This window comes from Palaemon carinicauda, chromosome 27 (assembly GCF_036898095.1).
Source record: "Palaemon carinicauda isolate YSFRI2023 chromosome 27, ASM3689809v2, whole genome shotgun sequence".
In the NCBI taxonomy this organism is placed as follows: Eukaryota; Metazoa; Arthropoda; class Malacostraca; order Decapoda; family Palaemonidae; genus Palaemon; species Palaemon carinicauda.
This window is the reverse complement of record NC_090751.1, coordinates 41133608-41258036: the sequence shown is the minus strand read 5'-3', so window position 1 is coordinate 41258036 and position 124429 is coordinate 41133608. Positions and strand designations below refer to the sequence as shown.

The following is a 124429-nucleotide window of genomic DNA, read 5'->3' as shown; positions in this document are numbered from 1 at the left end:
AAATACAGCCTCGAACGCTGCAAAGACCCTTAAACTGTGCTCACAGTGCACTACGTTACGTTCACTGACGACATTAGACCCTTATGTCGGAGGGTAAAAGTTGGATTAGGGAATAAAAATTGCAAAAACGAATAGTCAATCAACATATATTTTCTTGGATAATTTAAAACTTATGGAAAAAAAAAATACAGATCTGATGATCCGACATGCTTCTTATTAGTACTAAAAGCAAACCTGTCTTTCTGCTAAAGTTTCCACTGAGATCACAAAACCAGCCTTGGTCTGAGAGAATTGCGACATGGGCAACCAACCTATCTGGGAACAAGGAAATAGTCACCGATTATATTGTTGCAAACTATTTCGAAAACATCATTCCCGCTATATCTGTGTCAAGTTCCATGAGATTCTATTTGATTTATGAATTTGGGCCAGATTGCCTGGCACTTGACCCTAGTATGCCATTAAATGTCCATGTGCAAAAATAAAAGTGAAACTGCCAATTCTCTATGAAGGAACATTTAAGAGGTTGGACGACTAGATGGAAGAAATGATGCGGAAGTGGAGGTACATCAGAAGGCTAAAAAGTGAGTGTAATTAGAGGCAGAAAGAATCCTGCAAAGATCAAGAAGCACTAATCTCCTACGAGCAAGTCTCATAGTGTAAAGCAATCAAGAGCAGCTTTGAAATGGACAGAAGATTTTTGCCTCTATAGTAAATAAACTAGCCCAGAGCATATGCATTACCTCTGTATAAGATGAAGGCAGGCTTGTCCAGGTTCCACGGAGAAAGGTCGGCCAACCCACCGAGTCGGGAACACTCATATTTCCTGCCAGTTGTGTGCCACAGTCTGGCCCAGGTTATCGTTGTATCTATTTGTCTTTACGTGACCTGTTTCCAATTCAGTCTCTCTTTCTTATATGATATATGTAACTTAGGTTAATAGACATTATAGTTATCACATTATTTTGTAGCATATTTTTGAAAGGAAATAAGTATATAACTTCTGCATTCCTATAAAATTTGTTCCACGTCAGCAGGTTTGGTACACTCTGTACATAGGCTAAAATGACTGTTTGTTACCTCCGCCAGGAGGGTATGTTTTCGGTTCGGTTTGTTTGTTTCTCTGTTTGTCTGTCTGTCTGTGGACAACGTAGAGGCCACATTTCTACACGGAATCACTTCAAACTTGGCCAAGTAGTTCCCCAATGTGTATGGAAGAACTGATTAAATTTTGGTCAAGGTCACCCCAAGGTCAAGGTCACAGGGGTCACTGGTGTCACTATGACATAAGTGGCCATATCAAGAGACAGAAAACATTTCTACACGGAATCACTTCAAACTTGGCCAAGTAGTTCCCCAATGTGTATGGAAGAACTGATTAAATTTTGGTCAAGGTCACCCCAAGGTCAAGGTCACAGGGGTCACTGGTGTCACTATGACATAAGTGGCCATATCAAGAGACAGAAATAAAGCACTGACTTTTGCATAAGCCAACAGGGAAGTCCTAGTCCAGGCGCAACCCATGGGTGATGTTCAAATTTATAAAGGTCAAAGGTCAAGGTCATATTGGTGCATTATATCAATGTCATATTAAGTATCAGTGGCAAATGAACAAAGATCACTTGAAGGTCAAAAGTCAAGCAGGTCACTTGAAGGTCAAGGTCACGTGAAGGTCAAGGTCACGTGAAGGTCAAGGTCACCTGAAGGTCAAGGTCACGTGAAGGTCAAGTACATTTGAAGATCAAGGTCACTTGAAGCCAAGGTCATGTGAAGGTCAAGGTCACGTGAAGGTCAAGGTCACTTGAAGGTCACGTGAAGGTCAAGGTCATGTGAAGGTCGAAGTCACATCAATTCATGATTCTAGGACATATGGCGCTCTAGGTCACCTTGGCGGAGGTATGTCCTCTACGAGGACCATGTCCGCGTTCAGGACTTGCTCACTTGTTTTGATCTGCAATCTATTACTTTATAATTTTCAAATATTTTCTGTTTTCACTTCTGCAAGAGACAGTTGCCTTAAACTGTGTTCAGAATGTAAAAAAAAAAAAAAAAAAAAAAAAAAAAAAAAAAAAAAAAAAAACTGCAGAATATAAAGAATATAACAAAACTAATACTCTACTCCCCAGATACCATAGAAAATGGTGTTATTGTATAAGGGATACTCAAATAAATATCTTTCCATATCCTTTTTGAAGAAAAAGTAAAGGAATAGGTACCTTGGTCAGAAAAGGGCTGTGTATTAGACTGAATACGCTTGCATAAATATATGTATATTTAAAGGATTTTTTAACAATAAAACAAATTGCTTTCTTTAGAAGTATTATATGTAACATGGAATATAAATGTTCTCCTAAGCAAATAATACAATAATTTCTATGTCCAAAAGTCCAAGTAGAGTTGGTGAGTCGCGCCCACAAATACAGTATATTTCCAAATTGGATATGCGTTTTAATTCATGTTTCTCATATTACTTAATTTATGAACTATTCAAGATTTGAGGGAACAATCGAATTGTAGCCCATATGGTGCTAACATGAAGTGGATGATAAAAGAGATCAAGTTCACTTCATAAACATAAAAACATTTTTGTATTAGTAGGTCTCAGGTATTTTTTCACTTTACAATATAATGATCATTAGGTGATAACGACTGAATTTTGGTGGACTAAAATCTTACGACGCCTATTTTTACTATTGGGTTATGAAGGGTTGAGGTTGTGGGGGGGGGGGGTTGTGATGGGGAGTCTGAAGATCCAATTACGACTTTGACGAATGATGCAGAAATGGAGCATATGTTGTTCGCGGTCATGAGGTCCTCATCAGACTTGACATATATTCCCGCATCTTATAACACTTAAAGCAAGTACCCATAATGTTAAGGCATTTTTTATTTAACAAGAATACCAACCATCATCATCTCTCTCTCTCTCTCTCTCTCTCTCTCTCTCTCTCTCTCTCTCGTTGACAGGGTACTGACAGGAGATCCACGCTATTTTTGATAAGCTATTTTAGCATCCTAAAGAACGTTGAGTCCAGATATGTAAGTTACTGATATAAAGTCATATTATTCCGAAAAAATAATTACCCCAAAATCTCTCTCTCTCTCTCTCTCTCTCTCTCTCTCTCTCTCTCTCTCTCTCTCTCTCTCTCTCTGTATGTGTGTGTGTACTTGATCTCAACTAGCAGTAGTCATGTTGATAGTAGTAGAATAATTATTATTGAAAGATTTTTAGAAAGAGTTCGAAGGGAGAGGAAATTCTTATAAACATGGAAAACACAGTAACGGCAGTTATATCATTTCATATTTAGTCAGCCTATAGAAAATGGGGTAATTTAAATTGTATTAGTAATGAAAATGCTAATAAAGTCAGTATCAGGTTATATATATTATTAGAAAAATATTAATTTTAGTTACTTCGTGCTGGTTTAGTTGCGGTATACTTCTTTCGAAGTCTTTCTATACATTTTTCAATAATAATAATTAATTCTTCTGCTATCAACCTCACTACTGTTAATTCTAGTTCCAGTTTATACCAGCAATCCAATGCAAATTTTAATGAAACAGGATGGCCAAGATGATCAAGAGAGGGGAATATGTAAGAGAAAGATCGTTAATTTTGACTGAACATTTTTGGAACCTTTTGAGTTAAGCGCCAAGCGGTTACCAAAAGTGGGTGACAATCCTGTCCCTACTGCTCCCTGACAACAATGAACGGCGATAGATATTTAACTATATTTAAATGTGCTGTGAAATTCTTCTGTTTCCTTGACTGTGAAGGTAATGCGTAATAACTTTATTGGTTTTCAAACGATCTTATAGTTAAACTCGTCTTTCTTGGTGTGAAATTAGCCTTATAGAAGTGTATCTTACAGCCTAGGCTTATATGTTTTTCAAGATCAGCAACTTCATGTTAGATTAGGGCTTATCTTGGATTCTTTTACAGGTATGATTAAAAAGGCTATAAAGCAGAAACTTGATGAAATGACTTAATAATTTTACAAAATAAACTCGATTGTTGATATTGTAGTTACCTAACCTCATTTATTTACCCTTATCTTACCTATCCTACCTTTAACTTACTCTTACCTTACCTACACTTATTTTACCTACTGTTATCTATTATTGCCCTACCTTACCCTATCTACTCTTATTCTGGTCTACCATACCTTGCCTACCATCACTTTACTTAACCTTACCGTACCCAAGCTTACCTTACCCTAACCCCACTCTACTTAATCTTACTTTACCCAGCCTTGCCTTACCTTACCTAACCTCACTTTACTTACCTTGCCTTAGCTAACTGCACTTGCCCTGGCTAACCTACCCATACCATAGGTAGCCTACCCTTACTTTAGCTAACCTTTCCTTACCTTAGCTAACCTACCCTTACCTTACTTTACCTTCCCTTATCTTATTTTATCTTACTTACCCTACTCTACAATGTTACAGTATATTTGACTTTTAACTTCGTGCAGTAAATATAACGGATTTTGAGCGAAGCGAAAAATCTATTTTTGGGTGAGATAGCCATGGCGTCCTGATGGAAGGTTCCTGTTTGGTAGCTTCCTTGGGTATAAGACTACTAAGATATTCCCAGAGAATTTAACCACAGGTTATCACAGAATTCTAACTTCTGGAGCGAGTATCTCAAAGGTTTCCCTTTAAGACATCGTAATACAACAGGGGACACGCATGTCTGGTCGTGCCACATAGCTATCTCCACCCCGAACAGAGTTAACGCTTCGGTGTGTAAGGGCTGAGAATAGCTGGGAGCCGTTCCACAGCTAATCTCACTCGTGGCTACTACTGATACTCGAGACGTAAACAAACGGACGCCATTGCTCTAATGACGTCACGAGCGTCTTTATCCTGGCGCCAGTTGCTGCCCATCACCATGATACAATTGTGTAGGGTGGGAACAAACTGACGAAGTAGTAGGGAGGGTCCATCAGGACGCCATGGCTATCTCACCCAAAAATAGATTTTTCGCTTCGCTCAAAATCCGTTTTTTGGGCTCAAGCCATGGCGTCCTGATGGAAGAGTACCAGAGAATCAATGTATCGTGGTAGATTTTCCCCCCAGAGTTAAGTGCCTAGGCATTGACAAAATAGCAAAGTAATCTTAGATAAGAACCATAGGAACGAAGTATCCTGCCCCCCATTGGTAGGAAGTTCCCATGGGCTATGCCGATGTCAAAGTGGTATTGAAGGACTATTCATCTTGACAGAAGAGCTCTTTAAGAGCTTAGAGATGAAGCAGAATGTTTGATATTTGTATAGGAACATTCTGAGTAGGTCAGTGGTGGTTGGGCACTGTGTGTAGGATTCATCTCCTGATTATCAGAAGTAAGTATTCGAGTAGGAACCTTACTGAGACAAGGTGAATATAATTTAAGGATAGACATCTTAAATTCTTCATGACCATAAGAAAGGAGGAATAAATAAAACTATGACAGTATGTATTTCATAGTAAGTAGGAGCTGAAAGAGACGCATAAGTAATAAAATAGAAATTTTATTTCACAATGCAGAAATTAAATAATTTACAGCAAAAGTAAAGTTCATTTACAGTAATAATAATGTACATAGAAATAAAGGCTTGCTCTTGAATCTGAAAGGGAATTTCAGGATTAGTAGGTACTCGTTCTCGAGGAACGCAAGTCTTTAAATAACACATCATGCTCAAGGCATGAGGCACTTGTGTAACACTATGACATTTCACCTGGGATAAGAACAGTTATAAAAGCACTAAGTGTTTTTAGACATCACTATGAATCACTCGAGGGTCAACATAGGCACCCGAAGAGTTAGAGTCCCAAATAACTCACTGTTCTACGCAGAGTTAGGTGCAGGTTTCATAACACTACCTGCGGCTACCACAAAATGTTTGATTTCGTGCACTTGTTTCGCATAATGTTTAAAGAAAACTCGCGAGGACTTCCAGCCCGTAAAGTTTTTAAGGCTCTCAAAGTCCATGCTCTGAAAGAAGTTCAGAGAAGATGCCACTTTTCTAGGATCATGACCAGCGGGTGTACTGTTCGGATCCGCTCTGCGAATGAAGTAGGTGATTTTCGCTCTTAATTGTTTCAGTGACAGGTCGCTGCCCGATGTTTCTCCTTTGAAGAGTTGGCCTCCACCAAAGTTTGAAGTTCTGCGAAGATAGACCTTGAGGCTCTCTACTGGACATAGAGAGACATCCTCCTTCAGGGGGCATATTCTCCAAGGGCCCCATCTTTTGGTGGGTAATTCATTTTTGGCGAGAAACGTCGGATCAGGGGAGAGGGTCACTTCTCCTGAATCAGCAAACAGGATGTGTCCCTCTTCTCTTGATAATGCCACTATTTCGCTGACTCGAGCTCCCGAAGCGAGAGCAAATAAAAATATAACTTTCTGAGTCAGATCCTTGAGGGGGCATGAATCGTTGTCCAAGATTGAGGCGAAATGGAGCACCTTGTCTAGTGACCAGGAGATCGGTTTCGGAGGGGGTGCTGGGCGTAGGCGAGCACATGCTTTCGGCAGTTTGTTAAAGATGTCGTTGGACAGATCAATTTGGAAAGCATATAGAATTGGTCTAGTCAAAGCCGATTTGCAGGTTGAAATCGTATTGGCTGCTAATCCTTGTCCATGAAGGTGAATGAAGAAGGACATACAGAAATCAATGGTGATTTCTTTAGGATTTTTTGCTTTAACAAAGGAGACCCATTTCCTCCAGGATGATTCATATTGCCGTCTCGTGGATTCGGTCTTGTATTCCTCTAGGAAGTCTAGACTTTTCTTCGAGATCCCAAACCTCTTCTTTGCGGCAAGGGAGAGAAAATCATGAGATGAAGGTCCTTGATTTTCGATGATGAAGCGAAGACAGTCGACTTCTGTACTTGTTGAGAGAGAACTGGGCCCGGGAGAGGGATCAGCTTGGGCTGCAGCTCCAGGACCAGGGGGTACCAGTTGCTCCGGGGCCACTTGGGAGCCACTAGGGCCGCTGTCCCTTTGAAGGTTCTCAGTTTGGAGAGGACTTTCAACAGAAGGTTGGTGGGAGGGAACAGGTATATCTTCGACCATCTGTTCCAGTCCAGTGACATGGCGTCCACCGCTTCTGCTTTGGGGTCCTCGTACGGGGCTACGTACAGAGGAAGTTGATTGTTGTCGCTCGTTGCAAAGAGATCTATCTGAAGTTCTGGGACTTGATGAGAGATGAAGGAGAATGATCTTGCGTCTAGAGACCATTCCGACTCTATCGGGTTTGTCCGAGATAGAGCATCCGCTGTCACGTTGCGGAATCCTTGTAGGTGAACTGCAGACAGGTGCCACTTCTTCTTCTCCGCCAGACGGAAGATTGGGAGAAGCACCTGATTTATCTGGGGCGATCTTGAGCCCTGGCGATTGAGACAACGAACTACCACCGAGTTGTCTAGGGTTAGACGGATGTGGATCGAGGGCGGCGGGGATAGCTTCTTCAGAGTAAGAAGGACCGCCATGGCCTCCAAGATGTTTATGTGGAACGTCTTGAATAGTGGAGACCAGGTCCCTTGAGCTTGTTTCAGGTGGGAGTGACCTCCCCAGCCCTCCAGTGAGGCATCCGTGTGGATGTTGAGTGATGGAGGAGGGTGTTGGAGAGGAATGGACCTTTTCAGGGCCATTGCTTCCGACCACGGCTTTAGGAGGCGTCGAAGTCTGTTTGGAAGCCGTCTCTTGAGGTCTCTTCGAGCGATGGATGCCGATCGTCTCCAGACTCCCGCGGCATCCTTTAGCTGTGCACGAAGCACTGGGTTTGTCACTGAGGCGAATTGTAGAGAGCCTAGAACTCGTTCCTGCTGTCGTCTTGAAATGCGTTTGGATTTCAGTAGTCGCTTGACAGACCCTGCTATTTCCTTCCTTTTCTTCTGGGGGATGGAAAGGCGGTGTGACTGAAGATTCCAGTGGATTCCCAGCCACTGAAACTTCTGAGCTGGAGAGAGGCGAGATTTCTTCTCGTTGATCTTGAATCCCAGGTGTTCTAGGTACTGGGTAACTTCGTCGCAAGACTTTGTACACTCTTCGGGCGATGGAGCCCAGACTAGCCAGTCGTCGAGGTAGGCCATCACCTGGACGTTTCTTAGGCGGAGCTGTTGTACTATGGCATCCGCCAGCTTTGTGAAGATCCGAGGGGCCACATTGAGGCCGAATGGCATGGCCCGGAAGGCGTAGCTTTTCCTTTGGAGTCGAAATCCTAGGTAGGAGGAAGCGTGATGGTTCATTGGAATGTGCCAATAGGCATCCGCCAGGTCTATAGAGACCGTGTAGGAACCTTGAGGCAGAAGGGTCCTTATTTGTTGAAGCGTCAGCATCTTGAATTTGTTGTTCTCTATGAACTTGTTGAGGGGGGATAAGTCCAGAATGACTCTGAGCTTGTCTGAGTCCTTCTTGGGAACGCAAAACAGTCTCCCTTGGAACCTGGTGGACTTTACCTTCCTTATCACCTTCTTGTTCAAGAGGTCTAGAACATATTCTTCCAGAATGGGGGTCGATTGTTGGAAGAACCGCTGGAAGATTGGGGGTGGTTGCACCCAACTCCAGCCTAGACCGTTCTTGATGATGCTGTGTGCCCAAGGATCGAAGGTCCAACGATCCTGGAATTGGCGGAGTCTTCCTCCCACCGGAAGCACTTCATTGCTTCTGGTGTCCCGAGGACTTGTTGCCTCGGCCGCTAGCTCCCTTTCCTCCTCTACCTCTGGAGGGACGACGAGAGGCGTCTCTGCTTGCACCCCTGGACGAGCCTCTACCTCTGGCATGAAAGGTAGTGGATGGCTGTTCAAAGGCAGGGGTGAAGACCGGTGACTGTGACAACACCGGTTGGGGGACCAATTGAAAGGTCTGTTGTGGTTGGGCAACCACTTGGGAGGTAGCGGGTCCCGGAAACTGACGTCTTTGTTGACGTTGCTGGGGTTTCGGTTTCTGAGGTTTCCTCTTAGGCTGAGGTCCATCGTCCTGAGAGGTTTTCCTTTTTCTGGACATGCCCCACTTGTGGAGAAGGTTCCTATTCTCCGTGGCGGCTCTGTCCGTTATTTCCTTGACAAGGTCCGAAGGAAACAGGTGCTTTCCCCAGATGTTGGAGGAAATCAGCCTCCGGGGTTCGTGTTTCACGGTGGCACCGACAAACACGAATTCACGACAGGCTCTACGAGCCTTTATGAAATGGTACAAGTCCTTCATTACCGTCAGTAAGTGGGATTTGGCCAGTACCATGTAGTGATCGGGTACTGCTGTGTCACAGGCCATAACTTCAAGTTGGACTTGATGAGAAAGAGACGCTGCAAGCCTCTCCTTCGTGTCTTGTTCCCGGCGAAGGAGGTGATCATTGAGCTTAGGGAGGTCTTCATTAAACTGACGTCCGGCAACGTCAGGATCAAGCCTACCCACAACGAAAGTATGTTGGACATCTTTCCATTGTCTAGTGTCAGGGGGCGTTACGATGGAGAAGGGTCTGCACTCCTCCAGTGCAGGGCAGGGTTTCCCTTCTTCCGCCGCCTTAAGGCATGCAGCCAAGGCCTTTTCCAAAAATGGAAGAATCGCAGTGTCGGGAGCGACATAAGTAGGATGCTTCTTGCTCAAGGCAGGAAGCTTAGAGCAGGTAAAGCCCCTGCTCTTAAATGCGGAGGCTAGCATAGCCTGGGCCTTTGCGAGATCGAACACTATCTCTTCCTTAGGTTCGGTCTCCTCCTTCGAGGCAGGTTCAGAACGAAGCCGGACGTAACAGTCCGGGTAGGCCTCGAAGCTTGGGAAGAATTCCACATCTTCCAACGGGACCGTGCCGATTTTGTCACTAACAAATATCCTGCCGGTCGCAATAACCATATGCTCTGCATACCTCCACGGGTTGGCATGAGAGCAAGCTGGGAGATCCTTAACCGAGATCTTCTTCGGTTCTCTGGATCCAATCATAGACCTGATGGACTCCTGGTTCTCCTTCAGTCTGTCGTCCATGACAGCTCTAATCAGTCGGATCAGTTCTTGTGTAGAGGAAGAAGGATCCGGGGTCGAGGAGGTAGACGGAATGGACACATCCGTCGGTGTAGGAGTAGGCGGAGGGATGGACGAGGGAGTAGCTCCAATCTCCGACTCGGTGTATTCCACCTTGTCTTCGTCCTCTTCGGCTCCTTGAGCCATAAGCGTCTTCTCCGTGTCTTCCGAGACGTCAGAGATCTGTTCATCCTCTTCGGAATCTAGGCGACACTCGTGCATGGACTGAGCCATGACCACATCAGGTTCCACCGTAATTTGGACAGTGGGGATTGCTTCCTTTGGAACCACTGAATCAGGGGAGGCCTTAGGGAACAGCAGGGACCTCAGTTCTTCGGTGGCCAGGTACGGTCCAGTGGCATTCCTCTGAAAACCACGCACCCACTTGCGCAGTTTCTCACGAGCAATGTCTCTAACCTCCGCTGAGGGAGGGTTATGGAAGGCCTCAACTAGGTAGGCCTGGCAGACCGTACAATCCAGTGGATTCCAGAACTTCCAATCCCCTCTCTTGTCTGAGCAAGGGGCGTGAGTCCTGCACGCCGTATGTCCGTAAAACTGGGAGCGTTTCACGGCACAGTATGCGAAATCGCACTTCATCTGCTCCTCCTGTGGAAGAAAGAGAAAATGAGTATGGGGGAGTCATAGGAATGGCTCTTAAATTAAGTTAATATTAATCATTAATTTTAACTTATATAAGGTGTGATGCATAGAGAGTGAAACAGTAAAGGAGAACACGCTCCATGCATCTCGCCCGGCTGGTTACCATAGGCTTGGTCCTGGGATAATCCAAATGACCGAGATCATTGGATATAGTTTCCTAGGATTCCCATTATATTGGAACTCCATGGAAAGCCAAGGACAAGGTTGGGATCGAATTCATTCGGTTCCCAGATAAGAGCCAGAAGGTCTCATTAAGGGTAACTGCTTCTGGCAACCAGCCGTGCTAAGATGCACATAGCATGCTGGAAATAGAAGAATGCAAAGAGACAGCATGATCACTAATAGAGCAGTACTAGGTACTGATCTTAGAAGCAAAGCAGCTTATCTATTTGCCAGGTAGGGCTATCTTAGTCTTATGATAGCTACAGAGAGGGGGTGCAAGTATTCTTGACGCCTCCGGGGTATCCGGCAAGCCGCCGGCACGCCGGAGCTCGCTCCAGCATAGATTCTGGCATTAGAACAGACAATTTTCAAAAGTCAGTTAGATACCAGGATGGCGGCCGCCGGCACAACGGCGGCACGCCGGCAGGGAGCGGCGGCTCCGGCAGCCGGAGGATGTCGGATTGGTGACTGGGGTAAGGATGGTACAGGTAGTATCGGGTTGCCGGCAGTATATGCCGGCACTCCGGAGATCGACCGGCAAGCGGACGATTAGATAGGAGTAGGAGAGCCGCCGGTATTAGCCGGCGGCAGCCGGCAGTCCCTCGGAACACGGGGGGCTGGCGGCAAGGGTAGGGAAGTCACCAAGAGGCAGGTATTGCCGGCATAAGAGGCGGCAAGAGACCGGCACCCAGATAGATAGAGAGACAGGGGGAGGGGGGGAAGGATGCAGGAAGTACCTTCAGGGTTCCAGACATCCCTCCCCCTCCCTGAGGGGGTGTACCCATGATAGAGACAGGCTCTATCATCCATATGCAGGGGTCACTAGGGACCGGGAGCAGGTAGCCCAAGGGAGGACTAGGGAACACCCAAGATGGGGGGGGGGAGACTCCCTTATGCAGAGCTACACTAGGAACTAACCTTATAGGACACTATGAAGGTATATGTACCAGAGCGGACTGCACAAGGAAGCTCGGGTAGCCCTACTCATCCACCCTAAGGAGGAGTTGTAGGACAGGGGACAGATGAGTATAAACTAACCTAAGCATAGGCTAGGCTATACAAGAGATAGGTGGGGAGGGAGAAGAGAGGGGTCTTCCCAGGAAGGGTTTCTGTACCAGAGCGGCCACAAAGGGAAGGGAGGACACTCCCTAACCTAAGATTAGGCTGATCGGCTAAAACGGTGCAAGAGTACAGTTTCAGCATGGAACAGAGAAACCTTCCTAACCCGACCTAGATCAGGGCTAAAAGTCCTGAACTAGGCAAGGAAGAAGACGTATCGCTATCGCAGGAAAGTCGCAGACTATCCTAGCCATAGAGGTAGGCTAGCCTAACCTCACTCTCAGACGCAATCCTAAAGGGGGTTCATTCCTTTAGGGAGGACTGAGAGGCGATATAATACTCTATTAGACAATGAATCCCTTTACTCAGAAAAGGGATCAAGGCTAATTAGAGGGAATGCCAAGGCAGGGGATGAAGGAAGCATATAGGGGTCCTAAGGTTAGGTTAGGCTAGTAAGAATCACTGACTAGCCTATCCCCTATATGGTCCCTGAAGGCGAAAACATTTGCATCACTAGTCAAAAGTATTGTAAAATAATAATGCCACTATCTTCATAACTTAGTCTAGGATCACTGATAAATCATGCATGAACACTTGTATATAGGCTCCTGGCCTGGGGGCTATAGAAGCCGACTGGTATGAGGTCAATCGATGACCGATAAAAGCGTCTAAACACGAAATAAAAGTTCCTAGCTATGAAGACTAAATAAACTAATGTATTCGATTAGTATATAAGGCCGGAAGCGTTGTTGTGGCTAACTAAATAAGACATGCAAAACAACAACGACGCCATAAAATGGCGGGTCCGGTAGAGGCACAGCTCTGCCACAAAGCATCAATTATTTCGCAAAATAATATTTACTTTACGGCCAGAGCTTAATTAAACAATACTGGAACCTTGTACTCAACTTTCCAGAAGAAGGCGAGGCTGAAGGTAACGACATAGCGAAGATGCAAAACGATAAAGTTCACACAAGGGAAAATCCGTCTCAGTAGGGCAGCTACTAAACAAAGGATAAAGACGCTCGTGACGTCATTAGAGCAATGGCGTCCGTTTGTTTACGTCTCGAGTATCAGTAGTAGCCACGAGTGAGATTAGCTGTGGAACGGCTCCCAGCTATTCTCAGCCCTTACACACCGAAGCGTTAACTCTGTTCGGGGTGGAGATAGCTATGTGGCACGACCAGACATGCGTGTCCCCTGTTGTATTACGATGTCTTAAAGGGAAACCTTTGAGATACTCGCTCCAGAAGTTAGAATTCTGTGATAACCTGTGGTTAAATTCTCTGGGAATATCTTAGTAGTCTTATACCCAAGGAAGCTACCAAACAGGAACCTTCCATCAGGACGCCATGGCTTGAGCCCAAAAAGACAAATTATACGATGCACCATTGTCCTTTATTCTTTAAACTAGCCTAGAAGTTTCTCTTATTCCCACCAGGGCATGTGTGATCCCTAACCTAAGCTGAACTACAGCTTTGGAAAAAAAACATTCAACTAATTCAAATAGGCTTGGGTTAATTGGTGTAGAGTACAAACATTTCCAACTTAAATTTACATTACTCAATTTTGTAAATAAGGTTTTATATGGTTTGAAAGTGTAAACTAGTATTATAATAGTGAAAGTTAGTGATAAATCAGTTTAAAAAACTTGCCTAGCATGAATACAGTACATTGCATCTATAGAAATTATTCATAGGGCAAAAAATAAAAATAAATTGTGTAACTTTTGCTTACTGAGTCTTGTATTGACTTTTGTGTTGAGTGAAATAGATACGAAAGATTAATATTGAAGCTGAAAAGTTTGCTTAAATATCTACAGTATGTAGTAAGAATGGTAATGGTATGATACTTTAATATCATGGTAAATAATTTACCGTTAGATATGGTTGTATACAGTGATTTTAAATATTAAACTTAGCCGGTGAATATATAATAGCTGACGTCTCGGACGGCTCGACAGATACCAAAAAACTCGCGAGCGATCGCCGTGAAGGTTGCGGGTGTGACCACCAGCGCCGACTATCGGCCAGATACCGCATATACTTGTCAAGTTCTCCAGTTCTTCTCTGTCGGTCTTGTCGACAAGTTGGTTTCGCTCGCTGATGACCTTGAGTTTTAAATATTTAACTTAGCCGGTGAATATATAATAGCTGCTGCTCCAGCGGCTCGACAGAAAACACACACAAAAACTCGCGAGCGATCGCTATGAAGGTTGCGGGTGTGCCCACCAGCGCCAACTATCGGCCAGATACCGCATATACATGTAAACAGACCCAATTTTTTCTCTGTCGGCCTTAACGACAAGACGTATCAATACTCGCTGTATAACCTGGAGTTTTCTCAACATATTTGGTGAAGTACTTCCTTTTGGTTTGAGCTTTCGCAGTGCAGGTGTTTTATCTTCAACTTAAATCTTGAACTCGTTTTTGGATAGATTTAATTTTTGATGACTTTGGATTGTTTTTTGGACTTTCTTTGACTTTTAAATGGCCGACCCTTCCCTTAGTACGGAAGTGTGTTTTAGGCTTTTAGCAATTATCTTATCACGTTATAAATTAATTATAGATTTTCCTCTATATATTTTATATCTCAACCGCCTTTATTAGGCCTCTTCGATTAGCTTTCCATTTATAATAAACATCAAGATAAATTTTAATGATTTGTTTATATGCGACCTTTCCTGAGAGTAGGCGGTCCTAACTTGGAAACCGAAGTTAAACAACGTTGAGCCCTTTCAATCGTAAATAACTTTTACAGAGCAAATGATTTAAAACTTATTAAATGAATATTTTTTAGTAGATATTTTATGAAAGATTTTCTTTGAATAGTCTTCGTACTGTTTCAAAGATGAACTAACGTTTAGTTTATTTATGCTACGCAGTTTGCGCTCTATCGTTACGATAGAGAGAGAGAGTATCACGGTTTCACTTTGCAGAAAGAGTAAATCGATCCTGACGTTTTGTTCATTCTTCTTTCAAAGCTTAAATGTTTTAAATACTATTTTAAAGGAACTTTTTAATTGAAAAACCTTTCAGTTTTTTTCCTTTGGTCAAATAACCTGTTTATTGACGAAAGGTAAGTGGGCTCTTCTCTTCGGTGCGAAATCAAGAGAGAGAGAGAGAGAGAGAGAGATATAGAGACGGGGAGAGAGAGAGGAGAGAGAACGTTCCGATCTTTATTCTCGTCCCAAGCGAGTAACGTTGTTATCGAGTTTACTCTCGTCCCTAGTCTCTGTACGGGGAGAAAGGATAAAACGTTTTTAGTTTTTATTCTCGTCCCAAGGCACTGTACGGTGAGAGATTGAAAACGTAGTTTTGAATGAACTAGTGTTTAGTCTCCTTCCCAGCCACTGATCTTTTTATCTTAAAATATGTTTACTGTTTTTTTGCTTGTATTAATGTGCTTACATTATACGACTGATTTCGCAATTATAACCTTTTGATGAGGGTAGAATTGCGTGGTTCAGGTAGAAATCAGTTTTATTCATACCTAATGTGAATTGTTAAAAAATTCGATTTCAGTGAATTAAGTGCAAAACAGAAAATCGTAGTGATAAAGTGATAATTGCGCAAAGTGTTATCAGTGTTGCGACCGAGGGTTCGTCTGTTCGTGCCTGTCGTTCACCTAGTCCGAGACCTCTTGCAAGCTCCCAAGCCCAGGGGAGAAGTAATGTCGTACGACTTATGGGTTCGAGAGGACTTGATCAGCGAACAGACGTTCCCTCTATGGTTTCAGGCGTGTCTCATCAACACCGCCCCTACCAATAGACGAGCGAGACGATTTTCTCCTCGTCATCCGAAGGCTTTTCGCATAAGAAACCGTGGAACAAGGTTTCGAGGCCCTTTAAGCGAAAGTCAGTCCTTTCAGGACAGGTCCAGCGTCCTGGTTTTAACTATTAGGACAGCTCTGACCCTATGCAGTCATCGGAAGACTGCTCGCCGCCTAAACAAAAGCGTAACACAGGCTCCGAGAGAGTTTTTATAGGCAAGGTTTTGCAGTCACAGACGTTAACCTCGTCTCTTACCGCAACCATTCCCGTTGATCCTAAATGGGTTGTACGGCAAGACATGCAGAATAAGCTTGCCTCTCTTATGGAGGACTATTCTGCTGAGCAGGTTCACGATGATCCTCGCCGCTTAGCTGATCGAGATCCGGGCCGTCAGCCGCCCAAACGAACCTTTGCTCGTCCTGTTGACGTTGACGTTACAAAGTCACGTCAGTCACGTTTTGTAGAGCCTCACTCGATGCAGTCCAGTGTTGACTTTCAGCCGCTTGTGGACGTTCAGCCGCTGCCGCATGCTCTTGTTGACGTTCAGGACGTTCGCCAACCAGTGAAGTTAACTTGTTTTGACGTTGAGCGTCAAGCACCGCAGTCAAAAGTTGTTTTGACTGCTCAGTCTAGGCAGTCAAGGCAGTCTCGAGTTGACGTCGAGCGTCCTCCCGCACCTGTTGGTTGTTGCTGGTCAGTCCTTTAAGCAGTTACATGACATAGCGTCCTTGACTGCTACTGTTGCTCCTTTGCGTGTGGACTCTGCTTGTCAAGCATTGCCACCACGGCAGGTCTCTCCCTTGCTTGAGACTCGGCTATTGTCGGACAAGGTTCCTTCAGATGAGGAAGTTGCTGTTCCCCCTCCTACTGATATTCCCTTGAGGACTCTGTCAGACGGAGAGGAGCCTAAAGCTGCTCAGCCCTCTATGGACTTTAAATAAATCATGCTTATTTTTAAGGATCTTTGTCCGGATCTTTTTGTAACTGCTGCTCCTCGTTCGCCTAAACGTCAGAGTTTACACTAGGCCTAGCTACTTCGAAGCCGTTGTTTTATAAGCTAGTGCTCTCTCGCTCTTCTAAGAGAGCTTTACGTTTGCTAGGCGACTGGTTTATCACCAGGAGGAGTTTGGGGGAGACAGCCTTTGCTTTCCCTACTTTTAAGCTGGCTTATAGAGCGAGAGTCTGATATGACACGGGAGAAGTTCTCGGCTTGGGAGTTCCTGCCTCTGCCCAGATAGACTTCTCAAACCTCATACTCTCCCTGGCGCCTGGCCATGAGACGCTCCAAGATTTTATGGTCGACTTCAGAGCTAGACCATCTCCTGTTAGGAGTTTTTTTCGAGCGTTTGAAGTTTTGCTGTACAATTATGTCATGCACAAACAAGGCTTTCAGGGATGGCTCCAATGATCTGACAGCCACATTCTCTGCAGGAACAAGTCCCTCAGGGATGGCTCCAATGATCTGGCAGCCATGTTCACTGCAGGAGTACGTAAGAGGCAAGTGCGCTCAATGTGTTCATTGTCAGACAAACTTCACGATGAAGTCTACCAGGCTGTCTTGACAGCATTAATGGAAGGCGACTGGATGGTCTCTCTCGACCTTCAGGAGGCATACTTCCACATTCCTATACACCCGGATTCCCAACCGTTTCTGAGGTTTGTTTACAGGAATGTGGGGTACCAGTTTCGAGCCCTGTGCTTTGGCCTCAGTCCTGCTCCTCTCGTGTTTACGAGGCTCATGAGGAATGTGGCAAAATCCCTCCATCTATCGGGGATCCGAGCCTCCCTGTACTTGGACGACTGGCTTCCCAGAGCATCGTCCAGTCTTCGCTGTCTGCAGGATCTACATTGGACGTTGAGTCTGGCCAGGGAGTTAGGACTTTTGGTCAACCTAAAAGTCCCAACTGATCCCATCCCAGATTATTCTATATTTGGGGATGGAGATTCGCAGTCCAGTTTTTTCGGGCTTTTCCGTCTGCCACCGAATAGAACAAGCCCTGCTCGAAGTCCAACTAATGCTGAAAAGAAAACGTTTGTTCAGTCAGGAGTTGGAACAGTCTCGTAGGGACACTCTCATCCCTGGAGCAGTTTGTCTCACTAGGGAGACTTCACCTTCTGCCTCTCCGGTTCCATCTAGCCTCTCACTGGAACTAGGACAAGACATTAGAGACGGTATCATTCCCAGTCTCCGAACCAGTAAAGGCATGCCTGAAATGGTGGGACAGCAATATCAGTCTGAGAGAGGGACTATCCCTAGCAGTCAAGAACCCAAACCACGTGTTGTTCTCAGACGCGTCGGATTTGGGTTGGGGTGCGACCCTGGACGGTCGGGAATGCTCGGGTCTGTGGACCTCAAGTCAGAAGAGCATGCACATCAACGGCAAGGAGCTATTAGCAGTCCACTTGGCCTTGATGATATTCGAAAGCTTCTTCGAAACTAAGTGGTAGAGGTCAACTCAGACAACACCACAGCTTTGGCGTACATCTCCAAGCAAGGAGGCACACACTCCTTCACGCTGCTCGAGATCGCAAGGGACCTTCTCTTATGGTCAAGAAATTGAGGCATCTCCCTGTTGACGAGATTCATCCAGGGGGACTTGAACGTCTTGGCAGACTGTCTCAGTCGGAGGGGTCAGGTGATACCCACGGAATGGACCCTCCACAAGGACGTGGGCAAGAGTCTTTGGGCTACTTGGGGTCAACCCACCATAGACCTCTTTGCCTCCTCGTTGACCAAAAGGTTACCAATCTATTGCTCTCCAGTCCTAGATACAGAAGCAATCCACATAGACGCGTTTCTACTGGATTGGTCTCTTCTGGACTTATATGCATTCCCACCATTCAAGATAGTCAACAAGGTACTGCAGAAGTTCGCCTCTCACGAAGGGACAAGGTTGACGTTGGTTACTACCCTCTGGCCCGCGAGAGAGTGGTTCACCGAGGTACTTCAATGGCTGGTACACTTTCCAAGAAGTCTTCCTCTAAGGGTAGATCTGTTACGTCAGCCCCACATAAAGAATGTCCATCAAAGCCTCCCCGCTCTTCGTCTGACTTCCTTCAGACTATCGAAAGACTCTCAAGAGCTCGAGGCTTTTCGAAGGGGGCAGCCAGTGCGATTGCAAGAGCGAGGAGAGCTTCTACCATAAGAGTATACCAGTCGAAGTGGGAAGTCTTTCGAGACTGGTGCAAGTCAGCATCTGTGTCCTCGTCCAGTACCTCTGTAGTCCAAATCGCAGATTTTCTTTTACATCTGAGAAAGGTTCGCTCCCTTTCAGCTCCCACGATTAAGGGCTACAGGAGCATGTTGGCTTCGGTCTTTCGACATAGAGGCTTAGATCTTTCCAACAATAAAGATCTCCAAGATCTCCTTAAGTCTTTCGAGACCTCTAAGGAACGTCGTTTGGCAACTCCTGGATGGAACTTAGACGTGGTCCTAAGGTTCCTCATGTCAGACAGGTTTGAGCCATTACATTCAGCCTCCCTGAAGGATCTCACCCTCAAGACACTTTTCCTAGTGTGCTTGGCTTCGGCTAAAAGGGTCAGTGAACTTCATGCCTTCAGTAAGAACATCGGCTTTTCTACAGAAAAAGCCACTTGTTCACTTCAACTTGGTTTCCTGGCCAAAAATGAACTGCCTTCTCGTCCTTGGCCTAAATCTTTTGATATTCCTTGCTTATCAGAGATCGTAGGCAACGAACTGGAAAGAGTATTATGTCCTGTTAGAGCTCTTAAGTTCTATTTAGCTCGTACTAAGTCATTACGAGGTAAATCTGAGGCATTATGGTGCTCAGTTAAGAAACCATCATTGCCTATGTCAAAGAATGCTTTGTCATATTTTATCAGATTTTTAATACGAGAAGCTCATTCTCACTTGAATGAGAAAGACCGATGTTTGCTTAAGGTTAAGACGCACGAAGTTAGAGCTATAGCAACCTCCGTGGCCTTCAAGCAAATTAAATCTCTGCAAAGTATTATGGACGCGACTTTTTGGAGAAGCAAGTCAGTGTTCGCGTCATTTTACTTAAAAGATGTCCAGACTCTTTACGAGGACTGCTACACACTGGGTCCATTCGTTGCAGCGAGTGCAGTAGTGGGTGAGGGTTCTACCACTACATTACCCTAATTCCAATATCCTTTTTAATCTGTCTCTTGAAATGTTTTTAACATTGTTTTTTGGGTTGTACGGAAGGCTAAGAAGCCTTTCGCATCCTGGTGATTTGGCGGGTGGTCAAAGTCATTTCTTGAGAGCGCCCAGATTAGGGGTTTGATGAGGTCCGGTTGTATGGGTTGCAGCCCTTAATACTTCAGCTCCTGGGAGTCTTTCAGCATCCTAAGAGGATGGCTGGGCTTCGTGAGGAAGACAGACTAATAAGGCAGAGTAATCGTCTAAGTCAACTTCCTTACCAGGTACCTTTATATATTTGGGTTTTGTTATGATATAACTGTCAAAAACTCTAAGCATATACGCTGTAAACTTAATTAACTCTGGTCTCTACCCACCACCATGGGTGTGAATCAGCTATTATATATTCACCGGCTAAGTTAAATATTTAAAAATGATATTTTAATTATAAAATAAATTTTTGAATATACTTACCCGGTGAATATATAAATTAAAGGCCCCCCCTTCCTCCCCGATAGAGACCCAGTGGGATGAGAAAAATTGGGTCTGTTTACATGTATATGCGGTATCTGGCCGATAGTTGGCGCTGGTGGGCACACCCGCAACCTTCATAGCGATCGCTTGCGAGTTTTTGTATGTGTTTTCTGTCGAGCCGCTGGAGCAGCAGCTATTATATATTCACCGGGTAAGTATATTCAAAAATTTATTTTATAATTAAAATATAATTTTTCGACCTATTTGGTGAAGTACTTTATTTTGGTTGTTTATTGGCTTTCGCTGTGACGGGTGTTTTTTCTTCAATTAAACTCTTGAAACCCTTTTTTTGGCTGGTGTTTATTGTTGATGACTGGTTTTGACTTGGATTTTCTCTGATTGTTCAATATGGCTGACCCTTCTCCTATCCCTGAACCTAAATATCGCAAGTGTGCGAGGGATTGCAACAAACGTCTTCCCAAGGCCTCTATCGACCCACATACCGTTTGTTCTAATTGCCGGGATAAATCCTGCCAATTAGGAGATCGGTGTGATGAGTGCGTGGTCTTGTCTGAATTCGACTGGCTTGAATATGACAAATATACTCGTAAGCTGGAGAGAGATAGGGTGAGGAAAAGCTCCTCTAGGTCTTTGGAATTTTCCTCCTCCCATGCCCCTGAACCTAATCCTTCCCCTGTAGTAGTTGTTCCTGAACCCCCTACTAGCACTCATGAACCGTCCTTGCGGGATATGTTTCTTGCGATTCAAGCTTTAGGCGAAAAAGTTGAGTCCTTAGCATCGGACCGTAACCAACTCATGTCAGATGTTAAGTTGTTGAAGTGTCAGAGTGGTAAAACAGAAAATCGTAGTGATAAAGTGATAAGTGCGCAAAGTGTATTTAGTGTTGCGACCGAGGGTTCGTCTGTTCGTGCTTGTCGCTCCCCTAGTCCGAGACCTCTTTCAGGCTCCCCTGCACCAGGGAGAAGTAATGTCGTAGGACTTAAGGGGACGAGAGGCGTTAACCAACGTACAGACGTTCCCTCTTTGGTATCGGACGTTTCTCGTCAAGATCGCCCTTGCCATAAGACGGGTGAGACTGTGTTCTCCTCGTCCTCCGAAGACTTATCGCACAAGAAACCTTGGCGCAAGGTTTCTAGACCCTTGAAGCGAAAGTCAGTCCCTTAAGGACAGGTCCAGCGTCCTGGCTGTAGCCATTGGGACAGCTCTGACCTTTTGCAGTCGTCGGAAGACTGTTCGCCTATTAAGCGCAAGCGTAACACGGGGTCCGAGGGTCACGGTAGAGGCAATGTTTTGCCAACGCAGACGTTACCGACGTCACGGCCCGTTCCGACTCCTGTTGATCCGAAGTGGGTTGTCCTGCGGGACATGCAGTCTAAGCTTGCCTCCCTTATGGAAGAGTATGACGTTGAGCAGGTTCGCGATGATCCTTTGCTTTTGAGTCGCCTTTACGCTGAACGAGACTCTGGCCGTCAGCCGCCCAAACGAGTATTCACTTGTCCGTTTGATGTTAGTGCTAACGTTTCTAGTACTTTGAAACGTGATGTCAGTAGTCTTTCACGCCAGTCACGTGACGTGGATCCTCCCTTGCTGCAGTCTCGTACTGACGTTCAGCTGCTGCCGCCGCAGCCCCACACTGACGTTCGCTGACCGGCTCCGTTGCCTCGACGTGACGTTGAGCGTCAGTCACCGCAGTCGGAGGTTGTTTTGCCTGCTCAGTCTATGCAGTCAATGCAGTTCCGACGTGACGTCGAGCGTCAATCAACTTCAGCTGTTGTTGTTGGTCAGTCACAAGGATTTCAGTCCTTTCAGCAGCGGCGTGACGTCGCTTCCTCTTCTGCTACTGCTGCTCCTTTGCTTGTTGACATTGCCTGTCAAGCGTTGTCGCCTCGGCAGGTCTCTCCTTTTCATGAGACTCGGCAGTTGTCGGACGAAGTTCCGTCGGATGAGGAAGTCGCTGATCCCCTTCCAACTGATATTCCTTTGGGGACTTTGTCAGACGGGGAGGAGCCTAAAGCTGCTCAGCCCTCTCTGGACTTTAAAAAGATCATGTTGATTTTTAAGGATCTGTTTCCTGACCATTTTGTAACTGCTGCTCCTCGTTTGCCTCTGTCAGAGTTTACACTAGGCCTAGCTACTTCGACGCCGTCGTTTACTAAGCTAGTGCTCTCTCGCTCTTCTAAGAGAGCTTTGCGTTTGCTAGGTGATTGGTTGGTCACCAGGAGGAGTTTGGGGAAGACAGCCTTTGCTTTCCCCCCTTTTAAACTGGCTTCTAGAGCGAGCGTCTGGTATGACACGGGAGAAGTTCTCGGCTTGGGAGTTCCTGCCTCTGCCCAGGGAGACTTCTCAAGCCTCGTAGACTCTCCCCGTCGCCTGGCCATGAGATGCTCTAAAGTTTACTGGTCCTCTTCGGACCTTGATCATCTCCTCAAAGGGGTTTACAGGGCCTTCGAAGTTTTCAACTTCTTGGATTGGTCGCTGGGAGCCTTGAGCAGGAAGATCTCTTCGGCCGACCGTGATGTTTCCGTGCTTATTATGTCCTGCATGGACAAAGCTATCCGTGATGGCTCTAATGAGCTCGCCGCTACCTTTATGGCAGGAGTCCTTAAGAAGAGGGAGACTCTTTGCTCGTTCCTTTCGGCAGGAGTAACTCCCTGCCAAAGGTCGGAGCTTCTCTTTGCCCCGTTGTCATCTGCCTTGTTTCCTCAGCAGTTGATTAAGGATATTGCGGCTTCTCTGGTGCAGAAGGATACCCACGACCTGATGGCTACGTCGGCACGCAAGGCTGCTCCTTCATCATCTTATGTCGTAAGACCCAAGCTCGATACCCCAGCTACTAGGTTTATCCCGCCCTTTCGTGGCAGAGCCCCCAGTAAGGGAGACGCTCGTGCCGACAGTAAAAGAGGCAAGAGGAGAGGATCCAAGTCCTCCCGTGGCAGAGTCTGACTGCCCACGTCCTCAGACAGCGGTAGGGGCCAGACTGAACAACTTCTGGCAGGCCTGGGAGAAGAGGGGTGCAGACCGAGAGTCTGTGTTGTTGCTCAAGGAGGGGTACAAAATACCTTTTGTACGGAGACCTCCTCTGGTAACAGTTCCTATAGACCTCTCTCCCAGGTATCGAGAGGAGTCAAGGAGACAGGCACTACAACTGCAGGTGTCTCAGTTGCTAGAGAAGGGAGCGGTGGTGAAAGTCTCGGACCTTCAATCACCGGGATTTTACAACCGTCTCTTCCTAGTCCCAAAGCATACAGGAGGTTGGAGGCCAGTGCTGGATGTCAGTGCGCTCAACGTTTTTGTTGTCAAAACAAAATTTACGATGGAGACCACGAAGTCCGTCCTAGCAGCAGTAAGAGAGGGAGACTGGATGGTCTCTCTCGACCTGCAGGATGCGTACTTCCACATTCCTATACACCCGGATTCTCAACCGTATCTGAGGTTTGTATACAGGAATGTGGTGTACCAATTCCGAGCACTGTGCTTCGGCCTCAGCCCTGCTCCTCTTGTTTTTACGAGGCTCATGAGAAATGTGGCAAATTTTATTCATTTATCGGGGATTCGAGCCTCCCTGTACCTGGACGACTGGCTGCTCAGAGCGTCGTCCCGTCATCGCTGTCTGCAGGACCTTCAATGGACGTTGGATCTTGCAAAGGAGTTGGGACTGTTAGTGAACTTAGAGAAGTCTCAGCTGAATCCCTCCCAAACGATTCTCTATTTGGGGATGGAGATTCGCAGTCTAGCTTTTCGGGCTTTTCCGTCTGCCACCAGGATAGATCAAGCCTTGCTCAAAGTCCGCCTCATGCTGAGAAAAGACCGTTGCTCAGTGAGAAGTTGGATGAGCCTCCTAGGGACTCTGTCATCCCTGGAACAATTTATCTCTCTAGGGAGACTTCACCTTCGCCCTCTCCAGTTCCATCTAGACTCCCATTGGGACAAGAGCAAGACTTTGGAAGCTTTTTCAATCCCGATCTCCGAACCAGTAAAGACGTGCCTGAACTGGTGGGACAGCAACATAAGTCTTCGAGAGGGTCTGTCCCTGGCGGTCAAGAACCCAAACCACGTGTTATTCTCAGACGCGTCGGATTTGGGTTGGGGAGCGACTCTGGACGGTCTGGAATGTTTGGGTCTTTGGACGTCGGATCAGAGGAGCCTTCACATCAACTGCAAGGAGCTGTTGGCTGTTCACTTGGCCTTGACGAGTTTCGAGAGTCTTCTCCGAAACAAAGTGGTAGAAGTGAATGCGGACAACACCACAGCCTTGGCGTACATCTCCAAGCAAGGAGGCACTCACTCCCACACACTGTTCGTCATCGCAAGGGACCTCCTCATCTGGTCAAAAGATCGAGGCATCTCACTGTTGACAAGGTTCGTCCAGGGGAAATTGAACGTCTTGGCGGACTGTCTCAGTCGGAGAGGTCAGGTGATCCCCACAGAATGGACCCTCCACAAGGACGTGTGCAAGAGTCTTTGGATGACTTGGGGTCAGCCCACCATAGACCTCTTTGCGCCCTCTTTGACCAAAAGGCTCCCGACCTATTGCTCTCCAGTCCCAGATCCAGAGGCGGCCCACATAGATGCCTTTCTGCTGGACTGGTCTCACCTGGACGCTTACGCATTCCCGCCGTTCAAGATCATCAACAGGGTTCTGCAGAAGTTCGTCTCTCACGAAGGGACAAGGTTGACGTTGGTTGCTCCCCTCTGGCCCGCGAGAGAGTGGTTCACAGAGGTACTTCAATGGCTGGTAGACGCTCCAAGGAGTCTACCTTTAAGGATGGATCTCTTACGGCAGCCCCACGTAAGGAGTCTTCATCAAAGCCTCCCCGCGCTTCGTCTGACTGCCTTCAGACTATCGAAAGACTCTCAAGAGCTCGAGGATTTTCGAAGGAGGCAGCCAGAGCGATCGCGAGGGCTAGGAGATCATCTACTATCAAGGTCTACCAGTCGAAGTGGGAGGTCTTTAGAGAGTGGTGCAAGTCATCCTCTATTTCCTCTTCCAGTACCTCTGTAGCCCAAATTGCAGACTTTCTCCTGCATCTGAGAAATGTTCGCTCCCTCTCTGCTCCCACTATTAAGGGCTACAGGAGCATGTTGGCTTCTGTGTTCAGACATAGAGGCTTGGATCTGTCAATTAATAAAGATCTCCAAGATCTCCTTAAGTCCTTCGAGACCTCTAAGAAGCGTCGTATGTCAACTCCTGGATGGAACTTAGACGGGGTCCTAAGGTTCCTAATGTCCGACAGGTTTGAGCTATTGCATTCAGCCTCCCTGAAGGATCTCACCCTAAAGACGCTTTTTTTGGTGTGCTTGGCTTTGGCTAAAAGGGTCAGTGAGATCCATGCCTTTAGTAAAAACATCGGCTTCTCTACAGATAAAGCCACATGTTCACTTCAACTTGGTTTTTTGGCCAAGAATGAACTGCCTTCTCGTCCTTAGCCTAAATCTTTTGATATACCTTGCCTGTCAGAAATCGTAGGCAACGAGGTTGAAAGAGTACTGTGCCCAGTTAGAGCTCTTAAGTTTTATTTAGCTCGTACTAGACCTTTACGAGGTGGGTCTGAGGCCTTATGGTGCTCCGTTAAGAAGCCCTCATTGCCCATGTCTAAAAATGCTTTATCGTACTTTATTAGATTTTTAATCCGAGAGGCACATTCTCATTTAAGTGAGAAAGATCGTTGTTTACTTAAGGTCAAGACGCACGAAGTGAGAGCGATAGCAACTTCGGTGGCTTTTAAGCAAAACAGGTCTCTGCGAAGTATTATGGACGCGACCTTTTGGAGGAGCAAGTCGGTGTTCGCTTCATTTTACTTAAAAGACGTCCAGACTCTTTATGAGGACTGCTACACACTGGGTCCATTCGTTGCAGCGAGTGCAGTAGTGGGTGAGGGTTCTACCACTACATTCCCTTAATCCCAATATCCTTTTAATCTTCTCTTGAAATGTTTTTAATCTTGTCTTGGGTTGTACGGAAGACTGGGAAGTCTTTCGCATCCTGTTTGATTTGGCGGGTGGTCAAATGTCGTTTCTTGAGAGCGCCCAGATTAAGGGCATTGATGAGGTCCTGTTGTATGGGTGGTCGCCCTTGATATAACAGCTCCTGGGAGTCTTTCAGCATCCTGAGAGGATGGCTGTGCTTCGTGAGGAAAGCGGACTAATAAGGCAGAGTAATCGTCAGAGTCAGCTTCCTTACCAGGTACCTATATTTAAGTGGGTTTTTTTATGATATAATTGTCAAAAACTCATGAGCATATACGCCTTTATTGCATTAATACTGGTCTCTACCCACCACCATGGGTGTGAATCAGCTATTATATATTCACCGGCTAAGTTTAATATTTAAAAATGATATTTTGATTATAAAATAAATTTTTGAATATACTTACCCGGTGAATATATAAATTAAAGGCCCTCCCTTCCTCCCCCATAGAGACCCAGCGGACTGAGAAGAACTGGAGAACTTGACAAGTATATGCGGTATCTGGCCGATAGTCGGCGCTGGTGGTCACACCCGCAACCTTCACGGCGATCGCTCGCGAGTTTTTTGGTATCTGTCGAGCCGTCCGAGACGTCAGCTATTATATATTCACCGGGTAAGTATATTCAAAAATTTATTTTATAATCAAAATATCATTTTTGGTTAATACTGTATATGATACTTTAATTACAATGCCCCTCCTGCCGACAACTGTGCTTCTTTTGACCTCAAGTCAATCAGTGGGCTTGTAATTGATCAGTCAAGATTTCTAAGAAGGGAAATCTTCGTTCGTGCAGTTTTTCCGTAACTGTGTGTAAAGGAACTTTCTTGGAAAAGGCTCACATTCAGACGTGGGAAATACTCCCGATCATGAATCTTTTCCTTCAAAGGTCCATTTTACATGGCACTGTTACATTAAATCTTGGCTGGACATTACAAATTTTTCAATATTAAACTTAGCCGGTGATCATATAGCTGCAACTCTGTTGCTCGACAGAAAAACCTACGGTCAAAATACGCCAGCGATCGCTATGCAGGTGGGGGTGTACATCAACAGCGCCATCTGTCGAGCAGGTACTTAGTACTCCAAGTCAACAAAGAACCAATTTTCTCTCTGTCGGGCTACCGGCAAGACCTACTAATACGCTGTTACTAACTGGATTTGTTTTCACAACTATTTGGTGAAGTACACTATTCTAGTTTTGAGCTTTTGCTATGCAGGGGTTTTATCTTCATTTCAAAACTTGAACTCGTTTTGGATAGATTTAATTAGGGTGACAAAGAGAGTATGGACTCTTTCACTTTTAAATGGCCGACCCTTCCCTTAGACGGAAGTGTGTTTAGATTTTTAGTAATTTTGCTTAACACGTTATAGATCTATATATTTTATATCTCTCCGCCTTTATTAGGCCTCTTCGATTAACTTTCCATTTATTATAAACATATAAAAATAAATTTTTATGTTTTGTTTATATGCGACCTTTCCTGATAGTAGGCGGTCCTAACTTGGAACCGAAGTTAATCAACGTTGAGCCCGTTATATCGTATTTAGCCTTTAAAGAATTTAAAACTTTTTAAATTTAATATGTTATGAAAGAATTTCTTTGATAGTCTTCGTACTGTTTTCAAAGATGAACTAACGTTTAGTTTTTTAGTCTACGCAGTTGTTGACGTTCAGGACGTTCAACATGCGATCTATCGTTACGATAGAGAGAGAGTGTATCACGGTTTCACTTTGCAGTAAGAGTAAATCGATTCTGACGTTTCGTTCATTCTTTCTTAGCTTAAATGGTTTAAATTCTAAATTAAAGGAACTTTTTATTTGGAAAACCTTTCAGTTTTTTCCTTTAGCCAAATAACATGTTTTTTTGACGATATATAATTGGGCTCTTCTCTCAGGTGCGAAATCAAGAGAGAAAGAGAGAGATAGAGACGGAGGGAGAGAGAGGAGAAAAAACGTTCCGTTCAAGCGGGTAACGTTGTTCTCGTGTTACTCTCCTCCCTAGTCGCTGTACGGGGAAGAAGGTAAAACGTTTCTAGGGTTTTATTCTTGTCCCCAGGCCATGTGCGGTGAGAGATTGTAAACGTAGTTTATTTGAACTAGTGTTTAGTCTCTTTCCCAGCCACTGAATTCTTTATCTTTATATATGTTTTCTGTTTTTGCTAGTATTAATGAGCTGCATTATACGACTGTTTTCGCAATTACTACCTTTTAATGAAGGGTAGAATTGCGTGTTTCAGGTAGAAATCAGTAAAAGTTTCGATTTCAGTGAAATAAGTGCAAAACAGAAAATCGAAGTGATAAAGTGATATGCGCAAAGTGTTACAGTGTTGCGTCCGAGGGTTCGTCTGTTCGTGCCTGTCGTTCACCTAGTCCAGGACCTCTTGCAAGCTCCCAAGCCCAGGGGAGAAGTAATGTCGAACAACTTATGGGTTCGTCAGGCCTTGATCAACGAACAGACGTTTTTTCCCTCCGTGGTTTCGGGCGTATCTACCCAAGATCGCCCCACCCACACAAAGACGAGAGAGCCCATTTACTTCTCGTCTGCGGAAGAGGTTTCTCGTAAGAAACCATGGACTGAGGTCTCGCAGCTTATTAAGCGCAAGTCGGTCCCTTCCGCGCAAGTCCAACGGCCCAGTTGTAGCCACTGGGTCAGTGCGGACTCGCTGCAGTCTTCCGACGACTGCTCACCTCCTAAGAGAGGCAAAGCGGTACCGCAACAGGCAGTAACACCGTCTGTTGCCGCACCTGCTGCTTTAGACCCTAAGTGGTCTTTGCTACAGTCTATGCAGACTCAGTTAGCTTCCTTTATGCAGGAGTATCGTGCGGAGAAGGTTGACGCTGCACCCATTAGCCTACAACCAACCACGGTTGTGCGTCCAGTAGACGCTGAGGCTACCTGCTCCCGCACTCCAGCTGTGAGAGTTCCACCACCCATGCGCAGTCGACCCTGCCAGACGCATGTTGACGTTCACCGACGCACGGAACCCTCCGTTGACGTTCGCGTGTTACCACAACAACCTAAGTTGTTTTGTTTTGAAGCGGTGCGTCAACCTCCGCATTCTAGAGTTGTTTTGACTGCTCAGTATAGACAGTCAAAGCAGTCTCGAGTGAACACTGTATGTCCTCACGCACCTGTTGTGGTTGACAGTTCAGTTGTTGACAGTTCACAGACTGTCAAGCAGTTACATGACGTTGCCTTCTGGTCTGCTACTAATGCACCAGTGCTGTATGTCCTCACGCACCTGTTGTGGTTGACAGTTCATTTGTTGACAGTTCACAGACTGTCAAGCAGTTACATGACGTTGCCTTCTGGTCTGCTACTAATGCACCAGTGAGAGACTCACTGAGATAGCCTAGCTTTTATCGGACAAGGTTCCTGTAGATGAGAAAGTGCTGTTCTCCCTCCTACTGATATTCCTTTGAGGACTCTGTCATTTGGAGAGGAGCCTTAAGCTGCTTAGCCTCCTATGGACTTTAATTAAATCATGATGATTTTTTTTAAGGATCTTCGTCCGGATCTTGTAACTGCTGCTCCTCGTTCGCCTAAACGTCAGAACTTACACTAGGCCTAGCTACTTCGAAGCCGTTGTTGTTAAGCTAGTGCTCTCTCGCTCTCCTAGAGAGCGTTACGTTGGCTAGGCGACTGGTTTTTGCACCAGGAGGAGTTTTAGGGATACGGCCTTTGATTTCCCTTCTTTTAAACTGGCTTATAGAGCGAGAGTCTGATAGGACACGAGAGAAGTTCTCGGCTTGGGAGTTCATGCCTCTGCCCAGATAGACTTCTCAATTCTGGTAGACTCGCCCTGGCGCCTAGCCAGGAGACGCTCCAAGTTGTTTACAGGTCAACTTCTCAACTTTTGTCGAGCCTTTGAAGTTTTGCTGTACTATTATGTCACACATAACAAGGCTACCATGATGGTAAATGGTTCCGCCTCAGTCGCTAACCCCGTCTGTTGCCACACCTGCTCCCGTAGACCCTAAATGGGCTTTGCTGCAAGACATGCAGTCCAAGCTTGTGTCCTTGATAGAGGACTTAAATGCGGAGAAGAACCTTCTGGCCAACATCCTTCCAACCGGTTGGTTGTGCGCCCTGTTGACGCTGAGGTATCCTACTCGCGTCTGCCAGTTGAGGTGGTTCCTCCACCGATGCGACCCAGTGTGGGTTGCCAGTCGCACGTTGACGTTAAGCGACGCTCGGAGGTGGTTGTTGACGTTCAGTGTGTCACTAGGAAGACGTTCAACAACCAGCAGAGGTGACTTGTTGTGACGCAGTGCGTCAACCTCAGCAACCCGGTAGGGTGTTGACTGCACAACCCAGACAGTCTAGACAGTTTCGGGTTGACGCTGTACTTCCTCGCGCACCCATGGTTGTTGACAGTTCACAGACTGTGCAGCAGTGCCATGATATTGCGTCCGGCTCCGTCACGCTTCCACCAGTGCGACCGGATTCAGCGAGTCAGACGTTGCCCACTCCGTTGCCGTTCCCTCATCAGTTTCGGATGAGGAACCCTCTGATGAGGACGTTGCTGAACAAGATGATCAACCCCCAGCCCTGCTATCCATCCAGAAGATGCTGAAGAAGGAACGCTGCCCAGTCAGGCTGTGGATGAGTCTGGTAGGGACACTGTCATCCGTGGATCAATTTGTGTCACTAGGAAGACTACACCTCCGTCCTCTTCTATACCATCTAGCTTTTCACTGGAAAAAGGACAAGATGCTAGAAGCGGTCTCGATCCCGGTTTCCGGAAAGATAAAGTCTTGTCTGACTTGGTGAAAGGACTATATCAACCTTAGAGAGGGTCTTCCCCTGACTGTTCAGACTCCCAACCACGTTCTGTTCTCAGACGCATCGGACGTAGGCTGGGGTGCGACATTAGACGGTAGGGAATGCTCGGGATTATGGAACTCGAGTCAAAGGACAATGCATTTCAACTGCAAGGAGCTACTGGCAGTACGTCTGACCTGGAAAAGCTTCAGGTCTCTCCTTCAAGGCAAAGTGGTGGAGGTGAACTCGGACAACACCACGGCTTTGGCGTATATCTCCAAGCAAGGAGGGACCTACTCTCTGACATTGTACGAGATCGCAAGGGACCTCCTCACCTGGTCAAAAGGTCTAGACATTTCACTAGCAACGAGGTTCATCCCAGGCAACTTGAATGTCATGGCAGATTGTCTCAGTCGGAAGGGACAAATAATTCCAACAGAATGGACCCTCCACAAGGATGTATGCAAGAGACTTTGGGCCACCTGGGGCCAGCCAACCATAGATCTCTTCGCAACCTCGATGACCAAGAGGCTCCCAATATTTTGCTCACCAATCCCGGACCCAGCAGCAGTTCATATAGATGCCTTTCTACTAGATTGGTCACATCTAGATCTATATGCATTCCCTCCATTCAAGATTGTCAACAAGGTACTGCAGAAGTTCGCCTCTCAGGAAGGGACAAGGTTGACGCTAGTTGCTTCCCTCTGGCCCGCGAGAGAATGGCTCACCGAGGTACTTCGATGGCTAGTAGACGTTCCCAGAACACTTCCCCTAAGGGTGGACCTTCTACGTCAGCCACGCGTAAAGAAGGTACACCAAGGCCTCCACGCTCTTCGTCTGACTGCCTTCAGACTATCGAAAGACTCTCGAGAGCTAGAGGCTTTTCGAAGGAGGCAACCAGAGCGATTACTAGAGCAAGGAGAACATCCACCCTTAGAGTCTACCAATCGAAGTGGGAAATCTTCCGAAACTGGTGCAAGTCAGTATCCGTATCCTCGACCAGTACCTCTGTAACTCAAATAGCTGACTTTCTCTTATATCTGAGGAAAGAACGATCTCTTTCAGCTCCCACTATCAAGGGTTACAGAAGCATGTTGGCATCAGTCTTCCGTCACAGAGGCTTAGATCTTTCCAACAATAAAGATCTACAGGACCTCCTTAAGTCTTTTGAGACCACGAAGGAGCGTCGTTTGGTTACACCTGGTTGGAATTTAGACGTGGTATTAAGATTCCTTATGTCAGACAGGTTCGAACCGCTACAATCAGCCTCCCTGAAAGATCTCACCTTTAAGACTCTTTTCCTGATATGCTTAACCACAGCTAAAAGAGTCAGTGAGATTCATGCCTTCAGCAAGAACATCGGATTCTCATCCGAAACGGCTACATGTTCTACAACTTGGTTTTCTAGCCAAACACGAGCTGCCTTCTCGGCCTTGACCAATATCGTTCGATATTCCAAACTTATCGTATGGTTGGAAATGAACTAGAAAGAGTCTTATGTCCTGTAAGAGCTCTTAAGTTCTATTTAAAAACCTTTACGAGGCCCGTCTGAAGCTTTATGGTGTTCAGTTAAGAATCCATCTTTGCCTATGTCAAAGAATGCTTTATCCTATTTTATCAGACTGTTAATACGAGAAGCTCATTCCCATCTGAATGAGGAAGACCAAGCTTTGCTGAAGGTAAGGACACACGAAGTTAGAGCTGTCGCAACTTCCGTGGCCTTTAAACAAAATATATCTCTGCAAAGTATAATCGACGCAACCTATTGGAAAAGCAAATCAGTGTGCGCGTCTTTTTTATCTTAAGAATGTCCAGTCTCTTTACGAGAACTGCTACACTCTGGGACCATTCGTAGCAACGAGTGCAGTAGTGGGTGAGGGCTCAACCACTACAATTCCCTAATTCCATAACCTTTTTAATCTTTCTCTTGAAATGTTTTATTATTGTTTTTGGGTTGTCCGGAAGGCTAAGAAGCCTTTCGCATCCTACTTGATTTGGCGGGTGGTCAAAGTCATTTCTTGAGAAGCGCCTAGATTAGAGGTTTTGATGAGGTCCTGTTGTATGGGTTGCAACCCTTGATACTTCAGATCCTAGGGGTCGCTCAGCATCCTAAGAGGATCGCGAGGCTCCGTAAGGAAGACGTACTTAAAAAGGCAGAGTAATTGTTCAAGTCGACTTCCTTACCAGGTACTTATTTATTTTATGTTATTTTGAATAACTGCTAAAATGAAATACAAAATACTTAGCTCATAATAATGTAAACATGTAATGCTGGTCTCTACCCACCCCCCTGGGTGTGAATCAGCTATATGATCACCGGCTAAGTTTAATATTGAAAAATGTTATTTTTATTAATAAAATAAATTTTTGAATATACTTACCCGGTGATCATATATTAAAGGACCCTCCCTTCCTCCCCAATAGAGACCCAGTGGACCGAGGAGAAAATTGGTTCTTTGTTGACTTGGAGTACTAAGTACCTGCTCGACAGATGGCGCTGTTGATGTACACCCCCACCTGCATAGCGATCGCTGGCGTATTTTGACCGTAGGTTTTTCTGTCGAGCAACAGAGTTGCAGCTATATGATCACCGGGTAAGTATATTCAAAAATTTATTTTATTAATAAAAATAACATTTTTATTATCTGGAGGTCTTATTGTTCTGAAGTAACAGAAAATTACTGTCAGAGCTTACTGACTATTGGTGAGCCGGGCATTGTTGTCAAAGAGGATAAATCAAAGTTCAGGAGGTTGAGATATATGGGGTGAACCTTTATCTGGTGTGTGGGTAGCTCTACCAAGAAATGCTAACACCCTTGTGCCCTTGATAAAACATTATATCAAGGTGGAGAGTATAATCCACAGTGAATCATTGAATTGATACAAAGATCTCGCCACTGAGAGATATATACACCTCTCTGGAAATCATTCAGAAAATTTTGTGGATCCCAAGACAGGTGCACATACCCAAAACATCGAAAGGCTGTGGCGGGATATCAAGAGTTATGTTCTCTGTGGTGGAATGCAAAAAGAATAATTTATTCAATATTTAGCTTATGTCCTAATCCACAATGTAAAAATGCTCATAATACATATTTTAATGTTCAGTTTTGTTTTTCAATAAATTGCAAACTAAAGCGTGTTAATTTCCCCAGCACAAGAGGTCTGAGCACTTGCATTATTTCATGCTTCAAGCCGCCAAGTTGTAACCCCACCCATCTACGTCTACGACAGGGTCATTCATAGTGCTCCATCCGTCGATGCAGGACCTTCAACCTTCGACTTCCCAAACTTAAGGTAAGGATTTGTGTTGAAAACATTCTCTATTCAGTATATACCTATCGTTGCCATGTGAAAGTAAAAAATATCCCAGAAATAGTACAGTAACCCACTGAGCTGGAGTGCATAGCACATCCATCTACTGTTTGCCAGATCAGAAGAGCAGCTAGGTAATGTTAATTTTTTGTGGGCGTAGCGAGCCGTGGCAAATAGAAATCCTTTAGAAATAATGACCCTCTGGGGTGGGTTGCGCAGCACATCCATGTACTGCTTGCCAGGACAGAGGAGTAGCCATGTACTGTTATTTTAAATATTAAACTTAGCCGGTGAATATATAATAGCTGACGTCTCGGACGGCTCGACAGAAAAACACAAAAACTCGCGAGCGATCGCCATGAAGGTTGCGGGTGTGCCCACCAGCGCCAACTATCGGCCAGATACCCCATATACATGTAAACAGCTCCAGTTCTTCTCTGTCGGTCTTGTCGACAAGTTGATTCCATTACTCGCTGTTGACCTGGAGTTTTTCGTCATTCTTGGTGAAGTACTTCTTTTTGGTTTTGAGCTTTCGCAGTGCAGGTGTTTTTATCTTCAATTAAAACTCTTGAACTCTTTTTTGGATAGATTTTATTGTAGATGACTTTGGATTGTTTTTGGATTTTCTTTGACTTTTCAAAATGGCTGACCCTTCTCCAATTCCTAAATTTTCAATATTTAACTTAGCCGGTGATTATATAGCTGCAACTCTGTTGCCCGACAGACAACTCTACGGTAAAAACTCGCCAGCGATTGCTACACAGGTTGCGGGTGTGCCCAACAGCGCCATCTGTCGTCCAGATACCCAGTACTCAATGTAAACAAAGACTCAATTTTCTCTCTGTCGAGCTATCGACAAGACGTACTTACTCGCTGTTGCTAAACTGGAGTTTTTTCACAACTAATTGGTGAAGTACTTTATTCTAGTTTGAGCTTTCGCTATGCAGGTGTTTTATCTTCATCTTAAATCTTGAACTCGTTTTGGATAGATTTAATTATGGTGACAAAGAGAGTATGGACTTTCTTTCACTTTTAAATGGCCGACCCTTCCCTTAAACGGAAGTGTGATTAGGCTTTTAGTACTATCTTATCACGTTATAGATTTTCCTCTATATATTTTATATCTCTCCGCCTTTATTAAGCCTCTTCGATTAACTTTCCATTTATTATAAACATATAAAAATAATTTTAATGTTTTGTTTATATAGACCTTTCCTGAGAGTAGGCGGTCCTAACTTGGAAACCGAAGTTAATCAACGTTGACCCCTTTATATCGTAATTAGCTTTTAAAGAGCTAAGGATTTAAAACTTTTTAAATGTAATATTTTATGAAAGAATTTATTTGATAGTCTTCGTACTGTTTTCAAAGATGAACTAACGTTTAGTTTATTTATGCTACGCAGTTGTTGACGTTCAGGACGTTCAACATGCGCTCTATCGTTACGATAGAGAGAGAGTGTATCACGGTTTCACTTTGCAGTAAGAGTAAATCGATTCTGACGTTTTGTTCATTCTTTCTTAGCTTAAATGTTTTAAATTCTATTTTAAAGGAACTTTTTATTTGAAAAACCTTTCAGTTTTTTCCTTTAGTCAAATAACATGTTTTTTTGACGAAATATAATTGGGCTCTTCTCTTAGGTGCGAAATCAAGAGATTTAGAGAGAGAGAGATAGAGACGGAGGGAGAGAGAGGAGAAAAAACGTTCCGTTCAAGCGGGTAACGTTGTTCTCGTGTTACTCTCCTCCCTAGTCGCTGTACGGGGAGGAAGGATAAAACGTTTTTAGTTTTTTATTCTCGTCCCCAGGCTATGTGCGGTGAGAGATTGAAAACGTAGTTATATGAACTAGTGTTTAGTCTCTTTCCCAGCCACTGATTTTTTTATCTTAAAATATGTTTTCTGTTTTTTGCTGGCATTAATGAGCTTGCATTATACGACTGATTTCGCAATTACTACCTTTTAATGAAGGGTAGAATTGCGTGTTTCAGGTAGAAATCAGTAAAAGTTTCGATTTCAGTGAAATAAGTGCAAAACAGAAAATCGAAGTGATAAAGTGATATGCGCAAAGTGTTACAGTGTTGCGTCCGAGGGTTCGTCTGTTCGTGCCTGTCGTTCACCTAGTCCGGGACCTCTTGCATGCTCCCAAGCCCAGGGGAGAAGTAATGTCAAACGACTTATGGGTTCGAGAGGCCTTGACCAACGAACAGACGTTTTCCCTCTATGGTATCGGGTGTATCTTACCAAGATCTCCCCTATCATAAGACGAGAGAGACGTTGTTTCTCCTCGTCATCCGAAGGCTTTTCGCATAAGAAACCTGTCACAAGGTTTCGAAGCCCTTAAGCGAAAGTCAGTCCTTTCAGGACAGGTCCAGCGTCCTGGTTACAACCATTAGGACAGCTCTGACCCTATGCAGTCATCGGATAACTGCTCGCCGCCTAACAAAAGCGTAACACAGACTCCGAGAGTCTTTTTTGTAGGCAAAGTGTTGCGGTCACAGACGTTACCCTCGTCTCTTACCACAACCATTTCCGTTGATCCTTAATGGGTTGTATGGCAAGACATGCAGTTTATGCTTGCCTCCCTTATGGAAGACTATTCTGCCGATTAGTCCGTTGAGTCTAGCCGTTTATCTCATCGATATCCTGGCTTTCAGCCAACCTTACGTTCCTTTGTGCTTACTGTTGACGTTGGCGTAGCTTAGTCACGTCAGTCAGGTTGTTTAGAACCACACTCGATGCGGTCTCGTGTGGTTTTTCAGCCGCATTTGGACGTTAGGCCACTTGCTGATGCTCCTGTTGACGTTCAAGACGTTCTCTAACAATCGGAGTTGACTTGTTTTGACGCTGTGCGTCAACCTCCGCATTCTATAGTTGTTTTGACTGCTCAGTCTAGGCAGTCAAAGCAGTCTCGAGTGGACGCTGTGCGTCCTCACGCACCTGTTGTGGTTGACAGTTCAGTTGTTGACAGTTCACAGACTGTCAAGCAGTTACATGACGTTGCGTTCTGGTCCGCTACTAATGCACCAGTGAGTGTGGACTCTGCTTGTAAAGCATTGCCACCACGGTAGGTCTCTCCCTTGCTTGAGACTCGGCTTTTATCGGACAAGGTTCCTGTAGATGAGGAAGTTGCTGTTCCCCCTCCTACTGATATTCCTTTGAGGACTCTGTCAGATGGAGAGTAGCCTAAAGCTGCTTAGCCTCCTATGGACTTTAATTAAATCATGATGATTTTTTTTAAGGATCTTTGTCCGGATCTTTTTGTAACTGCTGCTCCTCGTTCGCCTAAACGTCAGAGCTTACACTAGGCCTAGCTACTTCGAAGCCGTTGTTTTTAAGCTAGTGCTCTCTCGCTCTCCTAGAGAGCTTTACGTTGGCTAGGCGACTGGTTTCTCACCAGGAGGAGTTTGGGGGATACAGCCTTTGCTTTCCCTTCTTTTAAACTGGTTTATAGAGCGAGAGTCTGATATGACACGAGAGAAGTTCTCGGCTTGGGAGTTCATGCCTCTGCCCAGATAGACTTCTCAATTCTCGTAGACTCTCCCTGGCGCCTGGCCAGGAGACGCTCCAAGTTGTTTACAGGTCAACTTCACAGCTGTTTTCGAGCCTTTGAAGTTTTGCTGTACAATTATGTCACGCATAACAAGGCTTTCAGGGATGGTAAACGGTACCGCCTCAGTCGCTAACCCCGTCTGTTGCCACACCTGCTCCCGTAGACCCTAAATGGGCTTTGCTACAAGACATGCAGTCCAAGCTTGTGTCCTTGATAGAGGACTTTAATGCGGAGAAGGTTGCTACCGAACCTTCTGGCCAACAACCTTCCAACCGGTCGGTTATGCGCCCTGTTGACGCTGAGGTAACCTACTCGCGTCTGCCAGTTGAGGTGGTTCCTCCACCGATGCGACCCAGTGTGGGTTGCCAGCCGCACGTTGACGTTAAGCGACGCTCGGAGGTGGTTGTTGACGTTCAGGACGTTCAACAACCAGCAGAGGTGACTTGTTTTGACGCAGTGTGTCAACCTCAGCAACCCGGTAGGGTGTTGACTGCACAACCCAGACGGTCTAGACAGTCTCGGGTTGACGCTGTGCTTCCTCGCGCACCCATGGTTGTTGACAGTTCACAGACTGTGCAGCAGTTCCATGATGTTGCGTCCGGCTCCGTCACGCATCCACCAGTGCGACCGGACTCAGCGAGCCAGACGTTGCCCACTCCGTTGCCGTTTCCTCATCAGTTTTCGGATGACGAACCCTCTGATGAGGACGTTGCTGAATAACAAGACGATCAGCCCCCAGAATAGATCAAGCCCTGCTATCCATCCAGAAGATGCTGAAGAAGGAACGCTGCTCAGTCAGGCTGTTGATGAGTCTGGTAGGGACGCTGTCATCCGTGGAACAATTTGTGTCACTAGGAAGACTACACCTCCGTCCTCTTCAATACCATCTAGCTTTTCACTGGAAAAAGGACAAGACGCTAGAAGCGGTCTCGATCCCGGTTTCCGGAAAGATAAAGTCTTGTCTGACTTGGTGGAAGGACAATATCAACCTGTTCAGACTCCCAACCACGTTCTGTTCTCGGACGCATCGGACGTGGGCTGGGGCGCGACACTAGACGGTCGGGAATGCTCAGGACTGTGGAACTCGAGTCAGAGGAGCATGCATATCAACTGCAAGGAGCTGTTGGCAGTACATCTGGCCTTGAAAAGCTTCAAGTCTCTCCTTCGAGGCAAAGTGGTGGAAGTTAACTCGGACATCACCACGGCCTTGGCGTACATCTCCAAACAAGGAGGTACCCACTCACTGACGTTGTACGAGATCACGAGGGACCTGCTCATCTGGTCAAAAGGTCAAGACATCTCCCTAGTAACGAGGTTCATCCAAGGCGACTTGAACGTCATAGCAGATTGTCTCAGTCGGAAAGGGCAAGTAATTCCAACCGAATGGACCCTCCACAAGGATGTGTGCAAGAGACTTTGGGCCACTTGGGGTAAAACCATCCATAGATCTCTTTGCAACCTCGCTGACCAAGAGGCTTCCAATCTATTGCTCTCCAGTCCCGGACCCAGCAGCAATACATATAGATGCTTTCCTCCTAGATTGGTCACATCTAGATCTCTACGCATTCCCACCGTTCAAGATTGTCAACAAGGTACTGCAGAAGTTCGCCTCTCACGAAGGGACAAGGTTGACGTTAGTTGCTTCCCTCTGGCCCGCGAGAGAATGGTTCACCGAGATACTTCGATGGTTAGTAGACGTTCCCAGTAGTCTTCCTCTAAGAGTAGACCTTCTACGTCAGCCACATGTAAAGAAGGTACTCCAAAGCCTCCACGCTCTTCGTCTGACTGCCTTCAGACTATCGAAAGACTCTCGAGAGCTAGAGGCTTTTCGAAGGAAGCAGCCAGTGCGATTGCTAGAGCAAGGAGAGCTTCTTCCATTAGAGTCTACCAATCGAAGTGGGAAGTCTTCCGAGACTGGTGCAAGTCAGTTTCTGTATCCTCAACCAGTACCTCTGTAGCTCAAATAGCTGTTTTTCTCTTATACCTGAGAAAAGGACGATCCCTTTCAGCTCCCACTATCAAGGGCTACAGAAGCATGTTGGCATCGGTCTTCCGGCATAGAGGCTTAGATCTTTCCAAACATAAAGATCTGCAAGACCTCCTTAAGTCTTTTGAGACCACCAAGGAGCGTCGTTTGGCTACCCCTGGATGGAATTTAGACGTGGTACTAAGATTCTTCATGTCAGACAGGTTGGAGCCGTTACAATCAGCCTCCCTGAAAGATCTCACTCTTAAGACTCTTTTCCTGGTATGCTTAGCCTCGGCTAAAAGAGTCAGTGAGATTCATGCCTTCAGCAAGAACATAGGATTTTCGTCAGAAAAAGCCACTTGTTCGCTACAACTTGGTTTTCTAGCCAAAAATGAGCTGCCTTCTCGGCCTTGGCCTAAATCTTTCGATATCCCCAGCTTATCGGAGATCGTAGGCAATGAACTAGAAAGAGTCTTATGCCCTGTTAGAGCTCTTAAGTTCTATTTAAAGCGTACTAAACCTTTACAAGGCCAATCTGAAGCTTTATGGTGTTCAGTTAAGAAACCATCCTTGCCTTTGTCAAAGAATGCTTGGTCAGACTTTATCAGATTGTCAGACTTTATCAGATTGTTAATACGAGAAGCTCATTCACATCTGAGTGAGGAAGACCGGACTTTGCTTAAGGTGAAGACGCACAAAGTTAGAGCTGTAACAACTTCCGTGGCCTTTAAGCAAAATATATCTCTGCAAAGTATAATGGACGCAACCTATTGGAGAAGCAAGTCAGTGTTCGCGTCATTTTACTTGAAAGATGTCCAGTCTCTTTACAAGAACTGCTACACACTGGGACCATTCGTAGCAGCGAGTGCAGTAGTGGGTGAGGGCTCAACCACTACAATTCCCTAATTCCATACCCTTTTAATCTTTCTCTTGAAATGTTTTTATTGTTGTTTTTTGGGTTGTCCGGAAGGCTAAGAAGCCTTTCGCATCCTGGTTGATTTGGCGGGTGGTCAAAGTCATTTCTTGAGAGCGCCTAGATTAGGGGTTTTGATGAGGTCCTGTTGTATGGGTTGCAACCCTTGATACTTCAGATCCTAGGGGTCGATCAGCATCCTAAGAGGATCGCGAGGCTCCGTAAGGAAGACGTACTTAAAAGGCAGAGAAATTGTTCAAGTCGACTTCCTTACCAGGTACCTATTTATTTTTTTTTTTGTTATTTTGATAACTTCTAAAATAAAATAAAAACTCTTAGCTCATAAAAGTGTAAACATATATTGCTGGTCTCTACCCACCCCCCTGGGTGTGAATCAGCTATATAATCACCGGCTAAGTTAAATATTGAAAAATGTTATTTTGATAATAAAATAAATTTTTGAATATACTTACCCGGTGATTATAAATTAAAGGACCCTCCCTTCCTCCCCAATAGAGACGCAGTGGGACGAGGAGAAAATTGAGTCTTTGTTTACATTGAGTACTGGGTATCTGGACGACAGATGGCGCTGTTGGGCGCACCCGCAACCTGTGTAGCGATCGCTGGCCAGTTTTTACCGTAGAGTTGTCTGTCGGGCAACAGAGTTGCAGCTATATAATCACCGGGTAAGTATATTCAAAAATTTATTTTATTATCAAAATAACATTTTCGTAAATGTAATGCTAGGGATTTTAACAAACGTCTTCCAAAGGCCTCTCTCGACACACATACCGTGTGTTCTAATTGCCGGGGTAAAACCTGCCAATTGGGAGATCGGTGTGATGAGTGCGTGGTACTTTCGGAATTCGACTGGCTAGAGTTTGATAAGTATTCTCGTAAGCTAGAGAGAGATAGGGAGAGGAGAAGTTCCTCTAGATCATTAGAATTTTCCTCCTCCCATGCCCTCGAACCTAATCCTTCCCCAGTAGTAGTTGTGCCTGAACCTTCTACTAGCACTCATGAACCATCAATGCGGGATATGTTGCGTGCCATTCAAGCGTTGGGCGAGAGAGTTGAATCTTTGGCTACGGACCGTAATCAACTCATGGCGGATGTAAAAGTGTTAAAGTGTCAGAGTGCCACATTAGAAAATCGTAGGGATAAAGTGATTAGTGCGCAAAGTGTTATCAGTGTTGCGACCGAGGGTTCGTCTGTTCGTGCTTGTCGTTCGCCTAGTCCGAGACCTCTTGCAAGCTCCCATGCACCAGGGAGAAGTAATGTCGTAGGACTTATGGGGACGAGAGGCTTTAACCAACGAACAGACGTTCCCTCTATGGTTTCGGGCGTGTCTCGTCAAGACCGCCCCTACCATAAGACGAGCGAAGCGTTTTTCTCCTCGTCATCCGAAGGCTTCTCGCATAAGAAACCGTGGAGCAAGGTTTCTAGACCCTTAAAGCGGAAGTCAGTCCCTTCAGGACAGGTCCAGCGTCCTGGCTGTAGCCATTGGGACAGCTCTGACCCTGTGCAGTCATCGGAAGACTGCTCGCCGCCTAAACAAAAGCGTAACACGGGCTCCGAGAGTCTTAGTTTAGGCAATGTTTTGCCGTCACAGACGTTACCATCGTCTCGACCCGTACCGACTCCCGTTGATCCTAAATGGGTTGTCCTGCAGGATATGCAGAATAAGCTTGCCTCCCTTATGGAGGAGTATACTGTTGAGCAGGTTCACGATGATCCTCACCGTTACGCTGATCGAGATCCTGGCCGTCAGCCGCCCAAACGAGCCTTTGCTCGTCCTGTTGACGTTGACGTTGACGTTACAAAGTCACGTCAGTCACGTGACTTGGAGCCTCACTCGATGCAGTCCCGTGTTGACTTTCAGCCGCTTGTGGACATTCAGCCGCTGCCGCATGCTCGTGTTGACGTTCAGGACGTTCGCCAACCAGCTAAGTTGACTTGTTTTGACGTTGAGCGTCAAGTACCGCAGTCAAGAGTTGTTTTAACTGCTCAATCTAGGCAGTCAAGGCAGTCTCGACTTGACGTCGAGCGTCCTCCCGCTCCTGTTGTTGTTGCTAGTCAGTCCGTTAAGCAGTTACATGACGTAGCGTCCTGGACTGCTACTGATGCTCCTTTGCGTGTGGACTCTGCTTGTCAAGCATTGCCACCAAGGCAGGTCTCTCCCTTGCTTGAGACTCATCAGTTGTCGGACGAGGTTTCTTCAGATGAGGACGTTGCTGATCCTCCTCCTAATGATAATCCTTTGGACGTTTTATCAGACGTAGAAGAGCCTAAGGCTGTGCAACCTTCGATGGATTTTAAGAAAATCATGATGATTTTCAAGGATCTTTTCCCAGATCATTTTGTTACTGTTGCTCCTCGTTCGCCTCCGTCTGAGTTTGCGCTAGGCTTAGCTGCTACCAAGCCTGCCTTTACTAAGCTAGTGCTCTCTCGCTCTTCTAAGAGGGCTTTACGTCTTCTAGGCGACTGGTTGGTTACCAGGAGGAGTTTGGGGAAGACGGCCTTTGCCTTCCCACCTTTTAAGCTAGCTTCTAGATCGAGCGTCTGGTATGACACGGGAGAAATTCTCGGCTTGGGAGTCCCTGCCTCTTCCCAGGGTGACTTCTCAAGCCTCGTAGACTCTCCCCGTCGCCTGGCCATGAGACACTCTAAAATTTGTTGGTCCTCCTCGGACCTTGACCATCTCCTTAAAGGCGTATACAGGGCCTTCGAAGTTTTTAACTTTCTAGATTGGTCTCTAGGAGCATTAAGTAGGAAGATCTCGTCTGCTAACCAAGATGTGTCCTTACTTATTTTGTCTTGTATGGACAAAGCCATCCGCGATGGCTCCAATGAGCTCGCCTCCACCTTTACGTCTGGAGTCTTGAAGAAGAGAGAAACCCTTTGCTCTTTCCTTTCAGCAGGAGTTACTCCCTGTCAAAGATCGGAACTGCTCTTTGCTCCCTTATCAGCTGCCTTGTTTCCACAACAGCTGATTAAGGACATTGCTGCTTCGCTTGTGCAGAAGGACACACATGACCTGATGGCTTCTTCTGCTCGCAAGGAGCTCCTTCTTCATCCTTTGTTGTGAGACCCAGAATCGAGACTCCTGCGTCTAGGTTTATCCCGCCCTTTTGTGGCAGAGCTCCCAGCAGGGGAGGCTCTCGTGCCGAGGGAAAGAGAGGTAAGAGGAGAGGAGCCAAGTCCTCCCGTGGCAGAGTCTGACTGCCCACGTCCTCAGACAGCGGTAGGGGCCAGACTGAACAACTTCTGGCAGGCCTGGGAGAAGAGGGGTGCAGACCAAGAGTCTGTGCTGTTGCTCAAGGAGGGGTACAAAATACCTTTTGTACGCAGACCTCCTCTAGTAACAGTTCCCATAGACCTCTCTCCCAGGTATCGAGAGGAGTCAAAGAGACAAGCTCTACATCACGAAGTGTCTCTGTTGCTAGAGAAGGGAGCGGTGGTGAAAGTCTCGGACCTTCAATCACCGGGGTTTTACAACCGTCTCTTCCTAGTCCCAAAGCATACAGGAGGTTGGAGGCCAGTGCTAGACGTCAGTGCGCTCAACGTTTTTGTTACGAAAACAAAATTTACGATGGAAACCACGAAGTCCGTCTTAGCAGCGGTCAGAGAGGGAGACTGGATGGTCTCTCTCGACCTGCGAGATGCGTACTTCCATATTCCTATACACCCGGATTCCCAACCGTTTCTGAGGTTTGTTTACAGGAATGTGGTGTACCAGTTTCGAGCACTATGCTTCGGCCTCAGTCCTGCTCCTCTCGTGTTTACGAGGCTTATGAGGAATGTGGCAAAATTCCTTCATTTATCGGGAATTCGAGCCTCCCTGTACTTGGATGACTGGCTTCTCAGAGCATCGTCCAGTCATCGCTGTCTGCAGGATCTACACTGGACGTTGGGTCTGGCAAAGGAGTTGGGACTTTTGGTCAACTTAGAAAAGTCTCAACTGATTCCATCTCAGACGATTCTCTATTTGGGGATGGAGATTTGCAGTCTAGTTTTTCGGGCTTTTCCGTCTGCCACCCGAATAGAACAAGCCCTGCTCAAAGTACGACTCATGCTGAAGAGAGAACGTTGTTCAGTAAGAAGTTGGATGAGTCTCGTAGGGACTCTGTCATCCCTGGAGCAGTTTGTCTCGCTAGGGAGACTGCACCTTCGCCCTCTCCAGTTCCATCTAGACTCTCACTGGAACAGAGCAAGACTTTAGAAGCTGTATCAATCCCGGTCTCCGAGCCAGTAAAAGCACGCCTGAACTGGTGGGACAGCAACATAAGTTTTGAGAGAGGGTCTGTCCCTAGCAGTCAAGAACCCAAACCACGTGTTGTTCTCAGACGCTTCGGATTTGGGTTGGGGTGCGACTCTGGACGGTCGGGAATCCTCGGGTCTTTGGACCTCAGTTCAGAAGAGCATGCACATCAACGGCAAGGAGCTATTAGCAGTCCACTTGGCCTTGATGAGTTTCGAGAGCATTCTTCGAAACAAAGTGGTAGAGGTCAATTCAGACAACACCACAGCTTTGGCGTACATCTCCAAGCAAGGAGGCACTCACTCCCACACACTGTACGTGATCGCAAGGGACCTCCTCATATGGTAAAAAAATCGAGGCATCTCCCTGTTGACAAGATTCATCCAGGGGGACTTGAACGTCTTGGCAGACTGTCTCAGTCGGAGAGGTCAGGTGATCCCCACGGAATGGACCCTCCACAAGGACGTGTGCAAGAGTCTTTGGGCGACTTGGGGTCAACCCACCATAGACCTCTTTGCCACCTCGTTGACCAAAAGGCTCCCAATCTATTGCTCGCCAGTCCCAGATCCAGAGGCGATCCACATAGACGCGTTTCTACTGGACTGGTCTCACCTGGACTTGTATGCATTCCCACCATTCAAGATAGTCAACAAGGTACTGCAGAAGTTCGCCTCTCACGAAGGGACAAGGTTGACGTTGGTTGCTCCCCTCTGGCCCGCGAGAGAGTGGTTCACAGAGGTACTTCAATGGCTGGTAGACATTCCAAGGAGTCTTCCTCTAAGGATAGATCTCTTACGGCAGCCCCACGTAAAGGATCTTCATCAAAGCCTCCCCGCGCTTCGTCTGACTGCCTTCAGACTATCGAAAGACTCTCAAGAGCTCGAGGCTTTTCGAAGGAGGCAGCCAGAGCGATTGCGAGAGCTAGGAGAGCTTCTACCATCAAAGTATACCAGTCGAAGTGGGAAGTCTTTCGAGACTGGTGCAAGTCAGCATCTGTTTCCTCTTCCAGTACCTCTGTAGCCCAAATCGCAGACTTTCTCTTACATCTGAGAAAGGTTCGCTCCCTCTCAGCACCCACTATTAAGGGCTACAGGAGCATGTTGGCTTCGGTCTTTAGACATAGAGGCTTAGATCTGTCCAATAATAAAGATCTCCAAGATCTCCTTAAGTCTTTCAAGACCTCTAAGGAACGTCGTATGGCAACTCCTGGATGGAACTTAGACGTGGTCCTAAGGTTCCTGATGTCAGACAGGTTTGAGCCATTACATTCAGCCTCCCTGAAGGATCTCACCCTCAAGACACTTTTCTTAGTGTGCTTGACTTCGGCTAAAAGGGTCAGTGAGATTCATGCCTTCAGTAAGAACATCGGCTTTTCCACAGATAAAGCCACATGTTCACTTCAGCTTGGTTTCTTGGCCAAAAATGAACTGCCTTCTCGTCCTTGGCCTAAGTCATTTGATATTCCTTGCCTGTCAGAGATCGTAGGCAACGAACTTGAAAGAGTACTGTGTCCAGTTAGAGCTCTTAAGTTCTACTTAGCTCATACTAAGTCCTTACGAGGTGGATCTGAGGCCTTGTGGTGCTCAGTTAAGAAGCCATCATTACCTATGTCAAAGAATGCTTTGTCATATTTTATTAGATTTTTAATCCGAGAGGCTCATTCTCACTTGAGTGAAAAAGACCGTTGCTTGCTTAAGGTTAAGACACACGAAGTAAGAGCTATAGCAACTTCCGTGGCCTTTAAGCAAAATAGATCTCTGCGAAGTATTATGGACGCGACCTTTTGGAGAAGCAAGTCGGTATTCGCGTCATTTTACTTAAAAGATGTCCAGACTCTTTATGAGGACTGCTACACACTGGGTCCATTCGTTGCAGCGAGTGCAGTAGTGGGTGAGGGTTCTACCACTACATTCCCTTAATTCCAATATCCTTTTAATGTCTCTTGAAATGTTTTTAATCTTGTTTTTGGGTTGTACGGAAGGCTAAGAAGCCTTTCGCATCCTGGTTGATTTGGCGGGTGGTCAAATGTCATTTCTTGAGAGCGCCCAGATTAGGGGTTTTGATGAGGTCCGGTTGTATGGGTTGCCGCCCTTGATACTTCAGCTCCTGGGAGTCTTTCAGCATCCTAAGAGGATGGCTGGGCTTCGTGAGGAAAGCAGACTAACAAGGCAGAGTAATCGTCAGAGTCAGCTTCCTTACCAGGTACCTTTATATATTTGGGTTTTGTTATGATATAACTGTCAAAAACTCTAAGCATATACGCTGTAAACTTAATTAACTCTGGTTTCTACCCACCACCATGGGTGTGAATCAGCTATTATATATTCACCGGCTAAGTTTAATATTTAAAAATGATATTTTGATTATAAAATAAATTTTTGAATATACTTACCCGGTGAATATATAAATTAAAGGCCCCCCCTTCCTCCCCCATAGAGACCCAGTGGGATGAGAAGAACTGGAGCTGTTTACATGTATATGTGGTATCTGGCCGATAGTTGGCGCTGGTGGGCACACCCGCAACCTTCATGGCGATCGCTCGCGAGTTTTTGTGTTTTTCTGTCGAGCCATCCGAGACGTCAGCTATTATATATTCACCGGGTAAGTATATTCAAAAATTTATTTTATAATCAAAATATCATATTTTGTGTGCACAGTGAGCCACGACGGACCATTAGAAGGATGTGAATTGAATCATAGTTGTTCCGTAACCGAAATACAAACCACGCTATTTACATGGGGTATTACTTCGGTGTAGCTCAAATGGCGAGCCATTAGATTTTTAACGAGAGTTAACTACCCTCTCGCTAGCTAGCGAGAGGGTAGGAGAGGGGTAGCTAGCTACCCCTCCCCCCTCACACACCGGTGAACTGATTCACTTCGGTTTTGGCTCGGACGGTGGGCAGACGTGTCTGTTCCCGTCCTCACATGGCAGCCATTAATGTTTTGTATTTACTTAATTACTTACTTTTCTTATACTTAATATATATAAACATTCTTATGTTTATGTATACAGTATACAGTATTAGTATAAAAATTCAGTAAGTTTCCTTTTCAGTGTTTGTGCTGTGTGTGTGTGTAGTGTACGACAACATCTCCGTGTAGTTCCAAGCCTCCACGGTGACATTTCGTGGGTCGCGATCTCTCCCTTGGTCCTTCGGTCCTTCCTTCGGCTTCCTTCGGCTTCCTTCTCGGGCGCCGTGGGGAATCGTCATCGCTGGACTTTATTTATTAATCTGTTTTCTCCGCTGTTCCTCCTTCCCTACGGGGAACTTGGACTATCAGCGTAGGGAACATGGGAGTTTAGTTCGACTGCGGTCTCTCTCTCTCTCTCTCTCGAGGTCGTTCACCTTTTTATTACTACTACGTATTACGGTAGCTTCCTTCCCTTTGCGGGTTGAGTTGCTTCTCCGTTTATTTTGTCTCAATTATTTTAATGAAATATAATTGTATTTGTTAACTTTTCAGCTTCTGTGTAGAACGCTTCCCTTCGGGGTTCATTCGTTCTTCTAGTAGTTAACATTCTTAGATGAATTACATAATTGTTATAATTCTGTTTTTATTACAGCTCTCCGCCTTCCCCCCCTTCCCGTGAGTGTCAGTGGGGGAGGAGGGCGCATACCTGGTGTGTAATTCTTATGTTCTTTTCCCTCGGGGTTCCTCTTCGGAGTTCCCCCGGGGGAATGAATGTTAACTAATCATTTATTTTATTTTCACAGGTAGCTATCTAGTTTTTCATTTGCCTAATGCGCCAACAAAGCAGAGCTGTCCTGTTTTGGCCTGGGGAGTCTGCTGTTGCCGCCTCCTCTCTAGGACTTCATCATGGGCGTGTTCCCTTCTCCTAGAAGTTCTCCCGTGACAGCTGTCAGCTCCTTAGTTCATTTAGAGCTCAGGAGGTTCGCCTCCATGGGTGGGTAACTTCCCTTCCGAGGGAGGTTCCCTTCCCAGGTATGAGTTTTTTTTCCCCTTCAAGGGGGAGGAACTTCTCTTACCTTAATAATTCCTGGTTGGTTTCCTGGTCCTCGGGCGGTTATTCTCTTGGTGCTGAGCGACCGCTTTTGTAACCATGCTCAAGGGGCTGAGCGGTTGCAAGGGTGGACCATGGAATTCGTGCAACTATGCTCTTGGTGCTGAGCGGTCGCACGTGCACCTACACTAAAGGGGCTGAGTAGCTGCAGGGGCTCCTCTTCGGAGGGTTGCTCTTTATAGGTCAGCTTGCTGATCCAACGGCCCTAAGGGGTGCCTTCGTCAGTTCTTGTCTCTGCTACAAAGTGTTCACCTCTCTCGTTCGTGAGAGAGGACACTCATAGAGACTCCTCTTTGGAGGACTCCTCCTGCCGTTGCTGCTGATATTTCTGAAGGCTCAGTTCCCCCCTCCGAACATTCTTTGAGGGGGCTGCTGAGTCCAACGGTCTCTCCTGCGAGTGCCTCTTCCCCTCGGGGGAGTTCACTAACAGAGACTCCTCTTCGGAGGACTGATGATGGTGCTCCTGTCCGTGGTTGTCTTCATCTTCAGGCCCGCAGAGGATCCTCCTCGACGAGAACAGACCGTTGCAGCTGCTTCGCTAGACCTTGCGGCAGATCGTTCGCGATCTCCGACACCTGCCAGACCTTCTCGTCTTCCATCTCCATTCCTGGTCGCAGGTGCGCAGTGGGCGCCACTTCACCCCGTTTTCCAATGGGCACCGGTCCCTTCGGGGCAAAGGACTTATCTCACAATATGAGTAAGTCCTTTTAGTGCCAGGTTTTTACCTGTGCAACCTCGTTCCCCTGCGCGCAACGCAGACTTCTGCTGAATTAACACTCCAGTGATCTCCTATAGCTGAGTCTCTCCGTAGATCTCCTGATCGTCAGCACGCCCTTTTCTGATGTGCGCAATGCGCGCCAACGTTCGCCCTCGCGCCCACGATATCCGGATCTGGGCACAGGCAAGGAGATTATTTCCTCGCTGAACTCCCATGTTCGCCTGCTTGCCAGCGCACATCTGCGCGCCTTTCTTGATGTGCGCAATGATTGCCAACGTTCACCCACGCGCCCACGATCTACGGATCTGGGCACAAGCAAGGAGATTACAGTATTCCTTCGCCTCCACGCCGACCATCTCCTGCGCTCCCTCAGAGCTCACCTTCGCTGGTGCGCACTTCCAGACTTGAACGAGTCTCTGCGCGCCCGCGCGCCCACAAGAAGTCTCCTGTGCCCGCCCACGAGCGCTCGCCCTTGCGCGCAACCTCACCATCTGGTTCTGCACCCTCGCTGATATCTTTTGGCTGCGCAACTGCGCGCCAAAGATCTCCCTGGTTCCTGCCTCGTCGCGCGCAGTTCCATAGGTTCCTACGCTAGCGCACAGGCGCTCACAGGTTCCTCTGGACTCGCAGCGCCTTTCTAGAGTTTTGCGCGAAGCGCGCCCACGTGCAGTTCCAGTCCCAGCGCTCACGCACTCGCCAACGCGCTTCCAAATCACAGCGCGCTACCCAGGAGGCGCCTAAGCTAGCGCACAGGCACCCCAGGTCTCTCCTTACGCGCCCGCGCGAGTCTTTGCCTGCGCGCAAGCGTGTTTCAAATGTGCCCTCGCTTCAGTTCGCCATAGGTCTCCTATGCGCCCACGCGTAAACTCTCCTGTACGTGATTGGTCGCTACGCGCCATCGCTCGCCAACGAGCCATTGCTCGCCAACGAGCCATTGCTCGCCAACGAGCCATTGCTCGCCAACGAGCCATTGCTCGCCAACGAGCCATCACTCGCCAACGCGCCATCGCCCCATCGCCTGCCAACGAACCATCGCGCGCCAAAACGCGCCATCGCTTGTCGACGCGCCATCGCTCGCTTACGCGCCATTGGTCTCCCGGCCGCCAGCGCTCGCCCTTACAACCTCACACCCACGCGCGCGAGCCAGCGAGTTTACCATTGAGCGAACGCCAGCGTGATTTCGTCCGCGATTCCCCTTGGGTTTCGCAACATGGGCAACCTGGCAAGTCTTCTGGAGCACGTGCTTCCAGATTATTGTCGTCACGATCTCCACCCCGTAAAAGCAGAGCAGCGCACGTGCAGGAGCAGGAAGAAGCTTCAGAGAGGTCTAGGCAACATTTTTCTCCTTTTCAGGCAGGCCCCATCATCTCTACTCCTCAGGATCACCCAATCCCCTTTCCTCCAGCGGGAGTCGCTGACACTGCGGCTGTCAGCCGTCAGCAGCAGAGGAGGTACTTCGAGATTATGGGGGAGCCTGGTTTAGCTCTGCCCCTCCACCATTCCGGGGAAGGGCTTACCAGGGAAATATCTGTCGAGAACTCTCCGCCCGGCAGGTGACATTCTCGGTTTCGGAGATCTTGAGCCAGGTGAAGGCAGCAAAGTGTGCCATGCAAGGTACTTCGTGGCTGGTCTTCTGGCTTGGATCTCTGGACATCCTGTTGAGATCCGAGGACTTTTCCAAGGAGAGCACCAGGAAGACCATGGAAACTTTCCACCTCTCGGGCACGAGCACCATCGATTCCCGGCTCACCAAGTTTCGAACTTGTGGGCAAACTCGATGTTGAAGCATTGAGATGCAATGACCGAGAGATTCCTCTCAAAATTCCCAACTGTGGATGTCGGCAAGCTCAGACACTCTTCCATCCTTGGAAGGAGCTTGTTTGAGCCCAAGGACGTGGGACGGACAGCTGAGAGGTAGAGGAAATCGAATCACGATTCGCCCCTCCAAAGGCGCTTACATCCAGACCCTACAAGCCTCCAGTGCCTCAACGACAACAGCCTTGTCAGCCTAGGACATCGGAACTGGCTCCGGCGGCAAAGACAAAGGTGTCTAATCAGCAGCCCCCTCCTGTCAGGGGCAAGAAGGACGGGAAGTCCTCCTGGGGAGGCAATGATCCTAGAGGGAGTGGCCGAAGCCGCAAACGCTAGAATTGGCAACCCCCCTGCCCCCCAGTGTGGGGATGCCTAAAGTTGCGCGTTCAGGTGGCAGCAACTTGGGGCCGATTCCTGCACGATCTCCGTGATTAACCAAGGATATCGCGTCCCGTTCATAACATCTCTACCTCCCCTGACAGCGCCCTGTTAATGGGAGAATGCCTTGATGAAGTCATTGAGCTTCAGCACGGCATTTAATTCCCGTGCTGAAACTTGGTGACGGGCAAGAGGGCTCTCGAACTTGGGGAAATTGCTCCCCCAGTTTGAATCTAAATTTCTCTCTCTCACCTTTTTCTTTTTCTCAATATTACTTCGACCTTATCCTAATTTCATAAACTTTCTTTCGTCTTGCTTTCCAAACTCTATGAGAAAAATTTCCCTCATTACATATGTGTATATATTATGTACATATATATTTATTTATTTTTTTCCTATGGCTTGGATGTTTCTACATCCATTGTAGCCCCGGCGGGGATGTTCATACATCCTTTATTGCTGCTTGTTTTGATGAGTGGGAGGAGGTATCACGGTTGGGAGGTGTTTGCATTCAAAGCTATATGTGAGAGTATTGGATGATTTCAGCCATCCTGAAGATGGTTTGGACCTTTTTGGCGGAACTATTCTCAAGTGTTGGGTCTTCGGAATCCAGGGGGATCCAATGCTTGGGGTAGGACTCTCGGCTTTTGCCGGAAGCCTGTCATTACAGATATGGGGAGGATGATTCCATAATTTCTTGGTCTCAGTCCTAACAGGCAGGTTCAGCTTACACCTGTGCCTCTATATCTGTTTTGATGCTATCCTTCGGGTAGGGTATGGAGTGGACCATCTGGGAAGTATACTCTCATTGTGCCAATAGTTGGAGAGTGCAAATCTCCTTTCTGACGTGTGATGGCCTAACATTCTCGAGCAGGTACATCAAATTAACCCTTTTCTCTCTCTCTCGTCTAATGGATTTTTTAAGTAACGAACCCCCATCCCCTGGATACGCTGACTCTCCCCCGGCACTGTTGACGACCTCTGCTAATGTGATAAGGGAAAGTTCTGTTGATGACCTCGGAATGGGAAAGGACCATTCTACTTATATTTCAAAATCGAATAATTTGGGTAACAAGAGGAAACTTCGAATCCTTCATGTTACACAAATTTCAATAAAGAGAAATTATGATGATCTATGTAAAGCATTTGAATGCTATGGATGCATAAAAGAAATAAGGATGAAACTTGAAGCTGAAACTTGGGATTCATCGATATCTTATAGTAGTTATGACGAAACACTTAGTGCAATAAGTAACTTGAATAATATTAAAATTGATAACTTGAATGTCGCGGCTGCTCTCTGTGATTAGGTACCAAAAGATTTGGATGTGTATAGGCCTGCCGATTAGTTGGGAAAAGACGCAGATTTAGTTATGAACTCCCAGAGAAATCCTAAACTACCGATGTGGCTTATAGCTGAATCAAAGGGGGTTACAGGGAATTATTTTAAAATATGCAAATTGATTCAGAAAAAAGTAGGAACTATTGCACCAGGCGATATATCTCATTTCGGAAAAAATAGTTTCCTTATCCATGCCAAATCCAGTACACAGTCGGTAATATTGTCCAATATGAAAATAAGTAATGATGACATTAAGTTAGATGTCAAACCCCACCTAAATTTTAGCTACGGAAGGGGCGTACTTTTTAACAGAGATCTAAATGATTTTACAGAGGAGGAGATACTGTCCATGTATCCATTAAATGTATGGAAAGTTCACAAAGTCCCAGGTACATCAATGATAATCCTTACGTTCCAGGATGCTGATGTACCTTTTCATATTATTATCGAGAACGAAAGGATTAAAGTAAGACCCTTCAAGCAGAAGCCATTGCAATGCTTTAATTGTTTTAAATTTGGGCACCCGTCCAAAGTTTGCAAAAATGAGAAGATGTGTGGTATTTGCTCCAAATCTTACCTTGGAGAATGTGCACTTGGAGCCAGGTGTTTAAATTGCAGCTCGAATCACAAATCCACAGACAAGAGCTGCAAGCTATATAAGTTGGAGGAAGCTGCCCTCAACAAATGAAACTTAGAACATATAAGTGTGACCCATGCCAAAAGACTATTAAATGAATCAAATACATATGCTAAGGCATTAAAATCAAACCAACCTAGCACTGCCAATAGCTTAAAAAAAGTATACTATCTGACAAAATGTCAAATAACGAGGTAACCATATTACCTCCTGAGGCTTTACCACGGTGTATTAACACTAGGTCATTGCCCATTGCTGTACAGCCTTCAGCCGCCATTACAAAACATAATACAAACCTCTCTCAGGCCATGTCCTTGCCTGATCTGATGGAGGTTCCACTTAAGACTAACTTACCTGATGCACCTGTAGTGGGAAAGATGCAAAAACCTCGAATCCCACCATCTATTAATCGTAAAAGAGAGAGACCTCCATCTCTCTCCACCCTCCATTAGAAACGTTAAGGTTATGACATCAAATAAATTTGATGTTTTGTCTGTTGATGTTTCTAATGAACCAGAAGATAAACTGAATAAATCAGAAATTCAAGTTGAGGTCCACCATCCACCTCAACAAATAGATCAAAAGGATACAAAGAAAAACACAAACGTAAAACCCAACATAACAAGACCACCTCTGAAGAAACCTACAGGTAATAATGTTAGATTAAAAACTGCTAATAGGAAGACCTCATCCAAGATGTCTTCCAGAAATAATCCATAGTTTTCTCCTCCATTTTGCAATGGAACTGTCAGGGTTTGAGGGCGAAATATGAAGAACTTAAGCTCCTAATTCATGAGCATTCCTCCATAATTGTATGTCTACAGGAAACTATGCTTGATTCTAACACTCCTAGTCCTCGAGATTAGCTATAGAACACCATATAATCAACAAGCAGGGAGCCATGGCGGAAGTCTCGTGTACATTCGTCGAGATGTTCCTCAAATATCTATGTCTATACGTACAACCCTGCTGGCAGTTGTTGTACAGATTGATATAGGGAGAAAATATACAATATGCTCTCTGTACTTACCTCCAAATGATAATTTATATGATGATTTAGCAGAGGTCATTCAACAACTCCCTAAACCTTTTCTCTTACTGGGAGATATGAATGGTAGACATCCTTTATGGGGTGATGTTTTGGCCAACATAAGGGGCAATATTATCTCATCAATTGTGGAGAATGAGGATGTGGGACTCCTTAATACAGGAGACCCCACACACTTCCATGTTCAGACAGGTACTTTGTCATGCATTGACCTTTCAATTGCAAGCTCTAACTGCCTTCTTGATTTTGATTGGAGGACATTAGATGATTGGCATACTAGTGATCATGCACCAATCATTATAAACACCAACAAGGATCTGCCTATGCAAAGATCGCCACGTTGGAATCTAGACAAGGCAGACTGGGTTAAATTTTCCGAGCTAAGTGAAATCGAAGGGAGAGCAGAACATTTTGAAAGTGTTGAATATGCCATAGACCTACTGAATGGAACTCTTCATACAGCAGGAGTCAATTCAATTCCCAAAACAACAGGGTTATTCAAACGACGACCAGTCCCGTGGTGGTCTTCAGAAATAACTGCACTCCTCAGAGCCACAAGAAGATCTCTAACACGATTGCGTAGACGCAGAACTGATGAGAATTTAACTATGTACAAGAAATGTAGAGCACAGTTCCGTCGTGCCATGAAAGAAGCAAGGCGCCAGTCATGGATGTCTTTTGTTTCCTCCATTAACAGTAGAACACCACCATCTTCTGTGTGGAGGAAAGTAAAAAAGATAGCTGGCAAATTCACCCTCAACCCACCACCAGTATTGAAGGTGAATGGCCAGTATGTAACTGAAGCAAATGAAGTTAGCAATGCCCTGGCTAATCATTTTTCAAATGTATCCAGCAAGTGTGAAGGAGCCCCTGGTCACCAGTATAGGAGCACTGAAGAAAAGAAAATTTTAAATTTTGCAACAAGAAGGGAAGAGTCGTATAATTCTCCTTTCACTGAAAAAGAATTTGATTCCGCACTTGCTCATTGCAACGATACAGCCCCTGGACCCGATGGAATTCCATATGCAATGATTAAACATGTACATTTTATTACAAAGCTATTTATTTTAAGCATTATTAATAGAATATGGCATGATCATAGTTACCCAAGTGTTTGGGAACTATCCATTATTTTAGCCTTTTTAAAACCCGGTAAAGACAAGTTTTTAGCAGCAAACTATCGTCCTATTGCATTGACATCTTGTTTATGTAAAATCATGGAGAAGATGGTCAATGCAAGGCTGATATGGTACCTTGAAAAGAAAGGTATTTTATCACCGATTCAATGTGGATTCCGAAAAATGCACTCAACGACTGATGTGTTGATACGACTTGAGTCTTCTATTTGTGAAGCCTTTGCTTCCAAACAGCACCATGTTACAGTATTTTTTGACCTTGAAAAGGCATATGATACCACATGGAGATATGGTATTCTTAAAACCATTCATGAATTGGGATTGAGAGGAGAGCGGCCACTGTTTATTCTGGCATTTCTTTCACGTAGAGTTTTTCAAGTGAGAGTGGGGGAAACTATCAGAGAGTAAGTGCCAGGAAGAAGGAGTTCCTCAGGGTAGTGTGCTGAGTATAACCCTTTTTGCACTAGCAATTAATGGGATTTCCTCAGCCATTCCCAGGATGTTCTCTCAACATTATTTGTGGATGATCTCTCAATATCATTTGCTGGCACTAGAATAGCAATGGTTGAGAGAAAAATCCAACTCTCTATTGATAAAAATATCCAGTGGGCTGACATGAATGGATTTAAGTTCTCAACAAGTAAAACTACCATTGTCCATTTTTGTCGTATCCGGGGAGTACATCCAGACCCGGATATATACATTAAAGGTCAACAGATACCATGTGTATCGGAAACCAAATTTTTAGGTTTGATATTTGACTGTAGACTTACATGGGTTTCTCACCTAAAAGCGCTAAAAGCTAAATGTGTTGAAGCTCTGAATATCTTAAAAGTATTGTCCCATACATCATGGGGGGCAGACCGCAATACTATTTTAAAATTATACAAGGCCTTGATTTTTTCCAAAATTAGTTATGGTTGTGAGGTATATTCTTCAGCCCCCCCAAGCCGGTTAAAAATATTAGATTTGATACATCATGCAGGTATTAGATTGTCTACTGGAGCTTTTAAAACCTCGCCTATCCCAAGTCTCCTTGTTGATGCTGGAGAGTTACCTCTAGACCTTTACCGAATGTCTTCCATTCTTCGGTATTGGTTTAGATTGCAAAGACTCCCTAACTCTCTAGCCTTTCAGACTGCAAGCCTTGTAAGACACGCATCATACTTTGAGTTGCACCCAAAATCTCCTCAACCTTATGGCTTTCGGGTGAAACGATTATTAAATAGTCTGGATATAATTAGAAATAAGGTACTTCCATTCAAGGTATCATCAACGCCTCCATGGAAGTTACCAGAGACATCTTTTTGTAAATATTTTATTGGAGATAAGAAGAATATGTCAGACCTAGAAGCCAGGTCTCTTTTTAATGAACATGTTAAAGAACATAGAGGATCAACTTTTATCTATACTGATGGCTCCAAATCTGATGCTGGCGTTGGATTTGGAGTACATAGTAATGGTTTTAATTGTAGAGGTGCACTTCCTCTGACCGCTTCCATATTTACTGCTGAACTGTGTGGCATATTAACCGCTATTGAGAAAATAGCGTTGGAGAAGGAGGGTAATTTTACAATTTTTAGTGATGCAAGGAGTGTCCTTCAAGCTATGGAAGTTTTTAATTCTAATAACCCTTTAGTTTTAAAGATTTTAGAATGGCTTTTCCTTATTGGACGGAGAGGTATAACAGTTCAATTTTGTTGGGTTCCAGCACATGTAGGTGTGTCCGGGAATGAGAAGGCAGATTCGCTGGCTAAGGAGGCTGCATCCGAGTTGCTGCCAAGAAGGTATCCCATTCCCTGTAATGATTTCTTACCTGACATCAAGAAATTGGTTTGCAATAATTGGCAACAGCAATGGGATAGTCAAGATGGCAATAAAATGAGGGAAGTAACAAATGACATATCTCCTTGGAGGTATAATATGATGCCCCGTAAATGGGAGACGTCTCTTTGTCGTCTCCGTATTGGTCACACTCGGTTGACACATGAGTTTCTGCTGAAGGGCCAACACCAACCGTATTGTGACAACTGTTTAGTACCTCTAACAGTAAGGCATTTGTTAACCGAATGCCCCAATTATAACAACTTGCGGAATAGATATTTGTTTGAGGCTCGAGGTGAGGGTGGCAGGTTCATCCTTGCCAAGATTCTTGGAAATGAGGTGTCATACCATGCAAGTGGCATTTTTCAATATTAAACTTACCCGATGATCATGTAGCTGTCAACTCTGTTGCCCGACAGAAATCTACGGTCGGGATACGCCAGCGATCGCTATACAGGTGGGGGTGTACACAACAGCGCCATCTGTGAGTAGGTACTCAAGTACTTCTTGTCAACAAGAACTCAATTTTTCCTCTGTCGTGCCACCGGCAAGACCTACTAATACGCCGTCCCTAACTGGATTTGTTTTCACAACTTTTTGGTGAAGTACACTATTCCAGTTTTGAGCTTTCGCTATGCAGGGGTTTTATCTTCATTTCAAAACTTGAACTCGTTTTGGATAGATTTAATTATGGTGACGAAGAGAGTATGGACTCTCTTTCACTTTTAAATGGCCGACCCTTCCCTTAGACGGAAGTGTTGGTGTCGAAGAGAGTATAGACTCTCTTTCACTTTTTATGACCGACCCTTCCCTTAGACGGAAGTGTGTTTAGGTTTTTGGTAATTTTGCTTAACAAAGTTATAGATTTAGTTTATATCTCTCCGCCATTTATAGGCCTCTTCGATTAACTTTCCATTTATTATAAACTTATAAAACTTAATTTTTATGTTTGTTTATATGCGACCTTTCCTAATAGTAGGCGGTCCTTACTTGGAACCGAAGTTAATTAACATTGAGCCCGTCATATCGTATTTCCTGTTAAGAATTTATGCTATTTTAATTTTAATGTTTTTGAAAGAATTTTTTTGATAGTCTCGTACTGTTTTCAAAGATGAACTAACGTTCAGTTTAGTCTCCGCAGTTGTTGACGTTCAGAACGTTCAACATGCGCTCTATCGTTACGATAGAGAGAGAGTATTTCACGGTTTCACGTTGCAGTAAGAGTAAACCGATTCTAGCGTTTCGTTCATTCTTTCTTAGCTTAAATGGTTTTAATTCTAATAAAGGAACCTTTTATTTGGAAAACCTTTCAGTTTTTTTCCTTTAACAAATAATATGTTTTAACGATATATAATTGGGCTCATCTCTCAGGTTCTAAGTCAAGAGAGAGAGAGAGAGAGATAGAGACGGAGGGAGAGAGAGGAGAATAAACGTTTCGTTCAAGCGGGTAACGTTGTTCTCGTTTTTTACTCTTCTCCCTAGTCGCTATAGGGGAAGAAGGTAAAACGTTTCTAGAGTTTTATTCTTGTTCCCAGGCTTTATGCGGTGAGAGATTTTAAACGTAGTTTATTTGATCGAGTGTTTAGTCTCTTTTTCCAGCCACTGAATTCTTTATCTTTCATTATGTTTTTCTGTTACATTGTAAAACTGTTTTCGCAATTACTACCTTTTAATGAAGGATAGGATTGCGTGTTTCAGGTACAAATCACTTAAAGTTTCGAGTTCAGTGAAATAAGTGCAAACAGAAAATCAAAAGTGATGAAGTGATATGCGCAAAGTGTTACAGTGTTGCGTTCGAGGGTTCGTTTGTTCGTGCCAGTTGTTCACCTTGTCCGATACCTCTTACAAGCTCCCAAGCCCAGGGGAGAAGTAATGTCGAAGGACTTATGGGTTCCACAGGTCTTGATCGACGAACAGACGTTTCCCTCCGTGGTTGCGGGTGTATCTACACACGTTGCCGACGTGATCACCCCACCCACACAAAGACGAGAGAGCCCATTTATTCCTCGTCTGCGGAAGAGGTTTCTCGCAGAAACCATGGACCAAATCTTGCAGCTTTTAAGTGCAAGTCGGTCCCTTCCGCGCAAGTCCAACGGCCTAGGTGTAGCCACTGGGTCAGTTCGGACTCGCTGCAGTACGACAACTGCACACCTCCCAAGAGAGGCAAGGTGGTACCGCAACAGGCAGTAACTCCGTCTGTTGCCGCACCAGCTGTTTTAGACCCTCAGTCACAACGGACAGTAGCTCCGTTTGTTGTTGTCTTTCATAGATCCTAGTGGTCCATGCTGCAGACTATACAGTCTCAGCTTGCTCCTTCATGCAGGAGTATCGTGCTGGAAGGTTGACAATGCACCTGTTAACCTACAACCCGCCGAGGTTGTGCGCTCAGCAGATACTGCGGCTGCCTGCTCCCACACTCCACCTGTGAGAGCTCCACCACCGATGCGCAGTCCACCCTGCCAGACGCATGTTCTTGCTGCACCTTCTGTTAACATGCGTGAGCTACCGCATCAGCAGTGGGAAGGTTCTGTAGAGCTGCCGGGTTCCAGCACTATGCGGCATTCTCCGCAACCCATGCAGCATGCGCCGCATACCTTACAGCATGCTCCGCAGACCATGCAGCATGCGCCGCATACCTTACAGCATGCTCCGCATACCATACAGCATGCTCCACAACCCACCGCAGCCCCTCCCACACACCAGCCCTCTGCTTTTGTTGTTGCCAGCTCCCACGACTGTGGAGAAGGTTGACGATGCACCCGTGGGCCTACACCTCCCATGGTTGTGCGCCCGGCATGGCTTCCTGCTCTCACACTCTTGTTGTGAGAGCTCTTCCACCCATGCACAGTCAACCCTGCCAGATGTATGATGACTCCCACACACAGAGCACTCCGTTGCCGTGCGTGAGCTACCACAAGCTGCCGTGTTTTGACACGGTGTGTCAGCCTCCGCAACACACTGTGGTTACCGCCACTCGCCCGCAGCTAACTAGTCAGTCAGGAGTTGAGGCTTCCCCACACAACTTTGGTTGTTGTCAACTCACAGACTGTCAAACAGTTACATGACGTTGCCTTCTGGTCTGCTACTTATACACCAGTGCTGTATGTCCTCACGCTCCTGTTGTGGTTGACAGTTCAGTTTTTGACAGTTCACAGACTGTCAAGCAGTTTCATAACGTTGCCTTCTGGTCTGCTGCTTTTGCACCAGTGAAACCCTCACTGAGAGAACCTAGCTTTTCTCGGATATGGTTCCTGTAGATGAGAAAGTGCTGTTCTCCCTCCTTCTGATATTCCCTTGAGGACTCTGTCATTTGGAGAGGAGCCTTAAGCTGCTTAGCCTCCTATGGACTTTAATTTAAGCATAACATGCTTCCAGGGAGGGTAAATGGTTCCGCTTCAGTCGCTAACCCCGTCTGTTGCCTCACCTGCTCCCATAGACCTTGGGCTTTGTTGCAAGACATGCAGTCCAAGCTTAGTCCTTGATAGAGGATTTTTTACGGAGAAGAACCTTCTTGCCAACGACCTTCCTACCGGTTGGTTGTACGCCCTGTTGACGCTGAGGTATCCTACTCGCGTCCGCCAGTTGAGATGGTTCCTCCACCGGTGCGACCCAGTGTGGGTTGCCAGTCGCATGTTGACGTTAAGCTACTCTCGGAGGTGGTTGTGGACGTTCAGTGTGTCACTGGGAAGACGGTCAACAACCAGCAGAGGTGACTTGTTGTGACGCAGTGCGGCAACCTCAGCAACCCGATAAGGGGTTGTCTGTACTACCCAGACAGTCTAGACAGTTTCGGGTTGTCGCTGTACTTCCTCGCATCCCCATGGTTGGCAGTTCACAGACTGTGCAGCAGTACCATGATCTTGTGTCCGGCTCAGTCACGCATCCACCAGTGCGACCGGATTCAGCGAGTCAGACGTTGCCCACTCCGTTGCCGTTTCCTCATCAGTTTCGGATGATGAACCCTCTGATGAGAACATGGCTGAACAAGAAGATCAATCCCCAGCCCTGCTATCCATCCAGAAGATGCTGAAGAAGGAATACGGCCCTGTCAGGCTGTGGATGAGTCTGGTTAGGACACTGTCATCCGTGGTTCAATTGGTGTCACTTGGAAGACTACACCTCCGTCCTCTTCGGTTACATCTAGTTCTTCACTGGAAAAGGACAAGACGCTAGAAGCGGTCTCGATCCCGGTTTCCGGAAGATAAGTCTGGTCTAACCTGAGGAAAGGACTTTATCAACCTTTTATAGGGTCTTCCCCTGACTGTTCAGACTCCCAACCACGTTCTCTTCTCAGACGCATCGGACGTAGGCTGGGGTGCGACCTTAGGCGGTAGGGAATGCTCGGGATTATGGAACTCGAGTCAAAGGACAATGCATTTTAACTGCAAGAAGCTTCTGGCAGTACGTCTGACCTGGAAAAGCTTCAGGTCTCTCCTTCAAGACAAAGTAATGGAGGTCAACACGGACAACTCCCTGCTTTGATGTTCATCTCCTAGCAAGGAGGGACCTACTCTCTGACATGGTGCGAGTTCGCTAGTGACCTCCTCTCCTGTTCAACAGGTCTAGACTTTTCACTAGTAACAATTTCTTCCAAGGCAACTTGAATGTCTTAGCAGTTTGTCTCAGTAGGAAGGGACAATAATTCCAACATATTGGACCCTCCACAGAGATGTATGCAAGAGACTTTGGGTCACCTGGGGCCAGCCAACCATAGATCTCTTCGCAACCTCGATGTCCAAGAGGCTCTCAATACTTTGCTCACCTATCCCGGACCCAGCAGTGGTGCTTTTAGATGCCTTTCTACTAGATTAGTCTCATCTAGATCTATATGCATTCCCTCCGTTCTAGATTGTCAACAAGGTACTGCAGAAGTTTGCCTCTCACGATGGGACAAAGTTGACACTAGTTGCTTCCCTCTGGCCCGCGAGAGAATAACTTACCGAGGTACTTCGATGGCTAGTAGACGTTCCCAGAACTCTTCCCCTAAGGGTGGACCTGCTACGTCTGCCACGCGTAAGAAGGTACTCCAAGGCCTCCACGCTCTTCGTCTCTCTGCCTTCAGACTATCGAAAGACTCTCGAGAACTAGAGGTTTTTTCGAAGGAGGCAACCAGAGCGATTGTTAGAGCAAGGAGAACATCCACCCTTAGAGTCTACCAATCGAAGTGGGAAATCTTCCTAAACTGGTGCAAGTCAGTATCCGTATCCTCGACCAGTACCTCTGTAACTCATATAGCTGACTTCCTCTTATATCTGAGGAAAGAGCGATCTCTTTCAGCTCCCACTTTCAAGGGTTACAGAAGCATGTTGGCATCAGTCTTCCGTCACAGAGGCTTAGATCTTTCCAACAATAAAGATCTACAGGACCTCCTTAAGTCTTTTGAGACCACGAAGGAGCGTCGTTTGGTTACACCTGGTTGGAATTTAGACGTGGTTCTAAGATTCCTTATGTTAGACAGGTTCGAACCACTTCAATCAGCCTCCCTGAAAGATCTCACCTTTAAGACTCTTTTCCTGATATGCTTAACCACAGCTAAAAGAGTCAGTGAGATTCATGCCTTCAGCAAGAACATCGGATTTTCATCCGAAACTGCTACATGTTCTACATCTTGGTTTTCTAGCCAAACACGAGCTGCCTTCTCGGCCTTGACCAATATCGTTCGTTATTCCAAACTTATCGTATGGTTGGAAATGAACTAGAAAGAGTATTATGTCCTGTAAGAGCTCTTAAGTTCTATTTAAAAACCTTTACGAGGCCCGTCTGAAGCTTTATGGTGTTCAGTTAAGAATTCATCTTTGCCTATGTCAGAGAATTCTTTATCCTATTATTTTCAGACTGTTAATACGAGAAGCTCATTCCCTTCTGAATGAGGAAGACCAAGCTTGGCTGAAGGTAAGGACACACGAAGTTAGAGCTATCACAACTTCCGTGACCTTTTAATAAAACAGATCTCTGCAAAATATTTTCGACACAACCTTTTGGAAAAGCTAATCAGTGTTCGCATCTTTTATCTTAAGAATGTCCAGTCTCTTTACGAGAACTGCTACACTCTGGGACCATTCGTAGCAACGAGTGCAGTAGTGGTGGGGGCTCCACCACTACAATTCCCTAATTCCAGAACCTTTTTAATCTTTCTCTTGAAATATTTCTGGGTTGTCCGGAAGGCTAAGAAGCCTTCCGCATCCTGGTTGATTTGGCGGGTGGTCAAATTCTTTCTTGAAAAGCGCCTAGATTAGAGGTTGTGATGAGGTCCTTTAGTATGGGTTGCAGCCCTTCATACTTCAGCACCTAGGAGTCGCTCAGCATCCTAAGAGGATCGCTAGGCTCAGTAAGGAAGACGTACTTAAAAAGGCAGAGTAATGGTTCAAGTCGACTTCCTTACCAGGTACTTATTTATTTTATGTTTGTTATTTTGAATAACGGCTAAAATAAGATTCGGGATACTTAGCTTCTTTGTTAACATGTATGCTGGTCTCCACCCACCACCCTGGGTGTGAATCAGCTACATGATCATCGGGTAAGTTTAATATTGAAAAATGTTATTTTCATTAGTAAAATAAATTTTTGAATATACATACCCGATGATCATGAATTTAAGGACCCGCCCTTCCTCCCCATAGAGAACCAGTGGACCGAGGAGAAAATTGAGTTCTTGTTGACAAGAAGTACTTGAGTACCTACTCACAGATGGCGCTGTTGTGTACACCCCCACCTGTATAGCGATCGCTGGCGTATCCCGACCGTAGATTTCTGTCGGGCAACAGAGTTGACAGCTACATGATCATCAGGTAAGTATATTCAAAAATTTATTTTACTAATGAAAATAACATTTTTAGATTTATTTCAGAAGCAGGTCTTCTGAAAAATATTTAACTTTCATGACATTCAATTTTTATGATTTTAACTGAATACTCTTTAATTTTTTATTTTATTTAATTTTTTATTTTTGTATACATAAATTAAATGTTACCTGCGTCAATGACCTTAGATGTCAGGATGCCTGAAAACTTTAAATCATTCATTCATTCATTCATTCATTCATTCCTGCGGGAGGCAGTCGTGTAAGAGCGATTTTGTCCATACCACTTTGGTGTGTGTTAGCGCAGACCCGAGCCTCGAGAAGTTGTGTACAGTATTGTGCACCCATCACTGAGCGCTAGTGAGGTGGGTGGCCGTTCTCCTATGCCTAATGAAGGGTTGCTTGCCGTAGTACCCATAATTAGCTTGCGAGACCCTACTCACCAGTGCACAGAGCTTCAGCTTCCTGTCGCTTCAGGTACAATCTACTTAGGTAGCATGCGCATACTTATCTGTACTTATCGTAACAGGTGTTAGTCAACACTCGCCTCGTTAATGATCTTCCGAGACCCAACTTGCCAGCGCACAGAGCTCCAGCTTGCTGTTGCCTCGGTTACAATCTACTTCTGTAGCACATACTCACTTGCACCCACAGGTGCTCACACCTTACCTGTACCTATCTTTACAGGTGTGAGATGATACTCACCTTGTTAATGTTCGCGCGTATGCCTGAGTTCGCTAACGCTCACAAGAGTTCGCTAATGCTCACCAGAGTTTGCTAATGCTCGCCAGAGTTTGCTAATGCTCGCCAGAGTTTGCTAATTCTCGCCAGAGTTTGCTAATTCTCGCCAGAGTTTGCTAATTCTCTCCAGAGTTTGCTAATTCTCGCCAGAGTTTGCTAATTCTTGCCAGAGTTTGCTAACGCTCGCAAGAGTTTGCTAACGCTCGCAAGGGTTCGTTAACGTTTGCTCCCTTCAGCTGGGCTTTCTAGCGAAAAATGAGAATCCTTCTCGACCTTGGCCTAGGTCTTTTAACATCCTAGGGCTATCTCACTAAGTTGGGCGTGAGAAGGAGAGAGGCCTTTGTCCAGTAAGGGCTTTAAAATTTTATCTGCACTCGTCCAAAAACCTGAGAGGACAAACAGACAACCTCTGGTGTTCTGTTAAAAAACCCGCTTTACCATTATCAAAATATGCTTTAGCTTTTTTCATCAAGGACTTGATAAGAGAAGCTCACCAGAATTGTGAGGAAAAGAGTTTCCCTATCCTTAAGGTGAAACCACATGAGGTTAGAGCAGTTGCAACTTCTATGGCTTACAAGCATAATAAATCAATGAAGTCAATTTTAGAGGCTACGTTCTGGCGAAGTAAATCAATCTTCGCAGACTACTATCTCAAAGATGTACAGACCCAGTGTGAGGATTTCTGTTCCCTGGGTTCGCACGTTACCTCCGGCGTCGTAGTTGGAGAAGGGTCTACTGCCTCTTCCCTATAACTTATTATATACCCTTGCCTTTTTTCTTGTATTTGTGTTCACAGGTTGTCTGTGAAGGTTGTCGCAATCTTCCACAGTCTGGGATGCAAGTCAAGTTAGTTTATTTTTAGTGTTTTTTAAAACATTTTGGAGTAGGTGGTCAGATTCAGTATCCATGGCTATGCCAGGTTTGCAAGGGTGGAGGTCTAGCCCCGCTAAGGTCGAGGACCTTGTGGCAGCCCCTCAGAGACTTTTAAAGCCCCCTGAGTGGATCACCGAGTCTCTTACGGAACGCAGGCAAAATGAGGCAGGATAATTGTGAAGCCAGCTTCCTTATCAGGTAAGAACCAGACTGTTAGTACTACTAATTGTAGCTATTAATAATTATACGAATTCCCAATTGGATGAGGTTTTCGACCCACCATCAATGGTGTCAATCAGCTATATATATGTAACTACCAGGGAAGTTACATATTTAAAAATGGTATTTTTATTATAAAATAACTTTTTGAATATACTTACCTGGTAGTTACATGTATAAAAGGGCCTTCCCTCCTCCCCTCTGAAAACAGTGGCATGGAATTTCTGAAGAATGTTAGGTATGATTCTGGTAACCTATGGGAGATGGCGCTCATGTATGACCACGTACTGTCATGGCAGTGATCGCCGCGAAATTTGAATTTCTGTCGTGCCTCGTTGAAACGCAGGATTTAAGCTATATATATGTAACTACCAGGTAAGTATATTTAGAAATTTATTTTATAATAAAAATACCATATTACTTTCACACCCTGCTTCCATCAAGACATAACCCATAGGAACCTAGATACTGTTTAGATAGATTCTGCTGTGGCTGCACAAAATGTGTTCAAAAACACCCCAGCTCCCTTGTAGGATGATTAGCAGTCAGTTGAGGACAGATGTTACCCAGTAGTAAGCTTAGAATGAATGTACAGGTGACTGGCCTCTTCATACTTCATTCTCCCCTCTTGAGGTTTTCAGCAACTGAGAAATTCAAACTGACCTCCTCTGACATTGTCCCTTGTGTAACCTGATATATTTATATATTTCTGGGTCGAACCTGTGACGGCCGGCGAAAAAGTCCTTCTTTGTACTTTTTCTGATATAAATCTTCCAAATATACCAGAGAAAATTAAAAGCATGGAATGCAGAGGTTACAACCCTCGCGCGAGCACCTTGTTGGTGTCGTATATCTAACAAGGGCGTTTGTAAAACACTATTCACAGGCTGTCTTCCATTTAGATAATCCCTTCATCAAAGGGGGAGGGCCGTGACAGGCCCTAGAGAATACAGTTGGGTTACCCTACCGACACCCACCACTCGCGCTCACTAGGTTATCCTTCTGTGTTGGACTTGCCAGCAAAGTTTATAAGTGTTTTGCCCAGTGTTTTTCGAAGTGATTGTCGTTAATTCAACATGACTGACGTTGATACTTCACCCTTACCAATGTTAAGTACCATAGTTTGTTTTGGCAGCTTTTGACAGTACCGGGCATTTGTTCTGTTTCCAATATGGTGGTTTTTAGTTTTGGAAGCGATTGTCTTGCCGAGGTATCGGCAGCCATTTTGGGTTATGTTCGCTTCGGTAAATATTCTAGTTAATTTTGCCCATCTGGTACTCTGTCATCTTGGTTATATCACTTACGTTTTATGGCCTTTTATTGTTATCATTAATTTTTACTATGGTATTTATTTGCTTGCAAGTCCAATTTGGACCTACGAAGAATAGCGATTTAAAGAATAGCGAATTAAAGTTTAGCGATTTAGTCTGTTAGTTTGTTCTCGCCTCAGAGGCTTCGATTTAGACTATATCCTTGTTTTTTTGTTATGTTATTCTTCGTTCTTGGTTATTACTAAGAAAAACAATAAATTTTATTAATGTTCTTGTTTTATTGTGTGATGTTAGTTTTTTATTATGTAACCTTGAGAGCGAAAACAGAGACTGCTCGTTCCCTGTTCTACAGATATGAGTTATCCCTTCTCTCGTTTTCTTTGTTAGCTCGAGTAAGAGAGGTGAATTTCCCGTTCTCCGTTTTTATACGATCACGAGTTATTCAAGCCTCCTCTTAGTATCAGAGTTGATGATAGTACCTTGAGGTTTTCAGCAACTGAGAAATTCAAACTGACCTCCTCTGACATTGTCCCTTGTGTAACCTGATATATTTATATATATTTGCTATGTCACTGACCTCCGTCTGCTTCAATGACCTTGGATGTCAAGATGCCAGAGAACTGTAAATCAATCAATCAATCCATCCCCGACCTCCATTCGAGGTGGAGTCAGGCAATGTCTAGGTTAAGTGTCTGTTAATCTCGAGTTTATGTTTACCTTGTCAAATCACAATGCTTAGTTATTGCACCATCGCACGGATTGTCCAGGTTGTTAACTCTTAATGTTAGTGAGGTGACAGGGTGCCTCTAAACACCTCATGTGAATCACAGAGTAGCACCCCAGGTCAGTCACCAGCCAGTTGGTCTTTTGGACTTCCACCCACCTAAAGGGAAGTCTCCACTGTAAAGAGCATAAAGGTTGGTATTTAGTTTCGGAAAAAATGTAATTTAGATATAATTTGTATTTTTCCTAACTATACAAACCTGGAGCTCTATACTCATACTGGTCCCGCTATCATCTCGCCCCAGGAAGTCCTGCCACAATTGCAAAGTGACTTTCAGTTACTAGCGCTGGTGTGAGCAGGGTGTTTGGTTTACCGCTAACTAGCAGAGGGTAATTACCCCTCGTGTAAAAGTCTTATGGCTAGTTTCAGCTGTCACCGAAATATATCTCTTCTGTAAAGAACTCCAGGTTTATATAGTTAGGAAAAATTGAAATTATTTATAAGTTTATTTTATTTTCATTTAGTTCAAGTTGTTCAACTTTCATCTATTCCCTAACACAGGTAAGAATTTAGTTTGAAATTTCAGCAGAATCATCAATGTCATTTATGGAGAAGTAAAACTGTATCATCTGTGAATAATTTATACTTAACTTCATGCCACTGCAGTACTTTTGAGAGATGATAGTATAGATACAGAATAATATTGGGCACTCTACCTTCCCCTGAGGTACCCCTCTGTTTAATGGTTCATATGCCGAATGCGTTTCCAATTTGTATGCAGTAGTTCCTGTCACCCAAGTAGTCTTTTTTTATATTCAAAGGCTTGATCTTCAATACCGATGGACCGTAAATCATTTAGTAAAAGTTTATGCACAACTTTTTAAAAAATACTGTAGCACTAAGATTGAGTCATATCAAGATGCCACATTTGTTCACATCTATCATTTCCCGCATATCATTTACAACAGAACAAATAGTTGTCTCCATGAAATATAATTTTCTGTGTGGTAATTGGTTGTCTGGCAATGCTTTGGTTTTTTTTTTCAAATGACCAGTTAGTTGTTCAAGAATTAAATGATTTATCCCTTTGGAAATAAAGGATAGATTTGAAATATGTCTGTATAAACTTAATTCCTGATAATCTAGAGCACTTTTCAGAACCAGCGTTCGGCATCAATGACCTTAGATGTCAGGATGCCAGAAAACCTCAAATCAATGTGCAACTATAGGCACTTTCTCAGATTTTGGATATTTATACTCATCCATATTAGTATTTACTATTCTTGTAACTATGTCGGCAACACTAGAAAAGTTTCTAACAATTAGAACCAATAAGATTAAATTCAAATTATAAACTTTCAAAGCTGTGTAGTTCTAAAAAGCTGGTCTCAGCACAGTATATTAAACTCCTAAATGGTGTAAATTACAATTGTCTATTTTTACACTTTGAAGGCTATACTTGTCTATGTAAAAGAAAGAAGTTTACAATCTTTGCCAACTTCATACCTGGTACCATGAGGAAAACAGAAAGCAGTATCATGGTGCAGGGTTAGTTAGCGAGATTGAATTGCCTCCACTTTAATTCAGTGGCTTCCTTTTAATTGATAAAATCAATGGATTATACGATATATTTCTGCATCACTGTTGTGTTGTCTTCTTTACTGTAATGTTTGTTCTTTTATTCAGTGTCTGTCTTTCGAGGGACATTGCTGTCATTGCATCTCATGCAGTGCACTAAAGGTATGGATTGACAGTTTTCACAGTTTCCCTGTGGCCCCTATCTACGTCCTCATTTTATCCTTCTACCTTGACCTCGTTCCAACTGCCCTTCTTGCAACTTTCAGTCCAACATCTATTAACTTTTGATATGTACTGTATCTGAGGGGATTTTTTTCCAAGTTTTATTTCTTGGACGAATAGCCTCTCTTACCCTAGTAATGTGCCATATCAATAAAACATACTGATACAGTACTCACTTTGTGCACCTATTGGAAGATATCAATGAAAAAAAAACTGTCTTAGTATATACATTTGAATATTTATACCCCTTTGTCTACCAACTCACATTTTGGGATGTGCCATAAAACGATTAATTGGCAACACATCAATATCCAGACTAAGCAAGTCTGAGACTAGCTGCGAGGACCATTTTATCTATAATTGGTGTAGGCCTACTCCCCGTGGAAAAAAATCCCTGGCTTTGAATCCAAGTACTAACACAGGGAGTTCATTGAAATCTTTTCAGATAGTTTAAAGTATTTGAAAAGGTAGCGTTGTCCTCATCTTTTATACCAGAAAAAAATATGATTATACCATTCACAAACATAAATGTGATATTTTAATCTTATTCTCTGTTTTAATACTTCAAATGTAATATTACCAATGCAATGACGATACTGGTAACCTCATCAAGAATATTACTCATAAAACCATTTTTTAATGAGTAGGGTTAACATGAAAGCACCAATCTCATATCATACATTAATCAATGTGAATTTTGTCGTATTCTTCTTCTTTTTTATATATGAACTCTGGTTATTAGCGTTGTTCTTCCTTTAGATGTTTTTGTTGAGAATTAAGGTTTAAAAGTGTCAGTTATCTTGATCTCTAAAGATGAAGTTGAATATGTTAGTTATTCTAATGGATAATACTAAATAAATGACTTATGCATCAAATTTATTATCAAAAGTCAGATGAAGAACATTTGGATTAAATATATTTTACTTTTCTTTCAGATACGTTTGTTTACCGGGACATTTGAAATGAAAATGCCGAAGCCAGTAAATAAAAAACTTTCAAATGGACAACTTGATTCCCCTAATAATATGGGAAGGAGATGCAAGCTACTGGAACGCTGATGGCACAAGATTAACTTAACCATATATAAATCAAAGCTGATAACAGGGATGGAAGTTGTAATATTTAACTGCTACCAGTTTAAAGATAAGAATTTAATCTATTTTTTTTTTCTCCAGAAGTTTACACTTCAGTTAGGTTACAGAGTAGATAAAAAATATATATGGAATGTAACTTATATACAGTATATAAAACAGTCCAATAATGCAGAAATTCTTTTGGAAGTGAGATTGTTCTCAAATTATATTTTGGTTAGATAGTCATAAATTTTGTCATTACTATACTGTACATTATTAGTTTGACGTCCGTATAGTATCTGGTCATTCTAGATATACAAATATTTCTAAAATGGTAAATTCTCTAAAAGTCTTATCAATAATGCAGTAGCTAATGTAGGATTTGATGGTATACTTCTATGGGTCATAGATTTTAAATACTTCTTTGGGGCCATAATATTACCTTGAAAGTGTGAACATTTTAGCCAAAAAAAAAAAAAGAATATTAATTATTTGTAAGTCTTATCTCACTTCATATGCGTTCAAAAGTTATTCATGAACTAATTTGACCTGGGCCCCTTTGTTTTTCCAGCTGCTTGATTACTATAATAGGATATAATTGATTGATATTACAATTTTCCTTCCAGCACTGAAATATAGTTTTCAGTTAATAGCCTTAAACTTCCAAGTTGAATGGAAAATAACATAGCGAAACAATTTACCAAATCATTTTTAAGTGACTTCTTACATTGATGACATCATTTTAATCAATAACGAATGTTAGAAAGTTTTATAATGTAGAGGAAGTTTAAAAAGAAATTATTTAGTCTCTAGTTAAGGTTTTAAATGTACAATTGCTCCTTCACAAATACAAACCTTTGTTCTCTATGAGGAGGAGATGATTCATCGTGAGCTGGTTAATTATTATTATTATTATTATTACTTACTTACTTACTTACTTACTTACTTACTTACTTACTTACTTACTTACTTACTTACTAAGCTACAATGCTAGTTGGAAAAGCAGAATATTATAAGGCAAAGGTCTCCAGAAGTAAACAAGGAAATAAATAAACTACAAATGACGTAATTAACAATCAAAATAAAATATTTGAAGAGCTGTAACAACATTGAAATAAATATTTCATTTATAAACTATAAAAAATTAAGAACAAGAGGAAGATAAATAAGGGATTTTGACGAAGGAAAAATCTATATCTGGGGAGAGACCTCTGACGCCCCGTGAAAAATCTTTCTTTCTACCTTTTCTGATATAAATCTTCCAAATATACCAGAGAAAAATAAAAGCATGGAATGCAGAGGTTACTACCCTCGCGCGAGTACCTCGTGAATGTCGTGTATACACCAGGGTCGTGTGAAAACCACTATTCACAGGCTGTCTTCCAATTAGATAACTCCTTCATCAAAGGGAAGGGCCGTAACAAAGACCCCAGAAACCACATTTGTACCACGCCACCGTCACCCACACGAACACCTTCTAGGTCATCCTTCTGTTTTGGACTTGCCCGCTAAGTCGTAAATTGTTTTGATCGGTGTTTTCGCAAGTGATTGTCGTTAATTCAACATGACTGACGATGCTACTTCACCTTTACCAATGTTAAGTACCATAGTTTGTTTTGACAGTTTATTTCAGTACCGGGCATTTGTTCTTTTTCCAGTAATGTGGATTTTAGTTTGGGAAGCGGTTGGCCTGCCTCGGTATCGGCAGCCATTTTGGTTTTGTTCGCTTCGGTAGTTTTTCAAGTTGAAATAAATATTTCATTTATAAACTATAAAAAATTAAGAACAAGAAGATAAATAAGATACAATACTGTACCCTAGTGTACCCTCAAGCAAGAGAACTCTACCCCAATACAGTGGGGTTTGTCGCTAATAGACCTGTTTGCAACGTCTCTCAAACAGAAGCTTCCGGTGTATTGCTGGCCAATACCAGTCCCACAGGCGGCCCTCCACAATGCATTTCAACATCCATGGGACAATCTAGACGTGTATGTGCTCCCCCTATTTTGCCTAATGAGGAGACACCTCAACAAGGTGATATTGTCATACAATCTATGAGTGACTATTAGCTCCACTGTGGCAGCAAGTAGAATGGTGCCCAGACTTTCTATTTCGGCTGAAAGATGTTCTGAGGGAGCGTCCTCCCTTACACGACGTTCTTCATCAACCACATGCCAAAAGTTTCCACAAGACAGCAGCGCCTAAAAGTTATCCCACATCTCCTCTCACAAAGAGGGTTTTCACACAGTGGTGAAACTGATATTTGGATATATCAGGTGGTCTTCCATTGCCATTATTTGAAAATGTGGGTAATCTTTTGTGGTTGGTATCCTGATTACCAGGTTTTTGTTATATCTTCAGGAGGAAATACAATGGTCAGTCTCAGCGAGGAAAAAGCCTATCGCTCAGCCTTAAGGCAAGTCATGAGGTTGAAATAGGCTGATATTTCCTCCTCAATAGAATTATCAGTGCTCATTCAGAGTTTTGAGCTAACTCACTCTCCGTCAGAAGTGAAACCATCTCCTTGGAATATAGTCAAAGTACTGCATTTTGAAAGGAGCTCCGTATGAACTGTTGAGCCAAGCATAAGATCAGGACTTGACTCTTAAAACAGTTTTCCTTCTCACCCTGGCCTCTGCAAAGAGGGTCAGCGAGTTGCATAGTTTCTCCTATGACATCGCCCATTCAAGGGAAGGGGGCTGATTACACTCGCCTTTGCCCCCGAATTTGTTGCTCAGACTCAGAATCCAGCTGTATTGGACCTTCACATTTCGAGTCTTTGGGAAGTAACTGACGATCCTGATCAACTGTTACTATGTCCTGTAAGAGTGTTAAGGTGTTATCTCGAGCGCATGAGAGAAGCTCGTCTTCAAATCAGGCATCTGCTTGTTAGTGTGGGCAGGATTAAGAGGAGAATTATGAAAAATACTGTCTCCTCTTTGATTTGGCAGCTCTTTGATTGTGCACTCAATCCTCCCTCTGCTCAGCAAAGCAGACAACATAGAGCTCATGAAATAAGGGGCATTCAAAAGAAACTTCTCTGTGGCACAGGCTCTCCAAGCGGGCATTAGGAAAAAGACAATCACCTTCACTGCCCAATACCTGCAAGATGTAACCCACAGTACCATAGATATATTTACTCAAGGTCCTATTGGTGGCCGCTCAACATGTGTTTTAGTTACCTAAGCTCCCCTGCAGGACTAGTAGTAGTCAGTTGAGGGGAGTAGTATTAGTTTCGAATGAATATAAGGGAATGATTGTCCTTTTCTCTCTTCCCCTTCCTCTCTCTTGGGGCACAGCATCTGTAGAAACTGCAAGTTGGCCTCTGTCCGACTGCAGGTAAGCCCCGTTTTCAATTTATGGTCTGAAATATATCTTTGTATATTTATGTCCCCAACCTCCTTGCGAGAGGAGTTGAGTCAAGTCTGGATCTTAGTGTACGTGAGTGTCAACCAACTTTTTATACTTGCCTAGCTAAAGTCAGAGTACAAGTTTCCACTCATTCACCATGGTTACACAGGCCACCAACACTTTGGCATTGATGGGTCAATGGTTCAAGGTGCTTTTCCCACACACTGTCGAGCTCGGGTTTGTATCCCATGTTAAAGTTTTTCAGTCATTTGGAATAGGATTTCCACCCGCCTTAAGGTGAGACTCTAATATAAAAATACAAAGGTTTGTATTTATGAAGTTACAAATGACAAATTTGGAAGTAATTTTTATTTTTCCTAACCTGAGTTCTTTACACATAATTGTCTCGCCATCACCTGCTCCATAGAAGTCTTGCATGCAATCAAAAGTGAGCTCAGCTACTGGGTAAGTGTAAGAGCAGGATGGTTGGTCTACCCTTCCTCAACTAGCGTAGGGTCATTGCTCACGTTCAAGTTTTTATGGCTAAACCTTCACACACTGAATAATCTATCCTCCAAATTTGTCATATTATTTAATCTTTAATGTATAATTGTTCCCACACAACATACAACCTTCATCCTTTGCCTAGGAGAACGATAACAAAGAAGATGGAATATGGCAGTTAAAAATTATAACGATCGGCTGGTAGTTACGGTTTCAATACCTGGGGAAGCACCATCCTGTGGCTTGCTCACTGACAAACCACTTTGATTCCAGTTGCCAGTGAGGGTGTTATAACTGACTGAATTTAGCAGACTTTTCTTCTTTTCTGGCATGTTAGCAACATGTCTGTTTGCTGAGGATGCTGATAGGTATGTGGAAGTGTCCAAGGGTGCCACCCAAGACCTACAGCATGTTGATGAGTGCAAGGGTGCGGATTCTCATCAGCTTTACCCTGCCTGAAGAGGACACTCCAGCAGTCAGGGCTCCCTTTGAGATGATTGTTGGGAGTGGTCGCCCTCCCAATTCGGGATGTATGGTAGGAGGAGGAAGGAGAAGTTAGAAAGTGATTCTTCTTCCTTGGGGTCATTCTAGAAGATGAAGAAGGCCTGACTCCCTTCTTCCACCCCTGGTACTCTTCACTCTGACTCATCTTTGATCTCTGCCAAGTGTCAATCAGAGAAAAGTGGTGACCTTTAACTTTGGGGCAAGGCAGAGAAGAGTTGTGATCCTTTAACTTTGGGAAAAGCCTCGAGGTAAGAGGTACCATCTGTTTCCCCTAGTGAAACGAGTGGGAATCCTTCTCTGGCGAGCATTCTTTTCAGATAGATAATGCCTGTGTGTTGTGGCCTTCCTTGGGGTTAGCAGGTTTACCTCCCAAGGAACGATTGAAGCATGCCCTTGTCTCCAGACACCAGCAATATCAGAAACCAGTCCATGCTTGGAAGAACGTCAGCTCTTCAGTGCCTACAGAGAAGACTGCAGTAGTTTCCGTCCCCTTTCGGAGGCTCTGGAGGGAGTTGTCTCTCGTGAGGGACGAGATCATTACTGGAGCTAGGGCCGTCAAGTTTCTCACTCATCAAGCAGAAAAGCAGAGGGCAAACTGGGTCTTTAAGAGATGTGACACCATAGCTGTTAGTTCCCCAAATGCATAGGTCACTGAGAGAACCTTAATTTGCTGAACATGTCTTTTCCCGCCTGAGAAAGTAGAAGCAATGGCTAATAGATGGAGGAAGGACACTCAGAATTTGCTATTACTCCGGTTATGTGCAGATTGAATTTATCTATTATGTTATAGGACATGTAAGAAAGGTTTATTTCTACATATTAAAAAAATACTAATGATTTGTAACTCTAAAATGTTGTATTCTAGAACAAGAGCTTCTGGAAATATCTTGATTTCTTAAGCTTTGCTTATTGCTTGATAATTCTTCAGGAATTTTCCTGAACTTTGTAGAAATCAGGTCCAGGAGGTATAAAGAGAATGAGTGATGGATTAAGAGGAGAGAGACTTTTTTTTGTGACACCTGGTGTGACCCGCCATCTTATTTCCTTTACAATGCTACTATTTTTTTTTTAAAGAATACAAGGATACCTTTGAAGATCACATATCATCATAAGCTCTTCCTGATCATCATCTTTACATTTGAAACTGGGTTCTGGAAGATTTATCGCTGACCTTTGGGAGCTTGTCGTTTCTTGTCATCATCCGATTCTCACCCCCATAGAGATATAAATCTCTAGCATGCATTACTTTTACAAATTTTGACGTAACTATTATCAGTACGTGAACTGTGAGTATTTTACCAATTTTGTGAATATTATTCTTAAATATAGTTATCGTAATGTTAGCGGTTATTGCTTTCTTTTGCTGTTAATTTTTGCTAATTTTCATGCTATTCAATTTTTAATGGAAAAAGATATTGAGGTAGATTTTACATAATCTACATTTTGATATAGCCCAATAGCTGACTGTAACAGAGTTGGGGCTTGTCTGGGAGTCTGAATGGTTGTTTTATTTGAATTACAAACATTGTTAGTGAATTAAACTTGTACAAAATAGCCAGCAGATATGTAAGAGTCTAACGTCTGAGTTTTTCGACAACTTACGTGAGGATCCACAAATTGAAAAGTTAGATGATCTCAAAAAATCCCATTTAGTGGTTTTGGACAAACATCTTGAGCTTAATGTTAAAAATTTAATGAGGAAAGATGATATTAAACACGTATTAGTTCGGCATTTGGTTATATTGAATGTAATTAGTAAGGAATCGAATGGCTCTGATTTATCAGCTATGGAACTTCAAAGGCTTAAAATAGAAGCTCATTTATGAGAAAAAGATTTGGAAGCTCAGGCAAGAGAAAAAGAAGTGGAAGCCTAGTTTAAACGTGGACAATTAAGAAGCTGAGTGTGAAAGAAGGGAATTAGAGTTTTAAACTTGAATGATTAGAAGTTGAGTGTGAAAAATTAAGGTTTGAAGAGCAGTTTTCTCCCATCAACCACAGATCTCTTCCACCTCTGTAGGCTAAGGCTGCAATGCCAACTTTGCAGCCCTGTAAGCAAAAGCAGAAGAATGACCCTCACCCGCCTTCACCCATCTTGAAGTGGGTAATGAGTCAGCCCTTTCAGGCTCACCAAAGACCTCTCCAAAGACCTCTCCAAAGCAGAGGAAAGGGTCTAGGTTAACGGAACCATCAGGAAAGGCAATCCTACAGTGATGCCACCAGTGGGGTAATGCCTGTAACAGTTGGAGGAGGTGGCCATACCACGGGGGCAGAGGATTGAACAGTTAATGTCCTTTGTCACAGGTACCTTCAGCAAAAGTTCTTGCTCTTCAGGCAGAGGGGCGAGGCTATGCCAGAGAAGGGCACTCTCCAGGAGGTCAACAATGGCTCTCCAGGCTTATTCACCTGACTTTTTCATGTAAAGAAGGCATCTGGAGGATGCAGACCAGTCATGGAACTCTCAGCCCTGAATAAGTTTGTCCATCAAACGCTGTTCAAGATGAATACTGCAGCAATGGTCAGGGAAGTGATCAGGCTTTTCAACTTTATGTTGATGTTTGATCTGAATGATACATATTTCCAAATCCTGATTCATCCTTCCTCCATAAAATATTTTCGACTAGTAGTGGTCAACAGTACTCCATTTTAGTGTACTTTGCTTCTGACTCTCGACAGCTCCTCAGAGTCTTCACTCTAATTTTGAAATAGGGACATGCCAACAGAATTTGTCAACTCTATTATTCGCATGATTGACTCATACTGGAGGCCTCAAAGAAACCCTTCTCCTTCACAGAGACAGATTTCTTTTGTTTTGTCATGATCTAGGGCTAAACAGGTCAGTGAGCCCATTCAAGGGGATGAGGCTGGTCTTGTTCAACTTTGTCCCCGAGTTTGATGCTAAAACCCAGAATCATTCTATACACAATCCTATGTTTTATATGTTTAGATCTTGAGCCTTAGACACATAACTAATGATTATGATAAGTTGTTACTGTGTCATGAGAGGGCACTGATGTAATACCTGAAATGTAAGCTCTCAGTTAGACCACATCCCCTCTCTTGGGGCACTGCATCAAAGCCTAACTGGACTGGATTTGGATGTAGGTAAGCCCCACTCAGCGTGTTGCTATTCTATATTCAGTGTAAAAGAGTCTTTACTCCACACTCCTTATGAGGGTAAGTATGGTGTAACCAGTCAAACATAATTATATATATACCATACGGATAGCTTCAGACAAATGCATTACATATATATGCTAGGTCATACGACACAGTTATTCAGCTCAGAACAACCCTTGGTGCCAGGCAGTACTGTATACCCTCTGGTATTGATAAACCACTGATTCACATGTTGTCAGGATCCTTAACTCTTTACAGCATCACAACACATGAGTTTTGAGTATCTTTGGATAACCTATCCTGGTAGTTGGAACAGAGACTTCCTCCCGCCTAAAGATGAGTCTCCTATGTAAAAGACGAAGGTTTGTAAATTGTGTGGGAACAAATGATAAATTTGGAAGTAATTTGTCCAAGCTACAAATCTGAGTCCTTTACTCATACTTATCCGTCATCACCAAATCCTTGAAAGTCCCAGCTGTAATCAAAGTGGTTTGTCAGTGAGCAAGCAGGGGATGGTGCTTTCCCTGCTACTCTACCAGTAACTACCGGACCGTTATTGTCACCTCAATATGATTTTCAACTTGCCTTATTCCAGCTTGCATTATTATCCTTCTTTTATGTAAAGGACTCAGGTTTGTAAAGGTAGGGAAAAGTACAAATCACTTCCTAATTTGTCATAATTCAGATTTCAGTAATTCAGCTAATATCTGTATACAGTATACAAAATAAGGCAAGTCTATAGGGGTTATTAGACTAGTTTCTTTGAAAATATATATAGGAGAATTGAACAACAAATGTAGATAAGACGTAATTTTATTCATTTGTCCGTTCTTATAATTTTAAACTAACATGAATGATCTCTACTTTGAAGAAAATCTTACATGTCATTAAGAATTTTAAAGTTTGAATTTTTTTTTTCTGTAGACTACAGTACATAAAGGTTGCATCAAACAAATTAGTTGATTATTGAAATTTAATATTTGCATAACTTAGATCTTTTGAAAATTAAACATTTTATTAATTCGTGTTAGTCAATTTGAAAAATAGAATAATAGAGGATATGATAATAAAGGGATTTTGACGAAGGAAAAATCTATTTCTGGGGAGAGACCTGTGACGCCCGGCGAAAAAGTCCTTCTTTGTACTTTTTCTGATATAAATCTTCCAAATATACCAGAGAAAATTAAAAGCATGGAATGCAGAGGTTACAACCCTCGCGCGAGCACCTTGTTGGTGTCGTATATCTAACAAGGGCGTTTGTAAAACACTATTCACAGGCTGTCTTCCATTTAGATAATCCCTTCATCAAAGGGGGAGGGCCGTGACAGGCCCTAGAGAATACAGTTGGGTTACCCTACCGACACCCACCACTCGCGCTCACTAGGTCATCCTTCTGCAAGAACATATGGCTTGGCAAGGAAAGGGTGGGTCCGTACAAAAATCATCGGGAAGGGTTTCGCCGGGCGTCACAGGTCTCTCCCCAGAAATAGATTTTTCCTTCGTCAAAATCCCTTTTCTGGGTCGAACCTGTGACGGCCGGCGAAAAAGTACCAGAGAATGCCTTCCAAGCCCAATAAATTAATAACATAATGAGGAGAATACAATCACCATGTACGACAATACTATGATATAATAAAGTAATCGTCCAATTACCAACCAGCCAAATGACATAGGGAACGTAAGGTTAAATAATAATGACGACAAGGAACCAATTGAGTGTCGAATCGCAAAAGGCATCAAACCTTACATGTCTAAGTATATCTAAACATTAAAGGAACGGTAACTACAATAACAGTTAAACCATAGGAATTAAACATGGCAAATATCATAGGGCTAACGAACTACCAAGGAGAGCGGCGACGTGGTGTGAGTGGCGGGTAGGAGGGAGAAGAGAAGAGATGGAAGAAAGGAAGAAGAAGAGATTAATGGGGAGAGATAAGGCTCCCCTCTGCCATCGTTGGGTATTTAAGGGCCTGTAAGATCTTTAGATATTGGCGTTTGACAACCATAGGGGATTTCCAACCCGTATATTTTTTAAAATCATCAAAGTCCCTGTTCTGGAAATCATTGTTGGAGGCATCTACTGTCCGTATATCATGAGCCTGGGGAAATGATTCCGGATTAGTATGTTTAATGAAGTAGAGGATTTGTTGCCTGATACCGTGAATGGAACTAGTACCTCCTTGTTCCCTGATAACCAAGGAGCCAGACGAGCGGGTGGCAGTTCAAGCTAAAAAGGGGCTTGAGAGTGTGACTGTACACGGAGAAAAATCCTGGGGATGAAGAATAATCTTCCGAGAGGAGCACCTATTTTGCGGATCCTCATTTTTTTTTTAGCTAGGGAAGCTTTGTCTGGAAAGGAGTACTTCGGCTGAAGGGAGGAAATCTATGTTTTCCGGGTTCGTGAGAGCTGCTAGTTCTGATGTTCCATCACCTGAAGCCATAGCCGTTAGAAATAAAGTCTTCCTAAGAAGAGTGATATAAGAGCAGGATTCATTGTCCGTGTCCATCGCAAGTTTGAGAACACCGTTCAGAGACCAAGAGTCCTTTTGTGGCCGAACCGAAGGTAGAAGCCTAGTACATGTTTTTGGGGTTGATGAGAAATAGGAATCAGCTAGGTTAATGTTGAACCCAACAAGGTAGATCTTCTTCAAAGCTGACTTGATGGTGGTTAAAGTGCTAACTGTTAGGCCTTTGTCAAATAGGAACCTCAAGAAAGAGATGGCTAAATGCGGGGACATACGAGTATGGTCTGCACTCTTAGGGGACCTACTAGTTGTTAACGGCCGAATCATATTGGCGAATTGTCGAGTCCCTTTTTGTCCCATTCGATGAAGAGATCGTTTCCGGTTCAATGTTCGCATCTCTACGAGCTGCCAACTTCCTGTAGTCCACAAAGTTAGAGTTTTGGCTATCCTTGAGTAATCTGACACAGTGAGTTTGGATACTCGGGTCAGTTTGAGGAACGGGATCCGGATGGGACTGAGTTTCAACTCGAGGAGGAGAGGAAACCAACTGTTCTTGGCCAGTGAGGTGGTACTAAAGCCACTGCGCCCGGGAAGGAGCGTAGTTTGTGTAAAAGTTTTTAGAAGATTCCCTGGGGGAGATAGGGAAATCTTCTTCTAATGGTTCCAATCCCGGGGTAATGCGTCCATGGCATAAGCCCGAGGGTCCAGGGTTGGGGTCACATAACAAGGAAGTTAGTGATTCATCTGAGTTGCGAATAGATCTACCTGGAGGCCTGGAACGAGCCTGAGTATCCACCGGAATGAAATTATGTCTAGAGACCATTCTGACTCCAGTGGATCCGTCCTGGATAGTGAGTCCGCTCTCACATTCTGGCCTCCCGCTAGGTGAGGTGCTGACAGGAACCAGTTCTCTTCTGTTGCCCAGGCGAAGATAGTGACCAGGATCTGATTCAGGTTGGGTGACTTGGATCCTCCCCTGTTGACGTAGTGTACTGCGTCTGTGCTGTCTGACACTACTCTGATGTGGGTCGACCTCGGAGGAGTCTCTCTCTTCAGGGTCAAGAACACTGCCATGGCTTTGAGAACAATGATATGGGACTGTTTCATGGAGAGTGACCAAGAACCTGAAACATCTGATGTTCGGAGTAATCCCCCCCATCCACTTAGAGACGCGGCTGTATGGAATGTCACTTGTGGAGGTGGGAATTGTAGAGGAACCGATTTGGAGAGGTCCTTCGGTTCGGACCATGGGTGTAGTCTCATTTTCAAGACAGAGGGGATCTTCGAGACCATGTCTCTTATAGGTACTGTAGCTCTCTTTCTCCAAACTCGATTGATGTCTTTGAGTTTGGCTTTTATTAGATCTGTTACTGAAGTGAATTGGAAAAATCCGAGGATACTTTCTAAGGCTCTTCGGACACCTGTTTGTGTTTGAGAAAATTTTTTTTTTGATCTTGGAAACTATTCCTCTTACCTTTTGGAAGGGAGAGACAACGTGTGCTTCGAAAGGTCCCACTGAATGGCTAACCATTCTAAGCGGACTGATGGTTGCAGGCGAGATTTTTTGGAGATTGACCCGAAATCACAGGTTGTCGAGAAATTGGAATAATTCCTTCGTAGCTCTGTTGCCTTCTATGACCGGCCGGGCCCAAATGAGCCAACCGGCCAGATAAGCAATGATCTGTATCTCTTGGTTCCTGAGTTGTTCTAACACTCTCTCTCCTAGTTTTGTGAATATCCTGGGATCAATGTTGAGGCCAAAGGGCATGTCTTGAACACAAAGGCTTTCCTGCTTAGGCGGAAACCCAGATAAGAAGAGAAGTTTCGAGCTAAAGGCGCAAGATAATAGTCGTCGGTAAGATCGACAGAGGTGGTGACGGTCCTACGGGGAAGTAAGGTCCGTACCTGAGAGATAGTCAACATCCGGAACTTGTCGCAGAGAATGTAAGAGTTTAGCTTGACAAGTCCAGGTCCACTCTCAATGCCGCCAAGCCTTTCTTCGGAATTGTGAACAGGTGGCTTTGGAACTTCAGTGATCGATCCCGTTTGATTGCTTCTTCTTGAGTAACCCTGTGGTGTACTCTTCCAGGATGGGAGTGGATTTCTGGGAGAAGGTCACTGGTGGAGGAGGAGGACCTTGTGGCCATTTTCACCTCAAACCTTTAGAGATTATGCTATGAGCCCATAGACCGAAGATCCAATGGTCTCGAAAGTGGTAAAGTCTACCCCCTACCGGGACCACCGCGTTGTGAGGGGGTGAATCTAGGTACTTTCCTTCTCCGAGCCCCCTTTTTTCTAGGTCCGTCTCGATGGCGAGACTGTCTTCTACTCCTGTAGCTTCCTCTCTGGTGTCCACGAGAGGAGCCTGAGGGTTCGGATCTAGGGCTGTATGCAGGTAAAACATCCCAACGGGGTTGGGCTGTGTACCTGGGGAATCAGTGAGGTAGACCACCTGATGAGGGGGATTTGGATGCATAGACGTCAAATCGGAGGGAGGCTGTGATGACGAGTGGGTAACCGACTATCGATTCCTGTCTGATAGAGGCCTCAGACAGAACGTATTTCCCACAACTAACCCGATCAGACCATCAAACGTGTAGGTCGAATTGGAAGGGCAGATCTTGGAATTATCGTAACCCCCAGACTGACAACATCCTGGTCCAGACAGATCGGGCCTGCCCTTTAGGAAATAATACTGTTACCTTCGGTACCTTGTCTAACCTAACCAAGGCAATCTCTTTCAATCGAATGAATCCGTTGAACGGGAATTCTAGTACCTGGGAGTAAATTCTAGGTCCCCCAGAGGGAGGATGTCTATGCCATCCAGATTTATGGTACCATCTATATATGGAACATGTAAGGCAAATCTCTATGCGTTGTTTTTATCGAAGGAGGTTACTTCGATATGCCTGGGGCTGTAGGGGGAAACTTCTGAGTTCCTGAACGGATCTGACTCACTATCATACTTTTGAGCTCCGTCATAGCCCCTTGGTTTTCCCTAGAATGTGTTGCTTTTAGCAGTCACGGTTTATGCAGGGTAACATGAACATCAGGATCCATTAAGGGTCCTAGGTCGGTGACGTAGGTAATTGCAAAGCTGAAGGCTCAAAATTCATCCCCACCTACCTGCCCGTCCATGGGGTCGTCGTCCAACCTTAGAGAGGACACTCTGAGGAGATAGGGACCTCTAGATGGAGCATTTCTTCCCAACCTTGATAACCAAGGGCGGAGAGCCTCTCTTGCAGGCCAGAGAGATTCATCATCATCCTGACGGGAACCATGTAGGCGAACCTTCTGTAAAAGAAAGGGGACATAAGTCTGGATGTTCCTTGAACTTTGGTTAGTGATCCTATTCACAGGCTGGGATCAACTGTACAACTCATAAAAATCAATTTTAAAGAAAAATCATTTAATGTACTATCTTTTGGGGTATAGTTCGACACTTGTATTCATGAAATGTGACACTGTTGGCGCATCCGCCACAGGTTGGCCACCCCCTGACTCAGACGTTCAGAACCGGGTCTAACATTATTTACTGGCTATTAGTATTCTATTGATTCATCTGTTCACTGACCAGAGTTTCAAGGAACAGTAGATAGCCTCTCATGGCATGGTTAGTCTCGACCCGGCCCTTCATTAGAAGGGGCCAACGTTTGGTTCCCAGTACTGAGTGGAAACTTATTTCTATTTGAACACTATGTTGTATGGATATTTATTCATATTTAGGCATAGTTAGAATTGAATATGTATAAATATAGGCATAATCAATTTATTTCTATTTGAACACGATGTTGTATGAATATTTATTCATATTTAGGTATAGTTAGAATTGAATATGCACAAATATAGGCACAATCAATTTATTTCTATTTGAACACTATGTTATATGGATATTTATTCATATTTAGGCATAGTTAGAATTGAAAATGCATAAATATAGGCATAATCAATTTATTTCTATTTGAACACGATGTTGTATGGATATTTATCCATATTTATACATAGTTAGAATTAAATATATGCATAAATATAGGCATAGTTATGTTCATATATTTTTATTTGGACTTTCAAGAATAACTAATGAATATTACCAACGCAAATTCAAAGTGTCATTAAAGTAAGTACAGTTTACTTTGTATTCATGTTAAATCCTTTCCTTTACAGCAAAACAAGAGATTGGCCACCAGTGGTCTGAGTGAGCTCTGTCTGTAACGGAGCTCCGGTAACAATCCCCGGTACAAAGGTCCGTCATAGTGACAACGTGAACACCAGAGGAAAACTAATATTAACCTCAATGCTGATCGCCTGTACGATATCCGGTTAAGCCGGAGATTCGATGAAAAGGATCGTAATAACGATATTGTGATTATTTATGAAAAAGGGGTTCATACCCTGATTCTGATCGTCTGATTGATCTCTGTTTGTAACGGAGAACTAGTGACAAAGGTCCGTCATCGTGAAAACGTGATCCTCAGCGGTACGATAACATTCTCTAATACTGAATGTTTGTGTTATCTCCAGTGAAGCCGGAGATTCGATGAAAAAGGGACCGTAATAATGAAACTGTGAAGTCTTCATCGGTATCACATTGTTGACTCCGGTTCTGGCCGTCTGCTTGATCTCTGTTTGTACCGGAGATCCGGTAGCAAAGGCCCGTCACCGTGATATCGTGACCGTTCCCGGTACGATAACATTAACCTCAATGAATGATTGTGTTATCTCCCGTGAAGCCGGCCGTAACGGTGTAATTATGATCAAACATGACAAAGGTTCGTGTGTAAAAGGCTTCAGCCGGAGTCCGAGTGCCGGATTACACCGTTGCACTCCAAAAATCTGCTCCTGAACGTTAACTAGTTCTCACCCAATGAGTATCCATATAGCGGAGCATAACTCAAGGCGGAGCTAAGCATAACTTCGGAGCTAAGGGTGTCGGTATAAAACGACCCCAATTAATGACTCATACACTAACGTACCTATTAATAGTGTTAGCTATATTAACAGTAACCACATCAATAAAAACGTTTATAATATTAAACGTACTATCATCAACTCTGATACTAAGAGGAGGCTTGAATAACTCGTGATCGTATAAAAACGGAGAACGGGAAATTCACCTCTCTTACTCGAGCTAACAAAGAAAACGAGGGAATAACTCATATCTGTAGAACAGGGAACGAGCAGTCTCTGTTTTCGCTCTCAAGGTTACATAATAAAAAACTAACATCACACAATAAAACAAGAACATTAATAAAATTGATTGCTTTTCTTAGTAATAACCAAGAACGAAGAATAACGTAACAAAAAAAAAACAAGGATATAGTCTAAATCGAAGCCTCTGAGGCGAGAACAAACTAACAGACTAAATCGCTAAACTTTAATTCGCTATTCTTTAAATCGCTATTCTTCGTAGGTCCAAATTGGACTTGCAAGCAAATAAATACCATAGCAAAAATTAATGATAACAATAAAAGGCCATAAAACGTAAGTGATATAACCAAGATGACAGAGTACCAGATGGGCAAAATTAACTAGAATATTTACCGAAGCGAACATAACCCAAAATGGCTGCCGATACCTCGGCAAGACAATCGCTTCCAAAACTAAAAACCACCATATTGGAAACAGAACAAATGCCCGGTACTGTCAAAAGCTGCCAAAACAAACTATGGTACTTAACATTGGTAAGGGTGAAGTATCAACGTCAGTCATGTTGAATAAACGACAATCACTTCGAAAAACACTGGGCAAAACACTTATAAACTTTGCTGGCAAGTCCAACACAGAAGGATGACCTAGTGAGCGCGAGTGGTGGGTGTCGGTAGGGTAACCCAACTGTATTCTCTAGGGCCTGTCACGGCCCTCCCCCTTTGATGAAGGGATTATCTAAATGGAAGACAGCCTGTGAATAGTGTTTTACAAACGCCCTTGTTAGATATACGACACCAACAAGGTGCTCGCGCGAGGGTTGTAACCTCTGCATTCCATGCTTTTAATTTTCTCTGGTATATTTGGAAGATTTATATCAGAAAAAGTACAAAGAAGGACTTTTTCGCCGGCCGTCACAGGTTCGACCCAGAAAACTAATTGATATTAATGAATCAATTACTGCCATACTGAGAAGTCTTGAGTTTTCTAATGCTGAATTTTAAATGTTACTTCTTCAATTGCTTAGGGCTGTAGTGGCCTATTTTGTAACGGCCCTGACTGGTGATCACCAGACCGGGGCTTGAGTCCCGCTCAAACTCGTTAGTTCCGTGTGAGCTAAGAGTGGGGGTGTTTGGGGGAGCTTATAGGTCTACCTGCTGAGTCATCAGCAGTCATTGCCTGGCCCTCCCTAGTCCTATCTTGGATGGAGAGGGGGCTAGGGTGCTGATCATATGTATATTTGGGCAGTCTCTAGGGCATTGTCCTGCTTGCTAGGGCACTGTTACTGTCCTTTGCCTCTGCCATTTATGAGTGGTCTTTAAACGTTCCTTACGTTTTGTGCATACTAATTTTTACCCTAATTTTCATCCAAGAACACTATTTTTGAAAAATCTGGAATCAAATCTGTTTTGTTTTAATGTAATCTATATAATGCCTTTAGATCACGTGTTGGAATATTTTTTTTTTTAAACTTAATCTTTTTTCCGTAACCGAAATACAAACCACGCTATTTACATTGGGTTTACCTTTCAGCGTAGCTGAAATGGCAAGCCATTAGAATTTAACAAGGGTGTATTACCCCCGCGCTAGTTAGCAGGGGGGTAGGGGAGTGGTAGCTAGATACCCCTCCCCCCCTCACACACCGGTGAACTGCTTCACTTCACTTTTGGCTCGGACAATGGACAGACGTCTCTGTCTTTGTCCTCGCTTGGCAGCCATTGTTTGTTTTGTCTTTACTTAATCACTTACTTTTCTTTTACTCAATATATATGTAAAAAAAATTTTGTGTTTATGTATACAGTATATTTGAGTATAGAAATCAGTAAGTTTCCTTTTCAGAGTTTGTGCTTGTGTGTGTAGTGTACGATATCTCCGTGGAGCCCTCGGTAGTTAGGCCACCATGGTGTAATTTCATGGGTCGCGTTCGAGTTTGACTACGGTCTTTCTCTCTCTCTCTCTCTTTGAGGTCGTTCACCCTTTTACTACGTTACTTTTACTACGTCTGAGTAGCTTCCTTCCCGTGTGGGTGGGGTTGCTACACCATACGTTTTGTCTCAATTAGTTTATGAATATACAGTAATTGTATTTGTTGATTTTTCAGCTTTGTAGAACGATTCCTTTTGGGATTTTCTTTCTTTCTTTAGTGTTCATTCATTTCTAAATTACATAATTACATAGTTACATAATTATAATTGTTATAATTCTGTGTTGGTTACAGCTCTCCTTCCGTGAGTGTAAGTGGTTGTGAGGGCACTTGCCTGTTGTGTAATTCTTGTGTTCCTTTCCCTTGGGATTCCTCTTCGGAGCCTTCCCGGGGGAATGAATGTTAACTAATGATTTTTGTTTTTATTTTTCACAGTTACCGATCTAGTTCGTTTCTGTAATGTGACAACAGAGTGAGCTGTCTTGTTGAGGCCTGAGTATTCGGCTGTTGCTGCCTCCCCTTTAGTTCTTCGTCAGAGGCGTGTCTCCTTCTCCTGGAAGTACTGTACTCCCGTGACGATTGACAGCTCTCCAGTTCATTTTAGAACACTCAGGAGGCTCGCCTCCTTGGGTGGGTAACTTTCCTTCTGAGGGAAGTTTACCTGTCCAGGCTTGAGTTTTTCCCCTGCGGGGGGTTCTTCTCTTGCCTTTTTTTCGTGCGACTATGCTCTTGGTGCTGAGCGGTCGCACCTGCAGTTACGCTCAAGGGGCTGAGCAACTGCAGGAGCCCCTCTTTGGAGGATTCCTCTTTTTAGGTCACTGGCTGACCCGTCTCTTCTACGAAGTGTTTCTCTTTCGTTCGCGAGAGAGTACACTCATAGAGACTCCTCTTCGGAGGACTCTTCTGCTGTTGTTGCTGTTGGCCGCCTTCGCCGTAAGGCTCACCATCCGCTACGTCGTAAGGGCCTCCCATCTCCCTATAAGGGTGCTAAGAGGTGCCTATTTTATTCTCCGTATGCAGCCTGCAGCTCCTTCCTCTTTAGATCTCTCCGGGGATCGATCTCCAACGCCTTCTTGACCTTCCGCCCCTGGTGCAGATGGACAGCAGTCTGACCTCGTCTTCCGAAGGACAACGGTCCCTTCGGGGAAAAGGGTTGCCTCCCACGGGGTTGCTTCCCTTGCGTGTCAGGGTTCCTCTGCGCGCCCTTCTGCAGTGTTCTCTCCTGCTCAGTGTTAGCGCACAGGCGCCCTCCTGCTCAGTTTTAGCGCACAGGCGCTCTCCTGCTCATCAGCTTTTTCCTGATCGCTAGCGCTCTCCTGTTCGCCAGCGCTCTCCTGTTCATCAGCGCTCTCCTGATGATCGTCGCTGCTGTTCCTGTTGGTTCCTGATAGGCGCCCTGTGCGCCCACGTTCGCCCGCGCAATCTAGAACTTCGGTTCAAGTCTTGGACAAGGACTCTTCTTCTACGCACAGGATTCCACGCGTTGCCTTCTGCTCGCCAGCGATCACCAGCTCGCCAGCGACCACAGACGCGTCAACGTTCGCCTGCTCGTCAGCGATCTTCTGCGCGTCAATGATCGCCAGCGATCTGCCACGCGTGTCAGGTCCCCTGGACACCATCAGTAGCGATCTAGCGCTTGCCTGCTGTGGACGATCTCCGGTAGCTTAGTCTTGCTGTAGATCTTCCTCCTGCTTGCCAGCGCTCACCTTTACTTCTGTCCTGTGCGCCAGCTTTCTTCAATCGCCAGCGCACATCTGCGCGCCCTTTCCTGCCACGCACCAATGGGCGCTAACGGTTTTTCCTGACCGTCCAGGATCGCCTGATTGACAGCTCGCTTAAGCGCTCACCTTCCTGATGCACCTGCGTGCCTTCTGTTTAGTGCGATGCGCGCTAACCATCCCTAGTTTCTTACGCGTTAGCAATCACCTACGCGTACGCGCGATTCTTTGCCTGCGCGCTAGCATTTTGTTAACGCACCACCGCTCGCCAACGCGCCGTCGCTTGCCATCGCGCCATCGCTTGCCAACACGCCATCGCTTGCCAACGCGCCTTCACTCGCCTACGGGCCATCGCTCGCCAAGACGTGCCATCAATCGTCAACGCACCATCGCTCGCCTACGCACCATCGGTCTCCCGACCGCCTGCGCTCACCCGTGCGCCCACGTGCCTGTGTGCCCGCACACATGCGCTCCAATGTTCGCCCGCGTGTGAACCAACGGTATTCCATCGCGCGGACCAATGGTGTTCCATCGCGCCAACGTCGGCTCGATTCCTGCAGTATCCATTGCTCGCCTACGGGTCATCACTCGCCTGTGAACTTTCAGATTCCGTCCACCAGCTCTCGCCCTTCCTACCACGCTCGCCCTCCTCCTGCGCTCCCTCGCGCACTTTCGTCTGCGCTCCTGCGTGCCCGCGCATGGGCGCTTCCACGTTCGGCCACACGCAAACCATTGATTTACCATCGCGCGAGCGCCAGGGCGATTGCGACCGCTATTCCCGTCGGGGTTTCGCAACATGGCCAGCCTGGCGAGTCTTCTGGAGTGTATTTCCAGAACACGACTTCACCCCGTAAACGCAGGGCATGGCACATGCAAGAGCAGGAAGAATCTTCAGGGAGGTCTGAGCAACATTCTTCTTTCCAGAACCTGGGTTACCCCTTCCTCGTCATTCCCTGGAAGGGTCTTGCCAGGGAGCTTTCCGTTCGAGATTTCTCCGTTGGGCAAGGGGTGACTGGTTTAGCCCTTCCTCTTCTCCATCTCGTGGAAGGGGCTTACCAGGTCCTTTCCCTCCTCGGTTGCGACCCGAGGTTTTGTACAAGGAAGCTCCAGGAAGATCATGGGTACTTTCCTCCTCTTGGGCTCAAGCACCTTGGCGTTTCATCGCCAAGTTTCGATCTTGCGGCAAGCTCGATGTTGGACCATCTAGACGCAGTGACCGAGGGCTTCCTCTCGGGTGTCTCATCCGTGGATGTCGACAAGCTCAGACACTCTTCCATCCTTGGGAAGAGCTTGTTTGTGCCCAAGGACAGAGACATGGACAGCGGTTGTGCGGAGGAAGTAGACTTCCGTTTTCACTCCTCCAAGGCGCTTTCTTGCAGACCCTGCAGGCCTCCAGCGCCTCTTCTTTCAGCCTCGTCGGCCTAAGTTATCGGACCGGCTACGGCAGCTAAGACAAGGTGTCCAATAGCAGTCCCCTCCTGTCAGGGACAGGTAGCACGGGAGGCTCTCCCGGGGGGGCATAATCCTAGAGGGAGCGGCAGAGTTCACAAACTCTAGGATTAGCAACCCCCCCTTGCAGGTCTCACGCTGGGAGGATGCCTAAGGTTACTCATCCGGATAACAGCTTCCTGATGCCGATTCCTGCAAGATCTCCGTGATCAGCCAAGGATATTGCGCCTCGCTCTTACCATCTCTCTGTCTCTGTCAGCGAATTCAGTGTCACTAAACCTCTATGCCATGGGGTCGGCAAGAGTTTTGCCCATTTGGGCAGAATGATCCATGCCTTAGGAGAAGGTCCTCCATAGGGTCGTCGATGGCTTCACCCCCCGGCTTCTTCAGTCGATCCTTTCTCGTAGGAAAGCATCTGAGACGGGAATTCTGTCGTCGACCTCTCAGCTCTGATCAAGTTTGTCGAACAAACTTCGTCCAGCGTGGAACAGCAGAATTGATCAGACTGGTAACGAGGCGGCAGGACTCCTTAGGCCCTGGATCGGAAGGACGGGTACTTCCAGTTTCCATTCCATCCATCTTCCAGGAAGCTCTTGGAATTCAGCCTAGACTTAAGATGCGGTGTGGCGATCCCGCCGCGGCATCGCAGGTTTTTCCCCAGAGAACTCTCCCTGCTTTCCTCATGGCCGCTCAGGAGCAGGCTTCCACCTCCTTTGCCTTTTGAAGGTCTGGTCAACTCCAGTAGGCTCGGGTTCGAACTTCTTCAACGCCGGGACAAGCTTCCGGGTCCTTACCATGAGTGAGGGATCATGGTATTTGCTAGAAGCCTTCTCTACTTCTGCCTCTACATCTGGAGTATCTAGCCATGATATTGAGTCGAGTCAACGGCCTTACCACGTTGGAAACACCGCTTCTCGTCCGATCAGCGAAGTTAAGCAACATTGGGTCTGGTCAGTACTTGGATGGGTGACCGCCTGGGGACGCCAGATGCTGTTGCCTCCTTCTCCGAGCCTTCCCTTCAGTTGACTGTGGCAAGGCTGAGGAGAGTTGCAGTACCTGTTCTCAGTCAAGCAGAGCTTTCAACCCTACCTTGGAACGTTTCCTAGGTCTCTTTTCCTCATTGACCCGTCTAAAGTCCCGAACGGTCGCTCAGGATAAGTTCCCTGTGGGGCGGTCCAAGTTCCGGTGGTATCAAAGCAACGATTAACCGGACTTTCTGGCCCCTATGGGACCAGCGGAACGTTTAGACTTGCAATGGGTGTTGACCTATAGAACCTCTTGATGGGAGTGAATATTCTCGTCCTTTCCCCACATTTTGATGCTGTTCTCGGACTCGTCAAAGAAAAGGGGGGGGGGGTCATGTTCCGGTTCAGGCCTATGGTCAGGACCTGAAGGATACCCCTCCATCATTCAGGCAGGCTCAGGGGCTGTATCTGGCCCTTCTACAGATCCTACAGTTCCTGCCGAGTCGCTCCGTGCGCGACGACTTCATGGTACTGGCGTATTCCAATCAGCAAGGGACGCATTTTCATACCTTCGCATCTTGCAGTAGAGATACTGAGATGATCCGAGGTCCTCTCAATATCACTATCGGCTCGCTCATTCCGGGCAGAGGAATGTTCTCTCCGACTATCTGAGCAGAGCCTCGCAGATGAGGGTACCTGGGGGTCTTTGGCCTTTAGTAACCAGCAAGTCCTGGCCTGGGGGACCTGATCGCGACACCCTGGAACTTCAAGCTTCCGCTATTCTTCCCCCCAGTCTCAGACCCCAAGACACTTTGGCAAGATGCTTTCCAGTGATGGTGGGACAACATCGACGCTTGCGTCTTCCCACCATTGTTGTCTGTTGAGAATGGGTCTCAACAAGACCAGGTTGTCTGTCAACCTTTCGATGGCCCTGAGAGCTCCACTGTGACTATACGCGGAACGGTTTCCGGACCCTCTGCTTCCCCTGACGGAACTCCCGGGAGAGCTTCTCCCACGGCACAGGCTACTCAAACAACCACACTACAACATCTTTCACGAGCCGTGGCATCGCTTCGGCTTCACGCCTGGAGACACTACTCCGCCTCCTCAAGAAGAGACAACCCGCTACAGTCGCGGAGCGGAGGTCGCGTCACCTGCGATAGTCATCCGCAGGGGTCTACCAGGCGAAGTGGAGAGTCTTCTGTGGTTGGGTCGTGGGAGAGATACCTCTTCCCTTGAGGCCTCTTCTCCAGCAATAACGGACTTATTGCTTTTCGGCGGGAGGAAACTCCTTTCCGCTCTCGGCAGTGAAGCCTGTCGCTCAGCCTTTCCCTGGCCTTCAGGCTGAAAGGAATAGGCTTTTTCCTTCCCGCTGGACCTATCTTCACTCATGCGAAGCTGCTAATGTCCCTGCCCCCAGTCGGAGTGAGACCTCCTCCATGGAGCATGGTTCTGACTTTTTAGTCCCTTAAGAGATCTTCTCAAGAACCATTACGTGAGGCGTCTGATCGTATTCCGTCTTGGGGGACGGTGCTCCTGCTCACTCTGGCCTCGGCCTGAGTGTAAGCAATCTTCTTGGTCTCGTACGACTCCGCCCTTTCTAAGGAATAGGGGAAGGCAACATTCAGGTTCGCTCCTGAGTTGTTTGCTAGACTCAGAATCTTGGGGTCCCGGCCCTTCGGTCCAACTCCTTCAAGATTTCGAGTCACCATTCTGTATCAGATGACCCAAACCTTCTCCTTCTTGCCAGTAAAGGAATCGAGGGGTTATCTTTGGGAACAGCTGCAGTTTGTCCTCACATGCAGCTGGGTTGGGAGCACGGGAAGGACACGGGGGAGAGTCACCAGTATACCTCTTCAGCTCGGACTCAAGGACATTCATCTCGACCTGAATCCAGACCCTTCCCCGTCACGTCGCCCTACAGCACGATGTTGGATACAAGCTGGAGTCTGGAAGCGTCTAATGACCTTCGCAGCCCGCTTCCTGCAGGGCGTGACCCACAGGAGTATCGATACGTTTCTATCGCTCTGTGGTGGCTACACAACAGCTGGTCTAACCTCAGGCTCCTTTTTGGACAGGTAGCAGAAGGTTGAGGGCATTGTTATCAGGTTTTAGTCTGCATGAACGAAAGAAGTATGTCTGGCCCTTACTTCTTTCTTCATCGTCCCCTCTACTGGGGAAGCAGCATCCTGGTCTCTGCATAGCTGACCTCCAACCTCTGCAGGTAAACCATGCTTCCTTGTGTTTCGAGTATTGAGTCAATACTGTTGTGTCCCCCATACCCTGACGAGGTGGTATTGGGAACGTCCTAACCCAGAAGGAACTCCAGGTCAACTGCCTAGGACGGGTCACACTTCTTCCTTCACACACAAGCTTATGTAGGCACACGTTTCCTTGCGGAGCAAGGAACTTGCGAGGTGCAGGGACTCCTTTTCTCGAGTGCAACTCACTCGGATTCTGAGTCCCCGGGTAAAGCCAAAGCCAGTATGGCTGGGGACTTTCCACCCTTCCTAAGGGGTAAGTCACCCAATGTAAATAGCGTGGTTTGTATTTCAGTTACGGAACAAATGACAAATTCAGAGATGATTTGTATTTTTCCTAACCATACAAACCTTAGTTATTTACACATATTTCCCCGCCAGCCCTGTCCCCCATGACAAGTCCTACCTCTAAGTGAAGTGAAACAGTTCACCGGTGTGTGAGGGGGGGAGGGGTAGCTAGCTACCACTCCCCTACCCCACTGCTAACTAGCGCGGGGGTAATACATCCTCGTTAAATTCTAATGGCTCGCCATTTCAGCTACGCCGAAAGGTAAACCCAGTGTAAATAGCTAAGGTTTGTATGGTTAGGAAAAATACAAATTATCTCCGAATTTGTCATATTGAACCCATTTGTGCCTGTTTTTATTGGTTTTCATGAAAGAAGCTCTGAAAAGGGATTTTTTTTTTCTATAATCTCATCTAATGGCAGATTTTATATGAGATATTATTATATCTTTGTTTCCTTATCAAAGCGACTTATCTGTCCTAAATTGTAAGAGGAGTAATTCATATATTTTTTTTTCAGAATAGGGTTGGTAATTGCTTGAAATGAACAAACGACTGACGGGAGATATCGCCTTATGGTGATGTCCATTAACCACAAGAAAACTTCTATTCTACTGTACAAGAGGAATTAGGATCGGTGTCTTCATGAAAAACATATATACCTTGGTTTTAGGTGTGGGGAGAATTAATGATTTCCTAATTTCTTTTATAGATCCGCTTACAATGAAGATCAAAGTACCTTGATATTGCGTAATTAATCTGTTAAAATTTGCTGTTAAAATGCAACTGCAAAACTAGTATTTTGCGATAAATCCTAATATCTCTTTCTGTTTGTGCAACATCGTTTATTTTTTTTTTCTTTACTTTATACTGCTTAGACTTCACTATCGTAAACGCTACAGTCAGTTTTTATTTTGAAAACTTCAAAAAAGAACAAAGCATTAAATTAAGTTATAGTTTATTAACAACTTGAATAGCTCTGACTCACCACTTCAATAACTTTGATCACTATCTGTGTCTTTTGCCATTTTGTGTCATGCTAAATTTACTAGAAGCCTCAATATTAAATAGCTCTCATTTATGTATTGCCATCAATTGATAATTTTACTTATGATATTTTTTTTCATATTTATACGAGGTTTAAGGATGTCGGTAATATCTTGCTTTATCAGGACTATAAAAAAGGGGTTAGATTATTTTCAGCTGTGTGCCTCTTAATTCTAATATGATTTTATCACAATGCTTGTATGTTTACCATTCTTCAAAGCACATTTGGGATAGCGCTTTTATGCTACCTGAATTTGTACTTCCAGAAAATTTATATTTTTGGGCTCAAGCCATGGCGTCCTGATGGAAGGTTCCTTTTTGGTAGCTTCCTTGGGTATAAGACTACTAAGATATTCCCAGAGAATTTAACCACAGGTTATCACAGAATTCTAACTTCTGGAGCGAGTATCTCAAAGGTTTCCCTTTAAGACATCGTAATACAACAGGGGACGCGCATGTCTGAACGCGCCACATAGCTATCTTCACCCCGAACAGAGTTAATGCTTCGGTGTGTAAGGACTGAGAATAGCTGGGAGCTGTTCCACAGCTAATCTCACTCGTGGCTACTACTGATACTCGAGACGTAAACAAACGGACGCCATTGCTCTAATGACGTCACGCCTGTCTTCATCCTTTATTTAGTAGCTGCCCTACTTAGACGGATTTTCCCTGTGTTAACTTTATCGTTTTGCATCTTCGCTATGTCGTTACCTTCAGCCTCGCCTTCTTCTGGAAAGTTGAGTACAAGGTTCCAGTATTGTTTAATTAAGCTCTGGCCGTAAAGTAAATATTACTTTTCGAGATAATTGCTGTTTTGTGGCAGAGCTGTGCCTCTATCGGACCCGCCATTTTATGGCGTCGTTGTTGTTATGCATGTCTTATTTAGTTAGCCACAACAACGTTTCCGGCATTATATACTAATCGAATACATTAGTTTATTTAGTCTTCATAGCTAGGAACTTTTATATCGTGTTTAGACGCTTTTTATCGGTCATCGATTGACCTCATACCAGTCGGCTACTATAGCCCCCAGGCCAGGAGCCTACATACAAGTGTTCATGCATGATTTATTAGTGATCCTAGACTAAGTTATGAAGATAGTGGCATTATTTTACAATACTTTTGACAGTGATGCAAATGTTTTCGCCTTCAGGGACCATATAGGGGATAGGCTAGTCAGTGACTCTTTCTAGCCTAACCTAATGTTAGGACCCCTATATGCTTCCTTCATCCCCTGCCTTGGCATTCCCTCTATTTAGCCTTGATTCCTTTTCTGAGTAAAGGGATTAATTGTCTAATAGAGTATATATCGCCTCTCTGTCCTCCCTAAAGGAATGAACCCCCTTTAGGGTTGCGTCCGAGAGTGAGGTTAGGCTAGCCGATCTCTATGGCTAGGATAGTCTATGACTTTCCTGCGATAGCGATATGTCTTCTTCCTTTCCTAGTTCAGGACTCTTAGCCCTGTTCTAGGTTAGGTTAGGAAGGTTTCTCTGTTCCATGCTGAAACTGTACTCTTGCACCGTTTTAGCTGATCTGCCTGATCTTAGGTTAGGGAGTGTCCTCCCTTTCCTTAGTGGCCGCTCTGGTACAGAAACCCTTCCTGGGAAGACTTCTCTCTTCTCCCTCCCCACCTATCTCTTGTATAGCCTAGCCTATGCTTAGGTTAGTTTATACCCATCTGTCCCCTGTCCTACAACTCCTCCTTAGGGTGGAATAGTAGGGCTACCCGAGCTTCCTTGTGCAGTCCGCTCTGGTACATATACCTTCATAGTGTCCTATAAGGTTAGTTACTAGTATAGTTCTGCATATGGGAGTCTCCCCCCCCCCTTGGGTGTTCCCTAGCCCTCCCTTGGGCTACCTTGCTCCCGGTCCCTAGTGACCCCTGCTCATGGATGTTAGAGCCTGCCTCTATCATGGGTACACCCTCTCAGGGAGGGGGAGGGATGTCTGGAATCCTGATGGTATTTCCTACATCCCTTCCCCCCTCCCCCCTGTCTCTCTCCCTATCCGGGTGCCGGTCTCTTGCCGCCTCTACTGTCGGCAATACCTGCCTCCTACTTGGTGACTCTCCCTAACCTTGCCGCCAGCCCCCCGTGTACCGAGGGACTGCCGGCTACTACCGGCGGCTCTCCTCCTCCTAGCTTGTCGTCCGCTTGCCGGTCGGCCGCCGGAGTGCCGGCATATACTGCCGGCAACCCGGTACAGCCTTAACCATCCTTATCCCAGTCACCAATCTGGCATCCTCCGACTGCCGGAGCCGCCGCTCCCTGCCGGCGTGCCGCCGTTGTGCCGGCGGCCGCCATCCTGGTATTTGACTGACTTTGAACATTGTCTGTCCTAATGCCAGAATCTATGCTGGAGCGAGCTCCGGCATGCCGGCGGCTTGCCGGATGCCCCGGAGGCGTCAAGAATACTTGCACCCCCTTCCTGTAGCTATCATAAGACAATGATAGCCCTATATCGCAAACTGATAAGCTGCTTCTGCTATTAAGATCAGTACCTAGTACTGCTCTATTAGTGATCATGCTGTCTCTTTGCATTCTTCTAATTCCAGCATGCTATGTGCATCTTAGCACGGCTGGTTGCCAGAAGCAGTTACCTTTTAAATGAGGCCTTCTGGCCCTTAACTGGGAACCGAATGAATTCGGTCCCAATCTTGTCCTTGGTTTTTTCCATGGAATTCCAAAATACTTGGAGTTCTAGGGAATTATATCCAGTGCCCTCGGTCACTCGGATTATCCAGGGACCAAGCTTATGGTAACCAGCCGGGCGAGATGCATGGAGCATGTTCTCCTTTACTATTTTCATTCTCTATGCATCACACCTTCATTAAGTTAAAATTAATAATTAATATTAACTTAGTTTAAGAGCCATTCTTATGACTCCCCCATACTCATTTTCTCTTTCTTCCACAGGAGGAGCAGATGAAGTGTGATTTCGCCTTCTGCGCTGTGAAACGCCAGCAGTTTTACGGGCATACGGCTTGCAGGACTCACGCCCCTTGTGCAGACAAGAAAGGGGATTTGAAGTTTTGGAATCCACTGGATTGTACGGTCTGTCAGGCTCACCTAGTTGAGGCCTTCCATATTATTATTATTATTATTATTATTACTTACTAAGCTACAACCCTAGTTGGAAAAGCAGTATGCTATAAGCCCAGGGGCTCCAACAGGGAAAATAGCTCAGTGCGGAAAGGAAAAAAGGAAAATAAAATATTCTAAGAAGAGTAACAACAATAAATATCTCCTATATAAACTATAAAAACTTTAACAAAACAAGAGGAAGAGAAATAAGATAGGAGAGTGTGCTCGAGTGTACCCTCAAGCAAGAGAACTCTAACCCAAGACAGTGAAAGGCCATGGTACAGAGGCTATGGCACTACCCAAGACTAGAGAACAGTGGTTTGATTTTGGAGTGTCCTTCTCCTAGAAGAGCTGCTTACCATAGCTAAAGAGTCTCTTCTACCCTTACCAAGAGGAAAGTGGCACTGAACAAGTACAGTGCAGTAACCCCTTGGGTGATGAAGAATTGTTTGGTAATCTGTGTTGTCAGGTGTATGAGGATAGAGGAGAATATGTAAAGAATATGCCAGACTATTCAGTGTGTATGTAGGCAAAAGGAAAATGAACCGTAACCAGAGAGGAGGATCCAATGTAGTACTGTCTGGCCAGTCAAAAGACCCCATAACTCTCTAGCGGTAGTATCTCAGCGGAGGTTAGAGACATTTCTCGTGAAAAGCTGCGCAAGTGGGTGCGTGGCTTCCAGAAAAATGCTACCGGACCGTACCTGGCCACCGAAGAACTGAGGTCACTATTGTTCCCTAAGGCCTCCCCTGACTCAGTGGTACCCAAAGACGTGATCCCCACTGTCCAAATTACGGTGGAACCTGATGTAGTCATGGCTCAGTCCATGCACGAGTGTCGTTTGGATTCCGAAGATGACGAACAGATTTCGGATGTCTCGGAAGACACGGAGAAAACGCTTATGGCTCAAGGAGCCGAAGATGACGAAGACAAGGTGGAATACACCGAGTCGGAGCAAGAGGCCGCTCCCTCGTCCATCCCCCCTCCTACTCCTACACCGACGGAAATGTCTATTCCGTCTACCTCCTCGACTCCGGATCCTTCTTCTTCCACTCAAGAACTGATCCGACTGATTAGAGCCGTCATGGACGACAGGCTGAAGGAGAACCAGGAGTCCATCAGGTCGATGATAGGATCCAGAGAGCCGAAGAAGATTTCGGTCAAGGATCTCCCCGCTTGCTCTCATGCCAACCCGTGGAGGTATGCAGAGCATATGGTTATTGCGACCGGCAGGATCTTTGTCAGTGATAAGATCGGCACGGTCCCTTTGGAAGATGTGGAGTTCTTCCCAAGCTTTGAGGCCTACCCGGACTGTTACGTCCGGCTTCGTTCCGAACCTGCCTCGAAGGAAGAGACCGAACCTAAGGAAGAGATAGTGTTCGATCTCGCAAAGGCCCAGGCTATGCTAGCCTCCGCATTCAAGAGTAGAGGCTTTACCTGCTCTAAGCTTCCGGCATTGAGCAAGAAGCACCCTACTTACGTTGCACCTGATACTGCGGTTCTTCCATTCTTGGAAAAGGCCTTAGCTGCATGCCTTAAGGCGGCGGAAGAAGGGAAACCCTGCCCTGCACTGGAGGAGTGCAGACCCTTCTCCATCGTGACCCCCCCTGATGCTCGACACTGGAAAGATGTTCAACATACTTTCGTCGTGGGAAGGCTCGATCCTGACGTCGCCGGACGTCAGTTTAATGAAGACCTCCCTAAGCTCAACGATCACCTCCTTCGCCGGGAACAAGACACGAAGGAGAGGCTTGCGGCATCTCTTTCTCATCAAGTCCAACTGGAAGTTATGGCCTGTGACACTAGAGTACCAGATCACTACATGGTACTCTCCAAATCCCACTTACTGACTGTAATGAAGGACTTGTACCACTTCATAAAGGCTCGAAGAGCCTGTCGTGATTTCCTCCAACATCTGGGGAAAGCACCTTTTTCCTTCTGACCTAGTGAAGGAAATCACTGACAGAGCCGCCACGGAGAATAGGAACCTTCTCCACAAGTGGGGCATGTCCAGGAAAAGGAAACCCTCTCAGGACGACGGACCTCAGCCTAAGAGGAAACCCCAAAAGTCAAAACCCCAGCAACGTCAGCAAAGACGTCAGTTTCCGGGACCCGCTACCTCCCAAGTGGTTGCCCAACCACAACAGACCTTTCAATTGGTCCCCCAACCGGTGTTGTCACAGTCACCGGTCTTCACCCCTGCCTTTGAGCAACAATCAACTACCTTTCATGCCAAAGGTAGAGGCTCATTCAGGGGTGCAAGCAAAGACGCATCTCGCCGTCCCTCCAGAGGTAGAGGAGGAAAGGGAGCTAGCGGCCGAGGCAGCAAGTCCTTGGGACACCAGAAGCAATGAAGTGCTTCCGGTGGGAGGAAGACTCCGCCAATTCCAGGATCGTTGGACCCTCGATCCCTGGGCACACAGCATCGTCAAGAAGGGTCTAGGCTGGAGTTGGACTCAACCACCCCCAATCTTCCAGCAATTCTTCCAACAATCAACCCCCCTTCTGGAAGAATATGTTCTAGACCTCTTGAACAAGAAGGTGATAAGGAAGGTAAAGTCCACCAGGTTCCAAGGGAGACTGTTTTGTGTTCCCAAGAAGGACTCAGACAAACTCAGAGTCATTCTGGACTTATCCCCCCTCAACAAGTTCATAGAGAACAACAAATTCAAGATGCTGACGCTTCAACAAATAAGGACCCTTCTGCCTCAAGGTTCCTACACGGTCTCTATAGACCTGGCGGATGCCTACTGGCACATTCCAATGAACCATCATGCTTCCTCCTACCTAGGATTTCGACTCCAAAGGAAAAGCTACGCCTTCCGGGCCATGCCCTTCGGCCTCAATGTGGCCCCTCGGATCTTCACAAAACTGGCGGATGCCATAGTACAACAGCTCCGCCTAAGAAACGTCCAGGTGATGGCCTACCTCGACGACTGGCTAGTCTGGGCTCCATCGCCCGAAGAGTGTGCAAAGTCTTGCAACGAAGTTACCCAGTACCTAGAACACCTGGGATTCAAGATCAACGAGAAAAAATCTCGCCTCTCTCCAGCTCAGAAGTTTCAGTGGTTGGGAATCCACTGGAATCTTCAGTCACACCGCCTTTCCATCCCCCAGAAGAAAAGGAAGGAAATAGCAGGGTCTGTCAAGCGACTACTGAAATCCAAACGCATTTCAAGACGACAGCAGGAACGAGTTCTAGGCTCTCTACAATTCGCCTCAGTGACAAACCCAGTGCTTCGTGCACAGCTAAAGGATGCCGCGGGAGTCTGGAGACGCTCGGCATCCATCGCTCGAAGAGACCTCAAGAGACGGCTTCCAAACAGACTGCGACGCCTCCTAAAGCCGTGGTCGGAAGAAAAGGCCCTGAAAAGGTCCATTCCTCTCCAACACCCTCCTCCATCACTCAACATCCACACGGATGCCTCACTGGAAGGTTGGGGAGGTCACTCCCACCAGAAACAGGTTCAAGGTACCTGGTCTCCACTATTCAAGACGTTCCACATAAACATCTTGGAGGCCATGGCGGTCCTTCTAACTCTGAAGAAGTTATCCCCGCCGCCCTCGATCCACATCCGTCTAACCCTAGACAACTCGGTGGTAGTTCGTTGTCTCAATCGCCAAGGCTCAAGATCGCCCCAGATAAATCAGGTGCTTCTCCCAATCTTCCGTCTGGCGGAGAAGAAGAAGTGGCACCTGTCTGCAGTTCACCTACAAGGATTCCGCAATGTGACAGCGGATGCTCTATCTCGGACAAACCCGATAGAGTCGGAATGGTCTCTAGACGCAAGATCGTTCTCCTTCATCTCTCACCAAGTCCCAGAACTTCAGATAGATCTCTTTGCAACGAGCGACAACAATCAACTTCCTCTGTACGTAGCCCCGTACGAGGACCCCAAAGCAGAAGCAGTGGACGCCATGTCACTGGACTGGAACAGATGGTCCAAGATCTACCTGTCCCCTCCCACCAACCTTCTGTTGAAAGTCCTCTCCAAACTGAGAACCTTCAAAGGGACAGCGGCCCTAGTGGCTCCCAAGTGGCCCCGGAGCAACTGGTACCCCCTGGTTCTGGAGCTGCAGCCCAAGCTGATCCCTCTCCCGGGCCCAGTTCTCTCTCAACAAGTACAGAAGTCGACTGTCTTCGCTTCATCATCGAAAATCAAGGACCTTCATCTCATGATTTTCTCTCCCTTGCCGCAAAGAAGAGGTTTGGGATCTCGAAGAAAAGTCTAGACTTCCTAGAGGAATACAAGACCGAATCCACGAGACGGCAATATGAATCATCCTGGAGGAAATGGGTCTCCTTTGTCAAGGCAAAAAATCCTAAAGAAATCACAATTGATTTCTGTATGTCCTTCTTTATTCACCTTCATGGACAAGGATTAGCAGCCAATACGATTTCCACCTGCAAATCGGCCTTGGCTAGACCAATTCTATATGCTTTCCAAATTGATCTGTCCAACGACATCTTCAACAAACTACCAAAAGCATGTGCTCGCCTACGTCCAGCACCCCCACCGAAACCGATCTCCTGGTCACTAGACAAGGTACTCCATTTCGCCTCCAACTTGGACAATGATTCATGCCCCCTCAAGGATCTGACTCAGAAAGTTATATTTTTATTTGCTCTCGCTTCGGGAGCTCGAGTCAGCGAAATAGTGGCATTATCAAGAGAAGAAGGACACATCCTGTTTACCGATTCAGGAGAAGTGACCCTCTCCCCTGATCCGACGTTTCTCGCTAAAAATGAATTACCCACCAAAAGATGGGGCCCTTGGAGAATATGCCCCCTGAAGGAGGATGTCTCTCTATGTCCAGTAGAGAGCCTCAAGGTCTATCTTCGCAGAACTTCGAACTTTGGTGGAGGCCAACTCTTCAAAGGAGAAACATCGGGCAGCGACCTGTCACTGAAACAATTAAGAGCGAAAATCACCTACTTCATTCGCAGAGCGGATCCGAACAGTACACCCGCTGGTCATGATCCTAGAAAAGTGGCATCTTCTCTGAATTTCTTTCAGAGCATGGACTTTGAAAGCCTTAAAAACTTCACGGGCTGGAAGTCCTCGCGAGTTTTCTTTAAACACTATGCGAAACAAGTGCACGAAGTCAAACATTTTGTGGTAGCCGCAGGTAGTGTTATGAAACCTGCACCTAACTCTGCGTAGAACAGTGATTTACTTGGGACTCTAACTCTTCGGGTGCCTATGTTGACCCTCGAGCGATTCATAGTGATGTCAAAAAACACTTAGTGCTTTTATAACTGTTCTTATCCCAGGTGAAATGTCATAGTGTCACACAAGTGCCGCATGCCTTGAGCATGATGTGTTTTATTTAAAGACTTGCGTTCCTCGAGAACGAGTACCTACTAATATCCTGAAATTCCTTTTCAGATTCAAGAGCAAGCCTTTATTTCTATGTACATTATTATTACTGTAAATGAACTTTACTTTTGCTGTAAATTATTTAATTTCTGCATTGTGAAATAAAATTTCTATTTTATTACTTGTGCGTCTCTATCAGCTCCTACTTACTATGAAATACATACCTGTCATAGTTTTATTTATTCCTCCTTTCTTATGGTTATGAAGAATTTAAGATGTTTAATCCTAAATTATATTCACCCTGACTAAGTAAGGTTCCTACACGAATACTTACTTCTGATAACCAAGAGATGAACTCTATACACAGTGCCCAACCACCACTGGTCTAATTTCAGAATGTTCCTATACAAATACCAAACATTCCGCTTCATCTCTAAGTTCTTCAAGTTCTTCTCTCAGGATGAATAGCCCTTCAATACCACTTTGACGTCGGCATAGCCCATGGGAACTTCACTGCCAAGGGGGGCAGGATACTTCGTCCCTATGGTTCTTTATCTAAGATTACTTTGCTGTTTTGTCAATGCCTAGGCGCTTAATACTGGGGGAAAATCTACCACGATACATTGATTCTCTGGTACTCTTCCATCAGGACGCCATGGCTTGAGCCCAAAAAACGGATTTTGAGCGAAGCGAAAAATCTATTTTTGGGTGAGATAGCCATGGCGTCCTGATGGACCCTCCCTACTACTTCGTCCAGTTTTGTTCCCACCCTGTGCTACTGTATCATGGTGATGGGCAGCAACTGTCTTCAGGATGAAGACGGGCGTGACGTCATTAGAGCAATGGCGTCCGTTTGTTTACGTCTCGAGTATCAGTAGTAGCCACGAGTGAGATTAGCTGTGGAACGGCTCCCAGCTATTCTCAGTCCTTACACACCGAAGCATTAACTCTGTTCGGGGTGAAGATAGCTATGTGGCGCGTTCAGACATGCGCGTCCCCTGTTGTATTACGATGTCTTAAAGGGAAACCTTTGAGATACTCGCTCCAGAAGTTAGAATTCTGTGATAACCTGTGGTTAAATTCTCTGGGAATATCTTAGTAGTCTTATACCCAAGGAAGCTACCAAAAAGGAACCTTCCATCAGGACGCCATGGCTATCTCACCCAAAAATAGATTTTTCGCTTCGCTCAAAATCCGTTTTATAATTTTTACGCAGCATTTGAAGTGACACGAACGCTTGATTATAGTACTATTATAAATCAGAAAACATAATCAGCTAAAACTTTTCGAACTAATATTAAAAGGGTCCTTATTTTGCAAGCAAGCATTGTGGTATCTTTAAGGTTTTCTCTTTTACGAAAATTACGTAGAAAATCTTCAATCCGATTACATAGTTTAATGTATGGTTTTAAACGATATATTACCGCATGTCCAGATATTTGATTTTTAACTTTGCTTAATATATTTTTATCCAAATTTCAACTGATAACCAGTTCCTCAATCAGGTGAGGTCTGGTCTTACTAGGCAAAGTGATTTCTATCGTTCATCGTACTGTATTTCTATGATACCTTTTTCTTGGTGACATATGTGGATATTGGACTAAGGCTGTTGGATTTGGTTTTTACTCTATGTTTTAGCTTGTGATATTATCAGCTTTTGTTTCTATCCTTACTTCCCATTAGGCCTGCATGTTCTGTAAATATTCAAAAGTCATTAAGCTTTGTCTTTAATTAGAATACATCATAGGCAATTGGATGGCATGAAACCTATGATGATTGTTATGCTTCTTTTGAGTCTCTTGTTAAGATGGTGCTGTTTTTGTGAATAACTAAATTTCTGCAGTGGTAATTTAGTTCTACTTTCTCTTCTGATTGATGTGAAGCCTGCTCATGATGTTGAATAATCTGGAGAATTGCAAGTGATATACATTATAATTTTAAATATAAAACTTACCCAGTAGGAAATTCAAAACTCCCGCGTGGCTATCGCAGATATGCCAGGTGTACACCAGTGCCCTCTTGGTACAACAGGTAGAACTATACCCACTTCTTCAGATTTTCCCTGCCGGCGTGGCCGTCGATTCTGTTGGAAATTCGCTCTCGCATTTTACTCTGTTTGGACGTTATTGGTGATGTATTAACGTTTTTTTAGTTTAGGTTTTCGCCTTTTTCTTTTATTTGAACTGTGTTCACGTATTTGTAGCTTAAAAAAGGTAAGATTAAAAGATTTATCGACCTTTTTTAAACCTCACTAAAGCATAGGAAGAAAGGTAAACATTTCATCCATTGATGACGTCACAGCCTTATGTCGTAGGCTATAAGTCGACTTGCTTTTACAAATAATTATAAGTGAATACTTTCTTTTGAAGTTTTAAGTTAATAATTTTTCTTGAGGTAATCTTCAGTCTGTTTGCAAAGATTAACTAGCGTTCAGTTGTTACGCAGTTATCAGTATCGTTACAATACTACAATATTTCGTAGATATTTTTATGGATAGGACATTCTTCCTACTTCTCAAGTTTTTTAGTTGTACTATATAAAAGGGACATTTTATTTTGAAAGTAATTGATCCTGTCAGTACTTTTCCTTAGTCAGAAATTAAAGGAGGTTAAATTTCACTTAATGTTTATACGAATCGATGTACATGATTCTATGTATCGTTGTCTCCTTAGTGGAATACTGAAATTATTTTTATTTTAAGTGTAAATGTTCCAATAAATACGAGTGATGATTCATCTCTTATTGGAATTCCTTAATTTAAGGGTTTATTTTGTTATAAATATTATACCTATTAAGGTAATATTTATTACTTATTTAATTTTTCACTGTATTTATATTGGATTCAGTATTTTTCATTGCCATTCGAATGATTGAGAGAATGGTAAGTCTCTCTTTAAATGAGTTCATTTGGTTTGAGAGAACATATACTATGATTTTCAAATGATTGTGAAGCTTTCTTTTTAATAAACAATGGAATGAAAATTTTTGGTGTTAAATTACGCAGTAAATTTTATTCAGTGGAGAGTGCTTCGGTTCGGATCTGTCGTTATCCTAGTCTTAGACCTCTGTCAAGCTCCCGGGAGGGGAGAAGTTAAGTCGAACGACGAAAGGAATCGAGAGAGTAGCCAGGGGCTACAGTCTTTTTAGACCCGAACAGAAGTACTCTTGAGCGCAGAGTGCTCACCCTCGTTATAGATAAAGCGAGGTATTAGTGTTGTTAAATATTATAGGCGCTTTACAGGCGCTGAGCTGGAAACAATATCAGATTCCTTCTGCGTATTTACGTTTCAAACAACAGCTCTCGATAATGAAGTCTTATCGTCCGGCTGTTGACGGTGATCCTGGGCGTTAGCCTTCAGTGGTAGACCCGTTGTCGCACAGGCGGCATGTTATCTCTGGGACCGACGTGATATCGCACAGGCGGTCTCCCAGTTTCACTGTTCAGCGGCAGGTCGATGTAGATTTGTCTCGGCACAGCTCTGTTTCACTACAACTATTAAAATAGGCAGACAGCTGATCGTTAGTTTAAGCTTGATGACGTTCGCCAAATGGCAGGCGCAAGCGGAGCCTGAGCGGAAGCGAGACGAGGCTCAGAAGTTAATTAATGAAGGCTTTGAGTGTAAGCGCCAGCGCCAGACAAGCGCCAGGCAGGTGCCAAGCGCCAGCGCAACGACCCACGTCAGTCGAGTCATGAGTTGGCAGAGCGCCAGCGCGACCAGCGGCGGTAGCGCTAATGTCACGTGTGCGCGGCGCACCAGGATGAGGCAAAGCGCCAGCACCAGCTGGATTTATTCTGTTATAAAATCAATTGTGACAGCAAACCAAGGCAAGTGGCTGTCAATTGGATGTGGATATGGAACAGCACAAGCGCGTCCATGTTACCACTGATGCGCCTGCTTAGCTCCAATCTCTGATTTGTTAGAAGTAGACCCGGATGAGGTTCTCTCTCTCTCAAGGACCAATTGGAGGATATCTCAGAGAGAGAAGAAGAGAAACCACCTCAACATTCGGTGGACATATATAAAACTAGTCTTCTCAGAATTTTTTCCAGACTGTTTTACACCAGTTACTCTGCGATCTTCCCCTTATGAGTTTACCTTAAGTAAGGCAGTGGAGACTTCCTTCTATACATAAAAGGTGATTTTTGGGCTCAAGCCATGGCGTCCTGATGGAAGGTTCCTTTTTGGTAGCTTCCTTGGGTATAAGACTACTAAGATATTCCCAGAGAATTTAACCACAGGTTATCACAGAATTCTAACTTCTGGAGCGAGTATCTCAAAGGTTTCCCTTTAAGACATCGTAATACAACAGGGGACGCGCATGTCTGAACGCGCCACATAGCTATCTTCACCCCGAACAGAGTTAATGCTTCGGTGTGTAAGGACTGAGAATAGCTGGGAGCCGTTCCACAGCTAATCTCACTCGTGGCTACTACTGATACTCGAGACGTAAACAAACGGACGCCATTGCTCTAATGACGTCACGCCCGTCTTCATCCTTTGTTTAGTAGCTGCCCTACTTAGACGGATTTTCCCTGTGTTAACTTTATCGTTTTGCATCTTCGCTATGTCGTTACCTTCAGCCTCGCCTTCTTCTGGAAAGTTGAGTACAAGGTTCCAGTATTGTTTAATTAAGCTCTGGCCGTAAAGTAAATATTACTTTTCGAGATAATTGCTGTTTTGTGGCAGAGCTGTGCCTCTACCGGACCCGCCATTTTATGGCGTCGTTGTTGTTATGCATGTCTTATTTAGTTAGCCACAACAACGTTTCCGGCATTATATACTAATCGAATACATTAGTTTATTTAGTCTTCATAGCTAGGAACTTTTATATCGTGTTTAGACACTTTTTATCGGTCATCGATTGACCTCATACCAGTCGGCTACTATAGCCCCCAGGCCAGGAGCCTACATACAAGTGTTCATGCATGATTTATTAGTGATCCTAGACTAAGTTATGAAGATAGTGGCATTATTTTTACAATACTTTTGACAGTGATGCAAATGTTTTCGCCTTCAGGGACCATATAGGGGATAGGCTAGTCAGTGACTCTTTCTAGCCTAACCTAATGTTAGGACCCCTATATGCTTCCTTCATCCCCTGCCTTGGCATTCCCTCTATTTAGCCTTGATTCCTTTTCTGAGTAAAGGGATTAATTGTCTAATAGAGTATATATCGCCTCTCTGTCCTCCCTAAAGGAATGAACCCCCTTTAGGGCTGCGTCCGAGAGTGAGGTTAGGCTAGCCTACCTCTATGGCTAGGATAGTCTATGACTTTCCTGCGATAGCGATATGTCTTCTTCCTTTCCTAGTTCAGGACTCTTAGCCCTGTTCTAGGTTAGGTTAGGAAGGTTTCTCTGTTCCATGCTGAAACTGTACTCTTGCACCGTTTTAGCTGATCTGCCTGATCTTAGGTTAGGGAGTGTCCTCCCTTTCCTTAGTGGCCGCTCTGGTACAGAAACCCTTCCTGGGAAACCTTCTCTCTTCTCCCTCCCCACCTATCTCTTGTATAGCCTAGCCTATGCTTAGGTTAGTTTATACCCATCTGTCCCCTGTCCTACAACTCCTCCTTAGGGTGGAATAGTAGGGCTACCCGAGCTTCCTTGTGCAGTCCGCTCTGGTACATATACCTTCATAGTGTCCTATAAGGTTAGTTACTAGTATAGTTCTGCATATGGGAGTCCCCCCCCCCCCCTTTGGGTGTTCCCTAGCCCTCCCTTGGGCTACCTTGCTCCCGGTCCCTAGTGACCCCTGCTCATGGATGTTAAAGCCTGCCTCTATCATGGGTACACCCCCTCAGGGAGGGGGAGGGATGTCTGGAATCCTGATGGTACTTCCTACATCCCTTCCCCCCTCCCCCCTGTCTCTCTCCCTATCCGGGTGCCGGTCTCTTGCCGCCTCTACTGTCGGCAATACCTGCCTCCTACTTGGTGACTCTCCCTAACCTTGCCGCCAGCCCCCCGTGTACCGAGGGACTGCCGGCTGCCGCCGGCTACTACCGGCGGCTCTCCTACTCCTATCTAGTCGTCCGCTTGCCGGTCGACCGCCGGAGTGCCGGCATATACTGCCGGCAACCCGATACAGCCTTTACCATCCTTATCCCAGTCACCAACCTGGCATCCTCCGACTGCCGGAGCCGCCGCTCCCTGCCGGCGTGCCGCCGTTGTGCCGGCGGCCGCCATCCTGGTATTTGACTGACTTTGAACATTGTCTGTCCTAATGCCAGAATCTATGCTGGAGCGAGCTCCGGCATGCCGGCGGCTTGCCGGATGCCCCGGAGGCGTCAAGAATACTTGCACCCCCTTACTGTAGCTATCATAAGACTATGATAGCCCTATATCGCAAACAGATAAGCTGCTTCTGCTATTAAGATCAGTACCTAGTACTGCTCTATTAGTGATCATGCTGTCTCTGCATTCTTCTAATTCCAGCATGCTATGTGCATCTTAGCACGGCTGGTTGCCAGAAGCAGTTACCTCTTAAATGAGGCCTTCTGGCCCTTAACTGGGAACCGAATGAACTCGGTCCCAATCTTGTCCTTGGTTTTTTCCATGGAATTCCAAAATACTTGGAATTCTAGGAAACTATATCCAGTGCCCTCGGTCACTCGGATTATCCAGGGACCAAGCCTATGGTAACCAGCCGGGCGAGATGCATGGAGCATGTTCTCCTTTACTATTTTCATTCTCTATGCATCACACCTTCTTAAGTTAAAATTAATGATTAATATTAACTTAGTTTAAGAGCCATTCTTATGACTCCCCCATACTCATTTTCTCTTTCTTCCACAGGAGGAGCAGATGAAGTGTGATTTCGCCTTCTGCGCTGTGAAACGCCCGCAGTTTTACGGGCATACGGCTTGCAGGACTCACGCCCCTTGTGCAGACAAGAAAGGGGATTTGAAGTTTTGGAATCCACTGGATTGTACGGTCTGCCAGGCTCACCTAGTTGAGGCCTTCCATAACCCTCCTTCAGCGGAGGTTAGAGACATTTCTCGTGAAAAGCTGCGCAAGTGGGTGCGTGGCTTCCAGAAAAATGCTACCGGACCGTACCTGGCCACCGAAGAACTGAGGTCACTATTGTTCCCTAAGGCCTCCCCTGACTCAGTGGTACCCAAAGATGTGATCCCCACTGTCCAAATTACGGTGGAACCTGATGTGGTCATGGCTCAGTCCATGCACGAGTGTCGTTTGGATTCCGAGGATGACGAACAGATTTCGGACGTCTCGGAAGACACGGAGAAGACGCTTATGGCTCAAGGAGCCGAAGATGACGAAGACAAGGTGGAGTACACCGAGTCGGAGCTAGAAGCTGCTCCCTCGTCCATCCCCCCTCCTACTCCTACACCGACGGAAATGTCTATTCCGTCTACCTCCTCGACTCCGGATCCTTCTTCTTCTACTCAAGAACTGATCCGGCTGATTAGAGCCGTCATGGACGACAGGCTGAAGGAGAACCAGGAGTCCATCAGGTTGATGATAGGATCCAGAGAGCCGAAGAAGATTTCGGTCAAGGATCTCCCCGCTTGCTCTCATGCCAACCCGTGGAGGTATGCAGAGCATATGGTTATTGCGACCGGCAGGATCTTTGTCAGCGATAAGATCGGCACGGTCCCTTTGGAAGATGTGGAGTTCTTCCCAAGCTTTGAGGCCTACCCGGACTGTTACGTCCGGCTTCGTTCCGAACCTGCCTCGAAGGAAGAGACCGAACCTAAGGAAGAGATAGTGTTCGATCTCGCAAAGGCCCAGGCTATGCTAGCCTCCGCATTCAAGAGTAGAGGCTTTACCTGCTCTAAGCTTCCGGCATTGAGCAAGAAGCACCCTACTTATGTTGCACCTGATACTGCGGTTCTTCCATTCTTGGAAAAGGCCTTAGCTGCATGCCTTAAGGCGGCGGAAGAAGGGAAACCCTGCCCTGCACTGGAGGAGTGCAGACCCTTCTCCATCGTGACCCCCCCTGACGCTCGACACTGGAAAGATGTTCAGCATACTTTCGTCGTGGGAAGGCTCGATCCTGACGTCGCCGGACGTCAGTTTAATGAAGACCTCCCTAAGCTCAACGATCACCTCCTTCGCCGGGAACAAGACACGAAGGAGAGGCTTGCGGCATCTCTTTCTCATCAAGTCCAACTGGAAGTTATGGCCTGTGACACTAGAGTACCAGATCACTACATGGTACTCTCCAAATCCCACTTACTGACTGTAATGAAGGACTTGTACCACTTCATAAAGGCTCGAAGAGCCTGTCGTGAATTCGTGTTTGCCGGTGCCACCGTGAAACACGAACCCCGGAGGCTGATTTCCTCCAACATCTGGGGAAAGCACCTGTTTCCTTCTGACCTTGTGAAGGAAATAACTGACAGAGCCGCCACGGAGAATAGGAACCTTCTCCACAAGTGGGGCATGTCCAGGAAAAGGAAACCCTCTCAGGACGACGGACCTCAGCCTAAGAGGAAACCTCAAAAGTCAAAACCCCAGCAACGTCAACAAAGACGTCAGTTTCCGGGACCCGCTACCTCCCAAGTGGTTGCCCAACCACAACAGACCTTTCAATTGGTCCCCCAACCGGTGTTGTCACAGTCACCGGTCTTCACCCCTGCCTTTGAGCAACCATCAACTACCTTTCATGCCAAAGGTAGAGGCTCATTCAGGGGTGCAAGCAAAGACGCATCTCGCCGTCCCTCCAGAGGTAGAGGAGGAAAGGGAGCTAGCGGCCGAGGCAGCAAGTCCTCGGGACACCAGAAGCAATGAAGTGCTTCCGGTGGGAGGAAGACTCCGCCAATTCCAGGATCGTTGGACCTTCGATCCCTGGGCACACAGCATCATCAAGAACGGTCTAGGCTGGAGTTGGACGCAACCACCCCCAATCTTCCAGCAGTTCTTCCAGCAATCAACCCCCCTTCTGGAAGAATATGTTCTAGACCTCTTGAACAAGAAGGTGATAAGGAAGGTAAAGTCCACCAGGTTCCAAGGGAGACTGTTTTGTGTTCCCAAGAAGGACTCAGACAAACTCAGAGTCATTCTGGACTTATCCCCCCTCAACAAGTTCATAGAGAACAACAAATTCAAGATGCTGACGCTTCAACAAATAAGGACCCTTCTGCCTCAAGGTTCCTACACGGTCTCTATAGACCTGGCGGATGCCTACTGGCACATTCCAATGAACCATCACGCTTCCTCCTACCTAGGATTTCGACTCCAAAGGAAAAGCTACGCCTTCCGGGCCATGCCCTTCGGCCTCAATGTGGCCCCTCGGATCTTCACAAAACTGGCGGATGCCATAGTACAACAGCTCCGCCTAAGAAACGTCCAGGTGATGGCCTACCTCGACGACTGGCTAGTCTGGGCTCCATCGCCCGAAGAGTGTGCAAAGTCTTGCAACGAAGTTACCCAGTACCTAGAACACCTGGGATTCAAGATCAACGAGAAAAAATCTCGCCTCTCTCCAGCTCAGAAGTTTCAGTGGTTGGGAATCCACTGGAATCTTCAGTCACACCGCCTTTCCATCCCCCAGAAGAAAAGGAAGGAAATAGCAGGGTCTGTCAAGCGACTACTGAAATCCAAACGCATTTCAAGACGACAGCAGGAACGAGTTCTAGGCTCTCTACAATTCGCCTCAGTGACAAACCCAGTGCTTCGTGCACAGCTAAAGGATGCCGCGGGAGTCTGGAGACGCTCGGCATCCATCGCTCGAAGAGACCTCAAGAGACGGCTTCCAAACAGACTACGACGCCTCCTAAAGCCGTGGTCGGAAGAAAAGGCCCTGAAAAGGTCCATTCCTCTCCAACACCCTCCTCCATCACTCAACATCCACACGGATGCCTCACTGGAAGGTTGGGGAGGTCACTCCCACCAGAAACAGGTTCAAGGTACCTGGTCTCCACTATTCAAGACGTTCCACATAAACATCTTGGAGGCCATGGCGGTCCTTCTAACTCTGAAGAAGTTATCCCCGCCGCCCTCGATCCACATCCGTCTAACCCTAGACAACTCGGTGGTAGTTCGTTGTCTCAATCGCCAAGGCTCAAGATCGCCCCAGATAAATCAGGTGCTTCTCCCAATCTTCCGTCTGGCGGAGAAGAAGAAGTGGCACCTGTCTGCAGTTCACCTACAAGGATTCCGCAATGTGACAGCGGATGCTCTATCTCGGACAAACCCGATAGAGTCGGAATGGTCTCTAGACGCAAGATCGTTCTCCTTCATCTCTCACCAAGTCCCAGAACTTCAGATAGATCTCTTTGCAACGAGCGACAACAATCAACTTCCTCTGTACGTAGCCCCGTACGAGGACCCCAAAGCAGAAGCAGTGGACGCCATGTCACTGGACTGGAACAGGTGGTCCAAGATCTACCTGTTCCCTCCCACCAACCTTCTGTTGAAAGTCCTCTCCAAACTGAGAACCTTCAAAGGGACAGCGGCCCTAGTGGCTCCCAAGTGGCCCTGGAGCAACTGGTACCCCATGGTCCTGGAGCTGCAGCCCAAGCTGATCCCTCTCCCGGGCCCAGTTCTCTCTCAACAAGTACAGAAGTCGACTGTCTTCGCTTCATCATCGAAAATCAAGGACCTTCATCTCATGATTTTCTCAACCTTGCCGCAAAGAAGAGGTTTGGGATCTCGAAGAAAAGTCTAGACTTCCTAGAGGAATACAAGACCGAATCCACGAGACGGCAATATGAATCATCCTGGAGGAAATGGGTCTCTTTTGTCAAGGCAAAAAATCCTAAAGAAATCACAATTGATTTCTGTATGTCCTTCTTCATTCACCTTCATGGACAAGGATTAGCAGCCAATACGATTTCCACCTGCAAATCGGCCTTGGCTAGACCAATTCTATATGCTTTCCAAATTGATCTGTCCAACGACATCTTCAACAAACTACCAAAAGCATGTGCTCGCCTACGTCCAGCACCCCCTCCGAAACCGATCTCCTGGTCACTAGACAAGGTACTCCATTTCGCCTCCAACTTGGACAATGATTCATGCCCCCTCAAGGATCTGACTCAGAAAGTTATATTCTTATTTGCTCTCGCTTCGGGAGCTCGAGTCAGCGAAATAGTGGCATTATCAAGAGAAGAAGGACACATCCTGTTTACCGATTCAGGAGAAGTGACCCTCTCCCCTGATCCGACGTTTCTCGCTAAAAATGAATTACCCACCAAAAGATGGGCCCTTGGAGAATATGCCCCCTGAAGGAGGATGTCTCTCTATGTCCAGTAGAGAGTCTCAAGGTCTATCTTCGCAGAACTTCAAACTTTGGTGGAGGCCAACTCTTCAAAGGAGAAACATCGGGCAGCGACCTGTCACTGAAACAATTAAGAGCGAAAATCACCTACTTCATTCGCAGAGCGGATCCGAACAGTACACCCGCTGGTCATGATCCTAGAAAAGTGGCATCTTCTCTGAATTTCTTTCAGAGCATGGACTTTGAAAGCCTTAAAATCTTCACGGGCTGGAAGTCCTCGCGAGTTTTCTTTAAACATTATGCGAAACAAGTGCACGAAGTCAAACATTTTGTGGTAGCCGCAGGTAGTGTTATGAAACCTGCACCTAACTCTGCGTAGAACAGTGAGTTACTTGGGACTCTAACTCTTCGGGTGCCTATGTTGACCCTCGAGCGATTCATAGTGATGTCTAAAAACACTTAGTGCTTTTATAACTGTTCTTATCCCAGGTGAAATGTCATAGTGTCACACAAGTGCCGCATGCCTTGAGCATGATGTGTTATTTAAAGACTTGCGTTCCTCGAGAACGAGTACCTACTAATATCCTGAAATTCCTTTTCAGATTCAAGAGCAAGCCTTTATTTCTATGTACATTATTATTACTGTAAATGAACTTTACTTTTGCTGTAAATTATTTAATTTCTGCATTGTGAAATAAAATTTCTATTTTATTACTTATGCGTCTCTTTCAGCTCCTACTTACTATGAAATACATACATGTCATAGTTTTATTTATTCCTCCTTTCTTATGGTTATGAAGAATTTAAGATGTTTAATCCTAAATTATATTCACCCTGACTAAGTAAGGTTCCTACACGAATACTTACTTCTGATAACCAAGAGATGAACTCTATACACAGTGCCCAACCACCACTGGTCTAATTTCAGAATGTTCCTATACAAATACCAAACATTCCGCTTCATCTCTAAGTTCTTCAAGTTCTTCTCTCAGGATGAATAGCCCTTCAATACCACTTTGACGTCGGCATAGCCCATGGGAACTTCCTGCCAAGGGGGGCAGGATACTTCGTTCCTATGGTTCTTTATCTAAGATTACTTTGCTGTTTTGTCAATGCCTAGGCACTTAATACTGGGGGAAAATCTACCACGATACATTGATTCTCTGGTACTCTTCCATCAGGACGCCATGGCTTGAGCCCAAAAAACGGATTTTGAGCGAAGCGAAAAATCTATTTTTGGGTGAGATAGCCATGGCGTCCTGATGGACCCTCCCTACTACTTCGTCCAGTTTTGTTCCCACCCTGTGCTACTGTATCATGGTGATGGGCAGCAACTGGCTTCAGGATGAAGACGGGCGTGACGTCATTAGAGCAATGGCGTCCGTTTGTTTACGTCTCGAGTATCAGTAGTAGCCACGAGTGAGATTAGCTGTGGAACGGCTCCCAGCTATTCTCAGTCCTTACACACCGAAGCATTAACTCTGTTCGGGGTGAAGATAGCTATGTGGCGCGTTCAGACATGCGCGTCCCCTGTTGTATTACGATGTCTTAAAGGGAAACCTTTGAGATACTCGCTCCAGAAGTTAGAATTCTGTGATAACCTGTGGTTAAATTCTCTGGGAATATCTTAGTAGTCTTATACCCAAGGAAGCTACCAAAAAGGAACCTTCCATCAGGACGCCATGGCTATCTCACCCAAAAATAGATTTTTCGCTTCGCTCAAAATCCGTTTTCCTGCTCTAAGAGAGTATTGAAGTTAATAAGAGCATGGATGGTTTTAAGGAAAGCTCTGGGTAGGACATGCTTCGCTTTCCCACCAGACTAGTTAAATTCTAAGTCGAACGTTTGGTATGAGACGGGGGAGGTCTTGGGTTTAGGAGTGCCGGCGTCTGCGCATGGAGACTTCTCAAACCTGCTAGATTCTTCCTGTCTCCTGGCCATGAGACGGAATAGACTGTAGTGGTCAATGTCGAAGTTTGACCAGCTCTTGGAAGAATAGTTCAGAGAGTGGAACTATTTAATTTACTTGAGTGGTCACTGGGAGTCTTAAGCAGAAGAGTAACTGAGATAAAGGACACGGACACAAGTAGTCTTATCCAACTTATGACTTGTATGGAGAGGGCAGTCAGGGATGGTTCTAAAAGAGCTGGCTGCTTTACTTACTGCAGGGGTTATATAGAAAAGAGCTACTTTGTGTTCCTTCCTTTCTGAGGGTATCACTCCATGTTAGAGATCGGAGTTGCTTTTGCGCCCATATCTTCGGCTCCTTTTCCGCAGGATTTAGTTAAAGGAGCGCCTGCAAATTGGGCTCAGAGGGCTACTCAAACTTTGGTTACTAAAACAGTCAGTAAGGTTTTGCCCACGCCCTTTTCTTCTCGTAGAACTAAGGAGGGGACATCATATTCTCATTCTGCCCAACCTTTTTGAGGTAAACCAATAGGCAGAAGTACTTTCAAACCAGAGGCAAGGAAGCAAAGGTAAAGAGGAGTCAAGCCCAGTCGAGGCAGGGTTTGACTGCTCTCCCCTTCAAGCAGCAGTAGGAGCCAGGCTAAACAACTTCTGGCAGCCCTGGTAGAAGAACAGAGCGGACCCTTGGTCCGTGCGTCGTCTATTTAATCAGAGCGCAGCTTCAATCGAATGACGTTTGACGTTCTTCCTGTCTACTAGACTTGGAAGTTAATCGTCAGGTAGGCACGCGAACAGAACTTGCTCTCCCAGCAGATGTGTTGCGATTCTTAAATGGGAAGCAATCGAGTGTGTTTTTTCTTCCACGAGAGGAGCGGAAGTCACAAGAGTTATTTCTGGGCTTGAACCTGTGCCGGCCAGTGAATAAGCTCCTGTTAGCACTTATTCTTAGGTAATTTACTGCTAAATATACCAGAGAAAAAATGTAAAGGAGTGCTAGGTTAACTAGCTCGCTCACCTATTGGTGTCGGTATAAAATTGGGCGTATAATCCAGAGGTCCCGCACTATTTAGATTCATCCACGACAAAGACCCCAATAGAGGAGAGCCGTTCAACCTCACTCGGCACCAGCAACTCTGCATCCGCTCAGAACCCAACTCCTTTTTTAGCACGCCTGTGTTGTAACCCGCTTTTTTTGTGCTCTCGTATTTTGCTTATTTTCCACTGGATTATGGCTTCTTCATCGGTTTCCCAGGAGACACCGTCTAAGTTGAGTACCAAGCTATGTTTTGCTGTGTTTTGAGCAATCTAGATCGTTTAATATTTAAATTATAGGAGTTTATTCTCTTCGATCATATCGATCTTGCTTGATTCCGCTTACAGTTGGTACTCCTGTTTTGAGAGCTTTTAGTTTCACTCGCGGTGTTACTAAGTGTATTATTTTTATTATTAATTAAATTTTTATATGTTTTATTGTGGATATTCATTATTTAGCGTTTAGAACCCTTGTGGTTCATATTTAGGGCCGATATCAGTTACGTATCGTAGATGGCTTGCCGACCTTCGTTACTGGGCGGCAATTTTTATTATTTAAGCCATCAGGTTGCTGTCCTTTGGGATTTATTTATTATGTTGCATACCTTGCCCTAATTTTTTATGTGTATATTCATATATTTTTCAACGCTATTACTTTTATAATGAATATTTGTGCTTATTACTCCGTATGATCTGTTTTGGTAGTGTTTGGGGATCGTCAGTTGGTAGCCCTGCTGCTCCGTATCACGTGATCCTCCCCCAAGCTCCCCCTCTCGCTAGGTTGGTGGCTAGGCTTCTCTCCCCCCTCTCCTAGGGGACCGTTGCCTTCCCTCCTTTTAGAGGGGGTAGTTCAGTGTTTATGGACTTTGTCCTCCGGGTGTCCCGGCGGTTTCGTCTCTGTCTAGACGGGTTGGCCACCTTTCAACAGAGTAGGATCCCGGTGCACCCTATTTTATATTCACCTATCACAATTTTATTATGTTATACGAAACCCTCCGGGTTCGGTTGGCGGTTCTTATCTACAGTTCCGCCCCCCTATTAATTTATAACAGTTCCTATGATTATATAGGATTATATATGACAGATCACTATCCCGGAGTTCCTATATGTATTGGTTTATGGATATACCTTTATTTCCCGGCCCGGGGCTTAACCTTGCTCCGGGAAATCAGACACCATGTGTCTTAATTCTTTGTTGTTGCATCGGGTCCTCCGGACCCGCCCCTACTTAAGAGTATTACAGTTAAGCTCTAGTCTTAAGTTAGACTTATGTTTAGGCCCGGGTCCTCCGGACCCGCCCCTACTTAAGAGTATTACAGTTAAGCTCTAGTCTTAAGTTAAACTTATGTTAGTCCCGGGTCCTCTGGACCCGCCCCTACTTAAGAGAATTACAGTTTCTCATATACTATTCTTTTTATAGATGGTGCATTGTCAGACGACGGCCTGTGCGGCTGTTCTTCATCAGCCTTGTGGCCATACCGTATGTAGGTCTCACGCCCTCTGCGGAGTTCAGCTGGAGGACATAGTGGTCTGGCACCCTGATAACTGTATGGTCTGTTTTGACCTCGTCACCACCCTCGCATCTTATTCGGTGAGTCCCGTTGGCTATGTTGCCTTTCTAATTATTTTACCTTTTTTGGTATACATACACTATTTAGTAAGATTTCTATGGCCTTGAAGGACCACCGGGAATCTTCCTTTTTATAATTCCCACTATTATTTCAGGCATCCCCGGAGCAGAAGACTGCGGCTCGGGCCACACTGAAAGTGTGGGTTAGGGGATTTGCCAGAAATGTCAAATCTAAACAGCCTTACGTCCTGTCTGAAGACTACTGTGCAATGATCTACCCTAATGCCAAGTCTTCAGCCGCTGTGGCTAGGCATGTTGCGGCACCCATCATTGCCCACATTGATGCCACTATTGCGGGATTCATAGACCAGGAACAAGATCCGTTGGATGCCCCCAGAGATCTGGAAGACAATGTTGCCTCCATGAACTTGGACGTCGAACCTATGTTGTTGTATGATCCGGATGCAGGTAGGATGGTAAGTGAGGCAGGTGTTACCGGCGCTGAGATTCCTATCCTCAGCCCCGCTCTTTCTTCTTCATCTGATCTCTCTTCTTTCCATGGTCTTTCTGGGGACCGTGATTCGTCTCACCGATCACACCCGGTTCTCCCCAAAGATAAGTCTATATCTAGGACTTTGCCAAAAGCTCGTAAGCCCCACAAGGCTTCCCATAGTTCCAAGTCTAATACGAACCCGTCATCTAAGGCTTCCGGCTCCTCCTCTAAGTCTCACGACCCGGGAGTACAATCCGCCACTTCTGCTCCTAATCCGGGCCTTTCCGAATCAGCCATGCTTCGCATTGTGTCGGAGATGCAAGCTAAGTTGGTGTCGGAAATGCAGGCCAAGATGGACACGATGTTCTCTAACATTGGTCAGAGACTTGGGGCATTAGAGCAGGGTGCTCCGGAGCGAGTTCAAAGCTCTCTCATCCCGGATGCCTCTAAGCTTCCGCCGTTTACCAAGAATAACCCTTGGCGCATGGCTCTTCATTCCCCATTTTCAGACGGGATGTTAACATTGGAAGGTCTTGGCACTCGTCCCCTAGAGGACTTTGAATTCTTTCCTCCTGGTCTCGCATTTCCATTTCATGGTTATGCCAGGCTTACCGAGGAAGCTCTGGTTCGGCTGGATAAGGTCCCCAATGAGACTGTCATTTTCCCAAAGGAACAAGCCCAATCTGTTTGGGCTAGGTTTCTGAATGATATTGGTTGCACCAATACCATGTTGACGCCTCATAAAAGTTCGTTCACAATGTTCTTAATGGACAAGAATACCGTGACTCCATGCGTCAATAAGGTTGCAGAACTGGCTTTTCAATATGCTCTGGAGGAGAAGCCCTTGCCTCCCATCCGAGAGGTAGACCCGATCTCCCTCCTTCTTCCTTCAGGTAATGAGTGTTGGGACAATGTCCATACCACCTTTACTTCTGGCAAGCTAACAGCCGACTGTGCGTCGGTAATGTTTAGCGAACGGCTTCCCCGTCTCCCGGAATCCCTTATTAAACAGGAGTATGATTCCCGCCTACGTGTTAATCGAACTTTGAACTTGGCCACGTCTACGGAGTCGATAGCCTTAACTTATGATACTGAGAGTATCTTTAAGTCTCTCAATAAGGCTACTTTGCAGTCGTTATATTTCGATCTATATGACTTTGCTATTGCCAAACGTAGGTGCCGCAAACACGTCCTGGCTGAGGCGACTATTAGGCACGAGCCTAATAAACTTATCCGGTCCTCTTGCTGGGGTTCAAATCTTTTCCCTGAGGATCTTGTGGAGGAAGTCTTGGCAGAGGCTACTAGGGTTAATCAGAGCCTTAAAACCCGTTGGGGTTTGACTCCTAAGCGGAAATATGATCCCGCAAATTACCAAGCCCGGGGTAGGAAGGAGCTCCGCCCGTATACCTCCACCCAGTTCCGGCAACAGCAGAGTAGTTCGTCTGTTTTCCGTCAGCCTCTTCCTCCATCTCCTGCTGCTCCTGCACAGCCTTCCACCTCTCGGGCTCCTTCATCGGACGACTATGTCACCGTTCTGCTCCCTAAGAGCCAGCTTCCCGGTGCCTCCACCACCTCTCCAGCCTTTAACCAGTCTTATGAGGCTCAAGGCTCTTCCCAGAGTTATAACAGAGGTAGAGGCTACCATCGTGGTTCAAACCAGAACAGAGGTAGAGGTAGATTCTTTCGCAAGGGAAAGAACTTCCGAGGCGGACGTGGAGGCAACTCCTCAAACTAATACTGAGGTGCAGCGGGAAGGGGGGAGGCTTTATGCCTTCCGCAACAAATGGAGGTTCAGTCCCTGGGCTTTCAGTATCATCTCCAAGGGACTGGGGTGGAGTTGGATTCAAGGACCTCCACCTCCGAACAGATTTCATCAACATTCCACTCCGGACCTAGTCGAATTTGTCCAGGACCTGTTACAAAAAAACGCCATACAAGAAACGAAACACCTGAAGTTTCAGGGTCGGCTGTTCAGTGTCCCGAAGAAGGATTTGGACAAGAGAAGAGTGATTCTAGACCTATCCCTTCTCAACTTGTCCATTCAATGCGACAAGTTTCGAATGCTTACCGTCTCGCAGGTGCGGACCTTACTTCCCCGTGGGGCCGTCACCACCTCTATCGATCTTACAGACGCCTATTATCACGTCCCGATAGCGAGACACTTCCGTCCGTATCTAGGCTTCCGCCTAGGGGACAAAAATTACTCCTTCAAGGTGATGCCCTTTGGGCTCAACATCGCCCCAAGGATCTTCACAAAGTTAGCAGAAGTTGCTGTTCAGGAACTCAGAAATCAAGGGATTCAAGTAGTAGCCTATCTGGACGACTGGCTCATTTGGTCAGACACCTCCCAAAATTGCCTAAAAGCCACTCACAGAGTCATCCAATACCTTCAATCTCTAGGCTTCCAGATCAACTTCAAGAAGTCCCGTCTTCTTCCGAAATCAAAGTTCCAATGGCTCGGCCTGCAATGGGATCTTATATCTCATACTCTGTGTCTTCCCAAACCCAAGAGGTTAGAGATTGCAATGAACACCAAACGCTTTCTCAAAGACAAAGTAAGTTCCAGACGACTCCAAGAGAGGATCCTAGGGTCCCTTCAATTTGCTTCAGTGACGGATCTACTTCTGAAGGCAAAATTGAAAGATATCAATCGTGTCTGGCGTTCGAGGGCGAACCGGAAGCTCCGGGACAGGAAAGTCCGCCTTCCTCCCATTCTCCGGGAAAGACTTCTACCTTGGACAAGGGCCAACAATCTGTCAAAGTCAGTTCCCCTTCGATTTCCGGCTCCGAAGTTAATCATTCACACGGACGCATCCCTATCAGGTTGGGGAGGCTATTCTCAGCTCAGGAAAGTTCAAGGTCTTTGGTCTCCCTTATTCCGCCAATTTCACATCAATGTGCTGGAGGCCATGGCAGTTCTTCTAACCCTGAAACGTCTCGCTCCACCCAAGAGACAACACCTTCGTCTGGTTCTCGACAGCGAAGTGGTGGTCCGCTGCCTCAACAGAGGCGGATCAAAATCAGGGCCTCTGAACCATGTTCTAGTAGCCATATTCTCCCTAGCAGCCTCGAACCGTTGGCATCTTTCAGCTGTCCACCTGGCGGGAGTCCGGAACGTAGTGGCAGATGCCTTGTCCCGGACCTCCCCTCTAGAATCGGAATGGTCACTCGATCTAAAGTCATTCCGGTGGATTCTCTCTCGGGTTCCGGGTCTCCAAGTGGATCTCTTCGCCACGGAGTCCAACCACAAGTTGAGAGTATATGTGGCTCCCAATCTAGACCCTCAGGCCTACGCCACAGACGCTATGTCACAGAATTGGGACATCTGGGAAAGGATTTATCTCTTTCCCCCGGTGAATCTTTTACTGAAAGTCCTAGACAAGCTGAGATCCTTAGAGGGACGAGTAGCCTTGGTCGCACCCAACTGGCCCAAGAGCAATTGGTATCCTCTCCTGCGAGAGTTGAGACTACATCCTCACCCGATACCCAATCCGGTTCTGTCTCAGATAGTACAAACACGCGTTGTGTACGCTTTCTCAAACATTCAGAGCGCCCTAACTTTATGGACTTCATGAAGTTTGTGGCCATGTATGGTGCCAATATCGATCCTCAAAACACCCTGTTCCTAGAATCAGATAAACGGGATTCCACCATCCGCCAATATGATTCTGCGGTTA

At 45.4% G+C, this 124429-nt stretch overlaps 1 long non-coding RNA gene and 1 other non-coding gene across 2 annotated transcripts; both read left to right on the top strand.

Annotated features, from left to right (window-relative positions):
• The first annotated feature begins 3677 nt into the window (after positions 1-3677).
• Positions 3678-71499, top strand: LOC137621171 (uncharacterized). The gene is made up of 3 exons (XR_011040151.1): positions 3678-3777; positions 34155-34296; positions 71290-71499. It is a non-coding gene; the product is annotated as an uncharacterized lncRNA (long non-coding RNA).
• Positions 71500-92487: 20988 nt separating this feature from the next.
• Positions 92488-92606, top strand: LOC137621271 (5S ribosomal RNA). Its single transcript, XR_011040201.1, has one exon. It is a non-coding gene; the product is annotated as a 5S ribosomal RNA (ribosomal RNA).
• The last annotated feature ends 31823 nt before the right edge of the window (positions 92607-124429 follow it).